The 141583-nt window shown below is 39.4% G+C and overlaps 11 protein-coding genes across 16 annotated transcripts in view; 4 read left to right on the plus strand and 7 right to left on the minus strand.

Moving 5' to 3' along the window:
* Positions 1 to 4335: 4335 nt before the first annotated feature.
* On the minus strand, positions 4336 to 14032 carry adnpb (activity-dependent neuroprotector homeobox b). The gene is made up of 4 exons (XM_044116432.1): positions 13600 to 14032; positions 9709 to 9825; positions 8348 to 8440; positions 4336 to 8229 (listed from the first exon to the last, which is right to left on the minus strand). Exons 2-4 carry the CDS (start codon positions 9814 to 9816, stop codon positions 5272 to 5274), a joined length of 3159 nt encoding a protein of 1052 aa, XP_043972367.1. The 5' UTR covers positions 9817 to 9825; positions 13600 to 14032; the 3' UTR covers positions 4336 to 5271.
* A 1338-nt stretch (positions 14033 to 15370) lies between these two features.
* Positions 15371 to 20556, minus strand: dpm1 (dolichyl-phosphate mannosyltransferase subunit 1, catalytic). The gene is made up of 9 exons (XM_044121309.1): positions 20360 to 20556; positions 19217 to 19316; positions 18968 to 19001; positions 18813 to 18889; positions 18621 to 18646; positions 17347 to 17442; positions 16967 to 17035; positions 16719 to 16833; positions 15371 to 15723 (listed from the first exon to the last, which is right to left on the minus strand). The coding sequence occupies exons 1-9, from the start codon at positions 20506 to 20508 to the stop codon at positions 15619 to 15621; spliced, it is 771 nt and encodes a 256-aa protein (XP_043977244.1). The 5' UTR covers positions 20509 to 20556; the 3' UTR covers positions 15371 to 15618.
* A 252-nt stretch (positions 20557 to 20808) lies between these two features.
* On the minus strand, positions 20809 to 51515 carry LOC122840438 (collagen alpha-1(XIV) chain). Its single transcript, XM_044132878.1, has 37 exons — positions 50962 to 51515; positions 46309 to 46407; positions 45055 to 45159; positions 44399 to 44542; positions 42812 to 42991; positions 41899 to 42039; positions 40326 to 40493; positions 40111 to 40230; positions 39881 to 40045; positions 38909 to 39067; positions 38623 to 38795; positions 37762 to 37891; positions 36515 to 36660; positions 34671 to 34800; positions 34414 to 34553; positions 33330 to 33456; positions 33109 to 33248; positions 32763 to 32895; positions 31236 to 31381; positions 30972 to 31101; positions 29969 to 30115; positions 28686 to 28742; positions 27884 to 27922; positions 27636 to 27774; positions 27160 to 27302; positions 25642 to 25673; positions 24848 to 24925; positions 24554 to 24640; positions 24376 to 24429; positions 23303 to 23398; positions 23146 to 23199; positions 22934 to 22987; positions 22309 to 22375; positions 22010 to 22198; positions 21857 to 21934; positions 21594 to 21755; positions 20809 to 21413 (listed from the first exon to the last, which is right to left on the minus strand). Exons 2-37 carry the CDS (start codon positions 46397 to 46399, stop codon positions 21385 to 21387), a joined length of 4173 nt encoding a protein of 1390 aa, XP_043988813.1. The 5' UTR covers positions 46400 to 46407; positions 50962 to 51515; the 3' UTR covers positions 20809 to 21384.
* An 818-nt stretch (positions 51516 to 52333) lies between these two features.
* Positions 52334 to 59711, minus strand: slc35c2 (solute carrier family 35 member C2). Of its 2 annotated transcripts, none has more exons than XM_044132741.1 (10): positions 59606 to 59711; positions 58970 to 59162; positions 58711 to 58861; positions 57844 to 57907; positions 57685 to 57757; positions 56332 to 56500; positions 56124 to 56207; positions 55429 to 55604; positions 53996 to 54125; positions 52334 to 53472 (listed from the first exon to the last, which is right to left on the minus strand). In XM_044132741.1, the coding sequence occupies exons 2-10, from the start codon at positions 59078 to 59080 to the stop codon at positions 53327 to 53329; spliced, it is 1104 nt and encodes a 367-aa protein (XP_043988676.1). In that variant the 5' UTR covers positions 59081 to 59162; positions 59606 to 59711; the 3' UTR covers positions 52334 to 53326. The 2 variants fall into 2 exon arrangements, with proteins under 2 accessions (XP_043988676.1, XP_043988686.1); XM_044132751.1 differs by lacking the exon at positions 59606 to 59711 and adding an exon at positions 59500 to 59582.
* Positions 59712 to 60607: 896 nt separating this feature from the next.
* taf13 (TATA-box binding protein associated factor 13) lies at positions 60608 to 61268 on the plus strand. Its single transcript, XM_044132778.1, has 2 exons — positions 60608 to 60736; positions 60809 to 61268. The coding sequence occupies exon 2, from the start codon at positions 60813 to 60815 to the stop codon at positions 61188 to 61190; it is 378 nt and encodes a 125-aa protein (XP_043988713.1). The 5' UTR covers positions 60608 to 60736; positions 60809 to 60812; the 3' UTR covers positions 61191 to 61268.
* A 1737-nt stretch (positions 61269 to 63005) lies between these two features.
* tnnc2.2 (troponin C2, fast skeletal type, tandem duplicate 2) lies at positions 63006 to 66687 on the minus strand. The gene is made up of 6 exons (XM_044132788.1): positions 66550 to 66687; positions 65658 to 65709; positions 64564 to 64707; positions 64237 to 64351; positions 64006 to 64142; positions 63006 to 63142 (listed from the first exon to the last, which is right to left on the minus strand). The coding sequence occupies exons 1-6, from the start codon at positions 66550 to 66552 to the stop codon at positions 63111 to 63113; spliced, it is 483 nt and encodes a 160-aa protein (XP_043988723.1). The 5' UTR covers positions 66553 to 66687; the 3' UTR covers positions 63006 to 63110.
* A 1626-nt stretch (positions 66688 to 68313) lies between these two features.
* Positions 68314 to 74305, minus strand: tnnc2.1 (troponin C2, fast skeletal type, tandem duplicate 1). Its single transcript, XM_044132766.1, has 6 exons — positions 74210 to 74305; positions 71185 to 71239; positions 70865 to 71008; positions 69766 to 69880; positions 69172 to 69308; positions 68314 to 68479 (listed from the first exon to the last, which is right to left on the minus strand). Exons 1-6 carry the CDS (start codon positions 74210 to 74212, stop codon positions 68448 to 68450), a joined length of 486 nt encoding a protein of 161 aa, XP_043988701.1. The 5' UTR covers positions 74213 to 74305; the 3' UTR covers positions 68314 to 68447.
* A 3942-nt stretch (positions 74306 to 78247) lies between these two features.
* Positions 78248 to 79408, plus strand: LOC122840445 (melanocyte-stimulating hormone receptor-like). The gene has a single exon (XM_044132890.1). It carries the CDS (start codon positions 78248 to 78250, stop codon positions 79406 to 79408), a length of 1161 nt encoding a protein of 386 aa, XP_043988825.1.
* Positions 79409 to 86032: 6624 nt separating this feature from the next.
* On the plus strand, positions 86033 to 100133 carry si:rp71-17i16.5 (phosphatidylinositol 4,5-bisphosphate 3-kinase catalytic subunit gamma isoform). Of its 2 annotated transcripts, none has more exons than XM_044121288.1 (13): positions 86033 to 86120; positions 86229 to 86464; positions 86668 to 87875; positions 89839 to 90472; positions 90589 to 90654; positions 93109 to 93334; positions 94864 to 94958; positions 95791 to 95934; positions 96027 to 96117; positions 96398 to 96528; positions 97857 to 97968; positions 98160 to 98317; positions 99320 to 100133. In XM_044121288.1, the coding sequence occupies exons 2-13, from the start codon at positions 86246 to 86248 to the stop codon at positions 99575 to 99577; spliced, it is 3342 nt and encodes a 1113-aa protein (XP_043977223.1). In that variant the 5' UTR covers positions 86033 to 86120; positions 86229 to 86245; the 3' UTR covers positions 99578 to 100133. The 2 variants fall into 2 exon arrangements, with proteins under 2 accessions (XP_043977223.1, XP_043977232.1); XM_044121297.1 differs by having other exon boundaries at positions 86050 to 86115.
* A 4429-nt stretch (positions 100134 to 104562) lies between these two features.
* Positions 104563 to 105693, minus strand: LOC122840454 (olfactory receptor 14A16-like). The gene has a single exon (XM_044132903.1). It carries the CDS (start codon positions 105691 to 105693, stop codon positions 104563 to 104565), a length of 1131 nt encoding a protein of 376 aa, XP_043988838.1.
* Positions 105694 to 113115: 7422 nt separating this feature from the next.
* Positions 113116 to 141583, plus strand: part of lamb2l (laminin, beta 2-like) — a 45409-nt gene continuing 16941 nt past the window's right edge. The window contains exons 1-12 of one of the 4 annotated variants that reach the window (XM_044118987.1): positions 113116 to 113192; positions 113265 to 113302; positions 124167 to 124246; positions 130910 to 131079; positions 135035 to 135170; positions 135317 to 135390; positions 135842 to 136030; positions 136606 to 136669; positions 137782 to 137984; positions 138492 to 138612; positions 139774 to 139962; positions 141432 to 141583. The exon at positions 141432 to 141583 is cut by the window's right edge and continues 28 nt beyond it. In XM_044118987.1, the coding sequence (XP_043974922.1) occupies positions 124183 to 124246; positions 130910 to 131079; positions 135035 to 135170; positions 135317 to 135390; positions 135842 to 136030; positions 136606 to 136669; positions 137782 to 137984; positions 138492 to 138612; positions 139774 to 139962; positions 141432 to 141583 (1362 nt within the window). In that variant the 5' untranslated portion in view covers positions 113116 to 113192; positions 113265 to 113302; positions 124167 to 124182. Of the gene's footprint in view, positions 113303 to 120101; positions 120121 to 122446; positions 122592 to 124166; positions 124247 to 130909; positions 131080 to 135034; positions 135171 to 135316; positions 135391 to 135841; positions 136031 to 136605; positions 136670 to 137781; positions 137985 to 138491; positions 138613 to 139773; positions 139963 to 141431 lie in introns of those variants that run through there. The other 3 variants (XM_044118978.1, XM_044119006.1, XM_044118997.1) reach the window with 3 other exon arrangements.

The following is a 141583-nucleotide window of genomic DNA, read 5'->3' on the forward strand; positions in this document are numbered from 1 at the left end:
AGCAGTTATGATAAAAATAACAGTTATGCGGGCAGGATGAAATGTGGTTAATGTATACTGCCTTCTTAAATAACTTTTATTTTGTATACATACTAGCATGAAAAAAATTACAAATCACAATATGATATAAAAATATTTATTTAAAAAGGCAGGAATCGTTAACCCCATTTTTTCATTCTTAGAGTGCCACCTCCTGGCCAAAAATTACTGTCGCTGCTCTTGACAATAAAGAAAAAAAAAATACGAAGTGAAGCCTAGTGTGTATTGTGAAGAAGTAAGTCAAATTAAATTAGCTGTGTTTTAATACACTATGCATAGATTACTATAAGCAACTGAAAAAATAGCATCTAGTTTTAGTTTTGTGTTAAATCCGGCTTCAGTCCAAAAATATGACTGTCAGGTTGACTGGTCTCTCTAAAATTCTCCTTGGGTGTGGGTGAGCGTGTGCATGGTTGTTTGTCCTGTTTGTCTCTGTGTTGCTATGCGACGGACTGGTGACCTGTGACCTGTCCAGGGTGTACCACGCCTCTGGCCCGTTAACCGCTGGAGATAGGCACCAGAACCCCTGGAAACCCCACTGGGGGTTCCCAAGGCTGACTGGATGGATGGATGGTTTAGTGTTAATTTTATTTAGCTATTAGAATATATGTGAAAAAAGATTTTTGTCTACTGTACATTGGCTGCTCTGAAAACAACAACCTGACAATGAAAGGTGGTGGCAGCATCATGGAAGCTGGTCAGTGTTGATCAGAAGATGGATGGAACTAAAAACATGGCAGTCCTTCAAGAAAGCCTGGAGGCTGCAAATCACTCTGGAAGAGTTTCATCTTTAAATCAGAACAAGGACCCAGAACATCCAGGCAGATCAACAGTAGAGCGGTTAGATCAAAGCAGATTTGTGTGTGTTAGGATGGCAGAATCAAAGTGCAGGACTAAGTCCATTTGAGAAGCTGTGCCAAGATTTGAATATTCAGATGGTTTTCATGTAATTTGACTGGACTAGATTCATTTGCAAAGAAGGATGGATGAAAATGTAAGTCCTTCTAAAAAAAATTTTTTAAAAGCACACATCTTTTTTTCTATTCTACCACTATTCCGTTTTTTTTTTTACCTCTTCAATGTTTCAGCCTAACATGTTCCTCCTCCCTTGTGTTGTTTGCATTGTGCATGTGCAGCAAGACCAATGTAACAGCAGGAGATGTACTGCACATGCCTGCAACTGTCTCTGCCCCCCCCCCAAGCCCCCTACTATCCCCCAGCCCCACCTCCACCCCAGTCCTCCCTTTTCCAGCCTCCATCACCCAGCTCTGCAAAGAAGGAGACCTCGCAGCGTGCCTCCCTTCGTCTGTCTCCCTTTCTTATTGTCCCAGTTTTCGTTGCACCCTGATCTTTGAAAACCCTCCTGTTGACAATGTGTAGCATTGATTTGTAAAATTGATTTAGTATTACTGATTTTATGGGTTGTTGTTTTTTTGTGATGAAACAGGTCTCTCTTGTAAATGAGACAATGAGTCTCAAGAGATTTTTCCTGTACGAATAAAGGATTATATCTACAACACATGACCTTTATAGTTGCATGTGGCGGTCAGAAGAGTTGTATCCATTACCAATGCTTGTCCAGATGGGGAATATTAACACCTCTTGTGAGGGAGAATCTGTGGAAATGTCCCCTTCCTGCGCTGTCCAAACCGTCACTTCATCACCAGCCCTCCCCATTCAGGTGGATTTGGGCAGCTGGTCAGGTCGATATGAACAGTCCAGCCAGTTAGCCAGGCCTTCATTTTGTCCAAGATCGCACATATTTATGCCCTGCTGTACCACATCTCCATGCACACAGGGCACAGTTTTGGACTCCCCCCACTGCTGCCATCTCCTCTATCTCCTCCTTCCCTATCACCCATCTTAGCTTCTCTTGTGTTCTCTTACTCCCACTTTCCTCCCCTCCCCCTCCCAGCTCTGTTCTCCACCCTTCTGCCTCCCTTCTGCCTCCCCCTCACCTCTCTTCTTCTCCTCTCTTCCCCCGTTCAGTGGTGTTAAGCACTCCTTCTGCACACAGCACTGCAGATGAGGCCTCCGCCTCCCCCACAGTCTTCCAGGCCTCTCTCTCCCTCTCCCTCCTTGTAGCAGCATAGCAACACGGCCTAGCCAGCCAAGGTTCTCTCTTGTACTGGGGTAATTTCCATCCATCTTATGTTATTCATCCCACAGCGGCAAAGGACAACACTGTGATGAAAATAATGATATAAAGATGTGCATCCAATTTCTCACAAGAAACTTGAGTTGCAAAAATAGGATTCATATCAGCAAGACTAATAAGTTTTGATTCACAGCAGCTCTTCCATATATGGCCACGGATATGAGGACGGGGAAAGTTAAGAGATAGTTTTGTAACTTTTTCAGAGAGCAACCTCAAGAACTACAGGGTGAGGGTTAGTGTTGTCTTTTACACATATAAACAGTGGTACTTCTAGGTGAGCCCTGCCTCCTGCCAACCCACCCAACCAGGGCACAACATCTGAAGTTGTGTCCTGACTGTGAGAGAGCCTATATTGCAGTATCTGGTGCCTGTGCACCACCGTTGCTGATGCCACCCTGGGTAACTGCCCACATGGGCCAGGGGGAGGGCCACACCTAGAACAAAATATTCCCAATAGGGCAATGTACAGTACTGTGTGAAAGATTTACTAAGATAGGAACACCTCCACTGCATACATGTTCTTACTTTGTTTTATTATTATTATTACAATATAATAATATTACATTAAGAGGTCGCAGATGGTGAGAAACCTCCAACTTTCCCACAGCAATTTCCAATTTGGTTGGACCTCTTTGATTTTTCTTCCCCACCAAGTTGAAATAGAAAATTTTAACATCTATAGATAACATGTAATGTAACTGTTGTAATTGTTGCCGTCGTCTAATTATGGATTGCCAATCGATACAATTTTATATTAAAATATATATATACATATATATATATATATATATACATATATATATATATTCCTGTTTATTTTATGACAAAATAGTAAATTAATGAAGTCTATGTCTTGTTATTTAAAAAAAATCCCCGTCAGTACGGTGTTTTCCGATTAGGCACTTGTGGAGAATGTGAGAACAATCATAGAGCTAACAGTACCAGAAAAAAAAAAAACATGAACTTTGTTTCTTGGATGGTCAATATGGGATTATCTTTGAAAAAGACAACTCCTGCGTAGGAAGTAATATCTCAGAGGTGCCGTTTGTAAAATTACTCAAGTAGAAATTAACAATAATACGGGTAAATTAGTTTGTCATAAGAGAAAAAAATTGGATTCATTCGCAAAGTCATATTATTATAATATTTAGTTAGCAAGTTAAACATTCAGCTTCAAACTAAATGCTTGCGCTAAATATTTGAACTTAAAATATTTAGCTCAGAGCTGAATATGTAGATTCACTTGCACAAGTGGACCACCAAAATAAAAGCCTAGACTTGAAACCTTTATATAAATTTCTGCTGGTGTGCCTGATTAGATTCAGGTGTTACACCAGATCACCTTCTTATGATAATTTATTTTCTTTTCCTTTCAACACGTACAATATTTCAGTTTAAAACATGAGATGAGCCATTTTAACGGCAGGTGTTGCAGCTACAGTGGCCGAGCTAGCTCATAGGAACAGGAGTTAAAGTTCGCAGCTTTTATTTGGACTGTCCACTTCCGGTTGTCGGCATATGAATTTGCATAATAGCTAAGTACTTAAAATTTACCTATTTTAAAAATATTTTCAAACCACTCAATTTTTAAGCTAGACATATATAACAATTTTTTGTTATATATGTATTTTCCCTTTTTTTTTTATTATTGCTACAGCAATAACTGGCCAACATAGTAACTATCCGCAAAATGTTATCGGTTTAGAAACGTTCATATAGTCAGTAATCATATTATAGGTTGAAACATCACACCCACTGTTTACCACAGTGGGGGATCTGATGCTGTGGGTCCATTTCTCCTACAGCCCCAAAGACCTCAGCATACTGAATGGCATCCTGAACTTATTGAAAGAAAAGAAACTTTAAAACTGGTTGCTTTAAACAGAGGAATGATTCAAATCTACAAAGAATCAAAAACAAACTTTCTTGTATGGTCATCTCAGATACTATCTCTGCATCTGAAAGCTGGAGGATGGTACCTCTCGCTGACTGGACTTGGACACTCCTGAGCTATATTCCACTAATCTGAATTTTGCAGCTTTCCAGACTTATTTTAGCTCCAATTTCCAGGAAAATGTTAAAAGATGCACACCAAGCACAAGTAATTTCTTAAACCAAGCATCTGGTAAAGCATCCGGTCCTGTAAAAAGTCACAATTACAGCACTTTATTGTTCATAAATGCTTAGGTGAAAAATAAAATAAACAAAAATAAAATACACACAATTCAGAGAACACATGGTGAACACAATAATGTCCTTTGGAAGCAAAACCAGAAGTTTTCTTGCCAGTATCCTGGTTACTTTCCAGTCTTGCTGTGGGTCAATTTTTGACTGAGAAAATAGAAAACGAGCACAGTATAGTCAAAGATAATGAGCAATAGATGCCAAAAATGGATGAAATGATCATTTATGCCAACAGAAATATAAAGAGCAATGTTGCCAAATAATTAAAAAAATAAAACAGAGTTACAATAAAAGAAATTGTTCCGTTCATTTATATTTATATATATATTTATTTGGCGGAAAAAACTAATTTAGTTAAAAAATAAGCATGAAAATACCAATCCACAAAAGCAACACCTAGTTTTTAAGCATAGCAATGGAGAACATGAGGCTACCGTCCACACAGGTGATATTTAAGGATACATGTACAGCGACGTCTGTTCAAACATGTTTAAAAGACTGTACAAATTTACACTACCTATCTTAGTATACCTACATGAAAAATGGTGAATTATATGGTCAGTTTCTAAAGGTTTTACCCCCAAATATCGCTTCAGGAATACCGAGGAGCTCAGTGGCTAAAGCAATGTTAATAACTTTATTATCTCAAAGAAATAAAGAATATAGAAGGCAAAAACTTCCCATTTTTGTTTGGTGTAACTTTCCCCATCTTTGCTTGTATCCTGTAGATTTTAACTTCTTGCTTAGTCCTGCTTTCTAACATCAATAGATGGCTTTTTAAAATTTATTTATTTTTCCCATTTGCTTCACCCCTGTAATCCAGTGCACCTGTCATTTAATTCAGGTGAGGCAGATTTATTGGTGTGATCTTCTCAGACTGACTGATGCAGTCAGGACTGCTGTTTGCCCAGCTGGGCTCCATCTCTCTGGTTTCTAGCGGACGATGGGACAAACTTGGGGATAATAATGGGCAGACTGTCTCTTCCTGAGTTCTCAGTAGTGCCAAAACCATTCTCTACATGTCCCCCTTCATCATCTTCCTCATCATCGTCATCGTCGTCGTCATCATCGTCAGACATGTCGTCCAGATCTGAAACAGTTTTGATGTCTGTCCTTGTCTCCAGTCTCTCTTTAGATCCAGTAAACTGCTGGTTACCATGGATATGTGCTGCCGCCCCTGGTTTCTTGCCATTCCTCTGCTGCTCTTCCTCGTCACTTTCAGAGTCTATGGAGATGGGCTCAGAGAGGTCTAGAGGCATTTTCTGTGGTAAGGTGCTGCTGATTGTCTTGGTTTGGTCTCTGCCGACAGTACTTGGTTTGGGAAGCAAACCTTCAGGTTTCCCCGCCAACTCTCCCTGCTGCGGCTGCTCAACTCCACCGTTGGCAGCCACGAGTTCCCTGTGTCTCTGTAGAGCCTGTTCCGATACCCCCATGCGTGTCCTGGAAGTCCGAGGCTTGCCGTGTTTGCCTTCGTAAGAGGTGTCCGCGTCAAATTCCAGGTCATGGCGAAGCTTACTGAGGTCGTGCATGCTGAATCCCAGCAACACACTGGGCCGCTGGCTTTCACACTCCTGTACGCACTTTCTCCTTGTGCCGACAAAATGTCCAGAGACGTCCGACCTCCACAACCAGAGACTAGATGCCAGCTTGTCCACCTCTCGTTGGGTAGGGTATGGCGCACGATTGAAATATTGCGTCAGAAACTCTTTCCTGGACTCGTACGACTTACTTTCCTGACCTTTGGGGTCAAGAGCAAGAACAACAGGTTCGTTTGGATTTTCTTCAAAGTGAGATGGACCATTGAGGTCCCCAGGGTGTGCCCTTTGTCCGGGAGGTCCCGGCCTCCTTCGCTTCGGTGCGCTGGTGTCGGAGCTATCGAAGCCAGGCCGTTTCAGTGCGCTGCTCTGAGACTGGCTGACGCGAGAAGACTGGACGACCCTGGTGTCCTGTCCGTTCTGCGACTTCCCCACACCTCGACAGTGTACTAAGTGGAGCGTGATGGTAGACGCCGTCATGTTGCTTGTATAAACCCCCAAGCAGTGGATGCATTTATAGGTCAGCTTCTTTTCTACAGGATGAACGGTCTGAATCACCTGGTGCCGCTCTCTTAGATGGTGTGCCAACGAGTCTGAGATCGGGCCCTTGAGGATGGAGAAGCAGAGAGGGCACAGAGTCTTTCCGACATCTCTCTTGTAAGGAACGGAAGCTTGTGGAGTGCTCTTGATTTGAGGAATGTCTGAGAGGCCCAGTGACGCTTTAGATGGCTGCTGAGGCAGCAATCTCTTCCCCCCAAGAAGAGAAGCAGAGAGGTTTGACGAGATGGAGGAGGTGCTGTTCTGGGCATGAAATGCAACTGACTCTTCGGGTGCATCCCTCATGTTATATGTAGTGACAATCAACTGAACGTTTTTGGGGTTTCCCTGCTGCAGAGTGAGGTCAAAAGTCAGTGGAGAGTCGGTGCGAGGTCCAACCTTTTCCTCGGGGTGCGACAGCCGCATGTGGGCAACCATCTTCTCCACGTCGTTGAACGTCGCCCGACAGTACGGACAAGACAGGCCGTGGATTAGCATGTGGTTCAACAGCGTGTCACTGGGGAGATAGCGGTTGCAGTACAGACACTTGCTGGTGAAGTTGTGAATCTTCATGATGTAGTTGGCCACAGCAGGAACCTTTTCTGCTTTGTGCTCCTTCTCAAAGTGAGCACTGTAGACATTCTCTGGGAACAGCTCGTTGCAGATTGTGCAAATCTTCCACTTCTGGGTGTAGGACGTGCCGAGAACCGAGGAGCCACCCTTCTTTGCTGTGACAGCCGCTACTGTGGTGGCAGCCGCCTGAACACGTGAGCCCAACGGGTTGGATTTGAGGGAGGAAGAAGCGCCAGCCACCAGCGGGCTCCGCAGATTATTGGCAGAGATGAGCTGCTTTGCTGCATGCGACTGCTGCGGAACAGACACCTGAGCGTTTCCCGGCAGAGTTCCTCTAATGTGGTGGTTACCTAGAGAGAATGGCTGCATGCTGCCTGTCTTTAACCCCAAAGGGTCATGTTTTAGTCCAGTTAGAAAACTGTGGGAGTTAAAGGCAGCCTTTGATGCTGCGACAGCAGCAGCGGCGGCTCGACTAAGCTGTAGGGACGCAGAAGACCGCGGCGTGGCCAACACTGCTCCTTTGGGGCCCATCCCGATTATTGTCTTGTCTCCTTGAGTTTTGGCCGGGAACATAACGAGTGCTTTTGGTCGAGGGACTATTACACTGGTGTGGCCGATCATGGCCGTGACCTGATAGCCGATCCTCTCGTGGTCCTCGATGACGTGTTGGACCAGCGCTTCGTATGTCCGTGGAACAAACAGACACTTCTTGCAGTGAATTTGGTTTGCGTTACCACCGTGCGCGGTATTGCTCTCCGTTGTGCCACCGTTGTGACTGTTTGTTTTCTCTCCTGGCTTTACGATGTAAGGATGGGCCACTTGTTGAAAGTGTTCCCGGTAGATGTGCTTTCGCACCACATTGTACAAAGGGTCCCTGTAGGTGCACTTCTTGCAGTAGTACACCGCCTGTTCCACATTATCCACCGTCCTCTTCAGCAAGCCGTCCTTCGTCATGATCCCACCAGCTCCCGCCGCTGCCACGGCACCGGGCCCCTGCCGCACGCTGTTATTAGGCATGTGAAAGAGTTTAATGTGCGTTTCCAGGGTCTTCTTGTTGCCATTGAAAGTGCAGTAGGGACAATTGAGCAGAATGTTGTTCTCAAAGTCCTCGCTGTGGACGTTGCGGAAGTGGCTCTTGTATGCTGAGAAATACTTAGATGAAAATAAGCAGCCAGAGCAGCAAAAAGGTTTGGATCTGTAGTCCTGGAGACACAGATAAGTAAAACAAACAAACAAACAAACAAAAAAAGCAATTACTTGAAAGAAGAAATGAAAAATCACAGTATAGAAGCCACATGTTTCATTTGAATGAATCACCCACCTGGACTTTGGTATGGGATGGTTCCCACATGCACACATCTTCCCAGGTTGTGTGCTTAATGTACACCTCAGGAGGGTTAAAATCTTTATAGTCCTAACAAATAAAAGACAGATTAATACATATTCATAATAGATCTAAACAATATATCATCAGTGTGTGCTACACATCTCAGTCCAAAGGGCCTGCTTTTAGCAACAGATGGCAGGATGTAAGAGTTACAGTGACTGAAAAGTCGCTAAATATAACAACAAAGTTGCTAAGTATATTGGCAATATCGGGTGGCTATTGTTAACCGTGTGACCCGATGTGTCAGATAGGCCTCTCATGGCAGAACAAAGAGAATAGCTGTTGATTCTCAAACCTTTACTGAGATAAATAAATAGGCTTCTTATGCAACCATCAGCCAATCTCCCAAAATTAAGAAAATCAGAGAGGATTTATTGGTGAACCCCTGAAAATTACTATGGTGATCATGTCTTCATAACAGTCTCCTTGCTTGGGATACTGTTTTGTAACCCATCACTGCTTTAAAAGTCACAACAACGGCATTTCGCTCCATTCTTTCCATCTACTGCTGATGGCTCATTATTATTCCATAACAAACCTTTGAGGCTTTTACAGAACAGCTGGAGTTACAGTAAGATTAAATCACGCATGGATGGACTGGATTTAATTTAGTTGCTTAAGCGTAAAAGAGGCTGAACTGACATGTGTGCCACACTTTTCAGAGTCATCTTTTGGACATTTTTGGACATCATGTATCAGTTTCCTTCCACTTCACAACCGTGCACTAATTTAGACAGGCTTATACTAAAATTTTAAGTTACAAGACATATATATATATATATATATATATATATATATATATCTATATATGCATATATAGATATATATGTATATATATCTATATATGCATATATAGATATATATATATATAAGTAGCAGTATCTAGGAAGTGCAAATCCTCCAGCTTTAATTAAATAAAAGATTGATGAATTATCGAATGCAGAGAGCATCTTTTTTCTCTTTTATACATTAAGTGAAATATAATTAGAAAGGGAATACAGAGTCATCGTGGGTAATCACAGTGCAGTGTGTGCTGGTTTGTAGATTTAAATGAGGATACATCATCTTAATTCATGCTGCAGTGCCAGAAGCTCTGCAGCAGAAGCTTTACTTCATACACAGAAATCTCAATTCTTGAGAGCTTTAAAATTCAATATGCCATATTGTGAATGCACCCCCCCCCTCAAAAAAAAACATTATGTGGTAATTTATAAAAGACCTACTGCAATCTAAGGTAGATATAGCCATGAAGGAAAAGGTTAATTATTAACAGTGTGTACTTGGAGCGTGCTCACCTGTAGGTGATCTCTGCAGAACTCCAGGCCGATATCTCCCAGGACTTTCTTGACATTTCTCCTGGCTTTCCGTAGGCTGGTGAGGTTATTGACTGGGAGCTGGAACATTCTGCCCGCCTGAACAGAGGGGGGCGAACAAACACAACATGTCTTCAATAAGTGTGGACGTTTATCGCATTGTTTATCGCTATGCCTGTCGTGATAAGCAATAAATCAATTAAACGCATCATAAATTAAAACAAGCTCAATTATTTCTATTGGAGGCTTTATCATTTCTCTTTTCTACCACTAGTTGGTCTCAACTAGCCGGCTTTATTTTGAACCACAATTTGGTATATTGAAACTTCATAATTCATTTTGTTTGTTATTTCAGTGGTTTTATTTATTTTGGATATTTAAGATGTCTTCCAGTTCCAGTGTTAAATACTCACTAGTTATTGATCTTTCAAAATATGTTTTTGCATTGCTATGCCATTACTATTATGTTACTTGGAAACGGTCTCAAAACAACAATATCGTTTACTGCAAGAACTTCTGGAGCAAGTTATCATCCAACAAAATGTGTTATTGTGACAGGAGTATTTATTATGATACATTTCTTAGAAGCATTTTGATTTATTGTTGTCAGTTATTAACGATGTTTAAAACTGCAAAGCTGCTTTTAATGTCAAGATTGATCATTTTTCTACTTTCTGTTTGTTCAATGAAAGCATCAGTAAATACTAATGCACTTGAAAGTACTGTTATGTGCAGTTTATTGACACACATCACATGTTTTTGTGTCCTAAAAGAAGAGTATAACAAATGGGAAGGTTTTTTAAGAGCATTATTTGTGTTTGTGGGACTCTAATTGCTGTGACACAGTCATAGCCATACAATTACATAAAAACAAAGCAATAGGTTTTATTGTTATAATAACATTGCAAAATATGAGAACACTCTATGTACATACGACTAACCTCTAGCCAGAGAGTCTGATGTAAAAAGTGAATTTATATTGGATAAAACGCATCGTTCTGCTGAAACTGCCTGGTAAGATGAGCAACATTAACAACCTTTTAGCATGTGGATGTTTGTTGTGCTTGATTACAAGTCATTATTTTATAGAGCCATCTTTTCCATCTCCAAGTGAACCAGACTGACATTTTGTATTGTATGATTCAGTGAATGAAGGCGCTCCAGAGGTTTTAAAGGCATCAGTAGACGTTTCAGTCACACAACATAATATTTGAGAATACTCTACACGCTGCTGTTGGCATGTCAGGTACTTAAGAGAATGGAATTGCAGAAAAAACAAAACTTCAGAGCAGGTTGTGTTAAGAGCATCAGTTTCCGTGGAGACAGAACGCTGTGAAAAATTAACAGCTCTGAAAAATTACTAAATATATCATCTCTGTTGACTCGATGCAATTCAGAATTCCTGATGTCCTGTTTGTTCAGTACACAGGTGAGACTGTAGTGTTCAAAAGTCCAGACGTTTCCCTTCTTCACATGAACAAACAGCTTCCTGCAATCTTTTCGAAAGATTTTCTAGGTTTCTCAAATGTGTTGTTATTCTCTGAACGTGGGAAGTTATTCTGTTATTCCATTTATTATATTCTTTTGCCAGACTCTTTTTGCAAATATCCTCCACCTCAGGTGTTACGCTGTATGAGAACAGTTCTGAACTGTAGAAACAAACATTGGGTTCTAACATGGTACAGACAAGAACCCTCAATCCCAAACACATCTGTGCTTCACTGGGCTTCTCTTAAATTGATAGGAACTCCTATTAATTTAACAGGGATCTTATTAATTAATGAGAGATATATGAAGGAGTGAATTAAACTCTGTCTATGATTTTTAATTGATCTTGCAAAAAGTTCTGCCCCCAGAGAAAATTGGATAAAAGGGGAGAGATCATGTCACCAGTTTGATATTAATTCAGATTTTCACAACAAAAAACTAATCAATAATTATTGACATTGACCAATATTTATCAGGGTTTTTTTAAAACCATATATAAAACCCGATTATATAAGATAATACTTTATTGATCCCTGAAAGAGGTGGGGGATTTTGTTTGTCCCAGCATACAAAATATCAAAAAATGTTGAATTTTTGAACTTACTGTGTGCAGTTTACTGAAGCCTATCACACATATTCATGTGACTGGTGTCCTACAGAACCATATGACAAACATTTATGTTTTTCAAAGTGGTATTAGTGTTTGTGAAGCTCTTGATTGCTCTGCCATTCAGTCAAGCTGTTTTAGCTTCTGTTTGGCTAAAACAGAAGCAATAAATTGTTCGTATCACTTTTATCGTTATCACCATAGTGACACAAAACATCGTGATAGCACTTTAAATCTCTGTAGCCCACTATTAGATCCTCTTTTCAAATCAAAACTCTTGAGGAGCAGGGGTCAAAGGTCACCTTCTTCACAATATCAAAGCAATGTGACGCCAAACAATTACAGTGAACACATGGGCCCCCTCCCCGCTGTGCTCCAGCTAACGTCTTCCCACAAAACAGCTCCAGGTACTAGACACAGACCTCTACCCACTCTGCCTCCCTGATTTTTATTTTTTTTTTAATCCTTCATCCCTCCCTCTGATGTTAGATGGCGCTGCAGAGGACTCCCATTATGTAAGCCTCCCTTACACTCTGCCTGGCCCCCTTTTTTTCCTCCCTTCCTCACAGCACCATCACAGAATGGCGCCTCCTATTGAGTTAGCAGCAGCCCCTACAATATGTCTGCAGCAGAAGAGGGCTGGGGGGAGGGGAGGGAGAGATGTTGGATGGGAGGAAGAGGAGGGACAGAAGGAGTGAGAGAGACTTGGAAAGAGGGAGGGTGAGTTGGGGGAGAGAGGATGAGCAAGAGGAGGAGGAGGAGGGGTGTGGAAGGCTTGCAAAGGGGAGAGATGAGAGGAAAAGGGGGAGGCAGGGAGGTCAGAGAGACTGGCAGAGAGGAAAGGGAGGGTGGAGGGGACAGAAAAGGGAAGCGGGTGAGATAGATGAGAGGGAGGGAGAGCCAAGGAGAGGAGGGGGTAGGAGAGAAGAGAAGGAAGAGGAAACACAGGAGGAGGCTGCTGGAGGAAAACAGGCTTCCCGTTCTGCAGTGGAGCTAGAGGGGAAAGAAACATTGGCCTTCATGGCATTAAACTACCAGGATGTGATCACCTGGTCCACGTAGATCAGGTTTGCGCTTCCTCAATGTCTGGATGCTTAATTAAGGAAGGAGGAGGCCCTTCTCATAACACCCACGTCAATGAGAGATTGGGATTTAACACATGGCTGCAAACCTGTCTAGTGTATATTCTGATGAAGGTGAGGGTTTGTTTTTAGGCACATCACCCCGTCCCGATCCAACACCTGGCGCCAGTACAGCCCCACTGTCACCTGGCTGAACTCTGATCACATCCGAATGGGCTCAAACGCAAACAACTATTGTGGTCAATAACAAATTGAGTGTTCAAAAACAAATAGTTTAAACCGGTACGGCTCGGATGCTTTTTTTTTTCATTTTGTTTAAACAATAAAACATCTGGTAAGATCGAGATGGGCAAGGAGCTGCTGCTGCTGCAGCTGACAAAGAATAGGGGGCACACCGAACTCTGCTAGCATGCTAAGCTAGCTCCCAACAACATGGGCTGTTTAAAACTAATTCTTCACAATTCAACGCCTTGCTTCAACCCCACTAATCTATTACAAACAAGCTAACGGGTACTCGAGTTGCGATGAGCCTCCCAAACACACACACAAAAAAAACAACAAAAAAAAAAAACAAAACACGTACACACAATAGCCAGGGTCCCACCGCCACCCTTCACATCACATCCCCGCAGGTAGAGCACGGTTAACGGCCAGCTATTTGCGGTGCTCTCCCGTCCTTATGACACCCAGGTTTACCTGCTTTCACATCCAGGACTCCCGTCTGAGCAAACCGTGTCACCTCAGGCTGACCGAGGCCGTGTCTTCACACTCTAGCGCGCACCACTGTGTCCTCCCAGGTGTCTTCTGAGGAGGATCATCGGCCGTCGGTCTTCCCTCCCCAAGCCTGACGGTCCCTAACCAAACGGCGGCTATCCTGTCTCCTCTGGCCAGAGAGCGGAAACGGAGAGCGCTCCGAGCCTCACCGGACAACCAATAGGGCCGTTCCGCGGAGCGCTGAGGGCGGACACATGTTAGCTGTTTCACTCCCGAAATAGAAATTCACCTTTAACTGTGCCTATACTTCCCCGGTAGTGAGAATTGCTTTGCCCATTCTCGTCTGACGGACAATACACAGCAAGCCCGCAAACTGCCCAATCCAAAATGGCGCAAATAAAAGGAGCGGAAGTGACATCTACCTTATTAGCATAAATTATCTCGTCGCAAGGTTCCTCCTAAATAAAATCATCTCATTAAAACTCCTGATTGGTTTGTCAGTCAGTTTGGCCAATTAAGCAAATATCTGCCATAAGACAATCCGTCCCGTCTTTCTTCTTCGACTGTTTATTTTGCGTCTGTGTTGGACTCAACGGGGTAAACAACCCCGCAGCAGTTACCTGAACTCTCCGACAGCGGGCGTCCTTCTATGTTCTCCTCCCTGCGGAGAGTCGGATGGACACAGAGCCTCAGCACGTAGGTCGAGGTCTGGCCAACACTAGATGGCGCTGAAGATTCCGTTGCTTCCTCGGTAGAAACTGGTACTACTAGTTACTTGAACTGAACTTAATTGATGGGAACCAGTGGTCCTGTGTCTTTTGTTTGGGTTGACGTCAGCCATATTGTTTTCATCTTATATTTTTATGTGTGCCTTAAACATGCGCAACCTGATATATTTCTTGTGTGTACATGCCACATGATTCTGTACCATTGTTCAAAAATGTTTTCTAATAAAGAAAAGCCAGCCATTAGAAGGCAGATATACTGTATATGGAATATATGGATGATGGAATGGCATCATTCATCCAAAGGGATGAATAGACAGGATTAATGTATGGGAGAATAGATGGATGGAAAAACTATTATGAATGTAAAGTTGGATTAATGAATGGAAAATTAGGAAGCAAATGTAAGTACATTTAAAAAAAACAAAAAAAGTTTAATTTAGAGTAAAACTTCTATATTCAGAAAGTTCTGCTCATATTACATAGATTCATAGGGTGAAAGATTCCAAACCTTTAGTTCTTCTAAGTTAGATGATTATGCACACAGATAATGAAAACCCAAAATGCTATCTCAGACAATTGGATTGCAACATGAGGTCTATAAAAGACGGATATTTTAAACAGAAACATAAGGATTCTGAAAAATATGTTCATTTTTATCCACTCAGTTCTTGATTCTTTGACCCTTTTGCAGGAATTACTGCGTCAATGAGGCGTGAGGTAGAGGCTGCCAGCCTGTGGATTATTTCTTCAGGCGTAATGGAAGCCCAGGTTCCTCAGATAACTGTCTTTAGGTCATCTGCAGTGTTGATTCTGGTTCATCTTGACAACACTTCATGGAGGCTGTGAACAACCAGCTTGTGGTGAATGTCCATGCCTGTCTTCCCAATGACGGTGTATCCAACTGACCCCTGAGTCAGAGACCGTTTAGAGGCTCAGGTGTTTTGAGTAAAACCCAAGAGCTTTGCATCATGACATCATTAAATGTTAAAAAAAAACAACAACAAAATACTCGCATAACAAACCAGTGGCAGGAATACAAACTGTTTATTACATACAAACAAATCTGGGTTGGGTTCACATTCAGTGATGGGAGCGATGAGGCACCAAATCAGACTTGAGAGAGACAATGGGAATGTAAAGCTTCCTCTTCCCTCAGTGTTGCTTTTGTGTTTAATGCCTAGCATGGACAGACATCTGCTTTCTGGTCCGACGAAACGCCACGTTCTGACCGCTGGAACATTGAAGAAAACGCCAAGTGCAAGCGGGTCGCCGATCACGTCGTGGCGAAAAGCGTGAGCAGTCCCTTCACAAACGAAACAATCTCATTACCTCCGAGTTTGGACTCCCCGTAAACCCGGTCCACAAAGGAGATGGGCACCTTTGTTTTGGAAAGAGACAGGGACATTTGGTTAGAGGACATAGAAGGGAAGAGAATTATTTAGGTCAAATCAAAATAGAACTGCTTTTAATAGTTGAGAAAACTTTTGTAAAATGTTCACTGTATTATTTAGATGAGACTGAGTCACTGTTGGTCCCTCTTTATCGGATTACGAAATAGTGATGATCATGGAAGCGTTTTCAAAGCTGCATCAATCTGATGGGAGCTAAATTCTAACTAATTCTTAGTTAATGTCAAACCAAAGTGCTTTTTAACCTAGAAAACTAAATTAAATCAAATCAAATCCTGCTGAAGACAAGTTTCTGGGTAGAATATGTCTGATATTAAGATCCAATATTAATATCTGCATCCATAGAAATATTGATAAAAATTCTAGATGGAATATCAGTGACAATGGGCCCGATCCATATGTTCGGATCTCTTCAATCTAATTCTACGCTTTAGGTTTTGAGTGACGTCATGCTTTATTATTTATAGTGCATCATATTTAGAATTCCTAAATGTACTTCCTGAATCATTTGAAAGGTTTGTTGCAGTTTTTTTTTTTTTAAATGTTTCTCCAAGGTGGTCAACCTATTGCTTTTGTGACTTTCAGTTTCTTTATCATTTATTTTACATTGGCTCCTCATTGGGCTGACATGAACAAATTACAGTTGTGTTGTTTTTACATGTTTGTTTTTACATTAGCTCGTGACACTAATGGTGTATGTAAGCGTGCTGTACTGATGCAGAGTTATCAAATCAATTTTCAATTGAGCACATTTAAGTCCGTTTAAAAACAAACAAACAAACAAACAAGCAAACAAAAAAACGGTAAAGTTTTAAGTTAATTCAGCTGTTTTTCTGTATCGGATCGGCTGCTGCTGAACCTCAGATATCTGTTGTAGGAACCAAATATTTTCAGCTGGCTCTCTAAATACAGAAAGAAAAAACATTTTAAACGGAGCTGAGTAAAACTCTAAAGGCTGGATCACCTCTCCCACTGTGTAGTTAAGCTGCCTGGCTCGGACGATCATCTCCATCTGAAAAACGTAGCCTTTGGACACACAGCGCTCAACCAGACTCTCCAACACTTTCTTCTTGTATAACCTGAAGCAGGAAAAAAAAATTATTCAAAATGAACAAGAAACACTCAAATTTCTTCTTCATTGCAAACGAAGAAGAAAGACGATATCTGTTGTCTCTTACTTAAGCTTAGAGGACAACTTCCCGCTCCACCCACCTGAAGCTTCCTGTGAGGTCTGAAGCGCCGGGTCTCAACAGCACCTGGGTCAAAAAGTTGGCTCCCCGGCTGAAAGCGGGAGAAATAAACAAGAAAGCTTACAAATAAATCACTCAATTTCGGCTTCCTGCCAAAATAGGAGGGTGTAAACTTGAGAAAACAAAACAAAACAAGAAATTCACTATATATCAGCAATAATGTCGGTATCAGCCGATGTTAGTCATTTTTTTTAACATGTCGATCCAATAAGAAAAACTGGGCCGATATTAACAAAAGGTAGAACTAATATTGGTACTAGGTTATCAGCCATTTTAATATTGGCCCAAATCTTTATATCGGTGCAGTTGTAGAAGAAAACAAACTGTGCAGAGCAGAGTCACCTGATGAGCTTCCTGCGCAGGTCCCAGCCGTACACACCTCCACTGCCTTGGTATCGAGTGCCGGACACAAGATCATAATCACCCTCCTTCTGTTTTCTGAATAAAATAATAAGAATAATGAAAAATCAAACTGGCAGACTCTAGAAAAATATAACATCTTGCTGTCGATCAGAAAACATCTATATAACCTACGGCAGGAACCAGAAGTTTACATACACTGCATAAAAAGAACAGGAGCAGACATTAAATCAGACCAAACATTTCCTGCTTCCGGTGAGTTTCTTTTTGCTAAATGTCAGGATGACGAGATGGGGAATGTTTCCTTCAACTCAGATGTTGACCTACCCTTCCTTGATATTTGCTGGAATTCCGATCCATTCTTCCTGACAGAACTGATGCCTCACTCACACATATTTTCAGCCGGGTCCATAAATTCTCTACACAGCTGAGATTAGCACTTTGTGGTGGTTTTGTCTTTGAACCAAGCTTGTTGTCGCATTTGGGCTTAAGTTTTAGCTTCCTGGTTGATGTTCTGAGAAGTTGCTATGTTTCCACATATTGTCCCTTCCTGACAATGTGATCTATGTTGTGAAGAGCAGATTTTAGTTTCACCTGTGACGCAAAAATGAAGGTTTTTGTCCCCCGATTGGTGGGTAACTTTGATCCGTTTTTTGTTTTTTTTCTTTCTTTCCTTAGAGTACCAGCTTCTTCCTTGCAGAGTGACCTTTTCACTCATGTTGCTCTTCGTTTCATGGCTGATAATGACGCTCAACCAGCATCTTCAACAGGTGCTTTGCTTTTGGTCTGGGGTTAATGTGCAGATTTTCCCCCTTCCCATGCATCTGAAACTTGTACTAGACCAATTCTCCTCCTGACATCTTGGTATTCGTTTTTCATCTATGTCAAACGGCAAAGCAGCGTGTTTGAGTTGTACCTTAAAATTATGCCCGGGTCTAACGTGTTCATTTCGGCCAATTAATTACACAGATTTTAAAGCTTAATTTTTCCCCCCCTATACTTGCATTTGCACATTTCTGTGCAGATGACTGCCTCCAAACTCCTGACTTTAGAGGACAATAACAACAACAACAACAATAATGATTCTCATTTACCAATTGGAAATAGTTAAACTTCCAGAAAACAGAACAAATTCTGTCTGAATTTAATTAATGCCTTTTTATACAGTGTATTTGAACTTCTGTATATTCTATTACTAATAAATCCACCCTTTACAATACTCTTTATAAAAACCTAAGTGTTTCAGATATACTTACTTGATAAACTGTGGGATAAACTTGGGCTGAAAGCAAAAGCAACAGTCATGAATATATGAAGTTGAACATAACATAACAATAATTTTTTAAGAGGTTTTAGAAAGTAAGAGTAAAAAAAAAAAAAAAGCTCCCAAACACAAAGCAATCGTGACACTTTGAGGCCATGAAACATGCCAAACATTTTCCACTCACATGGTGGGAGAGATCTGCATCCATTATAACGATGAAGTTCCCAGTAGCATGCTTCATGCCATGAATGTAGGCCGTGCCTTTAAAAAGCAGACAGACAGGACGGCGTCATTAAATGATCAAGTTGAGAGAGTCGATGCAGCACGTTGACAGCTTACCGAGGCCTAGTTTTGTCGCTCTCGGTCGCAGAAGCTGGAAAACAACGAGATTTATTAATTATCTCTAATTGTTAACAGCTATGAATCACCTTTAATACACATTTTTGTAGCACTGAGTTAAAGTTATTCATTTACACCAGCAACAAAGAATAACCGCATTAATCGCAATCAGAACATGATTTGAATTTTCATGCCAATTTATAAATCCTCAGATTAGCATGTATACATTACTTATGCATCTTAGCTTACTATTTTGTCATCTCCATAAATTTTCTGCAGCTGTTTTGCCACCTCCAGTGTCCCATCTGGGCTTCCGTCGTCAATGACAATGATCTCATAATCATATCCACTGCAAGATGAACAAATGAAAAGATGCACATCATTAGTTAGAGCAGTTGTACACGTGACCCTGAGCACAACTAGTTCAGGCAAAGAAACTTACAAAAGTAAAATTAAGCTGGTAATTATTTATAACCTACCCCAGGCAAAATTAGGTCTGAGATTATTTGTCAGTCAACTACAAAGTTCCCGTCTGATAGAAAATGAGAGCAGCTTTCCATTAATTGCTCTGTTTGCTGAATAACAGGTCAACGTCTTATAATCTCAATTATTTTTCTCCTATTATACTGATGAAAACTAAAACCTTGCATCATTCTGAGTCTGTGAGGATCAGGGGGTCACCAACACTTCTCGATAAAGACAGTATGGTGGTTTTGAAGCAAACAGAAGATTATAGACTTTAAAGATTATGAAACAGGAATGCATCAGAAAAATGTTCCCTAGACTTTATTAGCTTCTTTTTTACATATATATGAATTATAGGAATAAATGATGGCCTCATTTTCTGTTGGATTCAATAGTGTTGTCTCTCAATTCCAAGGAATCTTTCTATTTTACGTGTTTACAGACTTAAGAGTTAAATGGAAAAAAGAGAATATATCAAAACTGGACATGACAGGTGAGCGCTCAAAGAAAAACAATCGGAAAACTGAAAAAGAAATATAAAAAAATCTGACTCAACGAGGAAGACCGTTACCAGTTCATTTTTACCAAACCAAAACTACACTGTAATTCGTGTTTAAACGTACATAAATTACAAAATCGCTGATATTTTGTAAATGAAAACACCTCATTGTAGAACCGTGCAGGCATTTAACACAAAAGACACAGTGAAGTCGCTCTTTTTGAACATACCCAAAAAATAAACACTGTAAAAGTTTTCACATCACAAACTGCTTTAAGCGAGTTTTAATAACTCAGATAATCCATAGTTCATATTCCACCTCTATTTCAGCCCTGACCCACTTGTTAACTCGGGTTAAGTGACAGCTCAGCGCTGGCAGCAGCAGCAGTTAGCAGTAGCCGAGCAGATTAGGAGTACCACCAACTCACCTTTCCCCGAAATATTTCACCAAGAGCCACACGATCAGAGGAAGGTTCTCTCTCTCGTTGTATGTCGGTAACAGGACGGAGTACTTGTCTCCGTTCGCTCTGTTTGCCTGCAAAGACTTTCTACTCGCCATGTTGACGTGACCAGACATGAAAACGGACGTGACAATAGAGTAATCCTTCTGCGCAGGCGCAAAACTACAAACTGCCACCTAGCTTCCTGTTTGTGGACTTCAAAATAAATTTAGATAGATAGATAGATAGTTGGTTAGTTTCCGGTTGTACATTTCAAAGTAAGCAACAGTAGAAACAAATTCCCGAATAACTTTTTCCTACCTGGATCTTGCTTGAGAAGTTCAGTGGTAGAAATTCACACCAACAATCCAATCTATGCGGCATATATCTAATGCCATTTTTATCTGAACATAATACCTTTTGACAATAATTCAAAGATTTTATTTAATATTTAAACACTTTTGTTCTCTCAATCATATAATTTGCCAAACGTAAGACATCAGAAAATGTAAACAGGGGCTTCCAGGTGAAATTCAGAACACAAAATTTACATGAATTAAAAAAAGATGCAGCAAATACTACAAAACATATACACATTATCATACATATCTAAATGCAGTCTCAGTATTATTTATATATAGTGTAAAAAAAAGAACCTTTCATACCACAAAATATGGATTTTAAATTATCTTAGAGGCAACAAGGCTTACAATGAAAACAAAAAATAATTTCAAAGACTTAACTTGGTACTTTAGGCAGTGCATGAATACATAAAAACATAAAGAAAAGCTTTCAGTGCTAAACTGTATAATATGGCACTCAAGTGATCCAACTGAGATTTCTTTATTATAGACAGTTATTCTGGTTTATACTGGAAAGCTCTCTGATTCATCTTAGGTTCATTTCTCTGGAGATTTCAAACAGAATGGAGACTGGAACAGGGTGGCTGGTAAACACACTTCTGCTCAGCTCCAAGGAGAGTCATTTCATTGGTGACTGCTTGCTTTCTCCTCTCAGGGTTGGTAGCCGTAATAAGGATCTTCTGGATGAAGAAAGTACAAAGAAGGAGAAAATGTTGAACAAAATACTCAATTAGAAATTAGACAGAGCTAAAAACCAATCTGATCCTGCTCCAGGATAGTTTGGCTCAAACAGACCAGAGCTCTCACAAATGTCATTTCCCAGGCTTAGCTTCATCATTCTGCCACTCTTAGCAGCTAACCTGTTTGTTGGGGAACATTTTGACAGCCTCCACTGCTGTCACACATGCCCCGTGGCCCAATCTCTCCTGGCTGACCCGAAGGCCCAGTGGTCCCTGGTGGCCCTGGTTTGCCATCATTTCCTTTTGGACCTGGAACCCCTGGCTTGGACTCCCCTGGAGGACCTGAACACACAAAATGCACAACCGTCACATGACCTAATCACACCTGGTGGTGTGTTAGACAGTGGAGTAATAAATGGAACAAACAGGTCAAGGAGAGGTACCTGCAAACCCTTTAATCCCCGAGGGTCCCTGGACATTATTCCCCAAACTTCCTTTTTCTCCAGGGATTCCTCTCCGACCTGCAGAGAAAAACGAAGCAATTGAACTGAATGTTTTGATGGCTCTGATGATACATCTAATAGATCAAACCTTACCTTGCTCTCCTGGATACCCAGGCCTCCCAGGTTTCCCTCTTGAGCCAACATTCCCCTGGTTGCCCCTGGCACCAGGTGGGCCCCTGGACCCTGGTATACCGGGCTCGCCTGGGGGACCCACCGGCTCCTCAATCGGAACGGGCTTTCGACTAATCTCATTGATGTACATATCAAGCTTCAATACCTCCTCTGAAAAAAAAAAAAGATATCAAAGCATGTTGCAGACATATGTTATGTTGCAATGACTTAGAAAACACAAACAACTCATATGTGTTGGTTTTATCACTCCTGGTACTTACTGTGAACTAGTTGTTCACAAGCCTGTGTCACTAGTTGATAGATCATGGCCACAGACTGTGGTTCCCCCTGAAAAATATCATTAGGCAGTTAGCTTGAAGAAATCAACCAACCAACAAATCAATCAATCAAAACGTAATTGAAAATCTTATACTGCGACATTTTACTCTGCAATAGCAGAAATGCTTTCACCCATAAAACTCTGGAATGCTGTACACATGTATATGAAAACACTGAGTGGTGTATTGAAATATTTATTGAAAGCTCGGGAAGTTCATTTTCTCCTGAGTTAGGAATTTGAACTTTTAAGCTACTGTTGCCACACAGCACCATTCAGACTTGAAACAGAAACTTTCTGTCAAACAGAGACTGCCTTCCAGACAGATAAACTTGAAGCTGAGAAGAAAGAGAACTAGGTGAGCAAATTTTATTTAACATCACAAACAGAAATGATCATTTCATCTTGATTTGCCAGCCTAGGCTGTTAGAAACATTCCCTATTCTTAGAACCTGGGCACCCATGTATCCAATACCTGATACCCTGGAAAACAGAAAGCCAGAAAGGAGGACTGAAAGATCTCTGCTGGTAGAGGACCTGTTACCTTTCTCTGGGATCAAGCAGCTCACCCTGGGGCCTGGGATCCCCTCTTCTCCCTTTGGACCTGGAGGTCCAGGTAAACCCTACAGGAGAAACAGACAAGAAGGTTGAATAGGGAACTTTAAGTGTGTTATGTTATTGATTCTTTATAGCATTTGTGAACACTATGAATGAAGACATTATTGTTATGTGACAGCTAAAGAATGAAGAAACAGATTACCATCATTTAATTTCAACTCACCTGGACTCCTGGTCTGCCAGGATCTCCTTTTTCCCCCCTCGCTCCTGGTGGACCCTGATCAAGAAAAATAGTTAAAAACACAGGAATATGATCTTTTTGCATATATATGTCTCTATAAATCACATTCTAAGAGAAAAAATGTCAAGCTAGGACTCACAATTTTGCCTTGTACTGTTATGCCTCGGGGGCCAATGCTGCCCAGAGGTCCAAGACCCCCCTCAAATCCAGCCTTACCTGGGGGGCCCACCTCTCCCTGACAGAGGAAGCATAACAAAATTTTCATGTATGAGTTTAGATTTTTCTTTTTTTTTCTCCAAAAAATCAAGTCGTCATTCATCGGAACAAGTCATATCAGAGCAGAGAGCAAGCACTCTGATGTTAGCATATCAGCTAATAACAAACTGTAAGCTGTTTGAATGTAAAAACAGATAATAAAGCTATATTTCAGACAATGTGTTATTTTTTTAAAGGTTTTGTTGGCTCTAGTAGCCTTTACTTGAAAGTAGTTCGACAGCAAAGAAGGTAATGAGAAAGGGGGAAGACATGCAGTAAATGTCACCAGGTCAGGAATCGAACCTGCGACCACTGTCACGAGAACTAAGGCCTCAATACGTGGGTTGTACTTTGCTCCTGTTCCACCACAGCACCACTTCAGACGATGTGTTGTGACAACATCACAGAAACTGTCTAAACAGAGTTACTGCCTTTCTGGAGCAGCACACTGAAGCTGACTTGCAGAAACTCTGATTTGGACAAAATGTCTGCTGGCAACAAGAATAACAAATCAGAAAGAGTGGAGTGCCTAGAATGGTGAGTGAGATAATTCGGGACATAATTGTGATACTCGTGTATAGCGGTTCTGATTAAAGAACATATTTCAGTATAATTACATGGTAATGATGCTCATTCTCAAATTACTTTGATCACTATTAGCTCAGCGTCAGACTGGACAAGAGAACCTCATTGGGACATCACCATTATTGTCAGTAACTCATATGGAAATTCGAGTTAAAGACTTGAAGTTCATTTTCTCCACAGTTAGAGAATTTGAAGGGCTTTTCGTACTGTTGCCACACTAATGCGTCCATAAAACTTCACTCACTAAGAAACGTTTCTGGTCACCAGAGGACTATTGTCCAGTAGCAGATAAACTTGAAGAGAGGAAGAAAGAGAACTAGTTGCTAAAACCACTGCATATTTTAAATGTTGAGAATGATCATTTCATCTTACCTTTGAGCCCTGTTCTCCCTTATCACCTTTTTCCCCTCGAGGACCTGGTTTCCCCTGTGAAAACAATATACATAAATAGAGCATTAGCATTTTAATAATCCTTGGAAATATGCCTTGGTGCTTATTATATCACAAAATATTACAGAGAAATTTAAAAAATATGCATGTAGAGACATACAATTGGTCCAGGAGGGCCTGGAGCTCCTTGAACGTTGGAGGAACAGGTACATGCATACGGTGGAGCAGGGCAGCTCTCCTCATCCCTCTGAGACATAGTCAGCAAAGACTTTAGGTTAACTGGTGAAGTGTGTTCCCCAAGAGGGGAAATGTGTTGTTTAAGTACAAATACCTCGCATACAGCACATAATTAATATTACAGACTGTCATCATATGGAATCCCTGCAGGCGACGAAATGAAAAAAAAAAATTAAAATAAGAAGAAAAACTGGCTAAAGAAGGCAGTACCACTGACCGCTCCAGGCAGGTCACAACAGGTGTCCATTGAAGCCCATGTGTTGTTACAGATGATGTCAAAGGACTGCAGCTGGAACTGGAGATATTAAAGAGAAAAACACCCCAAAACATTGTAAGCACCATTGTTGTATTTGAAGGATCAACTGATTTAATCTCAGAGGAAGGTTCACCAACAGGCTGTGACAGACAGGTGAACCTGCCAGAACCAAATTAAAACACAAACACTGCTAATGATGATGGCAAATTAAGGGTGCAGTTTACAGACTGATTACTGATTAAAGCCTGACCTGCTGATTCTTGCTGATACAAATTTTTTTTTTTTTTGTCTGAAAAGTTGATAAATATAACAACAAAGTTACTAAGTTGGCAAAAGTGGGATTATTTATTATAAACTTATTATTACATGCAGACTGGACCTGGTGAACAGGTCCATCAGTCAGACGGGTAAAATCAGTGGGTAAGATTAGTTTCATATTTAAGTATCGACTGATCACCAATCACCCAAAATTAAGAAAATTGGGGCCAATTCATTGGTGCAACCCTACTTTTTCTTTCTTTTTTTTGTAGAAACTGAGTTTCTGCATTTATTTGGTCATCAAGTGAAATTTATGGGAAAAAATAAATACAAAAATAGGCTTTTTTGTCTATTCAAACACGGAACATTAGCATTTGTAGCTGGAGGTACATATAGACCATTACTTCTCAGTGTGTTTGGTACACATCTGTCTCTTGTCTGTGAAATAGCTGGCTGCAAAAAGGATCCATCTGATTTGCTCCTGAATAAAAGCAAACATTTGAAAACTTCCATAGATGTTGGCTAGAAGCTGAAAAAGATGCAAAACAGTCATCTTTTTATCATTCAAAAGCTTATTGTGTTGTTCTAAAAATACATTTTTAAAAGGTTGCTGTGAGAATCAAGGTTTAAAAAAAGAGAAGAGAGACTGACTTAATTTCAAGTTGGCAATGTGGTCCGATTGACCTATAGAGTGTAGCTGAAATCCCAGTTTAAATTTGAGAACACTTAGAGCAAAGTGCTAAGTTTATAAAACAGGACAACAATTTCTTCTTTAAACTTTATACGCACGCATTTTATAGAAAAAAACATTGAAATATACAACAACTTCCATGGCACCAGGTGTACAAAATCCAGCACAAATAATGGTGAAAAACTTTAATTGGAACAAAATATTCCACAGTTTACTAATAGCAATATATTAAAGAGGCAGTATTATGTATTTTCCAATTCCAGGCATATAGTTGCATTTCATAGCACAATCAACAGGGCTGAGGGGGCCCACCGAGGCGGTTTGCACAACTGAATGGTTGCATTGGGACATTAAAGAATTTCTCAAACATAAATGAAAGAATCAAAGCAACACTCCAGGTATGTTTTTGATGAGGGAATAACATTATAACAAAATGTAAAGCTCAAAAAAGTTGATTCTACATAATACTGCCCTTTAAAAGGAGCAAAAGTGTCTGAAAATTATTTTTTTTCCCCAGTGAACCACTGCAGGCGGATAAAGATGTGATGTTCTTCGCATTGAGAGTTCACCACAACGTATTCCACCTGTGAAACAGGTGAGTGTGGGCTGACGGTGCTGGGGAGGCTCAACAAGATTGTTTTGAATGCACAACCTGGGATATGGACAGAGAATTGGCTACATATGACCAGAGCTTCAATGTGGATGAGTATCTCTCATCTGTGTTAAAATGAATTTCAGACAACGACAGTGTCATCAAGAACATCATCGTCCGGGCCAATCAGAACACACTGACCTGCACGTTTCCCTGCAGCTGATTGCAGTTCAGCACACCTGTCAATTGAAATCACCTGTGCTGAAGCAAGAAAACACCTAAAACATGCAGGGCGGTGAGCCTTAAGAACCAGGGTTCTAGAGATTCTGTACTGTGGCTTTTTGATGCACTCATGCTCTAACATACCTGAATCAAACAACTGGCTTTACCAGGCCTTTGACATACTTGATTGTATGCTGGAAAGGTAAATCAATAATTTGATTTAGCTGTATTGATGAATCTAAAAGTTGCAAGTCATTAAATTTTCAGGACATAAAAACCAACTTAAACATTAATCAAAACTACATGGCCCTGTGTGAATATCTTTGCAGCAAATTATTACACCAAGACTTTACAGTCTCTAGCTTGATTACTGCAACACAAAGACATCACTAAAATAGGACCTGCTTGACAAAGTGAAGACATCAAAATATCATTCAAGGCTGGACATGACCCCCCATCTCAACTGCTTAGAGGTGCCATTGAATGTAAAGCTGCAGAAGCATTACTCACGATCAATCACAACTCCCATCTTTGGCTGGAAGTCATTGTCAGTGAGCTGCCAGAGAGCAAAGGCCTCCTTTGGTGTATCCTGCAGCAGGCGAAAAGTGATGCTGATGGTGTGCTCTGGAGAGAAACCGGCAGGGTGAATAAACCTGAAAAAAGGGGGTGGGGAAAAGCACACTGTCATGATAGAAGAGGGAAACAATTTCTTTTTCTTGCAGTTTGATTTTGGTAAAATACAACTAGTTCCGCAAAAAACCTGAATAGGGTTGGTCACCAACACATTAAGCAGTGAATACATCAATACCAACAAGTAAAAGAAAAAAAAAATCATTGAAATATTGTATAAACACAAAAAGGAAATTACTCCATGGCCAAACAGCAGAAAACACATTCTGTATTAATTTCTGCTGAGCATAAATGCATAAAAGGAGACAAAGTAGAAAGTGTGCGTTGAACTAAAATGTGAAATCAGAAAGTCTCACTTGGTGCTCTGTGTCAGTTGCACATCTCTGTACACGGTGTAGGCAGGCACAGTGTTGAAGACAAAGGGCTCGGCTGACACTCCCTCCACTGATGAGTGAGCTTTCCGCGTCAGACCAAACGCTTCCATCATGTTAAAACCTGAACCAATAAATAAAACCACAATGCTCTGCAGAACTTTTATTGGGATGAGCTGGGTGAATTTCTCGTGTTTTTAAATGAAATGTTTTGTGAAGACAGTCAGTTTCACCTTTAACAATGCCATTCTGGATGGTGACTTCAGGACAGACTGCAACACAAGAGGGCAGAGTTGAGTCATTATAGGAAAAGGCAACTCAATGGCCCAGTGCTCAACTGGTTTAAGTCTTATATAAAGGAATATAATATATATTCTCCAGATTATAATATAATCTAGAAAAACTCATCCATGTATGACGAGGAGAAGCAGCATTCAGCTTGTGTGCTCCACAAATCTGGAACAAACTTCTAGAAAACTAGAAGAACTGAAACATTGACTTCCTTTAAATCTCGACTAACACCTGTTTAGAGTTGCTTTTGAAACGTAATCAATTATGAATTTAACGATGGCACTTGACTTAATGTAATGTTTTGATTGTTGATTCTATGATTCATGACGTTGTGTCTTTGTGTTTGTGATGTAAAGCACTTTGAAATGCTTTACATCATTTTACTTGTGCTATACAAGTAAAATTTGATTGATTGATTGATTGATTGATTTTTGACCATGTGTGGGTTAAAAAAACTCCACAATGAACTGAAACTTGTTCACCCATTTCTTGTCTTTAAAATTCCTCCAATTAAAAATTGTATATTTATTACAACTTAGTAAAAGAACAGCTTAAATAAAAAATCTTACATTGTGATATTCTCTGTGATGAGTAAACATCTGACACAACTGTAATTGTTTTATGTTTTGTCTTGCAGAAACTTTGGATTACTTCTTCTCCTATGTAAAACAATGTAAGGCTGCAAACCAAAAGAAACCCTGAGCTCCTCTAAAAGCAGAAGAAGCAACGTTTAAGGAGATTCACCTTCATTGTGTACAGGATATGTCCGGGGAGGAATGGGAATTCTGGCTGGAGCTGGAGCTGTAAAAAGACAAATCAAAAGAGCATGCAGCATTACTGGAATAACTACTTTGTAGTTTAATTTTATTGTTTTGGAGACTTTCAAAGATTTGTGTAAATTCATTTGATTAACGCATAAAAAAATCCCTTTTACTGAACAGATATTAGCTGTCGGTGGCTGTTTATATGCATAGTAAAATCTCTAGTCTTGAATCAAATTAAAATAAGACATTTAAACACAAACACAACTCATTAGTTTCCATGAATTAAAGTTAAAGTTAAATAAAAATTATTCCTACTCTTCTTAGAACGTGCAAAATTTTCTGTACCATTTTAAAAATTGCATGTAAATTGCAAATTAACTCAAGTAAGAAAAGAAAAGAAAAGTAGGAAAAGAAAAGAAATGAAAAGAAAACAAGTCTGGATTCTAAAAAGTGGATTTAAGGTTCTGGAAATAGACGCTTTGAATAATAAAAAAAAAAACCCCGCTTAGATGTGATCTAATATCTACTTTCCTCGGACACGTTATGCACACTTTCCGTTGTAATGGAAGTTGTTTTTTTTTTCCAGCTCTAATTAATTTTATCTGGTAGTGGTCAGACAGGAAAACAGGTAATGAAAGAGAAGAAGGACATGAACCTGTAACAACCACACAGAGGACAGAGGTCTCCATAAATGGGTCGTGGGATTTACCCCAGCAGCACCCAGTGTTATGTTTTATTATTAACAGTTTAATGAATAACTCTAAAAGTGACTCATGACATAATCAATATAAACCTACAAACCATTAGAAGTGTCCATTTCTAAATAAATTTATTTCTAAATATATAAATCCCTTTTCTTAAAGAGGGTTTAATCTTATTATTGATCTTTTGAGACTGATAAAGAACATGTTTTTTTTATTAATGAGATTGTTAAGATTTTCATATAATAAATTAGCCTTTTCATGTGCTGCATTTATCGCCCAACAGTTTATAAATCTTTTGCATTCCCCACAGAAGAAATGTTTTGCTTTTGCACAATATCTCAATTGCAGCCATGTTTGTTCTATTTGTCTCTCTGTAGATTCTTAATTGCATTTATATCCAGACTTTGACTGGGCCATTCTAGCAGATGGATATGCTTTGATTCAATTATAGCTTGCTGGTAGGTTGGAGTCTGTTTCAATCTACTGTTATAATGTGACAGAATGTGAAAAAGTTCAAGCTGTGTGAAAACATTTGCAAGGCCCTGCAATTACTGCACACCTGTAGGATGGAGGATTGAGACGGCAGCGCCCTCTGCAGAGCCAAGAAGCGAATGTACGCTGATACGATACAGGGTTTCAGGTTCCAGGTGGTTGAAGCAGTAGCTGTTGGTGGACTCATTCACAGTTTCCTGTTTTATTTGCTTGTCTAAACACAGAGAGAGAACCAAGAAAGATGTTCGCTCCAGCCAATGTGTTTTCATGCATGTTGAAAAACTTCTAGTCTTGAATCAAATTAAAATAAGACATCAAAACACAAACACAGATCATTAGTAGAAAATCAGATTAAACATTTTTATTAGTTTTTTTATTTATAAGTTAATGGAAATTGTCATTTTTTAATATACTCCATTTAAATAAGCCACATCTTGATTTTACTGCATATATAAATTTTTGCAAAACTTGTTTGTAAAAATGTGTTGTTCTGTGTTCACTTTTGTGTTTGAAAAATGTTTATACATTATTTTTAGTTTCCTGTTTAACAGTTTCTTTGCTTGCGGAACTGAAACTCTGCTGTGATCATAAACCTTTTGTTTTGGATCATTTTTGCAAAACAATTTGCAATAAACTCTTAATCATGCATTAGTGTGAAAAAATGCAAGGATTTGTTGATGTAAACCCAAACCCTCTACTCCTGCTGGCCACCCACTAAAGCATTTTAGTGGAATCTTAAACATACTTCCAGTGTTATGAGAGTTATTCCCAAGAATAATAGTTACAACACAGAAATAACCATTTGCAAATGTTCTTACTTTTTAGGCAATGTATGTGAAGAATAGTGAACATGTTTTAGCCTCTCATCGTTTAAAAGTGGTGCTATAATTTAGAGTTCCTCAAGCATTCTGAGGGTCTCATTTGTGTCAAAATACTAAACTGAGAAATATGGAGCAGTGACAAAATAAATAATAACAAGATCAAAAACAAAATTAACTACAGCGGAGTATTGGTATTTTGAGTTGCGTGTTTGGGTAACAGGTGATTTGACTAGGCCCAGGTTCACTTACTGGTTTTGCCTTGAGCTGAGCCGCTGCCTCCCTCTCTGTTGCGATACTCTGCAGTGACTAAGATGCTATAACGTGTATCTGGCTGCAATGACTCCAGCACCACCTGCTTATGACCACCGGGAACCAACACCTGTAGACAACAACACAGTTTTTCAGACTGCCAACACGGGCAGGAGGATTTGGAGTTTCTCTCTGACTTCTCTCTGATTAGTGATTCTTTGGAACACGGCCCAAAAAAAGCCAGAACGCTTAGAGCCCACTCACAGTTCCATCCTGGGCCTCAGCTCCGGTCAGTGGTGTGTAAGAAACCCGGTACTGGAGGACGTGAGCATTAGGAGGCACCCAGCTGACCAACATGCTAACTGCAGTTTCTTCTGACACGGATAGACTGGACGGGCCTCCGCCTGACACTGCAGCAACAAACAACTTGTTACAGGTTTTTCAGATTCTGCCCAAAAAGAGAAAAGGCTTTTTACAAACAAACTGAGTAGAAAACCTGAACATCCGTATTTTGTTTGGTAGAAAATACCCCCAAATTTTGTTTTAACCTTCATCATATCACTTGTGTTTCTATTCTTCCTCATTCCCCCCACAACATTTTATGTTTCAAATACATTAAAAAAATTTGAAATTCTTCTGTTTTTAGAAAAGCGCATCAACATAAACAAAGTTAATAAACATAAGGAATGTAGTTTTATTCAAACACTGAATAAAACTACATACAACATATTAATAATAAAACCAAAAAACATCATAAAATATAATTCTAAACAAAAAGAGTTTATAACAATCATTGTAAACATAGATATCTAATTATTTCTTGCAGTTATTTGTATCATCCCATACATAACATTTATTTACTTTTACACTCAACATTCTGTAAATGTAAATTATAACAAAAGTTCAAGTCCGACTGTTTCAACTGATATATAATGCATTTACAACAATACTGGCAGCAGAGACGGTGTTTCAATAACCACTGGAACATTTTGTGGAAGGTTTATCAGTTTATTCCTGATGCAGCCGAGTCATTCTGGTGTTATTTAAGTAAAGGACTAAAAGTTTATTATTATGAGGCCTCAAATCTTTTTCATTTGAACGATGCCATCACATGCAAACAATTACCTGAAAAAGACATGCAGCTTTTGATGTGAAGCATCTTAACATAAAAAACATATTATATGAGAAATCAAAATAATCTGCCTTTTTTAGGATACCTTGCCTATAGAAATGAAAACTTGCAAGATGTTAACTGAGAATTAAGTAGTGAAAAACAGTCTGACTAAAGGTATAGCAAATGTCAGAAACATCAAAACTATTTCTTATACAGTTGAAGTGTGTGCACTTATTTGTGCTCCTTATAAAAAGCGACACCCTAACAGCTGTGGTTCTTGTGGTGCTAGATATTCTGAAAGCAATACTCTGACTTGAGCCTATAAATTCTGAAGCAACACTGTGGTATTGGCACTCGTTTGCAATTTCAAGATCCAAATTTTTTTCTTTTCCAATTTTTATGCAAAAGTCATATTTTGTTAATATCTCACAGCCATGACTGACTGTGAAAATTCAGAATTTCAAACATCAACAATTTTCAACATTTGAAACTCATACATTTTTTATTTTATTATTCTCAAAATTTTTTTTGTTTTTGATGGAACTCATAGGTATATATTGAAAACCTTTAGAAAACCTTGAGAAATAATAAAGACATATAAAGAGAGGCAAATTGAATTAGTGGGTGGTTTACCATTTTCGCACAGTAAAGTGTGTAGATAAATATGTTGGACTTACAGGTACTGTATCGAATGGCAACAGCCTCACTCTGAGCTCCATCTCCATAAAGTGCAGACAGAGAGATCTGGTATTCTTTATCCTCTTCCACTCCCTCCAGGATCGCTCCTTCATTGTCTCCATTCACCTTCAGCTACAACACACGTGAACCCAAACACATATATATATACGTATTATATATATATATATATATATATATATATATATATATATATATATATATATATATATATATATATATATATATATATATATATATATATATATATATATATATATATATATATATGTATATAGCAACAATTTAAAGACATTTTAGAAGATTGCCTTGCCTTTCCCTCCTCACCTGCCTCAGGTCTCCTTCACTTAAAGAGATCCATTTGATGAGGTAATAGACCACATCATCTGCTGCTGCTGCCCAGCGTACCATAATTTCACTGCCTGAGAAATTAGTCACCTTGAGATCGGATGGAGAAGGCACCTTCACTGGCAGAGAGGAAAAAGGTGGTGAAGAAAACCCCAAAAAGAAGAATCAGAGACTGGATATGTGTGTGTATGTTGACTTACGTGTTGTGATGTTACTGGTGAGTGTTGCAGACAGGCCTTGCGGGTAGTGGGACTGGACTGAAACCAGGTATCGGGACAGAGATGAAAGGCTTTGCAGCACAACAGAGTTCTGGCCTTTTACCTCCATCTGGGAAAAAAAACATTTCAAACATTTTCACATGCTAAGCTATCTATGAACTAGTATAAATGTGTATTATGCTGTTATAAGGAGTCATAGACCTGTATTGAAACTTAGAAAAGTAAATATTTCAACACAAATGGAAAAAATGTCAATAATCTTACATTTCTAATGTTGAACTACAACAGAAGATTAGAGCAAATGTACCTGACATTCTATATCAAACCCACTGTTATTGTTCAGTATCGCTTTCATGATGCTTGAAAAGAAATCAGTGTCGATCAGTGAAGATGTGACATTCCTTTTATCTGCTTAGATAATGCTTTCCCACATGGAGATAGATATACATACATGCAGCTATTTGTACTGAAGTACCTTGAAAGTAATTTCCATAGTGCATGATGTTTGTTTTAACAAAAAACATTCTAAAAGCACAGAATCCTCTGTAATGTCTAACTTATTTCTTTTGTTCGGATCCCCATTTATTCTATTTCCCTGCATCTACTCTTCCACAATGGTCCACAACTCAGAACCAGGAAACCTAAGAGTGACACTCTCCATCTCAGTGTGTTGCTTCATTTAGCAATGAAGCAACACACTGGTATTGCTGCTCATATGAAGTTTCCTGATCTACTTTTTTTCTTCTGTTTCATTAAAATATTAACCCTGTACTTCTGATGTCTCAGCCTTATGTTTCTTAGTATGGACAAAGAAAGTTGCTCAATGTAAAAACAATGGATATAGACATGTATAACAGTATTCCCAATAATTCTTTATTTATCTTTAAAATCTCTTTATTGAGAGCAAAGTGGAACAGAAGACAAATTCCTTGTGGTGAACAAAGCTGATTATGATTCTGGATATCTAGACATAGAAACAGCTCTGTTGTGAGGCTAGCTGATGACACCAAAGATTGAAGCAGAAGTAGGAATAAATGAAAAATAAATGAACACAATATAATTTTACCCGCTTGGTGTCACTGCCATGATTGGTGCTGTAGGTGATTCTGTGGCCTGGGACATCCACAGCACCAGGGACCCAGCTCACCTTTACCATGCTGTGGGTTACAATCGGGAAGTGAATTCCAACCGGAGCTGGGAGGGGTACTTAAGGATCCGGAGGGTCCCGGATTTAGGAAAAACAGGATGAAGTGAAAAAATATTTCAGTTAAAATAAGACACAGAGATGGGAGTGCTAATGAGAATGCTCAGGGAATCACTTACGTGTGCAGGAGACTGAAGTGACTGGATCACTGGGCTCTTCGTCATAGAGAGCATAAAGAGTGACAGAGTAGTCTGTTTCTGGCAGCAAGCCTGCAAGCTCCACCACTGTCTGGCCTGCGCTGAATTTCTCCTGTCCATAAATGATATAAAACATTAAATTAGGGCTGGAGCCATGTTATTCTCTTCCAAAAAATAAATTTTTTTTAAAAATCACAGTTTATTATATACTAATATATTAGATTTGACCAAAGCTGAATCATGTTGCCTGCAATTATTCCAGTTAGGAGTTAGATATAGAAGCATCTACATTTAGGGGAAAGGCTTGTAAATTTGCAACGGTTCGATAGATCTTTAATGTTTGGTCAAATATTTCTTTGTCGTAAAAGTTCTTCTTGGTAATAAATCTTTTACCGTTGGAAATTTGTTTATTTCCACTTAAATGGTGCCACATTTGAAAGGGAAATACATTTAATAAAATATCTCCTGCCGATGCCAAACGGCTCATTCTTCTATTAGCTCTTGTTTTGTTTTTTGCGATTTATTGCAATAAATAATTAAAAGTTTGATTAAATCAGACCTATTGGTCGAACTGGGGAGATGGGAGGTTATGTGCAGCTTCCTCAGCCTCTTCACCATCATCTGAGCGAGTGCTACGGGTCGATAATCATTCAGACTGGTTACTGTGGACCTTTCTGACATTAGTGTGATAATGGCCTGATTGAAACATTTTGGTGCAACAGCCTGGTTTGGAGAGCTGCTTTAATGTCTGTCAGGACCGAGACTATTGGTCCCTGAGTATTTTCCCTAGGATCTTGTCTAATCCTGACGCCTCATTCATGTTTTTTTCTTTCATGGTTCTACGAGGTTACAACTGGCTCTTTCCAGTTGCAGGGCTGCTCTTCCAGCCTTGGCACTGTTTTCAATGCTGGGTTGTTGTTCAGTGCCTCAAACCTGCCATGTCAAGGTAATTTGGGGAGTCAGTGTCATCCTTGCTGGAAGCTTGGGCCCCACTGTTGTTTGCAATCACCTGTATGCCATGCCACACATTGCTAGTGCTGTTCAGATTGTAGAAAAAAAACTCTTGTTCTTAAAGAGTTAGTAGAGGAGCTATGTAGTGATGATGACATCCTGAACGCAGAATTTCAGAAAGAGCAGGAGTTTCTTAAGGAGACAGAGGCCCAATTTCAAGGCATTAAATTACAAAGTCAAATTTCTTTTAAGTGATATTTGTTACACGAAGCATTTTTATAGCACAATCAGGTAAATATTATAGTAAATTTTCTTAATAATAGTGAAACACTGAATTAATCGGAGAAATGCACATTTGTTTTTCAAGTATTTATTTAGAAGACCAGAGTAAAAAGAAAAATATTGATTCTGAGATATCAGCAAGAAAGAGAAGAAAGGGGAGAAGAGGAAGAAGTGAAACCTAACACATACAATTCTTCTTCTATATCTTTTCAATCACATACACAATGCCTTACACCCAGTTCTCTCCTGTAGGGAGTTTCTCTCAGTCTTTCCCATCTCTGGTTAATTGGTACCTCTGTCCCTAAATCAAATCCAGTTCAAAGGAGTTTCGGAGGAAAGGAGAACATCTCCTCTGAAACCTCCATTATCAGTTCTATAAGAAAAACACCTGCTCAGAAACCTTCCTTATCAGGAAGTTCTTCCCAGTAAATAAGCCAAAGTGCATTATGTCATAACACTATGTTACCTGATTGTGTTATAAAATGGCACTGTGTCTGGAAAATACGTAATAGTGTTCCTTAAAAATACTGATTTTTTAAATTTGATTAATTTTTGATTTGAGTAAATTCTGATATTAGATTTTCACTCCTTACCTCCTTTGCATCTTCAGGCTCTCCGTCGCTGAGTGCTGAGTACAGAATCATGTAATGAGTCGCACCAGGAGCTGGACTCCAACTTACTTGCAAAGTACTGTAAGAGGAGGGAGTCACTTCCAAGTTGGTTGGCATAGCCAGAGGCACTGAAGAAGAAGCAGTAAGAATAACAATGAGGACAGAATATAAAACAATGTGGCATCCAATATAGAATTCCACCAGTTTTTGTTTGTATGATTTGTGTTTGTGCTTTAAACTGTGTGGATCATTTTGGTCTGCTTTAAATTTCTAGTCTGGACCATGAAATTTTGAGAATGTGAGTCATTTTCGTGCAGGAAGATTATATAATCTGCATCAAACAAGAATTCAAAGATATAGATGCTCTTTTATTCCACATCCAAACACAGTAATCAATCAGCAAATTTCTTTTTTTTTTGTTTTACATCTCGTATTGTACCTAATAAAGGCACTAGTATAAGGGTGCTCCACCCCAGTCTTCCAGAGCTACAATCCTTCAACTTTCAGATGCATCCCTGTTCCAAACCACTTGACTCAAATGAATCCCCTGTTACCAGGCCTATTCAAAGCTGAATAACTTTTGGTGAGCCAATTGAGCCATTTGATGCAGGTCTGTAGGAGTAGGGATGCATCTAAAAGTTGAGGACGGTAGCTCTCGAGGAGCTAGCAAAAGCATTCTAAAAGTCCCAAATCCACTTGTAAATAGGAAACTTAAGAGCAACATACTCCCTCTCAGCTAAATCGAGCCTTTAACAACGAAGCAACACACTGGTGTTGATGCCCATCTGATATTTTCTGATACATTTCTTTCCTTCTGTTTGTTGAAAACAGTAACCCTGTTCTGCTGATGTTTCCCAGCCTTGTGTTTCTTAAAACTAGCAAAGAATGTCACTGAATGTACAAACAATGGATGCATACATATTTTTAAGAATCTAAATAATTTCACAACAACAGCTTAACATGTTCATATTTAAAATATAAAAAGCCTTTTGAATCTGTAGTATGGTTTGTTCAAATTATACTAAGACTGTAATCAATTGTCCTTCATTTTATACAATTACTTACCGATCTTTGAAATAAGAATTCATCCATAAACCTTTCCTTCACGCAAACAGTAACTTATTGATGATGTCTAATGGAAAGACTTGTTTGTTTTTTGTCCTAATCTGAAGAGGAAGCCCCTTTCAATTCCCATAAAATACCATATTCATCAGCTATGTCATGCTCACATGTAGTGACAGTTCCTCTGAGGGCCAAGCCAACGCTGCTGGTGTACACAGGGAATATGGAGATGTGATAGAGTGTCTGAGATGAGAGGCCATCGAGCAGAACAGTGGATTCAGAGCCGGATAAAACCACCTGCAGACACATTTTTACAGTCACATGAAGAAATGGGTAGATTGTTGTAGTTTTCTGAAAATTTGTAGCTTTATAAAAATACAATCTACCTTACCTACATTATTTTAATTGTGGCAACAATAGCCTAGCTCTGGAAAAAATTAAGAGACCACTCACTGAGCTCCATCGAAAACCTCATGGTTATTCCACCAAATATAAATTTTTGAGCTCTTTCTGAACTAAAACATTAGTATCGCTGTTTCTAACTGAATATAAACTTGTTTTCCTTGCATTATTTGAGATCTGAAAGCACTGCTTCTTTTTCGTTATTTTGACCATTTCTCATTTTATGCAAATAAATAAAAATTTTTTGCTTGGAATTTCTTCTTGTTAGTAGTTCACAGAATAAAAGAACAGTGTTCATTTTACTCAAATATATCCCTATAAAATGTAAAAATCAGAGAAACTGATCATTTTAAGTGGTCTATTAATTTTTTCCAGAGTTGTTTAAATATGCAGCTTCTCTGCTTCAGTTAAAACACTCCAGTGGTGTATTACTATCACTGTCACATGACCAAGTAAACACCACATGGTTAATGCCCCCCCAAAACATACACAACAATAAGATGGAAAGAAATATTGATTAATATTGGCCCACTTTTACTCATCAAACGGATACTGACAAAGTAGCCAACATCAGCCGTTAAAGCCTATGTATCATGCATGCCTAGATGTAAGGGTGTAGTTCTAACCTCCTGTGGACTCTGACTCTCAGCACTGTGGTAAACCACTCTGTACTGCTGGACAGGCTGGGCAGGATTGGTCCAGTGCAGCTTCACTTGTCTGGATCCAAGTTGGGAAAACCGCAGATCAGTAGGACTGGGAAAGGAGAGGCCGGGCTGTGTGGTGGGTGCAGGCTCCATTCCTAAAAATACAACGAATCACACCTTAAGATGACATATTTTTCATTTCAGGTGACAATCAGTTTGAGCACACAGACAAACAGTCTGTGTGTAGGTAGACAGACGTGTGGGCTACGTTTTGAGATGCCACGGTCCTCTATCCTCCTGCACAGAATGTGAACCAGCCGAGCGACCAGCTTGCTGAGCAGGGGGAAATCATTTACGTTGTAGACGTTCAGATCAACTGGCTCTGATGCCACCTGCCGCAATTCAGCTTCATCAGCATTTTTCACACCTAAAAAACACAAACTTATAAAATTTATCAACCTCATTGGCAGAAGAAAAGGCATCTAAGCAGAGTTAAAATTAAAGGTCGTAAGACAAAATTTTAGAGAATGAAAAAACAAAGATTGTAAAATGAACACAGGGGATAATGCCATTAAATAAGAGCTTACAGGGTATCTGGAATGAAGATACTACATTAAAAACTACATTTTTCCTTCTACCGTACATTCTACACACTCTACCATAGATTGCATACATAAGCTCTGGTTGACCTCCTGGATGGTTTTCCAATCTCTGCAAGAGAACAACTGAGCTCTAATATTGGTTTCTTGGACACATCCTTGGCCAGAGCTCTTCTTCTTTGATTGCACATTATGGTCAGTGACTGTAACTAGCAATTTTGGGCCATTTGTTGTTCCCAAAAAGCTCTGTGGTATTGTTAAGAAAATTTGTGATTTGATACAATGCAGTCTAAAAGCTCTATAGACAATTCCCCCTCTTTTGCCTAAATTGCTTGGTTTCTGCAATGAAAATTGTAAGACCTTATGTAACTCAGTACAAGTGGATTCCAGTCAAGTTGTAGAAACATCTGAGGGATGATCAGTGGTAACATGATGCAGCTGAGTGTCCTTTGCTAGTGTGAATACTTATGTGGATCGGATTTTCATTTCTTAATTTTTTTTAACAAATGTGCAACTTTTTATACGTTGTCATTCTGGGATATTACAAATAACAACACACTGTAAATAATGTAGAAAAAGAGACACAAGGTGCATGCTTTCGGGATAAACTCAAAATTCAAAGCAATGTTTTTCACTCTCACCTACAGCGATGATTTCCACGCCTGCATTCTTCAGCCGGTTAGCTGCTGCAATGGCATCGTCCTGAGACTTCCCATCAGTCAACAGAACCAGAAAAAATGGTGCACTGGCTCGCGCTCCTGCCTTAGGCTTCATGTTTTCCTCCATGACGTGGAGCAGTGCCTGTCCTGGGAGAAAACCGGCTGGTTACACACTGGCAGACATGAGAGCAGTTGAAGCTGAATTTCCCTACCTGTAAACGTGTTTCCTCCTTTGTATCTGAAATTCCTCACTGCCTCCAACAGCTGCTCTTTTGTGGTGAAGTTACCCAGGTGCCACTCAGTGCGAGGGTCTCCGCTGTACTGGGTCAACCCTGCAGCACACAGTACACTAATATTTGCCAGATTTTTCTCTCCTTCAGAGGGTCTAGCTTCAGATAGAGAACCAGTTGATTCCTACTGTTCTCACCGATCTGAATGTGGTTTGGTCCAATGTTGAACGGCGTCACCAGACCCTCCAGGAAGTCTCTGACCCGCCTGAAATTGGTGCGTCCGATGCTCCAGGAACCGTCAACCAACAGCATGATGTCTGCTGCCGCGTCACTCTCACACTCATATGGCTTCCTCTGGGGAAAGCCTAAACTCCAAGACACAGAGATAGATTTAGACAGGTCAAAGTTCACAGAATATTAAGGCAACAATACATGGGGACACTGGGATAAGTTGAGGTGCCTCTTGTTTCTAGGAAACGGTAAGAAAAACAATCATGTGACCAAGTAGTTAGGAGGAAGGCATCATTGAATGAAGTTTGTAAAGTTAAGAACCTCCTGGGTAAAGTGGTTAGACTTTGATTACTTAAAAAGTGTGAATTTAGTCTTTTGTAAGTTTGATAAGAATTGTGTTTAGATCATAATAGATAGTTGTTTTTTTTTATGAACAGCGGTTTAACACTAATTTCTATAAATATAAATTAAAAGGTTGATTGCAAATCCAAGCCACACTTTTCAGATTGCTACTTGTAAAAATCTTGAAAGCCATTTGTTAATTGTCTTCTGCTTCACATTTATATGCTGTCTAGTTGCATTGGCCTGTCACATGAGCTCTCACGTGAATGCATTAACATTTGGCGATGGAATGTAGCAAAATGTGAAAAACCTGAAGATGTGTGAGCTTTTGCATAGCAAAACATGCTGACAGGTTGCATACATGAACTGGAGTGGGTTTCCATGCATGTGCTGAGTCTCAGAGCTTCCTAAGATCAAAGAGGAGACAGAGGACATGTGTATCCAAAGGACACATGTACCCTGCAGCTACACAGGACGGCCTGTCATTATCACCTATCAGTGAACACTGTCATCAAGCTCCGAACCAGCACTTACTGCTCTGAATATTCTAGCGTGTATTTTTTAGACATAGTTAATGCAAATGTTTGCCGCTAAACTTGAACTTGTTTAGAATAACTTTTTCTTTTCAGTACAGCTGTGTTCTACGATGGAGTATTAGAAAAGAAAAATAATTAAAATATTGAGAAGAGTCATAATATTGCCAGAATAAAGTCATAGTGCTATGACTTTATTCTGGCAATATTATGACTCTTCTTGAAATTATATGACTTAGTTCTCATATTGTTACAACTTTATTCTCATAGTATAATGACTTAGTTCTTGTAATATGATTTTATTCTGACATTTTTACAGCTAAATTCTCATATTATTTTGACTTAACCTTATATTTGTACGATTTTGATCTTGTCCAGTTAAAACTTTATTTTTGTGATTTTAATTATTGTCTGAGTCTATATTTGTAACATGACTTATTCTCATTATGATAACTTTATTCTCATATAATTTAATTTTCTCCAAATATTATGACTTCATTCTCATAATATTATGACTTTTTTCTTGCAATGTTATGACTTCAATCTCATAATATTACTGAAATAATTTAATCTTAAACAGAAACTGAACAGTAAAATTTTCCCACAAGTTTTTCTTTAATTTTTTCTGCAGAAATGTGTGTCTTTCTGTGATTTGGGATTTTACCCTGTTTCATCCCATGCTCCTCCTTGTTTTGCACAGTGGAACTATGTTGCTCCTTCTCTTTCTTCCTCTTCCTCTTCTCTCTGGTGCTTTTCTCTGGGGGCTCATCAGGGTATTCGGAAGCGCTTTCTGTGGCTGAGGGCTCTGGAGAGCAGAGGTAATGGTAAATACATGGGTGGGGTTAAAGTAAGATAAGCAAAGGTTGTTCCCAGAGAAGCTGGGGTAATACAGGAAAAACATCAAAGTGAAAATGAGGAAAAAAACCCTGACTTTGCTTCTAATAAATAAACATTTTCCCTTAAGATAAGCAGTATTTATGGCTTATTTGTCGTTTATAGAAACAGGGATACAAAATCTCTTCTTGTTTGCTGGATTTATATCTTTCACATCTCTCACTTGGTGCAGCCTTAACATTGCATGTTTTTATCAGTCACTTTTGAGAGATTCCACAAATTTTCATGCAAGCGCATCATACCTAAAACCACATTGATAATGTCTGCCAGAAACATCTAATCTCCACCATCAGAAATGTCAGTACTTTTTGTGAAAAGATCTGGGTTAAATGGACAATTCATATGTGATGAACTGTCCAGAATTTGTGACCCTGTACTACTTTTATTGTATTTTGAGTTATTTACATATTGTATGTGTTTGCCACTTTTTTCTTTCTTTCTTTGTGTTCATGTAATTGTATGTTTAGTTATGGCAAGGAAGGCTTGGAAAAAAAAAAAAAACTAAATTAAATTGAAACAACTTGCCAATTAATTTATACCTTTGCATCTTCCCACAAGTCTTTCTGCATAAGTTATATTAAAATCTTTGACTTGTCTCATGTTGTTAGTTCTCTAGTCATTTTACTCTGACTTGAGTCTTTGGGTTCATCAAAGTATTATTTTAACCTGCTAGCATATAGCACCTGCAGTTGTGACGGTGGCAGCAGTGGTAAGAGTGGGGTCTGGAAACAGAACTGTTGGCAGGTCCAGCAGAACAGCCGTCGAATCGTCCAGATCCCCCGAGCCCGACCCGCCTGGAATCAACTTCCTACGGTTCTCACGGCTACCGCTGCGGATCATCTCTTCCTCTCGCAGACCCTCCACTGCAAAACACAAAGTTCAGTGTAATTACCCAAAATGTATCTTACACATTACTTTTCAGGTGCTCATAGGTGAAAAATAAATTCTATAAATTACCACAACACAAAAAATACAACTGTTCTAAAATCACCCGATGTTCACATATTTAAAGGTAAGGAATTCCTAAGAACGGGAATCCAGTGTAACCTTGGTTCTGACTGGGAACAAGACCCTGAGGGAGTGAAAAAAAAATCCAAAAGACAAAGACACATCAGGAAGGAATTCCCAGACTGCCATACTTCCAGCCTGACAGCTAGAGTGCTGCAAATTTCCAGTCAGGGTGTTTTCTTTGTAATGTGCCTGAACACGCTCAAGCCATCACAGAAACCTGCTACCAGCTGGGCGTTTTGCAAGTACCTGAAGGTTACACTATGCCCCAGGGCAGAAATCCATCAGGCTCACTAAAAACATACAATATGAAAGGCCTTCACAAATCAGGGGGAAATCAGCCGGCGTGTACCTCAGATCTGGATCAGTTTTACTTCTGCAGATGGTAAAAGAAGACAGTAGAGTTTCTATCCGTCACTCTTACCCTAATCCTTAAAATATCTTCCAGCCCTACTAATTCTGTCACAGTGTATGCCAAAGGCCATCATTAAGGCTGAGTTTGGGTTGTCCAGGATGGATAATTCACAATCTAGGAGACACTAAACTCATTATACTGTATGAAGCAGCTTTAAAATCAATTTAAGGGCGTGTCTGTAATCAAAATGTGTTTATACTTACTGAGAGTGAGACTGTGTATTCGTGGTTCACAAAACTGAAATGAAACATTTTTTTTTTGCATCACTTGAGTCACACGGTCACGGTCAACAACCGTATGCTACTACAGAAAAGATGAAAAAGACAACAGGAAGTGGAAGGAGGCTGGTGGGGCTGCATACCTACTGAACTACCGGTAATCACGTGAACAAACTTATTCACGCAATATTTTAATTGCGCTTCTTATTTAATGGAAACACTGCATTTGCGAAATTGTGTTTTTGTTTTGACATTAGCAGAAAGTTGACAAAGTTTTGCACACATTTGTAATGGAAACGCAGCTTTCAGCTGAATTACGAGCTGAACAAGCTGTATTTCCAGAGTTTCTTCCACTGTTTTTCATCCTATCTGGCCTGTAGATGTTTAAGTTCCTTTAGGTCATAACAAAAAGCCAATCTTATCCACTGATATTAAAACTGTAGTCAGTGCACCTCTTATTTTCTGTCCACAACCTAACCACTAATGTCAAACTTTTCAAGATCCATTCGAATAATTGCTCTCATACTAGACATATTATGTCCTACTAAATTACTTTAAAATGTTTCAAAAGCTGGTCCTAAATAAACATGTCCTGTAATTTAATCCATAGTTGATGCTGAGTTTCTTACAAGTGAATCGCCTTTTTGCCAGAAGCTTCTCTGTCGTCCCGTTCAGAACGAAGACTTGGAGGGAGTATTCCTGACTGGAGTCCAGTCCCGCCACTGTTGCCCGGCCTCGGCTGGTGGTCAGCATCAGCTCTGGTTGCTGCTCTTCTAGAAGGAAAATGAATGACTCATCAATCTGTATCCTGCTGTCCTTTCAATCAATGGTGAAAGCTGTTTAGTTCCTCGCAAAACTATTGATATCTCTTGAATGTTTTTACCTTCTGCCACATTGTCACAAATTTCAATGTAATTTGTTGTATATAATGGAATATACCAACAAAAGGCTGGACAATATAACCAAAAATGTATCACAATATAAGCCTTTCAGATTAGTTGATATCAATAATTGTCAATATTGATAATGATTGATTAGTTTTATGTTTTAAATATCTGAAATACTGCCAAACGTGACCTTTCCTGTTTTTATTCAAAGTTTTCACTTCACACTGTTATTTATTTTTATGAAACATGAAACATGAAACTTTTGATAGTCCAACATACTTCACTCTGAACATAAAGCAGGGGTCATCCCAACACTATTTATAGACTAATATATTTATAAGTGAATCTTAGAAGTTATAACTTTCACCCGTTTAGCAGAGCTTGGAAAATATTCTTACCTGACATTGTTCTGACCCGAACTTTGTATCCTTGAACGGGACCATCGGCCTCTTTCCACTTCATCTGCAATCGGTCCTCAGACAGAACGGTCAGCTTCAGACGACCTTGGCGGTAACAAAGATTTGGAAAAGATCAACATTTAGGATTTAAAAAGGATCTCTGTCTGTTGTTGATGTGATTATTCAGGATTTTTTAAGATCAAAGGCTCAAACTGGGATGCTATCTTGGTTCCTCTCGCTCTCCCATGGCGGTCTAGCCCCTCTCACTTCCTCCTACACAAATCAAATCCCTCTCTTGTTCTGACTTCATCTGCATAATTTCCAGCAGGGGTTTCCCAACAAGTGGTGTCTTTCATGTGCCTGTCGTCCTGCCCTCTATACGTCCTCATCTCCAGCTGCCCCCCATCCATCAAAGCAAGCCCTGTCCTCTGGACTGCAGCAGAAGCAGGAACAGGACGCCAGGAGGGTCAAAGGGCATGTCAGAGCAGCGTCACTCAGTTACAGTATGACAGGGTACTGAATGTAACATGTAGTGGTGTAATAGAGGGAGGGGAAAGCGGAAACGAGGAAGACAGAGGAGAGCAAACATGAGCATGGTGAATCCCAGCAGACTGTTTACAGCTGGTCTGTGAACCTCCAGCACTCAACAGCTCCTTTTCTCACTCGGATTTACGCAGACCGTCTTCAACCATGGACAAGGGGGCGGGGCCACAAGGGATCTGATGGGTCTTTGCAGAGAAAAGGTCAAGGATTCAAAGAGAGCCTCTAATAACAATAGCATTTCCAGACATGCAGAAGAAAACAGCATCTGTGCTCATCTCTATTTTGTGACTTACAAAAACCTGTTTGGAAATTTCAAACTCAAATTCAAATTTCAAAAATACTTCATTGGTCCCAAGGGAAATTAAATGTTGTTCTGACTCATTAATTCAAATTCTTCAAAGTGTTATTGTAGACAGTGATGACTGTTGGCAGGACAGATCTCTTGTAGCTGTCTGTACTACAGCAAATTTGAAGAAGCCTCTGACTGAAGACACTGTTTTCCAAAGAAAGTCTCGTGAAGAGAATGGTCAGGGTTGTTCATAATTTTCTTGACTTTTTAAAGAATTCCTTCTTGCAAGCTCATCTCCAGAGTTTTCACAGACGAAAAAGCAGTTAAACACAAAAATGCATCTTAAAATTGGGACATTTACATAAAAATGGGATCAAAATTTCTAGACTTTCTTGTAACTTTAAAGGATCAAAGAATATTACCCTGGCCATGAACTCCTGAGGACAGCAGCAGGACGACACTGAGCAGGAAACACACAGACGATGGTCTGAATCCAAGGAGGCGAGAAGACATGATGGGACCTGAAACAATAAAATAATAAATGTTCAAAGTTGACTTATAGTTTGTTTTGTTTTCATTTTGGTCTCTTTGATCATTTTATTTCCAGACTCCAAGACATTCTTGTAATCATTTAAAGAAAAATTAGTCTGCACTTCCCCATCTCTCTCTGTGGAGCAAATGCTTTTTCATTATTCATTCATTTTCTCCTCTGGTTTTTCTCTTTCTTCCATTTTTGAAGAACATGCAAATTTCATCCTTCATTGTCAGGTACAGAAAATGGACTAGAATTTAACATAAGTGTACTCAAACAAGTAACCAGTTCCACATCACATTCCACTATTTAACATTTTATAGAAACACGCCTGACATATTTGTTTTTGTACAACTTAATCAGTCTTTCAAATTGCTGTGTTTGCACCTGTTTTGCTCTGAGCCAACAAACTCCCAAAACTCCTGCTTTAATACAGGCGGTCCAATTGATTAATCATTGGTTTTAACCTGATAAATTCAGTAACTTCATCTTTCTTTAATATGTAATGACAATGAAATCTGACGGTGAACATCTGAAGTTAGATTTTTAAAAAATTCAGGTCCTGTAGTTAATTTCAGCGTGTCCTTATAAAGTAAAATTCTAAAAATAAACGATGGTGGTATTTTATAGCTTTTAGCTGATTGCACTATGAGCTGATAATAAAAATGACTAAGGTGGATGCTATCTGCAGTTAAACAGGAGGTAAAAAAAGAAAGAAAAGTACGTTTTTATGCAGATTTTTTTCAGCCTTGTGGTTGCAGTGTTGGTGTTTCTTCCGGTTGTCGAACCACTAAAATTCTGTAGCTTTGCAACTTTCCTCACAGATTCTAACCTGGATCACAGAAAGTCTGGAGAAGGTGACACTTAGGAATGTTCTTTTTAGAAGCACATAACATTTTTGAGGTGGTCTGGTCTGGATTGTAGGCCATCTACACGACTCAAATTGCCCTTTAGGTTTTAATGATCTTTTAGAAGCCACAGACTCCAGTGTAAACATCCTTCCTATAGCTTCACACATCCCTGTTTATGGATCTCTGTGCTGCCTTACTGCGCTCCCTGTACTGTGAAAATATTTTAAGCCACTCTTTATATACATTACTTCCAACAAAGATTTACCATATTCAATGTGATTTTGATTAACAGATCTTTCTTTGGACTTTGGCTGATTTCTCATTCATTTTTACTTGTGGTACCTGAACAGTGCTGTCCTAAAAAATGAAAACGGACTTTTTTCAAACAAAAGATGCATTTCATTACTAGAAACCTACTACAGCAATAAGAAGCATTGAAAGGTCCAGTCTTCAGAAAACAGAAAAAACTTTCCAAAGCACTGATACGCAACCTGAAAGAGACTTAAGAATCACACTCTATAATTACTTTACTTATAGTGGCAGAATATTGGAGTAGCTCTGTTATGTTAACTGAGATTTTTTATTTTTGTATACTTTTATTTTTTAAGTTGAGAAATTGTTTTGTTTTTTTTTTTGGACAGTTGGTTTATCGCTCTGGTTTGGATAATGTGCAGCTGGACGTACAGAGACTTAAACAGGAGCAGCAAAACCAAATGAGAGAAATTAGAAGTGCTTGCCAAGAGCTGATGGTGTCACCCAGGACAAATATCATCTCTGCAGCCCCAATATTGAGCCGTTACACAGTAAAAAATAAAACAAAATGACTCAACTTGATTCCTTGTTGCTTTGACTCACTTAAGTTGTATCAACTTTAGCCACCAAGTTCAATACACTTAATTAAAGCTATTGCTATGACTTTTATTAAGTTGACTTGACTGTCTTTAGGAATTACATTAAATTTGTACTTTTTTTTTTTCTTTTTTGTGACTTTTTAACTAATTTCTAAGTTAAGTTGTTTGTTTTTTTTCTCTATCAATCATGACAGTGATAAGCAGTCATGCGGTAGCAGTCTTCATCTTCAGTCAGAGGCTTTTTCATATTCATTGCAGGACAGACTGCTACCAGAAATCGTTCCTGTCCACAGCACCATCATCCACAACGAGTCTTGAAGATACTTGGATGACATAAGTTACAACAACATTTAATTTTCCTTTGGGCTCAAAAATCTACTTTTCAAATTAACTGAATTAAAATAGGCTCTTTGCTAAGAACTTTGCAAAGTTTACTAGGTGTGAATAGCAAACTGTCTGGGTTTAGACTTAGTAGCCTGATGACTCACATGTCATAACATAAGGGACAAAAAATACATTCCTTCAAAATTGCTTAGATAATGAGAGAAAAAAGTTCAACAAAAATGCCGTAGAAAGGGACGTACTGATCAAGATCGCTTTGAAATATTCTGAAAAAAATAATTAAAAAATTAAAAAGTCTAACATCTTGGAAGCAAAATATATAAAATAGGAATGCCCCGAGCTTTTCCCCTACCATTATTTGAATTTTCCAAAAATAATCTTCCTCATCAGCAGCTTCCTGGATAAAACCCAACATGTCAGCTTTTCCCATGGGAAATCTACTTGAAAGGATTCAGACTACAGATTTGTCAGTGCTTGCCCCATCACATACCCTGAAACCCTCAGACAGCTAATGACACACAGGACAAATGCTCAGGACTTTAAATGCAGAGCATTTAGAGTCGGTCTCCTTCTCAGCGGGCCGATTTCAAACAATACAACGAGCATGCTGTCAACACTCCTGTGAACTTTTATTTGCAAGTCTTGCCTAAATATGATGATTTTTGCCAAAATTCAGTTATTAAAAAACGTTGCTAAAGATCTTGAAATCTAACCAGGTCAAGCCAGTGTTGGGAGGATTGGAGAGTTTATAGTTTCATAAAAGCCTGAGTGAAGTCAAATGAAAGCAGCTGTAGGCAGGTGACCTTTACAGAACGGGTTCAGAATTGCTGATGGTTGGTTTCTGTGAATAATAGCACTGTGTGGCAAACTCTAGCTGAAAAACTGTGATGACCCATCACTGGCCCATGATCAGGCCTCAGATTGCAAAATATTATTCCAGACTTGTGAGCAGAGTCAATGCAAAATGTTTTTTTTTTTTTTTTTTACAAACTTCAACACATTTTACTTTGGATTTTCTGTGACAATACATACACCAGGTGCTGCGAAATGGACAGATGACAGGAAAATGATAAAGAACTTTCTCTTTGACAAGTAAAGCAGGTTGTGAGTATGGGGTGCCATTTGTAAAGTTACACAGTGAAAAACTAAAAGCAATATTCAGCTAAATTTAGCCTGTCATTAAAAAAAATTACTGCGTAGGTTTCTCAAATTCATATTTTTATATTTTTTATATTTATGGTGACATTAACTAAAGCAAAGCTGTAGTGGCTGTGGGTGATATGCTACTCGGGAAAGTTTCTACTGCTTTTTTCTTTGTCTTGATTTATTTTATTTTTTTTACCATCTTAGCACATGTTTTTAGAAATAGATGTGAACCTTGGAGAACAACTAGCAGAGACAGCAGAGAGAAGCTTAGGAAGGGATAGGTTATATGGCAAAACCCCAAGCAATAAGAGAATAATAAGTGAAGGTCCCATAATAACTCTGTAGTCGGTGCAGATTCATAGCTCAAGCTAACGCTGCACATCACCCTGGACAACCATTTCCCTCATGATACATGGTGGCACATCAAGCCTTGAGTGATCTCCATCTTTTCTCTGATCTGCCTGCTGTGTTCCTTGGTCTTGCAGATGCTGTTTGTTCACTACTGTTCTCCATCAAACCTCTGAGGCCTTCAGAGAAGAGTTGCATATTGATGGAGGTTCATTAGTACATAAAGACTTCTGAAGGCAGACAACTGAATTGGGTTTTATTTAGTGTCAGACTGCACACAACTGTATGCCACATTTCAAAACGTTTTAAAAAGCAACCATAATTTTTCTCCAATTTGGAATTCTACTGCATTTTAGATTAATAAAATACTTTGTGACAAGATGTGAAAAGATTCATCTGCAAAGCACATGGGCCTACTATCTGAGTAGACTAAACACCAGTTCATTCCTGGAGCTTAAAGGCCTTGTAACGCTTCAATGATTTTGCTTAATTACTAATCTCTAAGAAATCTTCTGAGAACGGTCAGCAAAAGGAAGTCGTGATAAAAAAAGATTTTCCCACAGAAAACTATTCAGAAACTTTAAGAAAATCTTATGGGGAAAACCCTTAAAAAAGCTCAAACTGGTTTCTTGACAGGAAACAGTATGTTCATAATATTTGAATATATTTAAAAGTTATAATTGTTTTAAAACATACCTTTACTTTTAGAATCTAACAAAGTGGTCAAAAGTACATATTTTAAAATAGGTCTATTTAAAACTGCAGTCCAAATGCATGCAATTTTACATTAATTTAAGGATCTCAATTGACAAACACACCCCAGTTAACCTAAAAGTTTTACATGTTTTACATGTTGCGTAGTCAGAAAATCAATTTAGCATAAATTTTAATTAATCTCTGAAGCTTAAACAACAATAAGTACTTTATTATTTATTTACGTAAGCCTGCTGCTTATGTAAATAATGTAGCTCAATGTAGACAATTAAAACTTAAAAGGAAACTGACCTGAAGTTACGCGAGGTTAGGCCACTAGGATTCACCTTACAGCTCAGGTATTGTCCGGTCACGCAGGTGTTCGTTCAGGTGTTTCCTTCTCTTCAATAGACGGTAGAAGCTAAAAAAAGGTCCGGAAAAAAATAAAGGTGTCCCACCATCTTAGAAGCTCTTTGTTCAGGGAGCTGCCAGGTGATGTCTTACCTGGCCCGGTCGACGAATTTCAGGTTATTCCGTCAAAAACTCTCCAAACCGCATTCCACTGGAGGGGATGTCAAAACGATTCCGCAAAACCTGGAAACGAGCTCTCCTCGTGTCCGAACTGGAGACGGAGCTGGGTCGTCCTGCTGCTCCGCTCCGCCATGGGAGTGGCTCTCCAGAGAATGTTTTAAAAAGTCAGAGAAAGTCAGCCCAGAACTTCTAAACCAGGTTTCAAAACGCGGCTCTGCTCCAAACCCTCTTCACTTTGCTTGCTAACACCGGAGGTTCGGTAACAAGTATTTCTGATAATCCCACGGCTCAGTGGTAGAGCACGCGCACCACTTGGAAGGGCAAGTCCTCACAGTGTTTGACCCTGGTTCGATTCCCACCCTTGGGAGATTTGCTACGTTTTCCCCTTCTGTCTGTCCAACTACTGGTGGATAAAGGCCACTAGTGCCACAAAAATCTTTAAAAACATAAAGCACATGCTTGTTTTTGTTATTTTTATTTGTATGAAGAGTACGTTTAAGGGCTGTACTGACCCAACTGAAAACTTAATGCTAAACAAACAAACAGGAATTTTTTTTAGGTCAAACCAAATCCATTTGTATAGATGCAAAAATATGTGGAAGTAAATCTCAATTTACACATTTATGTTGCAACACAGCAACCTGTTACAGGAAGTGAGAAAATTAGTTATTCAGAGAAAAAAAGACAAGGATTTCACTGCAGAAATGTTGGACCTGGGATTTTTTGTGCTTTGTCTATCCTACCCTGCCTAAAACTAAAACCAAAATTGTACTTTCAACTAAACAGTTTCAGACTTTTATGCAGACAGTTATAGCAAACGTCTGTATATCCATGTTTTTCACCCTGCAATCCCCCAATCTACCACTTCACCTGATGTGAAGATCCAATTATTTCATGATTTGGTTGGAGATAATGATGGAGCAGCAGCTTTAACCATGATCATGCATATATTACCTTGTTCTTCACCATGATAGACTGGCCCAGCAGTCAAATTGCTGCAGCTTATTCATCCACACAGCCCCCACTTGATCACTGAACATGGCGCCCAGAAACTTGAAACCGTCCTCTTGAAGCAGAAGTGGGCCCTTCTCCCTCTTCTCCCTCATAGACCAGTTGAATGTTGAGTCATAGAAGCAAATGACTTAAACAAATGTTAACTTGTTTGTTATGTTTATTAAAAATCTAAATAAAATTACATTTTATTGAAAATTATACACATCAAAATCTTTTCATAAATAGCGATGCAAATCACCGACATACTCGTTAGCAAAAATAGCTCATAAGGCACATAGCTTTGAAATATAAGTAAAAGCCTGGAAAATGTTAACCAACGTTGAACCAAACTTTAAATTTACAGGTAGAGTGTTTTAAATATTGGTCAAAGTATGATCATTTATCCTGTATCCAGTATCATAACAAACACTATGAAATAATATTCAGGTCTACGACATCTGACAGCTGCTAAATGCCAAGCCCAATGGGAGGTATTGAAATTGATGCAACAATCAATGGCCAGACCTGAAATGGCTAACTTTCTCTTAATTATCAAGTGGAATAATGAAAAATATGTTTTCCTCCTATCCATAAAGTACATCAGAACTAAAAAATGTGAGGACTATTCTTTTAAGCACACACACAGGATCTTCTTAATCCTATTAATCAGAAAAAGGCTGACAACTTTATGATACAACAAATAAAATAGAGACGATTATGTAATTTTGTCATTTTCTGTTTGATTTAAAACTCTCACCTCAATCACAGAACCTGCAATTTTCTTTTCCCATCTTAATCATTACAGCCCTTAAATAAAACCCCACTGAATATGTGAAAATTGGAACCGTAAACTGGTATCGGCCAGACATCAAAGATATCTCCAATGTGGCTGATGAATAAGGAAAAAAAACCCTCCCCCATTTGATGCGTCAGAACATTGCTACAAAGATACAACATTGTTTCTTCACCTGTCAGACATTAAAAATTCTGAATATTTGACTGTACTTGCTACAATGTACTATCAAAATATTTTTATTTTTTGTTGCATTTTAAGTCCAGAGAGAAATGTATAACCAAGGAAGCAACAACAACGAAGAAGCTGGAAGAGCTTCTCTAAACGTTAAGGAATGAGCCGGGTCCAAGTGGGCTTTTGTCAATGCAGTGAGATTTCTTGCTCCTCCTCTTCATCGTTGTAGTCATCAGCAGCCGAATCCTCACATTTATCTCCGTTCTGTCGAAGTAATGGCAACTGAAGCTCTGAACTTCTACTGCTGAGCTGCCGAACAGAAGGAACCTTATCTGATGGGGGTAAAAAACCACGGGTTAGACTCATTTCAGAAAGGGAAAATTATTCATACATCTGGCAGAATTGAATTTCAAATGTACATAACCAAAGAATTTCTCTTTGATTGGAAACATTTCTCAAAATGTAAAACAATGTAAAAGGGGCATCAGTTTCTGAAGATAAAAAAATCATTTTTTTATTTTTATTCCATTGAAAGAATGGCATGTTGCAAAATTTTCTGATCTCAATAACAAATGGAAAAATCTTCACTGGATTACAGGAATAAAACACTTGAGGGTGTTTCCTAGTTGGACTAATGAGATCTTAATAAAACCATGACCTGAATGAAATGTGTATATATAAGCAACATCTTTAAAGCTCAGTATATTTTGTAGATGATCATCAGAATAATTTCAGACATTAAAAATGGACATTAAATTAAAATCTAGGAGATGGCATGGATCAACCTGCAGGGTTGCAGAAGGAAACATCAGACTGAACCAGCAACATGGGAGATAACGTCTTTTACATGCTTACTTTTGGAATAGTATGTTTTGAGTCCCACGTGTAAAGAAATCCCACAGAGACACACTGCGAACCCCAGCCAGTTCAGTTTGCTCATTCTGTCTCCCATCAGAGAGGCTGCCAAAAGCAGCGTACACACCTCCTACAGGAAACACCAAGCGATAAGTACAAGTGGGTTAGGATTACAGCTAGAAGACCAGAAACTACAGTAGGTCAGAAGAACAAGAGAAAACAGCAATGTTGCTGCACCTCTTGGGTTACTTTGACAGATGGATGAAGTATTAAACATTAAAGCTCCAGTCAGGAATGTTAATCCTAAAGTTACAGTATTTGGATTAAGGCCAGGTTTTAATTCAGCTAGATGACTGACAGATAAACTGTTCCAGAAAGGTTCACAGTGAACATTTCACAGTAAAGCTAACAGCTGAGCATCAACTGATGGGACTTCTTTGGAAATGCCACTGTGGAAGAAATTTCAAAGAATGCACATTGTACACAAAGTACCTTACAAGGTTCAATTCAAACACGTCAGCATTTTTAAAGTAAGTTTTCAAACTTTTCCAACACCACTTAGGAAATAAAAACAATACAAATGAACTATAAAAGAAAAACAAACAAACAAAAAAAAAAAACGCTTCAATTCACTATTACCTGATATTTTTACATTTCTTCCTGTTATTAATATCTTGTGGTAGTATTTACATTTTACAGCAGGCATGAAGTTATGGAAGAGGATTAGGGCCACTGAAAAAAAAAAAGATTTTTTTTTTCCCCATTGGAAAAAATGGGGAATGTATGAAACCCTCTTTCATACAAGTTAAACTAAAATGCAACTAAATTTTACGTCTTAAAATGTCTCGCTCACACGCATACACTGTCAATCTGACTAGTCTGAGAACGTAACACTAATCTAATAAAAACATCCCCAATATTAATAATGTTGTTTATTGTATTAAACATTGTTAAAGAACATTTAACGTATTAAGCTTATTGATCATTACACAGATCAATACGTCACTGAGCTATTGGGAGTAAAAAATATTCACTACATTAAGACAATCCCAACAAATTATGTTAAGGTAAATGACCTTCATTAAATTGTAAACCACAATATACACAGAATGTTTCAAAAAAATCTAAAAAAAAGCAAAAAAAGTTTTTGCTACGTTTTCTGACATTTAGCAAATAGAAATAATTTTAGTGATTCTATCCAACTTAAAACAGACTGATGAGAAAATACATCAAAAAGGTTTATTTTTCTAAACCGTAAATAACACTTTCCAGACTTAGGCTCTTAACCAAATGTTGGACTCTACTTTATTGCAAAACTGTTCAGTTTGAATATCAGTCATTTTCAAGGATCTACACAGAAACGAAGCAAGTTCCAAACCTTGAGAACACCTAATTGAAATTCACACATTTTCAAGGATTTCAAGCACCCTGACCTTAAAGATTCCTGATATCGACAATGTGAGGCTGGAGGTTTTGGAGACGAGGAGAAACTCAGAAAAGCCCAAGCCGAAGGCCAGCGTGCCGCCTACGCTCAGCGTCATGAGGGAATAGAGGAGTGGAGAGAGCTCCGTCACACGGAACAACTTCTCCGAATCACTCAGGCTCAGCGCTGCAGAGAGAGGACAGAAACAAGACAAAGATGGTGGACACACTGCAATTTTTATCAGATCAAGATATCTAGCTAATGGAAGGATTCTTCTTCAAGGTTGTTCTTCAAACTATGTTTTCAGAAAGAGCAAGGCTCGTGGCTCAGAATATATCAAAACACTAAATTAGTTTTCAAAAGATTTTGAAGAAATAATTTGTTACCACATTAGATCAATTTATACATAACATTTTATGTAGTAAGCAGCAGAATGTGTTTTCTGAAAAAAAAAATTGCATTATGGTTATGCTTGAAGAAATGCCAGCCAGAATAGACAAGAAACATTATTTTGTAGATAAAAAAAAAAAAAAAAAGCTTTTGATACAATTGATCACAACATACTGCTGGAGAAGTTAAGTAAATATGGTACAAGAGGTGTTGCTTACCAATCGGTCTCCTGTTACACAGTGACAGTTCAAACAATTAAGTGAAAGAAATAGATTATTGATAAAAGTTATATACTGTAGCTTTGACTATACTCACCTTCATTGTAGAGAAAAAGGGGAAAAAGTCCAAGAAACATGAGAGGCTGGAGGTGGTACATGGTATCGATGGGATTCTGAAGACCTGAAAAAGAACAAAACATCAAACAAGCTCAGCTGACTTTGTGTTCTTAAAATACAACAGTGACGCAGTCCACCTCCAAGCTAAACACATAATAGTTTCATACTGAAAATGACTCAAGACCGACCCAGCTCCGCTTTCTGCATGAGGACCTGAGTGAGGGTCCAGCGGATTCCCCCGATGAAGGAGGCCAACAGCACCATGATGAAGCCCTCCATGTTGAACTGAGTCGATTCAAATGTAAACATAAAGAGTCCGCTGGAGATCAGCAGGACCACCAGGATCAGGAAGGGGTTCTGGTTAAAAATGGGAACGAAGGGGCAGAACAGACGCTGTGGTGAGATTGGAATCTCTGTGTGTTGGAAAAGTTTTAATGACATTCTCAGACTTCCATTTTTCAGTAAAAAGAAGATTCAGTTTTTATTCTGCACCAAGAGAATAATAAAGCATTTATTTGATGGCCTAAGCACTAAACGGCAAAAAAAAAAAACAAGTAACATTTTGAAACAGACACTTCTTGAAGGAAGAAATTGTAAAATTACAAAACAAAAGGAGGTATTTGAGGGAAAATTATTCCATCATTATGAAGATTTCTGGGACCATTAAAATGTTTTCTAATGGTTTCTAACAGTCTTCCCACAGCTCACTGACAAATTTGAATGTAAGAAAACTCTAGTATTGTGGAATTTGTAAAGGATTTCCTGAAACAGGAGACTGTAGGAAAGAGCTTTATATGGAGCTAAATTAGGGCCATGCAATTTGTTGACATTTTTTTAAAACTGAGACAGAGATTTAAACCTGAAGGAAAAAAAAAACTACAAAAGTACTTTAGAGACAAGGTTCTTCTTTTTTCCAAGTTTCCAGCTTCTGGCTCTGTGTGGCGTGTGGGTGGGGCCTCAGATGACGTGGAATGATGACTGACAGTGCAACACTGCGGCAGGACAAAACATTCAATGCTGTTGCATCCAGAAACTGTGGGACCCAAAAATGTATGGAACTCCACAGGAAAATAAATGAATCGGAAACTGAATGGAAAACAAAACTTGATTATGAAAAGTAGTTTTGAACTTTTATCATTATGATTATTACAGTTTAAAATCTTATTTTCATTTTCAAAAGAGTTTTTTTTTTTTTATTTCATTTTCAATTTTGTCTTTTTTTGTTTGTACAAACTATGTGGTCCCAATTTAGCTCCATACTCTTTTTATTCAGGTTGGTACATTAAAACCAGACTGAAAACTTCAGTCATCCAGTGATTTTATTCCAGAAGTCCATACATTAGTGGAACAAAATCAGCCCTAAATATCCCAGATGTCACACCATTTACTTCTAGTTGTGCAGCAACTTACAGACAGTACAAAAGAAATAAAGAATGAAAAAATTTTTCCTCCTGTTAAAAGACACTATTCTTTGTTCATTTTAGGCCACTTAAGGTCAAAATAATTTGAATCTCTTTCAAATTCAAATAATCTTTGCTCACCGGCTCCTCTAGTTTGAACACAAGGGAGAAAAAGAGAATGAACAGCACTGCAGAGGACTTGGTCATGGTGTACCTTCAGCCGTAAAGAAACAGACGTCAGGATGGGACGTTACAACAGTACAGGTGACAAAGCTGTGATGCTCTTCTCCTTTAACTTACAAACTAATGGTGATGAACAGGAAGCTCCAGTTGGAAAGCCCTATATCCAGTGCTGTTGCCAAGGCTGCAGAGAAGATGAACATGTTCACTACTTTTCTAAAATTACAAGTCAACTACACTTCATGTACATACAGTATGCATGGCCACGAAACAGATACTATTACACTGGATATAGAGGGAATATACATGAATGGAACATGATTTTCTAATGAATGCACTGTAAGTCTGATGAGCTCGTCACATGGACTCCTTCTCAGACCATCACTCCAAGAATGGTTGTAAGCAGCATGATGAGAAGCACTGCTGTGCTGATATGCAGAAGGCAGAGAGTCGAAAAGAGGAGAAACATAAAGAAAGAAACATAGGAAAACTTCAAGGCGCCAAATTACACTGTCAAATTTCTCTTAAGTCAGCATTTCTATACCAGCTGAAGGTAACAGTTACTTGACTGGGAGATAAAACAACACTGTGTGCCTTAAAAATGCTTAAGGCTGCCTTTTTAAAAAGCCAGACCTGCCAATTTCGATTTTGCCCATTACAGACTTGTTTTGCAAGAAACGTTGCTAAATATAGCGACAAAGATGTTAAGTTGGTAACAGTGGGGTGACTTGTTAACTGTGCACAACTAAGTGGGTGGGTCTGTCGGTCAACCCTTGATCACAACAGAGAAAAGGGAACAGCCGCTGGCTTTCAGACCTTTACTCAGGTAGATATGATCGGTGTCACATCAGCTGATACTTCCGTTTAGTCAAATAATTATTGAAGAGGCAAAAAAAACATCAGTAAACATGATAAGACCTGACCTTCAACCCCTGGCTCTCAGAGTCAGTGAAAACACTTCAGAGTCCAAAAGTAACAAGAGCTTGCCTGTTGGAGCCACTTTACGGAGGTAGTCTTTCCAGGTCAGAATGATGCGGGGCTTCCCTGTCCAGCACTGCATAGCCCGCCGCGTCAGAGCTGACAGACAAAAATTGACGCCAAGATGAACCAGCGTCATAAACAAGGGATAGTGGAAGCCCTGAGGAAAACAGAAGCAGACGGAATAAACTAGAATGCCTCCCATTCCGTGAGAAATGCTAAAATCCAGTCTGGCAACAACAACCACAAGTTGCATAGAGGTTCTTACTTTCATCAGCCATTTGTTATAGAAGGTGATGCCTATGGAGAAGACATAGTAGAGGAGAACCAATCCGACAGTGCGAAGGCCCCGGAAGAAAAACTGGACCGGCCACGCCATACGGAACCGCTAATGAAGACAGACCACCGTCTTCAAACAAACTCTGGACCCACCCATTACTGTTCGCTGTGACCGGGAAAACCTGAGTTTGGAGAAAATTAGGGGAAAAGGGTGAAGCAGTACTGAAGTTCACAGTTAGTGAGGATGTTAGCGCCAGCTGTCTGCCAATCACGGCAGACCCACTCCTTTACAGAAGTAGGACCAGGCTAAAAAAAGTTGAGCGATAGAGGATGATTTCCTTTCTCAGAGCGAACCTTTTCTCGAAGTTACCCCAGATTCTCTAATTGTGAGATTAGAGAATGGTGGTAACAAACTGGACAGACAGACGGACATAATTTACTTGTTGAAACACAGTTCATTTTCCAACTCATTTTTGCCAGGGTTTGTGTTAACAGCTGTTACGCAGACTGAATGCTTACTTGGTTAGGCACTCGGACATAGTTTTCTATTAAAGGAACACGTGCTCACGTATTATGCGCGCCGACAGCAGGTTAAACATTTGAAAATGAGTTTAACAGCACTTACCACCTATTGTGCGACTACATGTCTTGTTTTTTCCTTTCTCTTCTTCTTCCTCTTTTTTTATGGCGGTTGGCAAGCAACTTACTGACGTGCATTACCGCCATCTACTGGAATGGAGTGTGGATGGATGCTACATCTTCTTTTTTTCTTCTTCTTCTTAGATTAAATGACGCTTGGCAAACAGTGTGCAAAAGTGTGCATTACCGCCACCTTCTGAACTGGAATGTGAACTAGAATGGAAACAAATATGAAGTTCAACTGAAAAGCAATGAAGTAGTTCAACTAAACTGTAGTGTTCCTCTTTATGAAACTTACACTGGCTTCCTCGGCTCTGAAACACACTTCCTCCAGTCAGTAGGAATATAGATTTTCTCCCACTACTTACGTCACAGCTCAAAACACTCTGGCTGTTCACTTTAAACATGGATTTTAACTGTTGTCCAATCTTTTTTATGGACGGTCTATTTTTGTAATTAATTGTTTTGTTGATTCCATATTCATTTATTTGTTCTTTTCTGTAAAGTGACCCAGAGTTTTGTTGCACATAGAATTTCTATCACAACATCTTGCCTTGACTGAGAGTGAGAAATAGACTAAAGCTAAAAGCTTTCTGCCCTCATTAACGCTAATAAAGAAGGGAATTAATTCACTGATATAAACGGATACTTTATCCGTTCTTTGATTTGAGCATTTATTGTACCTCAGATACAATAAAAAGAATCCCAACCCTATCAACCTATTTACGGTCTCTGGATTCTGATTGGCTCTAGGTTCAGATACTGATAATTATTATAATTATTTATTTATTTCAACACTGCGATGGACTGGTGAGTTGTCCAGGGTGTACCCCGCCTCTCGCCCGAAATGTCTCCCTGGAGATAGGCCCCAGCACCCCTGCCGACCCCACTAAGGACAAATGTGTAAGAAAATTAATGAATGGATTTATTTCAACGCTATACCAGTTGCAAAACTCAATGATTTTTCAAGTTTATTTCCTGCTGCACTCCAGTCCGACAGGTGGCGATAGTGCACTGATAATCTGTTTACAAGTAGCCTATGATATACAAACAGGAAGTAGAAATTCAGACGCTCTCCGGGCTGTTGTCTCGCTCTTCATTTGAACAAGGCAGCTATGTAAGATATGTCATTTTTGTTACGTTTCCACAAAGTTTAATTGACTTTAATTATATTTGTGTTTATTTCTAGAGTAATGGCGGAGGAGGAGGACGAGCCGGGCTTCGAGGAGGAGCTGGAGGACGGCTCCGGCGGGGTGGACGCCGCGGGCCACGGCAGAAGGAAAAGGCTCTTCTCTAAGGAACTCCGCTGCATGATGTACGGCTTCGGTGATGACCAGAACCCGTACACAGAGTCCGTGGACATCCTGGAGGACCTGGTGATCGAGTTCATTACGGAGATGACCCACAAAGCCATGTCCATCGGGCGGCAGGGCCGCGTTCAGGTGGAAGACATAGTTTTTCTGATCCGCAAAGATCCCAGAAAATTTGCCCGCGTCAAAGATTTGCTGACCATGAACGAGGAGCTGAAGAGAGCCCGGAAAGCTTTCGACGAAGCCAATTATGGCTCTTAATAGACACACGTGTGGACACATACTGCTGATACATCTGATTACAATACTCGTTTAATTATATACATATATAAGCTTAAATATTGCATGAGTCTGTTTTATTTTTTCAACTTGACTTCCTCTATTTTTCAGTAACTTAATATCATAGATCAATACGCAATTCCAAAATCGCTCATATATTTCATAAGATTGTCTGAAAGAGTTTGAGTAAAGTAAATTACTTACTTTACTACCATTTGGACAAAGCCACACAGTCGGTACTCTTAACACTGGTTCCCAAGACAGGAGTTGATAGGAGCCATGTTTAGGGTTCCATTGGTGCCAAAAATATGCTTACGTGCGGTCTGTGCTGATTTCTCTATGTGCCGCACATTATGTAGTATGCTGACCTACAACAGTTCTAAATGAAGACCTTGCTTATTTATTATTGCTGTAGGTCAGCATACTACATTAGGTGTGGCACATAGATGAAAATGCACACCTTAGACACATGAATGTATATTTTGGTGCTAATGCGACCCCATACAGTTGCAGGGCTTAATATGATTCCCAGGAAAGAAAAATTAATACAAGAGTTCAAATTTTTGCAGGTGACGAGATCAAAACCACTTTTGGGAATTTCTTTTCTTTTTGAAGTTATGTGGCCTGTTACAGCTGGAGTAAAACAGAATTCCATCTTGAATTCCTTTTTTTTTTATTTTAAATATTTTAGAATAAAGAACGTTAAGTATGGTGATAGTATTTTGATGGTCTGCAACTGCGTTGCTGCTTCAGTACTTGAATGTTTTGCTATAAGTGATGAAACCATGAATTTTGCTCTTCACTTTAAAATCCTAAGAAAGAACACCCGACTATCAGTTCTTGTTTTTTCTCCGGTTGGGAAAAGAAAAACATACTAAATTTGGGTTTTGTAGCGGAATTGAAGCGTTCCAAACCACAACCTGGACAGAATTTTATTGTCAGTGTTTGGGGCACCTGGGGTTTAGGAAACAACACAACAGATTGTATTTAATGTTATTCAGTGCTGGCTTCCATTCAAACTGGGGAAAAAAACAGACTTTGGTGTAGAAGATGTTTCTGCTGACCCATGCTTTGAAAAGCGACATTGAAAAAGTAAATATTAATAAAACAAAATCTAAAGTGGTCAGAGATTAACCTGCCTGGTCACAGGAAGGAATGATAGATGTTAAACTCAATCAACAAACACTGAACCTGAACTTCTGCACTCATGACACCGTTTAATTTTTTCAGCCGGTGTACGCTGGGACGAGCACAAATTCTGAAATTGACAAAAGTAAAGAAACAAAAAAAGATTTTATTTAAATTCCTCAAAACAAAGTAGTTGTCTTTTTTTTTACACAGACCATAAATATGACAGACCCACTACCAATGAGCATGTTAGTTCATTTATTCTGTTCAAGCAAGTTACTTCTTTGTAGAGTAAAGTGTTTGAAGTCCTTGGTCTATGCAGCAGGTAACAGGCTGCCTATCTCTCTAGACTAGATCTAGATCACAGCTTCACCAGCAGAGAGGAGAGAGAAGGGGGGCTTCGCCATGTATGCAGATGGTGTTTGGAGACGATCTCCTCACTGCAGCCATGCTGTCCACTCACAGGAAACGGCATCAGCACAGCAAATATGGCAAACTGTCTGCGTCTATCAGCAAGTCAGGATTAATATAGCTCAGCTAGCGACTCTCGCTCCAAAGCGAAGTGTCCTGGCTGTCTGGTGAGGATGTCTGCAAGGATGGAGAAGGAGGCAGTGAACCTGGTGGACAATGTGTCTTTGAGTGCTTTTTTAAATTTTTTTTATTTTTTTCTTCGTGAGTCAGTGAAATAGAGGTAAGGGTAGAGCGTGGTGCAGATTTATTCAGAAAGGGGTTTTCACAGGAGGTTGGAGGAATGTCCATTGAGTCCTATTTGTTTTACTGCACATTCTCCATCATCTTGAGGAATTCTGGAAAAAAAAGAGATTGAACAGGAAATTTTACCCAACAGGATCAGCAACAGTTGAAGTCCAAAAGCTGCAGATTTATTCATTTAACCCAAATTCTGTGATTCCGCTACGTAGCTAGAACGAGCTACATTTAGGGCCACTTACAGGGGATTCAACAATAACATTTGTTTTAGCTGGATTAATTCAATATTGGTTCAATCCTGTGTTTTATATTACTTGATTCTTGTTTGTGCTTCCACATTGCTTCATATCCCAGCAGATAAAGACTGAACCCATTCACAAATCACTTGTAATTCATGTTTTCTATTGTTTCGTTGACAATAACATAAGATTACTGACAATGAAGGACCGAAACACTTAAATAAAGGAAAATGTTCTGGCATAAAAACTCCTAGTGAGAAAAAGTATCTTGTGAGAAAAGAAGCAAGAATAAACCCCTTTGATCTAAGATGCGTAATCTAACTTAGATTTCATTTTTGCAATGTTTTGTTCGATGAACCACCATATCTTAACCACAACTGTTACCAAAATAACCCAAATTGGTTATTTTGTTACCAAACTCAAAATAGCAGTTATGTGTACCACAAATAGTTTTATTTTTAACAATTAGTTTTTATAGTGTAGCAAGAATCTGTAAATCAAGTTATAAAGTCAATGGATTGGAGCAGAAAGTTAATCTTGCAAATTTCAAAATGATGTAAAAGAACGAAACATCTGCGAGCAGTTTATTATTATTAGTAGTATTACTATTATTTTTATTATTATTATTATATTTATTTTTAAATCTAGTTGCTCAAAGATCAAGATCAACTTCTCCACAGGGAGTATTTCCTGTTTACGCATCTCTCCCATAATCAAGGTACCGTCAAAGTCCAGCATGCCGTCGGAGTTCTTGTCTCCGTCCTTCAACAGCTCATCAATTTCATCGTCTGTGATGGATTCCCCGCTGCTGCGGATGATCTGGGCGAACTCATCTCTGTCGATGTATCCATCGCCGTTCCTGTAGGAACGCACAAGAAAATACGGAAGCATAACCATAAAAGAGAAGGCATCTTCAAAACAGGCTCTAATCCAAACTCCAGCCGCGCAGCTACACGCATCGAACACGGAAGCACTCTGACAGCTCTTCCTCGCTCTTGCCGGCCTCGTCCTCCTTGAGCAGCCTCACCATCATGACCAAGAACTCCTCGAAGTCGATGCTACCGCTGCCTGAAAGTTAGCAAAACAAAAAAGAAGAAGAAGAAAATGAAGGCTAAAGCCCCGAAATGACTGGTGAGATGTTGTGAGCTCTGTTGGACTACATCTGAACACACTTGAATTCCGAATTAGAAAAAGATTTTAAAATATTCAATGATGCATTTGGCTAATGGCAGTGCAACGCTTTTGTGCGTAAAAGTAAAACAGTTGCGCGTTTTGCTCACCATCCTCATCGACCTCCTCGATGATTTCATCCAACTCTTCTCTTGTCGGGTTCTGGCCCAGCATCCTCATCACGGTACCCAACTCCTTGGTGCTGATGTCGCCGCCACCGTCGGTGTCGAACAGGTCGAAGGCGGCTTTGAACTCTGGAGGTAATCAATATGGAAAAAGTTATGGGATGTTATGGGATCTGGGCGCAGAATTTGGCTAATAGACATTAATTAAGTTGTGTGATTATAACTTCCAAGCATCACACCATCAAGGTTGGACATGATGATGTGAGAGGATTATGTTTTGTATTTTTTTATCAGAAACATTGCATATCGCTATAGCAACATATTGATTTACTGCTGTTTTCTGTGTTCAATTGAATGGGCAAAAGCCCCTCTTTTATTGTCTGCCTTGAAATTTTATGCCACTTCTGTACTTTACGTGTCCTAATGATGTGAAGCAATAATGAAGAGAGATTTTGCAGTTTATTCAATTTGAACAATTCTGTGTTCAGCCCAGTATTTTATTCAGTGTTTAACTTTAGTTAAACACCATCAGCTACTGTTTTTTTTTTGTCACAAATCCCGCCTAACATTTTTTGATGAGAAAACATCTTAGACATTGTAAAAATATAAGGAACTATTAATAGATTTGTGGTAGAGAAGGCTTGTTTTGGAGGAAGTGTAAAGTTTGAATCTGGCTAAAGTGCTAATGCTAACTCGATTCCTTAGCAGAGCTTTCTTAACCCCAGAGACAGTTAGTTGTTCCCAGAGACAGTTAGTTGTTCCCAGAGACAGTTAGTTGTTCCCAGAGACAGTTAGTTGTTCCCAGAAAAGTGTGACTGTTGAGGTTTACATCTCACCTAACTTGAATTGACTTTGAAAACCTGCTACTGTTTCACTAATGTTTTATGCTCAAATTCCTATTTTTTTGCTTGTTTGTTTTGATGAGTAACTGATCCTAGATTTATTTAGTTAAATAGACATTATTGCAACAATTTGTTGGAATCTAACTCCTTTAAACAAAGTTCCCAATTGTCACACTAACTTTTTTTTCAAACTTTTTTGGACTTATTTCTAGCCGTCTGTTTTATCAGCGTACTCACCAGCCAGCATTTCCTCGCTCAGATAGGAGCGGGCCTCTTGTTGCGCGTCAGTCTGCAAGAAAACAGGGGTCACTTCACTGCAGACTTCATTACTGGACTCTATAAATCAGTGTTCAGCTGAATTGTGCTTCGGTCCACAGCAGTGGAAGGGATTGTCAGAGTCTGCTGTGAGAACTTATCACTTTTTGACACCAGATAGTTGATTGAAAGAAAAAAAAAATGCTTAAAATACAAACAATAGCAACCATCTGTGTAGAGTTGTAGTAAAACTACAGGAGAGATGAAATTTAAGCTCTCGGGATTTATTTCAGGTTAAGTTTGACATTGTTGTCAAGCTTGCTTCTATGGGTCACATGGTGCATCATAAATGCTCCGGTCTCAAAAGGACTTTATGGAGTGTGTTGAAAATTAGTCCAGCTATTTCAGGCTCAACACATTGCACTCCCTGTATATGGCCCGGAGACATCCAATCCCCTGGAATCTGACTCCTAAGCAGAATCTGCACTTTCTCAGCTGACATTCCATCCTGCTCCTCATCAGCAGGCAATGCTCAGCCTTAGGAGTATTTACAGGAGACTAACCTGTTGAGACCGAAATCAATCCGTGTTATAAGAAGTCGATCAAAATGTTGCGCAGATTATCCAAATTAGCAAATTTAAAATTCTAAATTCAGTGTGCAAAAGAAAAAAAAACTGATCAACAGAACAGATAAACATCTACTCCAAGCCAAAAGAAAAAAAAGTTGCATCTTAACATCTCAGCCATAGGATCTTATTAATTATTCCATCATTACTACAGAACTTTAATATGACTCATGGCTAATTAAATACCTGGTACACCGATAAACACTGATCACCATAGAATGGTCATTTACGCAATAAATTTCTCTTACCATGTTTGTGGATTATGGTTTCCCCCCCAATTATCCGACGTGAAAAGAAAAGCCCAAAGGAGTGGTCAACCCGTGTGCACCCCAACAGAGAGACTAGACATCAAGACAAGGTTCAGACTCACTTTAAACAGGGGCGGCCAGGCCCCGCCCACTGGATCTCACAGGATTCCAGATTTAGTATCCTGAACTTTTAGGGTTCTGGGGGACCTTGGCTAGGCCAATCACTCCTTGGAGACTGACGCTGTAGGTACATGAAGCAGCGGAGCTCGGAACAAAGGAGGCCTTTTAGCAATTCTGAAATCGAGGGAAAACAGAGGAATGTCGGAATCTGAGGAGACGCAGCAGGGATCGTGGAGGGATCATATCCCAGCATGATGCTGATAAGAGTTGATGGAGCAAAGACAAGCTGAAGGGATTCTATTAGAACAGTAACTGCGTTTTGTATTTTAAACTTGTGGATCCTGATAATCTTGGCAACAGGTTTAATGTGATGACTAAAAAAAATAACAGAGCTCTGATCAGCTGGGTCAGGCCTTGTAAACACATGAGGGTCAACAAAGGAGGTGGAGGTTTTCATTTGACTGAAGCGGGTTGTCGGTTTTGTGATGTTGAACCTTCAACGTGTGCAGGGGCCAGGATGGCTTGCATAGCTGATAGATTTTCAGCTAAACAGGGGTGCAGAGAGAAACCCAACCTGATGCTCCAAGTTTGGCTTCAGCTCCTGGGAGGTGGGGGGGCGACTTCACATTCAGTACAGGAAGATATTGAGAAGTTGGCAGGGGAGGGTTTTTCAGAGGTAGCGTGGGGGCTGAGGAGGTTGCAGGCTATAAACCCTGAGGAAGACCAGCGTTGACTCATCCGCGTTGTGACTTCCTGTTTTATGCCTCCGACAGCGGCTGAGACTTTGACTGAGTTGAAAGTGGAGACAAAGTAGATGGCGCTTGAATTTCGTGAGACTTCGTGAGACCAGCTACAGTCGTGTGAGAAAAAGGAGGTTACATAGAGAGTAGGGATCAGGTTGAAACGTCCCAGCGGCTGTGTTTCCACTGACCTTCAAATTGGAATTACGAAAATTAAATGCGCTTCATGGAAACACGGCAATTTTTCAATACAATGTTTTTGCGGTAGGATGAGGTGGTTTTAGGGTTGTGTCGAAAGCAGTGTATTTTAACCGAAACACTTTCTTCACATCACACCATTCAGGTGCAACCGGATGTAATTAGTGGCAAAAAAGTCAAAGAAAATAACAGGGAGTGGAAAATAGGAAGAAGGCGCGGGATTTTTTAAATGACTTATGGTGCAAACAAACTTATTCATGTGATTTTAACTGGATTTCCTATTTCAGGGAAACGCTGCAATTACAAAATTATGCTTTTTCAACATTAGCAAAATGGAAATAGAGCTAGTGAAGGTGGGAAAGATGGGAAGAGCGATGGAGGCTAAAACCTGTCAATTATGGTGTGGATTTAGAAAAATGAGGAAAATAAACAACAGCGTAAGGAAGAAGCTCGGTTTATTTATAGAGCAGAGCTCATGGAGCGTAAGAGACTGAGGGTCTCATCGGGTCTGAGGGTGAGCAGGATGAAAGTAGGGGGTTGAAGCCAGCTGGTGTTGCATTTCTGGAGACACGGCAGCTGCCAACAGGACAGCTGAGGGGCCGGCGTAAGAAAGCGTCTTCGTCTTAAATGGTCCGAATGTATATTTATAGAAATCCTTAACAACACTCTGGGTTTTTACATGAGAAGAAAGAGAGGAAGCGCTGACTGAGGGGGAGAGGCATGGAGATGTTTAATTCAACTAGGTTTGTACATTTTGTCAACCATTCATATTTGTAGCATTTAGTTTCTTCTCAGAGGGGTTTATTTGATTTCTGAGGAAGGAATGTAGAGCTGGGCTCATCACTGGACATTCTCCATCATCTTGAGAAACTCTGAAAGGAAAGAAAAGAGATCAGAATGTCCATTATCCACACCGGCACAGTTATTCAGACCATGCAAGGAGCAACTAAGCACCTTTATGTTATGTTCGGTCCATCATTTACAACCCACACATTGTGGCGATAAAAGTATGAAAAATGAATATTTATCGCATTGGTTTCACATTTTTGTTGAAATACATTGGGTGTATTATTATTATTATTATGCATGCTACCCACATTCACTAGACATTTAGTGAATGTATAACTTCACTTACATTATTTCTTATTAAAGCTGTGTACGTTTTGAGAGTATCTCAATGTCTTGCTTTACAAAATATTCAACCTTTTGTTACCTCATAAGCATTCAAATTTTTTGTTTTAACAATCACAAGCTTTGATGTGTGTTATTTTAAACTTAATTTAATCATTTCTTTTCAGCTGCACATTATTTTTCAGCCTGCGACAGACTGGCGACCCTGTCCAGCAGCGTTCCGCCTCTCGCCCAGAACGCTGCTGGAGATAGGCACCAGCAACCCTCCCGACCCCATTAGGGAAGAAGGGTGTAAGAAAATGGATGGATGGATGGATTATTTTTCAGCTTCAAATCGTTTAATTTCAGTTCCAATTTCCTGTTCAGCTTAAAAAATAAACAATGGCCCAATCTAGCGCTGTCATTTTCCATTTGAAAATGTCAACAATCTTACCATCAAAATCAATTTTTCCGTCTTTGTTCGAGTCTGATTCGCCAAACATTTCATCAATGTCTTCCTCTGCGACCTGCTCTCCAGTCATGTGGAGGATGTCTCCAAATTCTTCCCGGTCAATGAAGCCGTCTCCGTTCCTGCAAAGACAGAGAGAAAATGTGTTAAACTGTCCTCTTCTTATTTATTTTTTCTTTCATATGACCACACAAGCAAACAATTCATACATATATTTAAAGGTCTTGACATTTTTTTTTCAATACTTTTATTGTTGTATCAAGATAGTTCACGAATAAATGTTTGTGAACTATATTGAATCACATTGTAACAGCAATATTGTCATAAAGGTGATTTACTTAAAGCAAACAATAAAATATGTCTATGTCTATGAGTGAGATGAAAACTTTCTTCCATCACATTAGAAAGATTCATTCCAAAAAGTTAAGCCTACTGCTGTTAACTCTCTGAACTGGCAAACAAGACGTGTCATCAAATAGTATTTCGTCCTCCCTCAGCATTTAACGTTCTCGTACTTGAGTCTGATGATTCCGAGGGTTTAAATACTGAATGCAGCGTTTGGCTTAGGGAGAATCATACTTGTCAAAAATGCGGAAACATTCCGAAAGCTCCTCTTCGCTCTTTCCGGCCTGGTCCTCCTTTAGCTGCTGCACCATCATGACCAGGAACTCCTCAAAGTCGATAGTACCGCTGCCTGAGAAGACATGGAGTCAGTGAGACGCCAGGGTGGAACCCCGCTTCAGCTAACTCTCACCCCAACTAAACTAAACACAGGAAACTACCTGCATAATATGAAGATAAAACAATGGTTTACTTGCTCAAAGTACAACAGACAAATTGCTTCTACTTTTTTATCAGTGTGCCTGGATCCAACCCTCCAACCAATCAAATGCCTCCCTGGGAGTCTATCTATATATAGGATCAATATATAAAGTTTATTTGAATGGCACATTTCAGCAATAAGGCAGTTCAAAGTTATAATAAAAAAATAGAAAGTCATAAAAAATTCCACAGTCACCAATTGAGAAAACCAGTAGCAAATATTACATTTTCATGAGTGCTGTCATCATTATCATCATCTATACACACCATATATGCTTGTCAATGTCCCATTTACTTTGGTCCAAAAGCAACTCTAAACAGGTTGGATTTTAGCCTTGATTTAAAGACACTCTGTTTCGACTGTTTCGCAGTTTTCTGGACGTTTGCTCCAGATTTGAGGTGCATAGAAGCTGAAAGCTGCTTCTTCGTGTTTGGTTCTGGTTCTGGAGATGCAGAGCAGACCAGAACCAGAAGACCTGAGAGGTCTGGAAGGTGGATGCAACAAAAACAGATCTCCAATACATTATGGTACTCAGCCGTTCAGTGATTTACAAACTAACAGGAGAATTTTGACGTCTGTTTTCTGAGCTACAGGGGCCCAGATCAAATGTGTCCAACTCCAGTTTTGGCCGGTCAGTGTCCTTCAAGTCTGAAATTTTTCCCTTGTTCACCACTTCTGATCTATATGATCCACATTTGCAGAGCCTATTACATCGTGATCAGTTCCTCCATCACTTCTGATAAGATGTGATGGAGCTGGAAAACATCTAAACCATGCAAGACACCGCCGTCTGAGCAGTCACGCGTCACTGTTTGGATTTTCGGCCGTCAAACCAAAGTACAGTAGAATCCATACCGTCTTCATCCACCTCCTCAATGATGGCATCCAGCTCCTCTCTAGATGGGTTCTGGCCCAGCATCCTCATCACGGTGCCCAGCTCCTTGGTGCTGATGTCACCGCCACCATCTGTGTCGAACATGTCGAAGGCGGCCTTGAACTCTGACCAACAGGAAGAGAAGATTAAAATTCAGACAAGATGCATTTGCTGCAATTGTTAGTTTTTCTTGGCCCCGTATTTCTAGAAGCACAGCATAAAGTACATTATTTTATCTCAGTGGGTTCAAATCAACAGGTTATTCTGCGAAACTGACAGAATTTACACAAAGGCACCAGACCTGAAATCATCTCCTCGGTCAGGAAGGAGCGGGCGTCAGTTTGGGCGTCAGTGGGCTTGGAAGGTCGTACGAAGCCGGAGAGGAGAAGAGGGAAAGGAGATAAAAGTGGTCACTGTGTCTCTTGAGTGGCATCGAAGCAGTTATAACATTATTACACAGTAAGATGAGTGATTGCATTTCGGCTTACTGCAAAGAGAAAGAGGCGCTTAAAGTCACCTGAAATTATCACTGAGTAAAATAAAAAATGTACAACAAAGTAATGAAGGTAAACACTCAAATGAGAGAAAAATGGAACCAGCAAAATGATTATGATGAAGCTTTTTGTCTATAACTGATTGTCATGTGGGAAATGTCTGAAGTTTTGTGATACGTCAAAACAAAAAGCTATTTACATTTCCAATATCAAACTGTAATTCCTAACAAGATCTACTGGACATTCAACTTCTTTGAGCTCCTGCTCATTACGTCACTTGATTTGATTCAGTATAAACATTTACACACCAAATTCAAAAACACTTAATAACTTATAAGTTGAAAAGGAGAGCCAGAAGGAGAAATGTATTATATCCACACTTGTATATAAATTAACAATTAACTCAGCTAATTTAATTTCCAACACAATTTCTCATTTTTCCTTTTTTTAATCGATCTCAACACTTTCTGAGTAATCAGTTACGTAAAATTAACCAAGTTGAACTTTGCTGAGTTGTGATTAGATATTTATCTATGTGTGTTAGTTTTTACTAAAGAATAACCTGGTCATCTATTGGCTTTTTCTAGACTTATTCCTTCTGACAAGGTAGAATGAGGTTTTTTTCTGGGTTTCTCCTCACATAATACAAATCAACTCTGGGTTAGACTTTAACAAGATCTCCTTGTTTGATCCAAGAACAAAGATGAATTAGAAATAATTTGGTATCACTTCCTGTATCTCTGACCTCCTAGTCACTTGATGAACAAAGGTGGTCCTTCCAAGCTCCTCAAGCTCTACATCTCAACTACCACTTTCAATCCATGACGAGACAATACTAGTAGATGGATAATTCCCTGGTCAAACCTTTCACTCCAATCCTTTTGATCAATTTTGAATGAAGAGCGCATGCAGCATCAACTTTATGGGGCAACCTCCAACCAACAGACAAACCGAGAGATTAGAGAAACTGGCCACCCAGGGGTACACGAGCAAAATGATCCTATTGATCAAGACCCACTGATGTTTTGACAATGGAGAAAGGGCTAAAGTGAAGCTCTCAGACCAAGGCACACTGTACCAATTGCCAAGCATAATAGTAGGAGCATTATATTGAGTGTTTATTTGCAAGCGGTCCATTGCAAAAAGTGGATGGAATAATAATTCTATAGTCTATGGTGGGTATGGTGGTGATGCGGGTTAAAGCATGCAACCTATGTAGCCTCAGTCCTCTATGCGTTTGTCATGGGTTTGATACCCAGTCCATGTTTTTCTCTTCTCTCACAACCCACTATCCTGTTGACCGACTGTGAAATAAAGGCATATAGAGTGAAAAGATCCCAACAAAAAGCAATAAAAAAGACATCAAAATTCTGTAAGCAGACACCAGAATGAGTTATACAACAACAGAAGCATGCTAACATTATCTTTGGAAATGGCCACAACTGCAGTTGCACTATAAAAACAAGGGCAGTGCAAAAAAACCTAACAGTTGCTTCAGCCTCTAGATATCGTCCCAGACAGAGAGCCCAAACATCCAGCATCAGCCATGGGCTTGTTTATGGCTGCAAATTGTTTCTTTTCAAATTTCTTAAGAATATTAACTTACACATCAGTGAATGTATACAATCATATAGTGTATATAATCCTGCATATGTATAATTGAATTCAAACTTGTGAGTCTCATACTTGTTTTTAGAAATCAATGAATTTGTCTGTTTTATAATGGATCAAAAAGGAATGGATCAAATCAGTCCTACGCACAAAGTTATAGGAAGGTAGATGGTTTCAAAAACATACGCCTTCAGATTTGTCAGCGCGCTAACATTTGGTAAAGATGCACCACAAAAACGCCAGTGTTGGAGCAATCAGTGACCAAGGAGCAGGACGTTCTGGAAATAGCTTTCTATAGCAAGACACCAACTTTAATCCTGCCGCAGTTGGCTCAGCTCGTCAGTGTTGGCTCTTCAAGTGGAACGCCGTGCAACTTCAGACCTGCTGTTCTTCATCTCCAGAGGGATATGTGAGCATGTAGCCTAGATTAAACATTCTAAAGCTTGGAACTTACTCGAGTACCTTCAAAGCTCGTTTTGCATTTTACTTGTATCAACAAGGTAGACAAAGTCAATCTGGGCTCTGTTTGGTTCTTGTACAGCTCCAGGAAAGCTACTTTACAAATGTATAACTCACCTCAAGTTAGTGTGAAAACAAAATTGCCAACTTTTCTAGCAGCCAGTGAGTAATTTTTCATTTTCCTGACAGCATTTAAAAATCTTTCAGATCATCACATGAGCCCATTGCCATCAGTTCACTTTGAGCTATTTTTAAGGTGAGACTTGGATGAGGATTTGAAAGGGATTTTCTCAAGGTGACTGTCCAAAATTAGAAAGACAGCACATCTTCTCTCTTTACTCAGCTGTGCGCTTTCATATTCGCATGGCTCCTTCCTGTATAAATGACAATCTTATGTAGTTCAGCTACTGCAGTAAACAAAGGCGGATTATATATTAAGAGCGATCAAGAGTGACAGAGACTTAACCTTTAAAGAGAAGTTGCAGGAATAGTTGTGCGCTCAGAGGATCTTTGTTTGCAGCAACTGTGTGCCTCAAATTAAACTCGAAAGAATTTCAGTAATTCCAACATCTGAAAACCCAACTTGTGTGTAAATCTTGCCGCTCTCCAGAAAAAAAAACAAGACTTGAAGTCCTAAAATTTTATAAAATAGTCTTCTTGAGATAATCATTTCCATCTTCTGGTTTCTTGTTTTAATGCCATCAAGGTAAATCCTTGAAGATAAAAATCTTTGCGTGTCTCCTTCTGTCTTCAGGTTCTTACCATGGTTCCTGTTTTGGCTGGTCAGGCACTTGTAGAGACAACAGGCAACAGTAAAGGAAACCTTTCCCTCCACGCAGTTTAGGTGGCACTGTGCCTTTCTTTCTTTCTCCCACTCCATAAATACCCTCTGTTCCACATATCATTTCACTAAAAATGATCAGGATTGGGCCAGAGAAGTCCTCCTCATCAGAGCTAGCCAATCAAGTCCAGTTTTAGATTGTGTCCTGTTACAATCTATTCCTCCCTTGTGTGTAACCCTCTACCAGCTCTCCATTCTTAGAAGACAGATAAGCCCACTGACATTTACTTAAAAAAACCCAGAGGAAACACAGGGCAAGCTTCAGACAGCTGCAGCTTATTGTCAACGGAGCATCTCCTTAAAGTTGGACTCTAGATTTCATGTGCTGTGCAGGAACTGGAGGATGCGCCCACTGGTACAGATTTACCAAAATATGCAGGGATTATCGCCTCTCTGCAGGCACAGATTCTTAACCCCCCAAACAATTCCAGCTCCATTGACACATCCATCTCTGTTTTGCTGTCCACACTGCTGCTGACTTACTCTTACTTCTACAACCTCTGCAACCTGAGGAGTGTTGTGCTCTCATTCAGCTGCGCCACACGTTGTGTCTCAGTTTAGCAATTTTCCTTCTTTGCTTATCGACAAACAATAGACAAGAATAAAAATCTTCTTCTCTATTGAGAACAAGATTTCCCTTCAATAACACCCTTGGAGACCATTTCCCCTCAGTCAGAAGTATCTTAGCAGTCCAACAGTGAAATTGTAAAGTATTCCCCGATACAAGTCATACTAGTAGAGTAACAGTAAATAAATATTGTGAAGAGAAACTGCTTATTTGAAGTTCTTTAGGGCTATCTGTGTATAAAAATCTTGCTATCTTTTATAAATATTATATTATGTATTATTGTATTGTATTGTGATATTATTTTATCAATGTGGTTTGTCAGTTTGGATAACCTGACTTCCTATCAAGCTACAAGAATGAAGGAAAAACATGCTAACAAAGATGCAGCAGACACTGACCTGCAGCCCACAGGTGGTCCTAGACCGGGGCGGACGCAAGTGGCTCTTAGGTTAACTAAAATATTAAATGATAAAATATTGACCTGTTTTTTGTTTCATTCTTTTTTAAAGTTCTCCCCATGAAACCCACTGACGACCCTGGCTCCCGTGGTACATTTAGTTTAGGACCAGCCTCCAAAACTAACTCCTACCTCCTTATATATTTTTTGATATTTGTAAGGATGTCGGTTTTGTGTGTATTCATTAATTCATTTAGTCTCTGTGCTGTTGCGTCTTACCCCTTATGATTTCCATCTGTCTCTCGTTCCCCTGCTGATCCCCTGTGTATTTAACCTCACCTGTGTCTTTGTTTCCCTGCTGGGTCCTTGTCGTTGTTGCTACCTGAGTCTGTGTCCAGTTCTCATAGCTCACTTGTTGTTCTTGGTGTTTTGTTCCTTGAAGAACTCCATTAAATACATACATTTTATCCTGGGTCTGATCACTATCACAATGCTCTTTCACAAACTGTTTCATGACAGTATTGGTCTTTGAAATACCAGAATTTGTACAGAACTTACTTTTGGCTGTCTGATGACATGAATTTAAAATGATAAATCATGTGTTCTGATCAGTTTCTCAGTACTTGAGCACTTTACTTTTTAGCAAATACTTTTTTTGTACAAAAACAGTCTTAAAATAAAGTGTACCTCTTCTGTGCACACGCCACCATGGTGGGCTTCCCTTTTTTACATTTCTGAAAGATGGCAACACTAGTTCAGAGGTGTGAATACTTTTACATTGGACTGCAAAGACAGGTAAAGGTACCTATCAGGGGAAGTGGGCACACTTCTGCTCATCTGCTAATATACAAATTTTTATCCTATCACTTTTGCTAACTTTGAAAAAAGCTTAGTGCACTTCCATCCATCCATCCATTATCATATACGCTTATTCCTAGTAGGGTCGTGAGGACTAAGCAGTCAGCGGGTAGGGTCACTCTGGAAAGGTCACCAGTCCATCGCGGGGCAACACAGACACGACAACCAACCATGCACACACTCACACTAATCAAACATTTTGATCAACACATCTTTTTCCATTCCCACCTTCTCTCTCACTCGTCTCCCCTCCTCCCCCAGAGGACTCCAGCTTCCATTCTGTTCATCTGAGGTCACCCCCTCTTTCAGAGTCAGTCTGGTAACTAAGTGACAGCGACAGCTGAGGCTCTGCCTGGTCCAGGACTTCCCACAGTTACTCCTCCTCCACAGCAGAGTGAGAGAATGGGGTGTGGACAGGTGAGAGGGCCGGGTTGGTGAAATAAAGACAGAGAGAAAACAGTTTTTCTTCTTGTTGTCCTTATTGCCCTCTTTCCATCTTCCCCCCATCTCCTTCAATCTCCTATTCCTGGACATTCCCTCAAGGAGGAGCTGCTCCCTGTAGATAAACAACCAAATAAATAAGACTTAAGGTATGCAGTTTCTCCTCCCATTCAGCTCCATGATCCTCTGTTCTTATCATTTTTGCTCCTCTAATATGCTTTTGCTCACAAGTCTTTCCTTTGAGATTACATTATTCGGTGAATTTGGTCTGAAGCCCTCCAGTTCTAAGTTACGAACAGCAGGGGGCAGACTGCTCCTTTTTAAAAGAGCAGCTTCAAAGCTTCAGCTCTGTATGATTCGCCAAGAATGAATGATGAGTCTATATTTTTCAAAACACTTCCATGGTTTCAGCTTATAAATAATAATATAAAAAGTAATAAAAAGTCTCAGGTGGTAAAAGAGTCATTAAATTAGTCAGTAAATCTGCTCTTTGCAGCTTGAACCGTACCTTTGTGGGTTGAAGTGAGCTGGAAGTGTTGTCACACATTTCCAGCTCACTTCATAGGAGGACGAGGGCAGAAGGTGAGAAACATTTGTTGTACAAATTGGAATTAAAAAGGAAAAGGATGAACTCCCCGCAGACAGACCTTGAACCCAAAACGTTCTCAGTACCAGACAACAGAGCAAACAACTGCACTACTATGGAGATTTGGAGTCAGCCGGAAGTTAATCACTCTCCTTGTGTGTCTGTCATCATCTCGTGGTGACAGACAGCATTATTTTTCATTGATTGTTATGATTTTATTGATACCTTCATTAGAATACTGTGAAAAAGGTCATTAATGGAAAACTCATGGTGTCACACCCTGAACTTGCAAGAAATTTTACACTTTTGCACAACATTCTAACTTTTTTTTAGATGCACTACTTCCTTAGGTCCTGTCTATTGATGAAAGAGAAGGAAGACTGCAGCAAAGGTTATGAGGCCGAGACTCAAACCTGTGACAGCCACATTACGGGCTAAGGCCTCCTTACGTGGATTGTGCTTTACCACTGGGCCACCACAGCACCCCTCCTTCCCATTTCACAAAATTACTAATCACATCAAATATTTGAAATGCATAATGTATACAAAATATTCTTTCTGATAAAATATGTGAGAATGATGAATTCACTCTATCCTCTCAACCATCACTGTCGATTGCAGGAGTCACTTGTGCATCACTTATAGGAATACCAAAAAAACAACAACAAAAAAACCCCAAAACACACACACACACTCACAATACAAAAGTTCCAGCTGGGAACTTTTGCATGTAGAAAAAAATGCAATTAATTGACTTAATGGCTCAAAAACAAAAATTGGTTCTATTGTCTGGTTAATTGTTTTGAAGATCAATAAAAGTAAAAGTAAAAAAAAAAAAAGGTAAAGGAATAACACTTTCGCATTGTCAAATGATTTAAAATGATAAATATTTTGTACCTTTACATCTACATTTACTTTTCTCAAGATGCTTCTTGCATCGATCAACAGTTTGTCAGAGAAACTTCTGCGGAGAGTAGAAGTAATTAGAGTGGGCGGGTTCTCGGATCAGATGAAGCTTCACGGTGATGCTGAGGCACAAGCGCAGCATCTCACAAGAGGTTCCAGCTGACTGGATAGCATTTCAGTTCTTTGAATCTACTTTGATGAGAATGCCTAACTTTACTGGCATGCAGGTGGCGGGGGCGCCGAATATCAGCTCTCAGTGTTTGTGGTCCACCCAGAACCAGACGGATCGCCTGGCCACAGCGGGAGACCTTTTCCATTCCATCATTCCTCACGGACTGGCGGTCCCCGCGCTCATTTGCATTTTTGCTTTCCTGACTCTTTTCTCTTTACTGGCCAACCTGTTCACTTTGTACACCATTGAGCGGTCGGAGGATTTCTCCTGTCTGCCGCGGTTCATCCTCTGCAAAAGTCTGATCTTCAGCGACCTGCTCCAGACCGTCACCTTCGCTCCCGCGACCATCAACTCGCTCGCGCGGCGCCAGACCATGGCGTTCAACATTTATTGCTACTTTCAGCACGTCGTCGGTGGAGCCACCATCTTCTCCAGCCTCACCACCATCACCTGCATGGCACTGGAGCGCTACCTGTTCGTGTGCTACGCCCTCCAGTACACGGTGACGGTCACCCGGGAGCGCGTGAGCAAAGTCCTCGTCCTCATCTGGTTGTACTCTGCTGCCATCGGCGTCGTCAGCTTGAGTCTGGTGCTGAGTAAAGGAAGGCAGGAGAACATCCCGGACGTCACCGTGGGGCTGCTATGCGAACCGGACATCATGGAGCAGCACGTGGGTTCCCCGCGCGCTCTTGCTATATTCCGAAAAGTTGCCGGTTCCCTCACGCTGCTGCTCTGCCTGCTGGTACACGCCTTCTCATACTTCAGGATGTATCGCAACGCCAGCAACGCTGTTGTGCCGTTCAACGAGAGCAACGCCGCGGCGCGAAGGACCGTCCTCTTCTACTGCGGGATGCTGTTCCTGCAGCTGCTGCCGCTGCTCATCAAGGTTGCGTCGGACGCGCTGTGGGAATACAAGGGTACCGGTGTCACCGAGATGTCCGCCGGGTCTCGGGAGGACTGTCTTGCCGGCCCCTCAGCGACCGCGGCGGGGTTCCACGTGTCCCTGCTGGTCATGCTGCTGGTCCCACCCTGCATCAACCCTCTGGTGTACGGACTGCGGAGCGTGGAGCTCAGGAAGGCGCTGGTCAAGCTGCTCCGCTGGCGCGTGGAGAACAGAGGCGACCAGGAGCGGCCGCGTGGGATGATACGGCTGAGGAACATTGTGCATCCCAACCTTCCTGACGGGGGTTAGACAAGCAGGCTCTCAAAACTGCAAAGAGAAAATGAGTGGCACAATAATAATAATAATAATAATAATAATAATAATAATAATAATAATAATAATAATAATAATAATAATAATAATAATAATATATTAAGTATTTCCGTACTTAATTTAATAATAAAAAATTTAAATGTAGCCTATAAAATAAAAATTTAGCTGCAGCATAATTTATTAGATATGCAATTAAATAATCTTGTTTACCTCAATTAGAACCTGTTGAAACTATCTACAGTTATGACATAGAAATATGTCAGTTACACATAAGTAAAAATGATATTTTTTTTCATTTTTTTTTTAAACTGCGTCTTCAATTATGTCGTCAGAATTTTTATACAAAGTATTATCAATAAATATTTATTTAATCTAATACATTGCATTATTCTAATGCAATAATATTTAAGTTAAATACATATTTTACCAAGGGTTATTTTTCCTTAGTTGGAAAGCTAGCCCAGATGAAAGATACTAATACCTCAACATTAAGGTCCTTCAAATTGGGGCATCACTCATTACTGTGAAATACTAAACAACTTATCGGGTCAAAATGAATTATTTTGCTTTTTCAGGTAATTATATCTATGAAAGAATTATCAGGATTAAGGAAATTAAAGACAATTACCTCATGTCTTGTAAGATTTTCAGTATTTACCATGGGTCACCATGAAAGTAAAATACTTCAGTATTTAGCTAAAAAACTGTAGAACATGGATGGATTGAAAAAAAAGATGTAAAAATATCTAACTGATTAGGTATAATATTAATGCTGCTACTAAAACAACGTTGGTCATTGCAACTAAAATTATATCCATACCATTATTGCAAAAACAGACTTCATATTGTACATGTGAAGTACAATATGAAACCTAGAATGAAACATGAAACCTAGAATTTATATATTGCAACGTATAATTGCATAGTTATTTATTGATATTGTTTACTGTGCTCCATCGGCTCTTTACAGCCTGTAACCACTGACTACAACACTCATTAGTCCAGCTAACTGCCCAGGCAGAGCCTGCAGTTGGCTACTTAACTCACATATAGGCATAGCTTGAAAAGTAGAGTTTTCTAACAACCTTACAGAAATGGAGTAGTTTAGTCTGACTTAGTTTCTACCCTTTGGCCACCCGTCTCCTATGCAACTAGAATTTGTTGTATGCAGTACCCTTCTTTCAGCCACCTGATCAGCAGTGCACATCATGAGGTCATTATATAGTCCATGCAGCCAGTGGTAAATCTGTGTGCTTTTTATTATCATCTTATTAAAAGGACTTGAAAGCATGGGAACAGTATGATGCACAGTGTGCTGAAGAAATAAAATATCCCATTCTGCTGTCTGAAATAAAACAAAAGACGTTTTTGTTCAGTATGTAATCAGGAATTGTTAAAAGCAAAGAGACTGAAAATCATTCACAAGGTAAATGTGAAGCACTTAATCCACCATTTTGTCCTGTTTCTAGACCCTTTGGGAACTGGGCCACATGAGAAGTGACGTTGCTTCTGTGTTGTTTTAGTCAAGTAAGAGAGTTTTATGCAAACCACGAATGTAAAATTGTGACCAAACTGTTTACAAGCATGCCAGGATTTGGCAGCTGTTGTGACAAAACTGTCACAATTTATGTAACTTTTGTGTAAAAAATAAATAAATACATAAATGTGACACACATTGTAAAGCTATTATTAATGGGCATCCAAACTGTCATGACTGTTATGCAAATGTAAACTTCTGTGGGGTCTTAGTTGTTTTAACAGATCAAAAATATTTATGCATTGGCACTGCTGTGGATGTTTACATGTGCTATAATTAGAAATAAAATCTGAAATACTTAAGAAATTGCTTAGTTTTCATTTGTGGAAAACATTATGGTCATTAATTATTTCTTAGAGTCCATGGCTGCCATCTCTGCTGAGACTGAGGGGGGAAGAGGTCAAGGTTATTTGTCTGGCACATTTCAGGAACAATGCTGTATAAATTGCTTTACATCATAAAAGCGTAACACAACATAAAAGAAACAAAAACAAAACTAATAACAAACATTGCATTACATTGGCAGGATAAATAGTTATAAATAAAGTTGTGACCCACACCAGAATTAATTAATTTTTTGTTATTAATGAGACAGCTCTAAGCAAATGGGATTTTAGCCTTGATTTAAAGGAACTGTGTTTCAACAGTTTCAACAGTTTCATGAGATATTTTCACAATTCAGTCATGGTGCTAGCGCTCATCATCTATCAGCCATCAGAGGAGACGTCAGAGTCTTATCCAGATGTTGGAGTGACAAGGCAACACCTGCAGATGTTTTCCATGAATTCATGGAATCAAAACTGCTTGGAATCATAAACTGAAGCCTTCCAACATACAATAGTTGACTTCATCGAATGTCATGCAGGTCTTAGTTCATATGTTGTATTTCAAATCTTCTGCACTGTTGTTCAGTGTTGATTCAATTACACAGGTGGTATACACATCTGTTTGCTGATCAAGGTGTCCACATTATATAAAGATAATAACCACACAAAACAACTTTCATCACTGACTCACACAAAGTGATTTTATGAAGCAAACAAAAGATTTCAGCTGTATTGCCTCTGTATATCTGAACGATTTATCTTCAAGCTCATTCAAAGGGTTAATCCTGTCCTTGAGTAAATTTTTTTCTTGTCTTGGAAGTAGGGCCTCTTTCAACAACAACAACAGTCATTGTCACCATGAACCATGAGGCAAACAGCCTTTAATCTGAAGTAAAACCAGGAAACCTGAGCACATCGCTCCAGTTTTAAAGTCCTTTACTGGGTCATTGTACCTCAGATGACAGACTTTAAAAGGTTTTCACAAGTTTATGTCACTGATTGGCCTGTTACCACAATACATTAAGGAACCGCTGTTGCTGAATCAACCTTCCAGACCACTCAGGTGTTCTTGTTCTGGTTCTGGTTCTGCTCTGCTCTGCATCCCCAGAACCAGAACCAGAACCAAACATGGAGAAGCAGCCTGCAAAATGGCAGTAACAAGTTCCTTTAAATGAAGACCAAAAACCCACCTGCCTAGTGGCCACTGGAAGAGAAAAATCACAGAGACAGAAATAATTTCTTTTGAGATTTAATATCCTTTCAGTGATTGTATGATTGTATGAGATTCTATAAGCATAATGGCGACGTTTTTCCAGCCTTTTTTCTTCGATTCCTCCTGGGGCCTTTGGTCTGCAGCCAAAGGCCCCAGGCTGTGTCTGACGCCTGTGGAATAAGTGCTGTTATTAATTTAATATAATAGTGTGAACAGGAACTGCTTAGGTTACTCTAAATTTCCCATGATACCTCTGACTCCCTAAGACACTTATACTTTATATAGCCACATCATAACAAAAGACAGAAAGGCAGGTATGCTGTTATGTAATGGCTTCCAATTATTTACCTCTATGATTGCAAAAATTGCTGAACAATTTCTCCCTTTAATTGGACCTCCAGCAAGTCCTACACCTGCGCTCAGCCAACTGTGTGAAGCTGACACCCCACCCACCTCAAAAAATCCAGCAGTAGTCTGAGTGGTTGGTGCTCCGTTTGTACCATTAAAAATTTAGTTTGTGCAGCTTATCATTTATCAGTTTATCAGTTATCATTTTGGCCAATGACATCTCCAGCCCCCCATCTTGCTCCCAAACAAACCAAAGTGGGCTACTGCTCAGTTTGTGCAACTCTCACTTACGAGATATTACATGAATTTCTTTCAGACGACATCTGACTACCTAAATTGATGACTGTGGCCTGCACTGGACATAACCAAAGCAAGCAGTTGCTTTAATTAATTTTGTATGTTATTGTGTAAGTTAAATTCTGCAGATTTTCAGCTGTTGTACAACGTGCTCCTTCTTTGTTTTGAGCTTCAATGAAGATTTAGAACAAGAAGAAATTTGTCTTATTTCAAGAAATGTTTTCAGATAGTAATGTCTTCTCACCAATATGGCTCTCTGCACAATAATTCAATCCTGTCAATGGAGCACCGTGACGGTAACGTAATGTGTATAATCTGTATGACTGTTCAACTGCGCTTTGGTTTCGGAGGTGGTCCGAACAATTACATTCACATTGTTGGCTTTTTCTGTTGATTATGCAGCAAACGGGTAAAAAAAGACAAAAAAGAAAGAAAAAAAATCCATAGCTAACATGCCAGTTGCTTGAGCAAATAAAGTTTTTGCAGAGTAAAAAACTTTCAACTTTTCAGATGATTTGTCACAAGTGTGTAAATCTCCTGACACGGAGTGACATATTTTACTGCATGAGTGCAAATGAACACAGTTAATCAGATTCTAAATTAGACCTAAGGAGGCTCAGCACCAGCTTAATGAGACTCGATCCTCAATGAAACATCTTCTCTCATTAAGCTGGGGTTGTTATGGTTCCATTCCACATAGTTTGATCATGCATAATGTCAGTGAAGTAGGAATAATTATCTTCTAGTTCTATTTTTTTTTTTCAGTTCACATGACACACAATGGATTATTTTCCTGTGAGTCACATCACAGCACTTACCAGTCACAGTCACACTTTTCAATACAATGAGTATTTTACCTCCTGAATACAGTTTTAGTTATTCGATTCCTTCCCCTGGAGTCCTCTGTGTAATAGTGGACTGATCATTTTTGCAGAGTTGACTTTGTGAGGAGTCTGGGAGGCAGGAGGAGTTACTCACTCAAGGCCATAATTGTGCTTTAAGTATGCAGGAGAAGTCTGGGGTTATAATAAGTCTGTTTTTCCATTATAGTTTAGTTTTTCACAGTGACATTTTGTTTGTCTAATTCAATCAGTTTTAATTAGTTTTGTCTTTCCTAGTTTTTATCAATCAATCAATCAACCAATCAATCAATCAATCAATCAATCAATCAATCAATCAATCAATCAATCAATCAATCAATCAATCAATCAATCAATCAATCAATCAATCAATCAATCAATCAATCAATCAATCAATCAATCAATCAATCAAGTTTATGTGTATAGCACATTTCAGCAACAAGGCAGTTCAAAGTGCTGTACATCATATAAAAAGACGCAAAAAGTACAAAACTGTAGTACACACAGTCAACAATTGTCAAGTGCCATCATTACACATCAAAATATTGATTCATGTTTCATTGATTGTTTTCCAAAAGCAACTCTAAACAGGTGGTTTTTTTAGTAGAGACTGAAAGGCACTCAGTGTTTCAGCTGTTTTGCAGTTTACTGGGAGTTTGATCCAGATTTGTGGAGCATAGAAGCTGAATGCTAGTTAGATATTGTTTAGTTTTTATTAGTCATACTGGTTAGCTTTTTCATATTTTGGTTAATTTGTGGGTGCATAATTCAAAAAGGTTAAAGTGTTGCTACTAAGAGTCATAGTATATCCAGCTGGATTCAGATGTGTTGCCAGGGAAACAGTCATGCAGGCTCTGACTAGTTGTCTACAAGTACGTGTGCATTTCCAGGTATAAGTAACCTGTTCCCCTATTCAGAAACACTGAGAGTGTAATTTCTATTTCTGCAGTTATAAGTTCAGCTGAGCTAATGGTTCTGTTGCCAAGCTACCATCTTTAGACATAACACTTCCACAAGTCATAACTTAGGCAATTTGTCCCCTCAGCCCTCTACCATAACACACCATCCACGATCCTAACAATCTTCATAAATGAAAAATCTTCATCATAATATATGGGCCCAGACATAGCTTTCCTGAAACAAGAATTGACTCTATAAACTCAAGGGCTACTACAAATAAAAAGATAAATCAGTTTCATCAAGATATAAAATACATAAGAAAGAGAAAAAAAAAACCCACGCTAACCAATCACTGTTTGTTACAAACTAAATGTCCAATAGCTCTAAAGTGGGAAACATGTTCAGGGACAAAACTCTAATTAGTGGATAAATGAAATGTCCCAATCTCTGGTGCTACACTGTGAGGTTGAGGGCGTTTAGGAAATGTGAACCTCATTCATGGGATTTGTAAACAAACTCAGCTTAAATATCAATAAACACATTTTTATGGGCACCTTTACAGCCCTGCAGCCACCTGATGCTAAATCTGAGTCATTGGTTAAAGAAGTTTGAAGATGGCAGAACAGGATGTTTAGGTTCACTAATCTGCTCTGTTTGTCGTTTATGTCTGGCTCACCGATCATCTGCTCAGGGTTGTGAATGGTTGGCGGTGATGTTGTATGCTCAGAGTTGTTTCCATTATTGTTGTCTGTTAGAAATGGAAAAAAAGTTAAACACATTTATGAAACTAAAAATAACAAAACAAATGAAGCATAAGTGTAGCTGCATTCCATTAGATCATACTGTCATAAACTACTGAGCCAAACAGCTTCAACGGGTTTTTCTACTATTCCAGTAAATCTTGGAGGGCTGCTGGTCTGTTTACATGTCTCATTTAAAGCCGTATTGCAGAAGTTTAGATTTTCCGCTTTTTTCCAATTGGCTGGTAGTGTTCTTTATGTCTGTAGCTGTGAAAATGTCATAGTCTTTGCTTTAATTGTTAAAGGAGAAGAAGGAAGTCGGCTGTATTTTGTCAGTAAATAATTATCACTATCTACCTTTGTGCAGAGGAATGAGGAAGTTCAAAAGCAGTAATAAAAAGAGGAAGACAGTCTCTCACTAACATACAAGTGGAATCTCTCAGGGACTCAGCACCAGCTTTTGTGAGGTTAAAGTCTTATAATTGCCATGCTTTTTTCTTGCTGTGTTATTTTCAACATTTTGAAAACTATTGTTATCAACATTAACCCTTGAATGTCTTTTTGTTTCTGCTCAGGTTTTTCTAATATTGCAATGGCTACTGCAGTCTTCCCAAATCTGATGGATCCTCCACATTGTGTCGGCTCCCCAACTGAACTGAGAACTCAAGGTGGCTCAGAGAACAACCTGAAGTTTATTTGTGAGTTTAGGCCTGACGAAGGCATCAGTGTAGACAGCGATTATGAGTCTGTGACTGTCATCCTCCCTGCGCAGTGCACCATCAGCCAGTTGAGGCTACGCATCTACATGAAGGTACATTCACTGTTGTGGCTGATTTTTGAGACTTTTAATGAAATACTTTATTACTCGTACTTGTGGAATTTCTCAAACATCTAATTTTTGCTTTAACTTGAGTAAACATGACTTTAAATAGTGCCACTATTACTTGAGTATGGTTTTTGGCTACTTCCATCTGGTGTGTTATGAACAGTGCTGAAATGTCTGTATCTTTTCAGGCACAAGAACAAAACTGCCATCCTGATCCATTTGCATTATTGGATCCTGAGAAATACATCCTGTTGTATGCCAGAGGGGACGACTGGTATGAAGCCCATGATGACTGTCAGATCATCCGGACTTTAGATATTCCATGGTCACATGATGATTCTATGTGTCTAGTGGCGCACATAGTAGCAAAGCCTCTGGTGTCTGGTGATTCAGAACAAAGGAAAAGTCAACAGGAGTGTTTGACTTACTTGATTGGACATGACCTGGACAGTGAGGCGTCAGACAGACTTGGTGAACTTACACTCACCCGCAGGAAGCTGGCATCTCCACGAAGGCTGGAGCTGAGGAATCGGGATGAGTTTCTGTATGCCACAGAGCCCTGGGTTACCCAGGCACCCATCCCTAATGAGCTGGAAGAATGGCTAAACAGGAAGCTTTGTCTCACCCTGCACTACAAGAGCAAGATCAGCTTCAGCATACAGGTTAATTTGAAGGCAACTCCAGATGTTCTTCTTGAGGTTTTTAGAAGGGTTATGGCAGATCAACGGGTCGAATATAACACTTCTGAAGAGTTGGTTTTGAAGTTCTCAGGGAGGGAGGAGTTCTTGTCTGGTGAAAACAGTCTTTGTGATTTCCTCTGGGTTCGACAGTGTTTGAAAGCCAATCAGGATCTCCACCTTTCTGTTGTTCCTGTCTCACAACTTGCTGCAGACACTGTCACATTTGTAGACTGGCCACTTGTTGATGGTTTCAGTGGTCAGTTCAGCTCCCATGATGATCTGAGTCTCCTAGGCAAAGATCTGGATGACATCTTCATGATTTCTTTGTGGGACTGCAACAGAAAGTTCAGAGTGAAACTGCTCGGCTTTGATATTCCACAACTGCCAAACAAGCCCCCTCAGTCTGTCTATGTTGAAGCATCCATACTTTACGGCGGCAAAGTCCTCTGCTCAGTATCCTCCCTTCCCAAGATCTTTGGAGACGAAGTACTTTGGAATGAGTGGCTGGAATTTGACATTCTCCTTCGGGACCTCCCTCGTGGAGTCAAGCTGAGCTTTACCATTAATGCCTGTGCTGGCGACGTCTCTCCAACAACCAGGGACCCAAAGCCAGGATTCTCCAGAGACTCCAAGGTTTCAGTCAACAAGCATACAGACACGCAAAAAGGAAAGACAAAGATCCTTTACTTTGTCAACCTCCTTCTCATAGATCACCGGTGAGTTTTAGAACCTTTTTAGAACTTTAGTTAACTTTTAGAGTTAATTCAGTCTACTTTAGCATTATATTGTAGTATTACTCTTAGTAAATCTTTAGATTTTTCTGTATTTTGCATTAAAACGTTGTACAACGGTGACACCGGTGGTGGGATTTTGTCCTGCAGTCAGTGGGTTGCTGCTTTGATCCTGTCTCAGTCTGCCTCTGTGAAAACTCTTCACTCGCCGTGCCTGCTGGTGGTGGTCATTAGTCTTGGTGTAGCCTGAGTATGGCAGCCTTGCCTGTGTGACTTCTCTCTAGTATCTTGCCACCATCCGTGTTCTTCTCCTTGTCAGTTTGGACTTGCATGTTGCAACTCAATAACATCAAAACTGTTGCAGGTTTTGATAAAGACTCTGTAGGTATTAAAGTATGCAGTATTTTCCTAATAAAATGTCACTTCAGGGCATAACATTGTTGAATCACAGACTTGATTTCCTATGCAGAGCCTAATTAAATTAGCCCTACTGCAGCTTTTCAGTGCATTTGTTGGAAACCTCTTAAGATTTCACCTTCCTTATTATGATAAAGGTAGCAGGAAAAAAGTGTACTATCCATAGAGGTTCTAATTTAATGTGTAAATTGTAAATAACGAGAACTCTGAACACATTGTGCCTGTGAAACATTAGTCTGTACATTAGTCTGGGAAATGTGGGGCTACAATATCAAAACAATGGAGCAAGTGGGTCAACAGACTGGCATGTAGTGAATGAAGCTGAGCCCAACTGTAAACTGTGTAAAGAATCTTATTAAATCAACATATTTTAGAGACAGCATGAACTGTAAAAACAAAACAAAAAGAGGTTTCAGGATTATACTTTTGATCTCCTGCTCTAAAGCAATATTTTATCCTCTTAAGCCATTTACTTGTTTAACAAGTTAAACAAGTGACTTCTTTTCCCCATTTATGACAATGTTTCATTCATGGGGAAGACATGCATAAAATCAAATACAGAATATTAGAGAAGATTTTACATCTTTATATATTCAACAATGGTGGTGTTCTTACTTTGACCATTAAAAGACACAATGATAAATGTTACTTATCTAAGGAGGTATATAATCGGCTGTACATCTTGGACATCATCTCGCCCTAAAAACTGTCCCGATTCTTTCTGGTATGGATTTAACAAGGTTCCATAAACATCAATTTAATAGGAATACATACATAGTTGTGCACACCCATACATACGCTCGTATGCACACCCATACATGTACGCTATTCCTTTCAGGGTCGTGATGGGTGCTGGTCCCCCATCTCCAGTGGTCAATGGGTGAGAGGCGTCCAGGGTTTACCCGTCCAGGGTTTACCATGGACGGGTCACCAGTGTCATTTAAAAGGATGCAAAGATTATGTTCTTCACTATTTAATTCAAAGTGACATTATCCTGATCTGTTTACAGTAATAACATGACAAGAGGACATTTAAAAATATAAATGTATATAAACGCCCTTGGCAGTTACATATGTGCCCTCTGCCAAGAGCCGTTCCTGCTCATACATGTTTGAAGGAGTCAAGTCTTAAGCCAGGAGTCAAAATCAAGTCAGAAGTCTTTATTTTTATGATTTTACTCTGATCACAGTAGAGGCTGGAGTCGATTCCGTCTTTTACATTAAAAAGAATCAACTGAGCTGGTTTGGGTTTATGATCAGGCCTCTTGGCAAAAGCTTGTTCAGATTACAGGAGAACTCCAGGAAGACTGAGAAACTGGAGCCACTTTACATTCCTGTAAGACTGGAAACACATTAACACCACCCAGAATGAGCATGAGAATGTAGTTGGGGAGATGAAATTCTGAGTTTCAATGAGAATTTATAGTAAATGTTGTCTTTTTGTTGTTGTTGTCAAAACATACTTAAATGCATGTGAACAGCACAGTTTAAAAAATGCCAGTGAACTCTGATGAGATTGTTCATTCCTACAGGTCTGTCCTGAGTCAGGGTCCCTACACCCTGCACATGTGGTCCTATCCTGACTTGGAGGACGGAGCCATCACCTACCAAGCCGATAAGCTGTCCTCCGCTACAAACCCACATATAGATGAATCCATGGCCATCAGCTTCCTTCTAGACCGCTACAGCTTCCCTGTGGTCCTCCCAAACACCTTCAGCCACAATGATGAGTCTGACAGTCCAACCTCTGACCTGTTCCCTGACAAATCTACATCCTCAACCCAGTGCACTTCACCCGCCACTGATTCCCTTTCTCCACACGGAAAATTTCTTCTGCCTCCAAAGACTGACAAGGTAACTCTGAGGTCTCCATCACCCGTCTTTAACACCAAGAGGGATTACCTCAAGAGGTTTCGGGAGGAGAGTGTCCAGTATGGCTGCAACCTTCCCCACTTCTTGCGCAATATTAACTGGTTGGATCGCAGGGTGGTGGAGGACGTGCACTGGCTACTGGGAAACTGGGATCCTGGGGAACTGGATGTGCATGTGGCGCTAGAGCTGCTAAGTATGGATTTCCCAGATGAGATTGTCAGGAAACTAGCGGTAAAGAGACTGGAGAGTTTACCCAATGGTGATGTGCTCAAATATTTGCTACAGCTGGTGCAGGTATGTTTGTGAGCTTCATGTGAAAAATGCAGAGTTACACAGTAGTTCGCTCCCTTTTAGATTGGAATCTACTGAGTGACAACCAGGAAGTGACCAAAACCTTTCTGTATTTGCAGACCCTGAAGGTGGAGCCTTACCACGACAGTTTTCTTGCTCGTTATCTTATTCAAAGAGCTCTGCGGGTGAGTCGTGGGATTTTTTTGTTTCACTTGATATATCCAATGAAACTGTGCAACAGTTTGTTGATTTATTGCTGCTGCACCTTTGAATTGTTTTCTGTTTACTCAAAGAAATATTTTGTTAAAGTATTAAGTTTCAAGGATGAATACCGTGATGGGAAAAATAGATTTTGGCTTAATCTTGAGTTTTGGTCTGTGCTTCAACAGAAGCATTGTAACAGCTTGGTTCTGTGTTTAACCTCTCTACTGAGGATTTTCCACTATATTTTGTATCATTTTTCTACTAACAGCCAACCTTTTTTTATTATTTTTTTAAAAGATGGCTGCATTCACACCAGCCATGTGTCTGCTTTAATCAAACTCCAGTTTGTTTGCCTGGAAAGTCCGGCTCATTTTGGGAGGTGTGAATGTGCATGTGACTGCAGATGTAAACGGCAAGCGGACCTGAGACAGCTGCAAAAGCAGTAAACAAACTGCAGAACATTCTGGGCAAATATAACCAAACCAAACATGCCAGTGTAATGATAAAGGCAGAAATGGCTTGTGGTCTTTTACCAAAGCCAAAAGAGAAATTCTGCAACTGCCACAATCTGACGCCACTCCATTTTTGTTTACATGTCATGTAACATGTAAACACTTCTTCCGAGGTTTTCATGTTGTTTCCTTCAGTAGTTCTTGGCGCAGTGGGTTTTTACAAAGGGTTTAGATTATCTGACACAGTGCAGTGTGAAAGTGGACCACACAAGCAGAAAATGAAAAAAATGTTGCAATTTTGGTCCCCAATCAAACCGAGTCTCCTGGACTCTCAGATGTGAGAACACCTGATAGTGTTAGATGTTTTCTAAATGGACTCCCAATAAACTGGAATTTAGAAAACATGTGGAATAAGCCAGGTAGAATGTGAACCATTTTCTTTTTCATTCCTAAGCATGTCAGTGGCTGACCTTGGGGTAAATCTGAGAGCCACTTCAATAAAAATGAGCAGCTGTCTTAAATGTTCTGTCATTGTTAATATTCTTTCTCACAAGAAGAGAGAAAACTTATTCACTGTAGAATCTTTTTACATCATAGAACTTGAACGGCTTTGATGGCCTTACCAGACTAATGGACATAATTTCTTTTCTAAAGTCATGGGTTAGTAATTGCATTCTTGACATGTGTTAGAACGCTGCTGTTCCAGAGCAGCAAGCTGCTGAACGCGCTTCTATTCTTAGACGTGATCCTGCTGATATTCTACTTACCCTCTTGAACCTAATGAGACCCTTTGTTTTTACAAAAATCAAGATTTCGATTAGCTAATTTCACTGTATATTTTCCATTGATTTATTTAAGCTTTAGCTGTTGTGAGGTTTAAATGAGAAAAAGAAGCAGACAGCATCTGAACTATGCAGTTTTCTGGTTCAGCAGGTGAATTTATATTTATACCGTAAAATAATTACCACACTTTGTGAAAATGTTTAGGTTGTATGCATTCTCATTACAGTATAAATCATGATGTTGTCTTTTACATGGCAAAGATATACTAATGTACATAACATAACAGCGAATGTGGATTTCACAACGCTAAGAGTATTTTTGAACATTTGAAAGGTTAGAACTTTTTTCTTCCGTCTTGCTTTGCCTGCTGCAAGTTAATTAAATTAGGTACATTTATTCAAAAGATGTCAACTTTCGAGAGAGACGTTAATTAACACTAGATCATTGTTTTGTCAAAATAGAATTTCTGGGTATTCTGTGTGCTTTCTCAGAATGATGAAATAGATTATGACATGTAAACACCAGCTCAGGGAATCACATGGTGTTTCTAATGGAGGAAGCAGCGTTTACTCATTGAATGTTTTCTATGAGCATTTTCTTTTTAAATGAAAAAAGAATGAAAAGGAATAAACGAAACTCTGGACCTCACTGCAATCATTTGCAAAGTGAGAAATAATAAGTAACGGCGTCTTCAAGGGGCAGAAAATCAACTTTTTGGAGTTTTACTTTCTGTGACGTTATTCCTTTGTCAAAAACATACCTGCCTTGATTTCTTTCACACACGTTTGAGAAATATAAAAATTTTCCATGGCAACCATTCAGCTGCGCCGCCACCAGGGTAGCCATAGCACTAGTCTTTGAGGCATAGCTCCTCCTCTGAGCTGCAGCTCCAAACTCCTCATATGAGCCATTTCTCAGTGCAACGCTGGTAAAAACGTTCTTAAAGGATTAGTAGAGGAGTGATGCTGTGATGACTTCTAGTTGGCTGCTGCAGAGAGTTAAAAAAGGCAGAGGTTTATGGTTATGGTTTATGAAGATGTTACTAAAACGTTGGCATAAAAGCATAGAAAATCCTCATGGGACATTGTCAGGAATAACAAAAGCATATTTCAGCCTCCACCCCATCAATACATCAATGTTGAAAATGTTTGCCATACACAACTGTTTCTCTGAGGATCTTACTTTTTTCTTTCTCTCCAGAGCAAGAGAATCGGCCACTTCTTCTTCTGGTACGTGCGCAGTGAGGTCGCAGGGTGCCCATACTTCCGCCAACGCATGGCAGTGATTCTGGAGGCCTACCTGCTGGGCTGCGGTCAGGCCATGATCCACAGCTTCACCCAGCAGGTGCAGGCGGTGGAGGCCCTGCAGGAAGTCGCGATGATTGTCAAGAGATTATACCCGGACAAAACAGATCTTCCTTCCTCAGGTTGGAGATCCAATTAAGTCAATATGTCTTGTGGTGTCTGAAAGCTTTTATGTGTCCTTAGTGTCCCATGTGGACAATAAGGACGCTGTTACTTATTCAAAGACATCTGAGGGTAGTTGGTTGTTCTATTAAGAGGCGTTGGAGACAACAGTTAAGACTGACAACCTGTCCAGCAAGGACCAGCAGGTAGACACAATAGATGGATAGAATAATTTGTCATCTACTTGACAATTACACACTGCATTATGTGTGTTGATCCCATAAAATAGCAATAATATTTTATGGGATATAAAAGTCAAGGTTTTATATTGGAAGTAAAACAGTGAATGATAAAAATGGCACCTTGGTCAGTCTAGTGTCAGAGTTAATGCTGCGCTCTTAGAAAAGAGTTTGTGAGGACAGCCTTTCATCCAGACGTCTATAGAAAGAAAAAGGGGATAATATAAAATGATTATAGGTTCTATTTAATGATCTGAAAGTCGGATTTAATAGAAGTGAAGTTAAGCAAAAGCCCTTTTCAGTTTCTTACTGAAGACAATGACCTGCTAACAGAATGTGAAGCTGCAATCATCGTGTCCTAAAAGACATTTAAATGGTTACTAATGGAGACAGTCAAGACGGAACAACCTGAGGATGGATTGATGGACTTCGGATCCATCAGGAAGCCAAAACAACCGTTGGAGATACAAAGCCAAGTCAAAAGTACATTGTCAAGCACACATAGTAGTGGAACAGAGAAATGCAATTCAAGAGAAGAACCAAGCCCTGGAGGAAGAGCCAGCTCTGCCACGACCTGGACCAATAACACATGCTGATTTCTGCAGCTAATTGGGCGATGGTTGCCAAGAGAAAGAGCCATAACCTCCATAACCTATATGGCCAATTGGATACACCAGTGAGAGAACCAACTTTTACTGTTGTGTCACCCAGTACATTGGGCACACTAGGCAAATCAAGTGGGGAAGGAGAGAGGTCCTGTGAGAACCACCAGCAATCCGACACCATCAGCATTTCCCACCTTCCCATTCCTAGCACCAACCCTCAGATCTGTGACAAAACTACTGACAGCTGAAATGTAACTGGCCATTCTTAAAGCAAAGAACAAAACACAAATGCTTGACACCAATTTCGTTGAATTTTGAAGAAAGTGGGGGCCGACTTCAATGATAACCTTCTTTCTTTTTTTACACTTGAGGTTATGCTTCATTTTAGAACGTGGAACAGAACAGAACCTTTTTGTGAACTTCTGATATGCAATATAATTTTTATCTTGACTTTTGTCTAATCTCAAAATGTCTCTCTGTGTAAACTTAACAAAATCCCACTTCCACACAGTCGGACCAGGCTCATCTGTTAAGAGGAAACCCTCTTCACACCTGCTGTTCTCCTGACACTTAGCAAAAGTAGAGATTTTCACACCACAGATTTGCCAAACACAGTCAGCATGTGTCGTATGCAAACAGGCTGATGAATGTTTCAACATTAAGGGTTTTTTTCTTAAATTAATCTGTGTCGTTGCTTTTTCTCAGCTCCACTCAAGCTGCAGGAGCTCCTCAGAAGCAGTGATCTGCCAAACGAATTCCTCTTGCCCTTTGACCCCCGCATCAAAGTGGGAACGATTCTGGTAGGTCTTGTTACAGTGGGTTTCTTTGTGTTAGAAAATGAGGTGCGCATGGCTCACATGGCATGCTGAGTAAACAATTTTTAGTCTTGTGGTTTTATTTTTTGACTTTACCAAAAGATGTTTAGACTTTTACATAATAATCAGTCTTAACAGCCTAGTTTTACCCAGGACATGTGGCCAATATCAGGTCTGAATTGTGTGAAAGTAACTGAACTTGCTCCTCTGGGACAAATCTGAATTGAATTGAAACTTTTCCATTTTGGACCTTTTGAACAATAATCAATTCAGGGAACCGAATAGAAGATGGCAAGATCTACACTGATACAAATAAACAAGGAAATATTTAAAATATAAACACAATAAATCAAAAGCCAAACATTGTATTGGATTGTATTAAAGCATTGAGAGTTTGGGTCTTCTACCAGATCATGGTGAAGTGGTGACTCGTGTGACATTCTGCTGAAATTAGCTCTAAAAATCTTTTCCAAATTGTGCAAATCCAGAATTCTTCTCTTCATTTCTCCACTGGGCTCCTTGGATATTTCTGATAATCTGAGTTTTAGTCAGTCCTTAATATTCAGGCAAACCTTTATTAAAGGATGTAAAGACCAAAAAAGAGAACAAGTGAAGCCAAACAACAAATAATTTGCTTAGTTGAGGAATCAACATTTAAAAATTTCAAATCATCCTCTGGAGAAGATCAGTAAGGATGTATGGGTTAAGAACTGGGCTGGTCCAGGCATCTTACAGGGGCTGAAATGAAGCAGATACTAAACTGGAGCCCAAAGAAAAAAAAAACTAATGGGACTTTTTCTGAATCCTTCTGCTGCAGCTGGACAAATGCAAAGTGATGGCCTCAAAGAAGAAGCCTCTGTGGTTGGAGTTCTCACCAATGCCATCGCCCACCTCCAGCACACCCGTCGGGATTATCTTCAAAGAGGGAGACGACCTCCGACAGGACATGCTGGTCATCCAGGTCACACAGATCATCTGCTACTTTAATTTTCTTGAAGAATATTGTTCTACATTTGAATGGATTATCGTGGATTTGTTTGCTTTCGTGTTTAGACCTTGGTGGTAATGGAGTCCATCTGGCAGGAACAATCTCTGGACCTTAACCTGATTCCATATGGATGCATCTCCACAGGACAAAACATTGGTGTGTTTCTTTATGCTTAGACAATTCTGTTTTGAAGGAATGCTTTCTGTTACTCTGTGAGGCACACAGGAATGCTGAAAGCTTACTTATGAAGAGAGAACTCATGGTCAGAACGGGATGAAAAACACCTAACAAACTAGTCCGTCAAGTTATGTCCATTCAAAGGCAACTTCCTTTTTCAAGGTTTCCAGATGAAAGGGAATTTTTACTTTTAAATTCAATATTTATTTGACACAAATTGATTTTTTTCAAAGGGTTTCTAAATCATCTCTTTCCAAAGGAATGATTGAAATAGTGAGGAACGCAGCGACCATTGCTGCGGTGCAGAGAAGCCACGGCGGAACGACTGGGGCCTTCAGAAACGATGCTCTGTTTGAGTGGCTCAAGTCCAAGTGTCCACTCCAGGAAATAGTGAGTGAAACAGAAGCAGAAGTACCTTTCACTACAGATTTGAAAGCATAGTGAAACCTTTGGTTGTTGATAAAAATCAAAACATTTCCTACTAAGTAAAACCAGGCTTAGGTTTAAATTGATTAAAACAGTGCAAAATTAGAAAACTAAGCCTTGACAGTGTCCGGTAGACTCAGACACACTTTTACAGGTTTTTATTTGTAAAATAAAATAAGTCTAACTCCTTGCATTATTTGCCTTCTAATTAATACCAATGATCTTCTTTGTGTAGGTCTGTTACATAAAAATATAATGAAATGCACAGAACAGAGAAATTTCAAGGGATGTGAATTCTTTTGCAAGGTTCATTTTTGAGTCTTTATAACTATTAAGTGGAGATCCATGGATGAAATCTTCAACAACAACAAAATACATTTTGTCAATTTCAAGCAATTTCAAGTCAGTCAATTATTGTGCTTAATAATATTTATTATATAAAATGTGTCCTTTTGGTCCGTCTATGCAATCCAACCCAACAGGCCTTTCCAAATCATCAACTTTATGGTCCTCCATCCTCTTTCCAGCTGAAATGATGTTTCTTATAGTCCATTTGGAAGACCCATTTCTGTCCACTATTTGTCATTTTCTCCTTAGTATCTGAACTTAATTTTATCATCCAATTAATTTATGAATGGCTTCTTTTTTAACATGACCTTGGAATCCATGAGAGCCAGCTGAGCTTTAGAATACTGAATAATGGCAGAGATGCCAGGGATGCTCTGGAGCCACAAGTGGCTCTTCAACATAAATTTAATAAGAATTGCTTATTGATGGGGTTTTTTCCCCCTGTAATGCATCAATTTTCCATGACGTAATAACACTAAAAAAGCAGCGACATTGTTTCAGATCTATTTTGTCATTATGTTTTTCTCTCATTTTCCATAAATTGAAACATCTCACAGAAAGAACCTTTTTGTTTTCTGCAAATGATTTTTTTTCCTTTGCTTTTAAACTTAAAAACTGAAACATAACTGGGTTAGTAGATACTTATCAAAAAATATAAAGTTGTCTTTTAAAAAATAAATAAATTAAGAAAAGGGTCAAGTAACACTGGTGCCTCTAAACCAATCATACTTTGCTAGACTAAAGGCAAAAATGGCTCCTAGGATTTCATAGTTTGCTGGTGACAGCACTAGAGGATTAGATTCTGCAGATACCTATTTAGTTTAATTTAATCCCTAAAGAATCATCATATAGAAACTGAATTTGTTACCAGGGAAGAATTGAAGAAGATTAGAAGACGTGCTGCTTCATCTGCTCTCAGACTGCTGTTGTTTGTGTGACTGCAGCACTATAAGACGGTGGAGAGGTTTGTGAAGTCCTGTGCAGGATACTGCGTGGCCACCTACGTCCTGGGAATAGGAGACAGACACAACGACAACATCATGATCACAGACCAAGGTAAGCAGCAAGTTCTGTTGGATGTGTGTGCAATAATAAAATAAATTAAAAAAACAAAACACATTTTTTTAAATAAATGTTTATTTAAAATAATTTTGAAAAAGCGATAGAGTAAAAAAAACACTTAGGAGGAATGAAGCTCTGTGATGGATGAAACCAGACTGATTTTTCTTTCTCCTTCCTCCTCACAGGAAACTTGTTCCACATCGACTTCGGTCACATCCTGGGTAACAGGAAGCACTTCCTTGGCGTGAACAGGGAGCGGGCACCGTTTGTCCTCACACCCGACTTCTTATATGTGATGGGCAGGGTCAAAGGTCGAAACAGCCTCTATTTGCAGCGGTTCAGGGTAGGAAGATCTCACTCTGTGTCTGATTGTGGGCTTAAGATGTTTGAATTTAAAGCAGTGAGAAGTGGAGTCATCCTTTACTTCCTTTTGTGTAGCAATTATAAAGATTTGCTTTTGTTTCTTCATTTAAATTTTGTTCAATACAATTCACTTCTATTTGAAATATGAAAAAGATTGAAATGTGCCAATTCATAGTTTTTTATTCATCTCATTAAAATAATTGAATAATTTATTTCAATTATACTACCCATGAATTCAATTTTCATGTGCACATATCTGCAAATTAATGATTAGGGCTGAAACAATTAATCGGGTTAGTCAGGATTAATCAATTATTAAAATAATTGTTAATTAATTTAATAATTAATTGCTAACTAGAGTATCCCGACTTAACAAATGGCCCATTGTTGAAACAACATATTTAGAGAAGTAATTAACCTAAAATTGTACAAAAAAATTAGACATTTTGTTCTTAAGACAAAAAAAAAAAACCACTTTGTAAACAACAAATGACAGTTTTAGGTTCCCCTGGTTCAAATTCTTTCAAATAAATCAAATTTCCCAATAAGCACTTGTTGCTATTCGAAGATTAATCCGTTAAAACAATAGACACCAGCCATACATTGTGTTGATGTTAACAGCTTTTCAAGTGTTGATGTTAGAAGTATTTTTAATACAGATGTCTCCTTTGCTATAAATAATCAAGCGTTTACTACAGAAATGCTGTGTTGCTGCGATTCAGGCAATAAAATGTTTATTTTCTGATTTTAAAAATTGATTTTCATTACTTCTTACTAGCATTTTCATAAATTTCTAATATTGAGTAAAATAACTTTAAGTAGTTGCACAAACAATTTGGTGTAGGTGTCCATTTTTTGTCCGGTTACGTCAACTGTTAGAATAACAGATTACTAAAATAATCCGTCAGTTGCATATGATAGATGACTATTAGTTAATTGTGCCCTCCACATGTTTTCCCATATATATATATTGTTGTATCAGGACACCTGCACCCAGGCCTACCTCTTACTGCGCTCCCACTCCCGTCTGCTGGTCACGCTGTTCTCCCTCATGCTGCTCACCGGCATCCCGGAGCTGAGTGCCGCCGAGGACATGCGCTACCTGCGGGAGGCGCTGCAGGAGGACCAAACTGAGGCTGGGGCCAAGGAGCATTTCCTCCAGCGGATCGCGGAGTGTGAACACCTGGGCTGGACCGTGCAGGCCAACTGGTGGATCCACATGGTGGCAGGCATCAAGTAGAAAGTGCAGGAAGTGGGGAAGCGAAATGTCTGATTTGTATTTAGGCTTTGAGAAATTGATGTTGTGATTAACGTCTAGTCTGACTGCTCTGAATCACGCCTGGCTTGTCAGGCTATGAGACGCATTTCTTTCTTTCGTCATCTTTTTGTAATTCAGTCAAGTTGACTCTTTTTTTTTTTGCATGTGGATGTACACAGCACTCTATTTCTTGTTGGGGGCGTGGCTTCTGATATTTTCATAAAGTGTGTATTGGACCAAGTGGTGACAGTGTCGTGTCACCAAATCACTTTTCTTCAGATGGAAATATCATTTTTGCCAAGAGAGTTGAAATAACTATGCTTTGAGCAAAGAGCTGTGAGAAAGCTGAATTTGGAGACATCTGCAGTTAGTAAATGTCACATATGGAATAGCATACATAAAGAGTGGGAAATAACTAATACAATATACTATCTAACTATATATCTAGCCTCTCATGGAAATCAAGCCATTTTTTGTATTAAAAATATCACACTTATTTTGAACACTTTGAATAAATCATTTTTCAGTTCTTTTCTTCGATGTTTGGCTGACTTATTTCGTTCTTTCTTTAGCCTTTTCACATATTGTATTTCATATATATTGTTTAAATACAAAGGTTTATTTTATGATTTCTTTAGGGGGGGTGGAGGAGGACAATTCAAGACTTTTCCAAGTTTGGGAGGAGTGGGGGTCCCGGACCCCCCGCCCCTCGGTCACCCCCGAAATTTCCCCCCCATTGGTGTCAGCATTCAGTGACACAGTATCAACTTCATATCAATACAGTTTGGAATGTGTCGAAACGCTTCCTGACGCCTCATTTACCAATCACCACTTTAAGGAGTCCATAACAGATAAGTATATGTCATCCAAAAACTCGAGGAGACACAGATCGCACAAACGCAGGGGGCTTGATGGCAAACACTCAGGCCCCTCTGGCTCTCAGGCGGATCAGGCTGACAGATACCAGCTGCCTCTGATAGCGCAGCCAGTCCACCCTCCAGTGGATCAGCTGCTGCCTGGCTCCCTCTGGTGGACAAGTGTGGAAATTGAGAACCCAACACAGAGCCCACAACCCAGCCTCCCAACAAATACTAATTCAAGATATTAGTAATGTAACTCTGATTAATCAGATGGTTAATTTAAGATATCTTAAGTAAAAAACCTGCCAAACTAAATTTATCTCTAATTTGATTTGCAGATGTCATAAAAGGATTTTTGACTATGTAAGATAATTTTAGTTATGTAGCACAGAAATTAAAAGGGAAATACAAACAAAATAACAAACCAAAGAAAAAGCAAGAGAAGAAAAAGTTAGAATTCTAGATATTCATATTTAATATCTAGAATTAAAAATGGATGTAAAAGTTGTGAAATACATTCGATATCTTGAATTATGGTGTCACTGAAGATATCTTTTATTACAATAACTAGTCAAAACTAAGAACGAGATATCTTCAATTTACTTTACCATGACCAGTCAATTTAATTGTAGATATCTGAGATATGTGCTTCAGACAGTAATTCATTTTAGATATCTTGAACTGAAGGCTCCATACAATTCAATTGTAAATCTGACAGTCAGAATTTAATCAGAGATATTTCAAATACTGTATGTATTTTGTCTAGTCAAAAAATATAATAGAGATATCTTAATTCACTGACACGTCTAGTCAAAAAACAATTTCAGATATCTGCGGTAAAACCCAATTTGTGTTAAATCGGCCTGTCATATATTCACGTCTACACGCCTTGGAGCAGGCCGCGTGAGGCGAATCTGAAAGCTGATTGGTTCTATGAACTGTTCCGCCGCTGTCGCTTGCTGAACGGAGGCCTGCCGAAGGAAGGCCGGCCGGACGGAGGCCTGCTGAAGGCCCTGGGCAGATTAGACGGCCCTGGCAACGAGCAGAGACTAAAATCTAATTGAAGAAAACAAAACATCGATAATCCACACAGATATGTACGGGAAGCAGTGGGGCCAAAAGAAACATTACAAAAAAAGAGAGTAGACTACTTGAAGTAAACGAAGAACATTTAACTGAACAAACATTATTGTTTAGATTGTAGATATTTGTTAAGGATGCTGACAGTGTTTGTACCTACAGAGAAAGCCTTGCAGGCTTCCATCCTTCAAATGACTGATTGAATCAATCATTTGAATTTATCTCTTAGACCACAACTATTATTATTATTATTATTATTATTATTATTATTATTATTATTATTATTATTATTATTATTATTATTATTATTATTATTATTATTATTATTATTATTATTATTATTATTACTATTATTATTGTTATTATTATTATTATCACAATTCTGATTACAGTTCATAGCATGGGAAGGTCTTTCAGGAGAACAAAAAGAACATTTCAGTGAGTGTGAATTAGAGGTTTTAGTGTCTGAGTTGGAGGTGAAAAGAAAGACGCTGTTTGGCATCTCTGTAATTATTTTAAAAATAACTGGCAAAAGCTAAATTTATGGGCATTATTTAGGCATTTTCACTTTTATTTTCAACAAAAGCATACTTAAAGCACACATTGCATTGGAACCTCCTGTCAGGTTCCATGTTTTTCTGTATGTTTATTTCAAGTTTCCTGTGTGTCTGAGTCTCCGTGTTGTCCTGTCTCACCTTGATTAGTTCCCAGGTTTCTCGTTCCCTGATTACCCTCTGTGCATTTAGTGTCACCTGTGTCTCTGTGTCTTTGTCGGGTCCTACGTCTGTGTACGTCGAGTCACGTCTTGTTACGTCTCTTGTCCTTCGTGTATCCAGTGCTACCGGTGCTGAGCCCTGGATTTTGCTCTGCCGTGCTGCCTGTTTTTTTTTTGGATTGCTTTTGGACATTTTCGCCAATAAACATTTTTCATTTGCACTTTCATCTGGGTCTAGCGTCTGCCTCACTACCTCAGATACCGCACTTCATGACACCTCCCAAGAGTTCTAATGCAAACATATTTTAATTAGTTCCATTAAACAGAACATACCACATTTATTTTTTTACATACATAAATCTTTACATCTGCTAGTAAAATCACCAAGACAAAGTTAAGAGGTTTGCACTTGCACAACAATTATGAGTTTAGACACCCATCATCTATTATTCTTTTTCAGATAAATTAAGACAGTTTTGTCACAACTGCAGATTCTTGGCATGACTGTAAACAGGATCTTCAGTCAGATTTTATCACAGTTTTACGTTCATGGTTTGCATAAAGCAACATCACTTGCAATTTACTGAAGTGCTCAAACAGTGTCAAACCAAACACACAGGTTTCTCAAAGTCTTTACATTTATCTCAGGAATAAAATATTTCAACACTAACACATCTTTAAAATACTGCTGTGAAAATACACGTTTTTCTATTTTAGCTGCTTCTTTTTAACTGCTACACAAAAATACCATTTTTGTTTACTCAATCCAGACTTCACTGAACCTCGGAGAAAGAAATAAGAAATCATCACATTAAAATGACTCATTATCATGATTGGATTCAGAGTTGTGCCTGAAAAAAGAACACCTTCACGAGCAGATAACACTTTCAGAAGAACATTTAACACGACGGTTCTGTTTTTTTACATGATGAACTTGAATGGAGCTCTTCCTGTTATTTCAGAGACTAACAGAAACAAACTCAGAAACTTTTCACCAAACTAAATCTGGCAACTTCTGTGTCTTTGTGCATGTTTGAGTGTCTGTGTCCATATCTGGTTCAGAATGCTGTGATTACATTTCTGTCTCTGTGGGGACTTCACATTGATAATGTAATGCATTTTCCTTACTTTAACCTGGACTATATCCAAAGTGCAAAACATTTCCATCTCTGCTTTGCAGTTCTTCTAATAAGATCATAAAATTAGCACCGTGCTTTTTTCTGGTTGCATAAACTATAGGGTAACGTAGAGCTGCTACATTTCTCTCTTGCTCGTGATAAACACAAGTTTAGTTACTTTGACATATTTAAGGTTGCATAGAAGACAGATGGCCACTGGGTAGAACATAAGACAACCTCCACTACTGTAAGGTTGTTTTAAAACTCCACTTTGCAAGCGACGCCCAGCGTGCCAGTTAAACAGTTAATGCAGGTTCTACTTGAGGACTGATTAACCAGCTAATTTCAGCTCTGCTCCTAGAGAGTGGTTCCTGGTTAATCGGAGCTGAGGCACAGCGGTGAGGCTCAGCAGACATCAATGATGAAATTATATGCTGCAATATATAAAATCTATATTCAATGTACTAGTGTGCAACACTTACAATTTGTAAGGCTAATCATGTGAATTAAGAGGTGAGTTAGTGGATATGCATTCTGGCCTCTCATTGTCATTGTTACATAAATTACGTGTAAATTATTGTACTTTTGTATAATTTGATAGACAATGAAATATTTGAATGAGAAATTTATCAAATAAAATATTATTGTATTGTTAACATGCATAATTACAAATGTGCTATATTGAATTATTTCAATAAAGTGACATTCACGGCATCTGCTTGATCAAGATGTTTGGTTTGAATAGCCAACCAATATTAAATAACATTCGGGACGACGGTGGCCGAGGAGGTAGAAGATCATCCTGTGATTAGTGAGTTGCCGGTTCTAGCCGCCGCTCCGTCCGTCTCTGTCGCTGTAGCTTCTCCTTGGTGGTCGAAAGGGTTTCTGACCCCTGTGTGTAGCAGCCTCGCTTCATTTTAAAGCGTTTGAGTGTCCAGAGATGAGCGAGATGAGTCAGTTGTCATTAACTGATATTAAATGAGTTAAGCATTATTTGATTGTGCGTTTCATAATTTATGCATATAATTAAATATATTAATTAAATAAAGATAAATTTTTATTTAATGTATCTGTCGTAGATTAAAATAAATAATCTGTTTTTCCTTAATTTGTGCCACTTTTGACTTGCAAATAGATTTGAACCCATCAGTGATTAAAGCCTGGTAATGTACACTGTATTGGTCTCTTGCTTGTCTAACTCCCGTCAGGAAGGTTGGGATGCACAATGTTCCTCAGCCGTATCATCTCACGCGGCCGATCCTCGTTGCCTCTGTTCTCCACGCGCCAGCGGAGCAGCTTGACCAGCGCCTTCCTGAGCTCCACGCTCCGCAGTCCGTACATCAGAGGGTTGATGCAGGGTGGAACCAGCAGCATGACCAGCAGGGACACGTGGAACCCCGCCGCGGTCGCTGAGGGGCCGGCAAGACAGTCCTCCCGAGACCCGGCAGACATCTCGATGACACCAGTTAACTCCAGCGCGTCCGACGTAACCTTGATGAGCAGCGGCAGCAGCTGCAGGAACAGCATCCCGCAGAAGAAGAGGACTGTCCTTCGCGCCTCGGCGTTGCTCTCGTTGAACGGCACAACAGCGTTGCGATACATGCTGAAGTATGAGAAGGCGTGTACCAGCAGGCAGAGTAGCAGCGTGAGGGAACCGGCAACTTTTCGGAATATAGCAAGAGCGCGCGGGGAACCCACGTGCTGCTCAATGATGTCCGGTTCGCATAGCAGCCCCACGGTGAAGTCTGGGATGTTCTCCTGCTTTCCTTTACTCAGCACCAGACTCAAGCTGACGACGCCGATGGCAGCAGAGTACAACCAGATGAGAACGAGGACTTTGCTCACGCGCTCCCGGGTGACCGTCACCGTGTACTGGAGGGCGTAGCACACGAACAGGTAGCGCTCCAGGGCCATGCAGGTGGTGGTGGTGAGGCTGGAGAAGATGGTGGCTTCGCTGACGACGTGCTGAAAGTAGCAATAAATGTTGAACGCCATGGTCTGGCGCCGCGCGAGCGAGTTGATGATCGCGGGAGCGAAGGTGACGGTCTGGAGCAAGTCGCTGAAGATCAGACTTTTGGAGAGGATGAACCGCGGTAGATAGGAGAAATCCTCCGACTGCTCTATGGTGTACAAAGTGAACAGGTTGGCCAGTAAAGAGAAAAGAGTCAGAAAAGCAAAAACGCAAATGAGCGCGGGGACCGCCAGTCCGTGAGGAATGATGGAATGGAAAAGGTCTCCCGCTGTGCGCCAGTCTGTTACGTTGGAGTGGCACTTGGAACTGATGTCTCCTGCCTGTGATATCAGCGTCTCAGAAACGTTTTCCATTTTCATCAAGGTAAACTCTCAAAGAACAGCTGTGTCCGTTAGTAAGGCTCTGTTTGCTCTACTCTGCATCCATCCAAACAGTTTTATACTCTGATCCAGTTCCGGCGGAATGGGTGGGCATTGGGGGGCGTTACCTGGCCAGAGTCAGCCCCCCTGGCCATAAAAATGGCCACTGGGTTAAAGAAAAAAAGTACTTTTTTTTTTTTTTCTTTTTTACCTCAGCGTGTCTAGCTGGTGATTGCAGTTTTCTGGTCGATCGTCGATTACAGATCTTTAAAAAGCCTGATCTGCTGATTTTGATTCTAACTGATACCAATTTTTTTTTTGTCTGAATTGTTGTAAATATAGCAAAAAAAGTCACTGAGTTGGCAACATTAGGGTCACTATTGTTAATGTGCAGATATGACCTAGTCAACCAAAACTCTCACTGTAAAGCAGAAGAGGGCAGTGGCTGATTTTTAAACCTTTGCTGAGGAAGATAAGATAAGATACTTACATGGCAGTTTGCATGTACCGGCGGATCACGATTCCCCAAAATTAAGCAAATTGGTGCTCATAAATCGACTGGACAATAAATGTTTCCTATATTATACATGCATATAGGATATAATGTAAACAGCACTATCAGAGATGTAATAAGCTTATAATAGGTGTGCGAATGATCTAATCATCTAACTGTTGACTGTAGCAATCCTGTGGAGTATTAGCAGAGATAAACCAAATTTTGCTTAGTAGACTGGCCGATGCTGATATTAGCTAGCTAATGCCAATATATCGAGCTTATTAACAAGATTAGGCTACTCATTTTGTTTTCTGTGTTCAAAAGTGTACAACACAGAAGTTGTACGGGTTACTTGAGTAACTTGAGAAAAAAGGTGCTTAGGTTTACAGCATTGTACTTTTTTCTTTTCTTGAGTATTATTTCTACTCTAACTTGAGTCGATTGAGTTTGCATTTAAAGAAATAGACTGGAAACATTAGATTCTAAGATTTCTGCAACATTTGAGCTAATCTCTATGCAAATTTGAGCATAAGTATTCAGCATTTTATATTTCTCACCTCTTAAATCATGGCAGTGGCAGCTATAGCAGCACTTCCGGCGTCACTTACCACGACCTGCCAGTTGACCTGCTACAGCTGCAACAACCTGCCATGACTTGCCAGTGAACCTTCCACCTGCCACTGGCCTGCCACAACCGGTATGGTTGCCATTGGACCTGCCATGGGTTAGGAGTGGCAGCTTCTATCTTCGGTGACATAAGTGGAACCTGATAAAACTTACTAAAGAAATCCACTCACTTGTTGTAAAAGCGAAATATGTAAAGATGCTAAGAAACAGGTCTTTATTGATCATTTGTAATAATGTTGAACAGAACAAAGGACACTGAATGTAAAAGTCCTGAGGGAGAATGTGAGAGGGGAAATTCTAGATACCAGGAAATATGTTTACGGTGCGATTTCAGGTATTTCACCAGATGTGCCCATTGATGATATCATAAATGATAAATAAGTGTCTGTGGTCTCTATTTTTTACACCATGATCAATACTTACCAAAAAAACCTATTGTATACAATTTGAGACTTGTATTCTGCCATCTACTGGATTATCATTGTACTGCAGACATTTTTTCAAACTGTCATCTCGCATGTCAATTTTAGACAACTTACAGTAAAAATAATATTGTTATTCACTTTTTAAAGTAATGTATAATGTCTTGAAATAATGCACAATTACTTAGAAATGTTTTTGTTATATTACATTTGAATCGTGCTAAAATGTCCTTATCATATTTAATACTGCAGGTATTTAAGGTGCTTTATCACTGATCAGTAATGTGTATTTTTTTATAAAGTAATCAATGTCATATCAGCCACAATTCAGCAACACGCTTCTGTTTACTCAATAATTATCATTAAATGTAATTTCAAAATTAATTTAGCTTTTTTCCCACAATAGTAGTTATTCTAAAACCACCATCTTTATGGTGTATTGACTAGTCATTTATGTTTATTTTAGATTTTAAAAAGAGTAGAGGAAGAAGAAAGAGAAAGAAAATACTTTGAATAGTCATCAGCATGATAATGTGTAACAATTCAAGTAGTAAGGAGAAGCTGATGAGGATTATGATGACTGGACTCCCCCGGCCACGCATGATGAAGGATATTCAGATCAGAGGACGCGCTAGACTTTTTTGTTATCCGTCATTTCGACCGACAACATTAAAAAATTAGTCGTTACCCATCAAATTATAATCATATTAACATCGGCTGTTTAGCTGCATTTTGATGCGGTTTGGTTCATATTCACCGTGAATCCAGATCCCATCACACATTGTCATCTAACTTTTTCTCCGTGACAAAAACCACTGACTGTGGCCCCAATAACTTACAATAAATGAAATGAAAGACTCCATTTAAATTACCAGCACTTCACCTGCTGCGGTCTGAACGCAAAGCCTTACAAATTCCTCCTGGTCGCATCTGCAGAGAAATCTGTGCTAGTTCATCTGTCAGATCCAAACCGATCAATTGAACTCTGCGAGATTTTTTATCCTGTACGTGGTCCGGTGTGCGCTTTTACGAGAATTTTTGTGTGTGGTTTCGCTTCTCTGAAACGAACAGATGTTACGTCTGCTGTGCTCTCCTTCTGGGCCGGGAGGGTAATGTCTTCTTTACCCATAATGTTGAAAACGCAGAGTGAGTTAAGCCAATGCAGACGGAGCCGCGTATGCATTGGCTGTGCAACGCATGTTACGGTCTAATTAACTTCTGCACTTTTATTTATTTCCTCAAGATAAATTGGCGGCGCCTCTGTTTCTGACTATGACACAACATCTCTTTAGTTTTCTGTGTTCTGCATGTACTGGAGACTGAAATTAAATGCACCATTTCAACCAAAAGTTTGGAATGCTCTTCTGAACCAGACGCTCCAAAACGTCCGGTCCATAACTCTTCAACACACTGTCCGCTCCCGGTCAGAAACGCATACAGTCCAGTGCCCATCCATCCATTTTCTAACACCCTTGTCCCTAGTGGGGTTGGGAGGTGCTGGTGCCTATGTCCAGCCAAGAGGCGGGGTACACCCTGGACAGGTCGCCAGTCTGTCACAGGGCAACATAGAAAGAGACAAACAACCTTGTACGTACACACACACACACACGCACGCACGCATGCACACTCACACACACGCATGCACACTCACACCTAGGGAGAATTTAGAGACCAATTAACCTGACAGTCATGTTTTTGGACTGTGGGAGGAAGCCGGAGAGAACCCACGCATGCACAGGGAGAACATGCAAACTCCATGCAGAAAGACCTCAGGCCGGGAATCAAACGGACCCCTCCACAAAAGGGGGTCCGTTCAAATTGCCCAAAACATAAACAATGCCCTTTGAGCCCCGCAAAAAAAACCCCAAAAACTTCAGAAACCTATAGAGCAACCAAGATAATCTACTCATTTAAAATTAAAACTCAGTTGAACTGGACCGTTCAAGGTCGCCATCAAGCTAATTCTCTACTAGCCACTCCACAAATCTTTTTGACAAACATTACATTACCAAGAAACATGAAAGCTTCGTCTTTTTTTCCTCTTTCTTTTGTCCATCTCTGAAGGATGAGTACTTTTGTGCGACATTGTTCTGATGACTCATCTTCCTCCTGTACTTTGGAGGAATACAAGAGGAGAGCACATTGCACGGCAACTCATTCTACCGGTAAAGCGCGACCTTCCGCGGCCACCAGGGGCCCTCCAAGAGCAATTAGTGTTTTTCTTTTTGCCCCTATAAACGAGTTCTGCACGATCTGACATATAGCTAAATGTGTTGGTCATAAAATTACAATATCGTGATAAAGTTGATTTAAATTAGTAATTTCATTCAAAATCTATATTCATTCATTACATACAGACTGATTTATTTCAAATGTTTAATATTTCATTTCAGGTAGTGCATATTAACATGTTGTATTATTGCAGGGCAATTTCAAGATAGGTGGTCCAAATATAAGTTGAAAAAACTCTTCTCATCCCCACCCAAAAGACTATTTTAATCGTATTACTAATTTTATTTACCCCCAGATGTAAACACCAGTCAGGTCTTGAGTAAGTCAAGAACTAAACCCACCGGACTTTGAACCACATTAACACACGGGGGCCTTTTGTGAGGGAGGCAACCTGTCATGTTATAGGCGGCTGCTGGACAGAGAAACCGGATATCAGCTGAGCTGGTTGGCTCCATATAATGAGCTCAGTGATGGAGACTGTCGTCGTCTCTTGATAATTCCCAGGGTACAAATCCTCTCCGTGATGAGCCGAGGCATCCTCCTAACCTAAACCTAACCACTGTTGAATGCTGTGATCACTGACATCTCAGATTATGTTGAACGTATGTAGGTGACATCAACATAATCTGAACATGTGTGAAGACAAACCCAATCAGATCAAATCTAAAAGCAAATGCTCAATGTTACGGGTATTTGTAGAAGTCTTTTAATGACAATTGGAAAAATACATTAATTGGCTTACAAATCGTTTCATTCTTCCTATGTCACTGAAAACTTTCTGTAGTTTATATCAATTTATTTTTTTATATCTATGCTTATAGGTAAATATATAATTGTCATCAGATCGCAGGTGATAAATAGCACCTTAATAATAAAACATATTCTACACCGTGTTCCAAATTATTTTGCAAATTGGACTTAAGTGTCATGAAAATAATATACCATCTATATTAGTTCATAGATGGTATTGTGTGTCAGGGTTCTTTGAATCTATAATTAATTTTAGAGAGCTGGTTGATTACTTTGTCTGGTGAGCTCAATTAAAGAAAATCTACTTAAGAAGGATGTTCCACATTATTAATCAGGCCACAGGTCCAAGCAACATGGGAAAGAGAAAGGATCTCTCTGCTGACAAAAATCATCAGATAGTCTAGTGCTGTATGACAAGATATGAAAAAATTTGATATTTAACGAAAAAGGAAGTGTTATTGTACTGTGAAGAGATTTATGGCTGATTCAGAACAAAGATGGGTTTGTACAGATAAAGGCATAATGAGGAAGGTTTCTGTTAGACAAATTTATTGGATTAAGAGAGCAGCTGTTAAAATGCCTTTACAAAGCAGCAAACAGTTATTTGAAGCTGCTGGATCCTCTGGAACCTCAAGATGGAGGATCCTCCAGAGGCTTGCAGTGCATGAACCTACAAATCGGCCACCACTAACCAGAGCTCACAAGCAGAAACTGTGGCAGTGGGACCAGCCGTACATGAAGATTAATTTTCAAACAGACTTGTTCACTGATGACTGCTGTCCAACCCTGGATCCGCAGTAGCGGATTGGTGGTGGATGGCCACCACATCCCAACATGGCTGTGACGTCAGCAAGGAGGTGGTGGAGTCATTTTTTGGGCTAAAATCATGGGGAGATTTGTAGAAGTCTTTTAATGACAATTGGCCCCTTCAGAGTCCCTGATGGTGTTAAAATGACCTCTGACTGATCACTTTCTTTCATGGTTCAAAAAGAAGAGCCATACCTTCAGTAGCAAAATCATCTTCATGCATGACAATGAATGCTGCAAGGAATCCCACTGTGTCATTGGCTGCTATTGGCATGAAAGGGGAGAAGCTCATGGTGTGGTCACCATCCTCCTCTGACCTCTGACCTTAACCCTATTGAGAGCGTTTGGAGTTTCCTCAAGTAGAAGATCTGAGGGTGGGATGCAGTTCATATTAAAACTGCAGTTCTGGGAAGGTTTTCTGACATCCTGCATAGAAATTCAAGCAGAAACTTTCGACAAACTCACAAGTTCAATGGATCAAGAATTGTGTTGTGATATCAAAGAAGGTTTTATGTTAACATGTAACTCGTCTGTTAAGATGCTTTTGATTGAAACACCTTTTGATTTTAGTACATGTGAACATTTAATGCTGCACATCCAAAGAAGGACCGTTTGCAGTTCTTTATAAAATGTTTAGAAAATCTGCTGTGCATAATAATTTGGAACAGTGCATTTTAAGTTTTTTATTTTTGAAAAATATACTGTTCTCATGGGGAGCTTACTCAGTAAAATTTGATTCATACTGTAATAGTTCATGGCTGGGCTGCACAATGGCACAGTTGGTAGAGCTGTTGCCTTGCAGCAAGAAGGTCCTGGGTTCGATTCCCGGCCGGGGATCTTTCTGCGTGGAGTTTGCATGTTCTCCCTGTGCATGGTGGGTTCTCTCCAGGTTCTCCGGCTTCCTCCCACAGTCCAAAAACATGACTGTCAGGTTAATTGGTCTCACTAAATTCTCCCTACGTGTGGGTGTGTGTGTGAGTGTGTTGTTTGTCTTGTATGTCTTTGTGTTGCCCTGCGACAGACTGGCGACCTGTCCAGGGTGACCCTGCCTCTCGCCCGGAACGTAGCTGGAGATAGACACCAGCAACCCTCCCGACCCCATTAGGGAAAAAGGTGAACAGAAAATGGATGGATGGATGGATGGATAGTTCATGGCTTGAAAATTATACTGACCATCATTTGCATTGACCATTTAAGAAAATCTAAGAAAATATTACTTACATAATAATTTGGAACATGGTGTTATATAAAAAGAAATCCAACTATTATTATCCTCATTTTATAAACAGTAAAATATTGTATTTGTAACATGTTTCAATTGTGCCTGGAGTAGGGTTATGTGCAACCACTGACCTTGTTTGCTTTCAGATTCAAATTGTGAAAAATGTATTTTTTTTAATCAGCTTTAAATGGTAACAGATAGATGCAAGTTTACTGTATAAAAATTTTCCTTGTCTAATCCAAAACATCTCTGAGTTACATAATACAAGAAGTGTTGCAGCTGTCCGTTCCCAGTTTCTCTCAGTGAAGTGAAAAAGTTACCTTTTTTTTTAGTATTATTCAAAAATCATTGTTTTATCGTCTTTCAGATGCATTTCTTATTAGAAGCGAACTTCGTGACTGAATCAAAAATCATTCAAAAATTCAGCCCTGACTCATTCAGGATAGAAAAGTTTGTAGTGAGGTTGCTATATCCTTAGACCACCACAAGGGGCGGCATCAGCTCCGGAGCCCCCAGCAGGAGCAGAACGTTATTTAGCAATATTTAAACATAAAGTGATTATTAATCCCGTCCCCATTAAGATATATGCGTGAATAAAAACTTTCTCTTCTATTTCCATGTAAAAGGTCATCTTTAAAACTCTATGTGTGAATGCTTTCTGTTCTTTTTCCTCTGAAGTTCAAGTACAAACAATGTTAAAAAGATCTCTATACACTGAGCAGGGACTGGTTCTGGTTGAGCTCTGACGAATTTCCGCAGATGATTGAAATCAGTGGGCTCGGGGTGATCGTGGGTGGTGCCTACCTGACGAACCGACGGGCCCTCCTCCTGCGGTCGGGGCCCACCCCTCCACCTTCTCCTCAGCGGAACCGGAGACTGAGCTCACACTGGCGTGCTGCCGCGGCGGGACGGGGCATGTCGGAGTGTGTGGAACAGAGTGAGTTTCTGTGTGCGTAAGAGACAGAAAAGCAAAAGAAAGAAAGTTTGACTGTTTTTTTTTTTTGCGCAGCTGGCTGATGCAGAGGGGTCCAACACACAGCAGATCAGGTGAGTTTTCTGGGTTTAGTTTTAGTTTTCTTTCAGTCAGATTGTTTGTTACTGTGTGATATCCAGGAAACACAACATGCATAACATGAACAGACCACTGGGAAGAGCAGGATGAGTCTGCGGCTTAGATCTTCTTACTGTGGGCCTTCATGAAGAGAAATCAGTTATATTCCTGGTGGGGTTAAAATATTTAAAGTTGAAGTATTTACACCTACAATAAAACTCCCAAGCACAGCCACAAAATTAAAGCACATAGCGTGAGAATTTTATTTGGAGTGTTTTTGCGAATCATTAGAGAGGTTTTACCTCACTGGGCGAAATCCTGCAAGACAACAATAGATATACAATAGATAGACATACTAATAGAATAATCCCAACGAGGAGAGATATAGCTCACCACCATAAAGTATGCTGTATTTTTCTGCTTCACAACTTTCTAAGCATTTTGAGTAATAGGTACAGTGCCTTGAAAAAGTTTTCACCTCTCTTTTTTGTGTTTTGCTAAGGTACAAGCTTTTTTTAAATGTGTTTTTGATTAATTTGAACAAAATATTCTAAGTTGGTGAATTAAAATCATAAAAGCCAATTGATATATAAACATTTTGAAGTAAAAGCATGAAAATTGTCATGTGTATATATATTCAACCGTTCAGGTATGAAGCTTGTAAAAAGTTCTGGTGCAACCTTCAGAAGTCACATGTTTGGTGAAATAAAGTCCACCTGTGTGCAGTCTGTCAGTAGATAGGCTCCAGAGGCTGGAACACCACCACTAACCAAACTCTACGAACAGCAAGGAGTTGTCCACAATCAGGGTTCAGATGTGAAAAAAAATCTATACCTTTTATGATGTTCCAAAGTACCATCAGATCCATTACCATCCGAAGCAAAGAATATGGTACCAACCACAACAAACCTGCGAAAGAATACTTGACACCCATCTTGGTTCAGTATTCCCCACAACCCGCCTGGTCAGTGATTCAGCTATAAAACCATGTACTGTCCTTAAATCAGGCTTTAAGGACAGTAAAGCCTGATTGTTTGTGAAACCTTAACCCTAATCATGAAGCCCAAAAACCATCAAGAATGCTTTCATTTCCTCAAAAACACAGCTTATATCGAGTCTCCACTTATTCTCCTGAACACAGTAATGTGTTTAATCCACCTTTAAAAATCAAATATATCAGCACTTTTTTTTCATTGTAATCCATAGCAATATAGATCTCAATATGTTCAGGTGTATGAAACATCTGAATTGTCTTTTCTGTTGCTGTGTTTGCAGCAGCAGCTGGATTATCTGCAGCTACAGCAACATTAAACATCTTATGCTCACCTTATAACAAATATAAAACTCCCCAACATCGCCACAAGAAATAAAAACTTCTTTGATAAGTCATCAAAAAGCAGGTGTACCGGATAATTTGAGGAATATGTCCTGCTTAAATGGATCACTAAAAAATGTGTTAGCCACTAAAAAAGTGTTGGTGTTTGGTTGTGCCTTTTTAGATGGATTCATGTTGCTGTAACAGATTCCTACCACATAAAACAGCAGTTATTTTCTGTCTTAAAGTTATTTCAAGTCATTATCTGTACAATTAGTGTAAAATTTAAACTCTCATTTTAATGTAAAGAGCATTTATTTTAATAGAATGCTATATTGTACCTTGCAACTATTCATTAATTTCATGAACTTCTCTGGGTAGTGAGGCGTTTGTGTGCCTGTGCAGGGCTTAGTGCAGCTTTAATCAGCTCAGGGATCTGGTTTGTGACCCTACCACTCAGATCAACTCCAGCCTAGATCCCCAAAGGTTAAAAAGCGGCTCAACTGCTCATGTGCAGGAGATGAGCAGAAAACGGTTCAGACGGGCTGCTTTAATATATGTAGACCCCCATTTGGCTGGGTTTTGACTATATATTCTTATGTGTTTTATAGATTACATAATGAAAGCCAAGGAAGTTTCATAAATAAAAATAGTTTCTGAAATGTTTTCATCTGAACAGCTCTGGTAAGATCCCACCTCAATATCTCAGTCTGTTCCAGGTCTGGGCTTTGACTGGGCCAATGTTAAATTAGGCTTAGCTTTACTTGTAGGGTAACTGGCTGCACATTTGCCTCCTGAATATTCACTATCTGAATATCGAAGTGATGAGCTGTACCAGCTGCTTTTCTCAGATTATTGCTGTTTTTCTTCTTTGGCATTGTGATATTTTATTGTGTTTATTTCACATTAGCCTGGTAAAAACCAGTCCCTTATCCCATGAGATCCAGAGTTTCATTTTAAGTGCAATGGTAACTTTTTCACACAAACAGTAAACTAAAACACAACAGAAAAAAAAGCAGCACAAATGAGGAAAACCAAAAAGCATAAAAAATAACAGTAAATTTCTGTTGATGTTCCAAGTGTTTTTAAAATCTCCAGCAGTTTACTACAAGTACCTTTTTGGTTCAGACAGATGGAGAACTGAGGGTTAAAACTGTCACCATGTCACATGAGACAGATAATCAGTGAAAAGATTGATGTCCTCCACCTCCTCCCAGTTCTATTATTGCCATCTGAAGAAATGCACCACTCCCAAACAAAAACAACCAATCAGAGCCAGGAGGAGGGCCTTAGTGCTGCCAGTCAATCTCAAGTACATGCTGCTAAATGTTCTAATGGCGCAGAAACAACTTACCATTACAGGAAAACCAATTGTCCGCTCTGGCTATGCGAACTAGCTTAGCACCCCTGTCTGGTCTATCACCTGTCACTAAATTCTCCTCCTCCTTTCAGAACATCCCTCCTAAATACTGTATGTTAATCTGTAAAAGGTCTTCTGTGTGCAGAGACAAGTTTTGTGGGATTGAGGCAGCGGAAGGAGATGTTAGATGTAGCTTTCTTTCTTTGAAGTTTCAAGGGAAATGACTGTGTCCAGCTCAGTGAGAGACTAAACTCTCTCTGAAATCTTTAAATTCTCTTACATAGTCCTTCTAGGCTATATGATGCCAGCAGACATTAAGCAACCAACCAACCAGAATTATGGGATTTCCTTTGGCTCCGAGGAAGTGATCCACTGATGTGTGCAGAGGATTAGGAAGATGTCTGAAGGAAAGCTTTTTCCTTGTCGGCACTTTGTCTAAACTGAAATATGTATCTAGCTGCGCTGTGTTTGGGTGGTCGACACTCTTTTTATGTTCTCCTTTTTTGTTTCTTTCTGTTGTTTTTCTGTAATAGTAACATGGCAAGGCTCACGGTTCACTAGCCCATCTTTATCCGAAATGGCTTCATTTTAGACAAAGGTTTCTAAAAAATCTGAGATAAATTTACTTTGTAAGGAGGCTGGACTCTGCCTCAAATAATTTGAGGATCTCCTTCATCCAGCAGGTGAACTTGGTTTGAAGCTGTTTCTCTACATTGAAAGATATCATCTTAAACCAGGAGAGTCCAAAGTGTGCTGGGGGGCAATAAGTGACCTGTGTTTTGTGGACTTGGAGAAGGCGTTCGACCGTGTCCCTCGGAGAGCCCTGTTAGGGTTCTCCGGGAGTATGGGGTACCAGGCCCTTTAATGCTGGCTGTCAGGTCCCTGTATGACTGGTGTCAGAGTCGGCAGTAAGTTGGGCTCGTTTCTGGTAAGAGTTGGACTCCACCAGGGCTGCCCTTTGTCACCGATTCTATTCATTACTTTCATGGACAGAATTTCCAGGCGCAGCCAAGGTGTTGAGGGGATCCGTTTTGGTGGTCTTAGGATCACATCTCTGCTTTTTGCGGATGATGTGGTCCTATTGGCTTCATCGGGTCGTGATCTGCAGCTCTTAGAGATAGGGAGAGAACCTTGAATCAAACTCTGAGATGGACCAAACCAAAGAATAGAACTCTGGTCTGCCTACGAAACTAGGTCTCAGTTGGGGTTATGTGAACTTTGGTGATAATATGTGAATGCATGCTTGCATTCTAGTTAAATGCTACCAAAACAAGCACATTACCTTAGCACAAGCAGGAGAAACGGCTCATGGTCTTTGGATTGTGATACTTAGAAGATTTCTTAGAGAAGTTTGTATTCACTTTCTGTTGTTCTACTACCCCCTTGTGACAGTCTAGGTTTTTTGGCCTGCAACATGGCAGAGAGACAGTGTTTGAACCAGGGACGACTGGTATAAGTGGGCTAGGAGGGTCAAGCCCTCCCTGACATTTACAATAAAGTTGTTAAAATAAACAACTTAAAATTAAATACCTCAAAATAATTACATTTTATAAATAATGCATCACATTTTGTTACATTTTCAACAAACCTGGCGTCAAACCGCCTGGGGAAAATCCCTGGGTCTTTCCGAAGGGCTAACTTCTGACAGCCCCATTCAGCGTTACTGTCTGTCCCAACTCAGAATGACTGACAGGCGTCTAGTTAATACCAAATTAATGGTTTATCACATACCATTAATTTGGTATGTGATAAACTTGATATAAATCAGTTTTCTTTCTTTTTTTTCCCCCCTGGGTTTATTTTAAGTTTTGAGTAAATAATAAAGTGCTTAAAAATTGTAAAGCTATCAATTAGGACTGACCGAGCACGAGTAAAACTTTGACCTGGTCAAAGTTTTCAGCAGGTCAAAACTTTGACCTGCTGAATTTTGTTTCAGCTGATTGAGATTTTAGCTTAGAATAATTAACAGCATTCTAAATATTTGATTGATTTTAATATTTCTTTATATTAGGAGCAGAGGTGACGTCACACAGTATCTGTAGGGCAACTGCATACCAGAACTTACTGTTAAAGGGCCAGTATGTAAAATGGACTTTTTCAGTTTTAAATCATGTTATGATGTTACTCCCTCATCAAAAACACACCTGGACTGTTGCCTTGATTCCTTCATGCAAATTTGAGAAGTCTTTTAATCTCCATGGTAACCATTCAGCTGTACAAAAAGCCTGGGTAAACTGAGAGTCACCTTCGAGGCACAGCTTCTCCTCAGAGCTGCAGTTCCCAAGCTTCCAATAAGCCACCTTACAGAGCTCAGTGCTTCCAATAAGCACCTCAACTCAGCTCCTCCAGACTAGCCAGCAGTAATTAGCAAACACCTAGTGGAACTATACATCAACTGAGCTCATTATATGTCTCAGTGAAACGCTAGTAAAAATGTTGTTAAAGGGTTAATAGAGGAGCCATGTTGATGACTTCCTGAAGGCGGAGCTTCAGAAAGAGCAGGATTTTTAATTTTTGTTTTTTAAAGAGACAGAGGCCCAATTTCAAAGTGTTAAATCAAGAAATCAAAATTCTTTGAAGAAATGTTTGATATTTATAACATTTTTATCACAACTGAAGTTAACATAGTTACTTGATTGTGGTATAGACTGGCACTATGTGCTGCCCCTTTAAATAACTAAGAGAAAAGGATCAGAGTTGGCCTTTTTCTGCAGAAGTTATAATTGTCAAAAATAATTCAGTTAGCAACTGGAAATATCAATGTCTGTGTGTTAATTGGATTCAATGGAGAATATAGACCCTTGCTTAAAATCTAAAGTTTCCAGGGAAGTGAGTCATCTCCCTGTGAAAAGGAAAAAGGGCAAACTTCCAGGATGATCTCATCTGCAGGATTTGTTCCCACTTCCTGCCCAGCCTTGTTTTAGCGTACCTTGACAGTTTCTTCAGTTACAGAGTATTTTCAGTACATTCATCTGCTAATTCTGCAGACAAGCTCAGAAGAGAGAGACACACACAGAGCCATCCTTATCAGGTTATGCTGTTCATGGATGTGGTGCCTGTGGTTTGTTTGGACTAGAGTCTTGAGATTAGCTTGCTTTGTCTGAGCCCGCTGCAGATGCGTCTGCAGATGCCACCACTATGGCGTTGAACCTTCAACTGGTTTTTGCTTCATCTTCTTGCTGAGATTGAGTGCTTGCTAAAGTTCCCAGAATGAAACCTGGTAATTTTGATGTCTTAGAACATTAAGTGTCATCTTCCATACTTTTATTCTGTTGATTAAAGGTTTAGCCTACATGCAGTGAAATACCACTGTCTTCAGTGTATGTCCACCACTGTTTTTAAGAGAAGTTATTTTCTTACATTGCAAATATTACACTTGTAGGTATTGTAAAAACTCGACAGTTATGACATGTATGCTGCTGATTTTGAATAAGTGACTTCTTTATGTAAAGGGGGTGTTCAGAATGATAACTGGAGTTCAGTCAGTAAGGTCATTCATTTTGTGCTGCTTTTTAAGGCAACACATTTTGTACATGGTTGTGACGTAATTGAAAATAAACTGTTAAGAAGAATAGCATGCCACACTTTTTTTCATAGATTTGGCACTTGTATTTAGGTGTGACATGTTCATGTGTTTTTTCTCTTCATGATGCATTTTTTGACTAATGTGTTAAAGGTGCAGTGTTATATATTTTCCAGGTACATAGTATCATTGTATTGCACAATCAAGGAACTATGTTACCTTGAGTTGTTATAAAAACGCTGTGTATATCAAATATGACTTAAAATAATTTAAAGCAAGTAATTAATGCCTTGAAATTGGGCCTCTGTCTCTTTAAGAAACTTCTGCTCTTTTTGGCACTCTGCATTCAGGAAGTCATCACATGGCTCTTCTATTAACCCTTCCTCGAGAATTTAGTTGAAAAGTAGTTTGTACAATGAGCTCTACAATGTGCTGTTCTGCTAATTGTTACTGGCTAGTCTGAAGGAGCTAAAGGGGTGAGTTGCAGAGGGGAGGGGCTACTCTGTAAGGCAGAAGCTGTGATCAATCCAACAAGGTGTTTTCCACAGCTGAACGGTTGCCATGGAGATTAAAGGATTTCTTAAACCACCACAAAAGAATCAAGGCAACACTCCAGGTATGATTTTAATGAAGGAATAACATTATAATTAAGTTAAAAAAGTACATTTTACATAATACTGCCCCGTTAAATGTAGGGCTGGGACTTCAATGAGTTACTTTTGATGAGGTTCTTACATAGATATTAAAGTGTTAAATTTGTGAATGCTCTTATTTGTTTTTTGTTTTGTTTTTTTACATACAAAATTTCAGAAAATTGGAGTTTTGTATTCGCATGTAAATCTGACGCACAATTGACATTCGCAAATAACATTGATAGACGATAGAGCTGCTTCTCCTGCCCTACTGGGGGTTCACTTCTCACCCATTGACTCCTATAGTTAGGCAGCGGCCCCTCCGCGACCCTGCAGGTATAACCCGTGTAGACAATGAATGGATGGATGGGCATTGCTGAAATACAGCTTAGCCCTCAACTAAACACTCCTAAGGTTTGTTGCTGCAGTGTCTTTGAATAAGACCTGAGACTCTTTGAGGTCACCTGATATATTGCTGAAACATAAAACTTCACTACAGTGAGATAATTCCATTGCTAATGCGCAGAGCTTGTGTAGACAGCTTCTCTCTCCTCCTCTGTGTTTGCTCAGTGGCACATTGAGCCTCCATGTCCCACTTTAATCGATGCCAAAGGTCACATCGCTACAGAGCAGAATGTGCTGCTTTGTTCTCGCCTATCGTTTTTTTTACCCCCAGTTCTCTGCTTAATCACACACCCACAACATGATGCATTGCAACAACACATATTGCAATATACTAAGCACATGTGAACAAACATGCACCATTCTGCCAGTCTAAACAATTCATCTAACCAAGGTCATGCAGTTGACCTCAACAGATTTGGTGTTTACCAGACAAGTCAGGTGATCTTCAACAACGTTTTGTAATTATTTAATGCTTATGCTAAAAATCAGTCTAACTGTAAAGAGCAATAAGTGATGTATCTTTTGAGTCTTTGGTCTTTGTTTTGTGTAGCTGGTAGCAGCAACTATCTAACTGGCTTGCTGACATTTGTAAAGAGCTGACCTTGCTTTCAGACTAGGTGTTCCGGTTAGCCTTTCTTTGAGGAAAGTGAATGCAGCTTTAAGAGCAGCTGAAACAAGTTTATCCACATATCGGCCACAAAAAAATAATTAAGCAAAAATCATTTGCTTTCAGCCAGCTGTTTCTTGAACTCATACTTTAAGTTTCAACTGTTTATATTTTCTGGAAAGTTACCCTCAGTTAACAGATAAAGACTTTTAGTTGGTCCTTAAAATTAAGATGATGGCAAGGAGGCATTTCAGCCTTTAAGACAGGCTGGTCAAACTCATTTTTATCTCAGGCCAAATCAAGATCATGAATGTCTTCAAAGGGCCGGTTGTGGTAGAAGTTGTAGATAAAACTACCTGGTAGCAATATGTTAAAGGGGCAGTATTATGTAAAATTAACTTTTTTGAGCTTTACATCATGTTATAAAAAAACATACCAGGAGTGTTGCCTTGATTTTTTTTAATGCATGCTTGAGAAATCCTATAATCTCCCACGGCAGCTGTTGATATGTGAACAACACCTGGGTGGACCTAGCTCCGCCTTCAAGTTGAAGCTCCTCCTCGGAGCTGCAGTCTGAGGAGAACATCTCGGCAAGTTTTCTGTCATTTAGCAAATTGAAATGATGTAGGTAATTCTAAATTACCTGTAACAAGAGAGGTTTGACCTAATATAACTTAGGCAAACATTAATTAAAGTAACACTGCATATCAACCTGAACATACCATTCCTGCAATGACTCATGACGTTGGCAGCATCATGCCGTGGAAATATTTTTCTTGTTGGAACCTGGTGAGAGTTGTAAATAGGACAATGGATGGAGCCAAATGTAAAACCTGTCGGAAGCTCAAAAAGACTGTGGCTGAGGCTCACCTTCCTTGCCCTCAGCAGTGTAACGCTTCTTTTTATCTTCTCTAATTCTAGTTTTGCTTTTAGTTTCCACTCCTCCTTTTATTCTCTGTTCCTCTCTTCCTTTAACTTCCTCTCTCTGTTTTTCTCAAGCCTCCTCTGTCTCACTCTCCCTGAGTGTCCAGAAGAAAAGGGTGGTGCATTCCAAAGGCCTGGAGACCGTTCCCCTCTTTCAGGCAGTGGCCCAGAGACTGACAGAGAAATTAGAATAAGAATAGCCGCCTCTACCCCAGTGATGAGCCGAGCGGGGGAGTGGGGGGGGAGGTTAGTGTTGGGAGGAAACGAATGAAGGGGTTCCCGCTCCCATTGGCTAGCGGCATTCCCTCTGTTTTTACATTGCTGCCACCAGTTATGCTCTGAAGTTGGTTTTACACATTCTGGGGCGCATGTTCATGCACGCGTAAATGCACGCATGCCGGGTTCCAGGACCTGCACACGTGCACTGGTAGACCGTAGTCTGAAGAGACAGGGGGCCTGCAGAGACACACAGGGAGAGCTCCTGACCACGCAGGGCAGAGTGGGGTGACCCGGCGCTGTGTGAGTATGGTCTCACTCGTTGCTGATGTTCATCTGGAGATCTGCTAAACCTCCCATATCCTTGTCATTTCTGCAGCTTGATGCTGCGATTTCAGGGTTAAAACGTTATCCGGTGCTTTCGCCACGTGGAGCTGAACTGTAAACTTTTAACCATGTAGCTGTTAAAATTTAACAATAGTGCTTTCACAGAGCAACTGGTTTTAAAAAAAAATTTTTTTACTTCAGTTGCTTAGTTACTGGCTTGGGCAGTTATTATATCAAATGGTATATCTTGACTAATCTCTGCTGTTTAATTAAAGGAATTATAGAAACATGGAGATATCATAATGGGATTATGGTTGTGGGGCCCCTGGTGCCTATTATCACAGACAGGTTCTGTCATTCTTTAATCCTGATGCAGTTCACTCACAGTGTGTTTAGCAGGTGGGGAGGTAGAGTTTACAACAGGGTCACACTCATTAAGGAGTGGTCTACTTTATTTCTGCTGTCACAATCAGGAAAGTTAAAGTTGTATAAAACACCCTACAAAGTAATGACTGTATTTAGACATAAGGCAAATATAGAATCCATTGTAATTTGCTGTTGCTCGAGATCAAAATCGATGTCTCTTCATTGGTTATGAGTAAAATATAGTTTTAGGTCCTTTTTCAATTTAGTTCAGTTCAAATTAGTTTAAGGGGGCAGTAATATGTAAAATATACTTTGTTGAGCTTTACATCATGCTATAATGTTATTCTAACATCAAAATCATACATGGAATGTTGAATTGTTGCATTCATATTTGAGAAATCCTTTAATCTCCATGGCAACCATTCAGCTGGGCAAAACGGCTTGAGGGACCAAAGGCGCATCGCCTCCTCTTTGGGGACGCAGCTCGGAGCTGCGATTTCAAATCTTCTGCCTCACAGATCTCCCCTCCCCCACTCAGCTCCTTCAGACTAGCCAGCAGCAATTAGCAGCTGGACCTGCACATCTGCTGATCTCATCATACAAACTACTTCTCAGTGTGACACTGGCAATATGTTGTTAAAGGTTTAATACAGGAGCCATGTTGTTATGAAAGCAGAGTTTCAGAAAGAGCAGGATTTTTTAAAGAGACAGAGGACCAATTTCAAGGTGTTAAATTTTTCATATTTGGTGGTAGGAGTTTGTCCCTCAATCTGAGGGGTGGATTCTCTTTGAGCACTCTGCCTTCTTCCTACAGTTAATTGGTCTCTCTAAATAGTCCTTAGGTATGAGTGCGTGCATGTTTGCTTTTCTTGTGCATCTCGGTGTTACCGTGTGATGGACTAGCTTTCTGTCCAGCAGGTACCAGTGACAACTCACCCAATGTTTCAGAAAGTGGCATTAACCCTTCATGGCCCTGCAAGGATGAGCGCCTATAGATAATATATGGATCATCTCCTCACTTTTTTACATTTTCATATACATTCAAGTTATCTCATACAACGAATGTTGGTTTCAGCAACTCTGAATAATTAATACAAACCAAACCATAAAAAAACAACTTTCACTTCCTTTATGTTTTTTTTCTTTGTATTATTTACCTTATTGCTTTATTTGTGTGTTTTGCAGACAGAGAGACAGTCAGATGTCCAACCTCTTGGCCATTAAGATGCCCGTCAAAATGATTGCTTTGAGCCTGCTGGTGCTGGGTGAGTTGCATTCATAAATGTTTGACACTATTTTAGGTTTGCTCTTAAATCTTAACGTTTTTGTGGCTGCGTATTGTGACACTGGTGCCACTGTGTTGGGATTTTCTGTTCAGATGTTATGTCCAGTGTAAAGATAATTTATTAGGGATTGATTAGGGATTCATTGTTATGAAAATTTGGGTCAGTATTGATGTCTGATATTAATGTTGCCGACATAAACGACAACCAATATTGACATATGTTATATATATTAATCCATCCTTCTCACTCTGTGAAAAGCAGCCACACAACCTGCACTGCGTCACAATCACTGTGAGATGACCAAACAAATACCACATAGTCAACTCCCTCCCTCCCTTCCCCCTTCGGTCGATACTGATGTTGATGCTGATATCTTTTGTATCACTAATGCTGATTTTAATCTGTGTTTTACCTGATGAATTGAACATTGCATGTGTCCTTTTGAAGAACACATGGATTGATAAAACCTGAAGACCTGAGCTCACCTGATCAAACTCACCTGCACACACTTGTCTTTTCTTTCAGCTTTTACATTAATCTTTAACTAGATAGAAGAAGTCTGCATTTGTGTACAGATAGAAGCAGTGAACTTTAATGACACTTATACTGGTAAAGTCCAATAAAGTTGGACTTTAGTTCTGTGAGTATAGAGTAGCTAAAGAACCAGAAGTTCTGTCCAGCCCTCTGACACCTGGAATTGAGCCTCGGATGAGTGACTTTTTCCTCCGTTCTTGCATTCTTGCTATATACACCAGGATTATGCCTTAGGGCTATTTATGTGTGACTTTTCCTGGGTGGATATGTTCCAGTGGCACGTGCTACTCTGACAGACCAGATGGTCTCAAGCACACTGCTGGAGACAAACTACAATTAAACAGCTACTTAGTGTTTGTTTTGACCCCCAAATCCTTTTTGCCCAATATGAAAAGCTAGGTAAAAAAAGTCTTTATGTATTTTAGACCATTCAGAAAAGAAATGATTAAACTGCACAAAGTCATCTCCAGTACATCCCAAAGATTCTCAATCGGGCTCTGGACTATGGTGACTGATCCACAATTTAAGCTTGATAAAGCTTGGCACTGTCATTTTGGTTTGTCCAAGTCCCATCAAGGAAGAAAAATCCATTGATGGACAAACCTGGTCATTCAGTATGTTCAGATAATCATCTAATGTCATAATGTTGCTGAACCTGGACCTGCCCATCTGCAGCAACCCCAGATCACAGCGGGTTGCTCATTCCCAGTGGTAGTAAACACTGAGCACGGTGGCTGCACCACTTCATCTGCCTCTCCTTATCACGATGTGACCATCACTCTAGAAGAGGGTCAATCTGGACTCATCAGACCTTCTTCCATCGCTCTAAAGCCCAGCCTTTATGTTTCCTCGCTAATTGCAGCCTGTTTGTCCATTTAGCTTCAGTATCCAGTGGTTTTCTTATGACTACAACAGTTTAGTCCCAACCTATCCTTCACATTGTGTGTGGAAATGATTCTAGCCAGGTTGTGTTCTTCCACATGGTTGTTTAAGAAATGAAAAGCTTCTCATTGCACCAGCTGGAAGACCATTGTTTATGCTGTATCTATTCAATAGAAAGCTCATACCTATTTGTTCAGTTAAATTCAGTTGGCACTTTTTTTTTGGTCAGGCTGTGTATTTATCCATTTACCATTTTTCTGTTTCTGCTTCATGAGCCGACAGCAATGTGATCACAACAGAAGAAATGTGCTGACCAAGCACTTATACTCTCAATGTTTATGGTTAGAATAAACCAGCAATACTGAACCTGAAGCCATTTCTGACGGCTCAGAGGCTAGAAATTTACTTCAAAGAATAAACATAGCTTTATGGGAGTTTCACAGTGGGTTAGCCTCATAATTACCTCCTCAAACACTATTCAAATATGTCTCAGTCTAGCAGATTTGAAGAAATCCATTAGACAAAAACAGACACAAAGCTTCTAATATAGTTCAGCAAGTGTGTGGTCTGTGTCGAAACATACGCTCAGTCGGTGATTAAAACTGAGGCTAATTTATGAGAAAAGCTGAGGGGTACATGTCTAGACAGAGGAGCACAGAGAGATCACAACACATCTGAAGGATACCCCTATCACTGTCTCAGTCAGTGAGAATATTTTCCTCCAGCAACAACCTGTGTGGTGGTGAAAAATTGAAGTAATGCAAAACAAACAGAAGTAATGGAAGCACTAAATCAGAAATCAAATTAATTGCTAAGATAAAAAGAAATTCTTGCCTTCAGATACTTTTAGTATTGGTCACTGCTTCTCTTCTACTCTCTGGTCCTTGTTGTGAGTATACTTTTAAAACCAAAAAAATCTACTTTCTTTATCTTAGAGGATTGGAATATTTTTGTGTGTGGAATTTTTATGGAGCTTTACCTGGGTAGTCTGACCAGAGAGTGAACCTGTTGTGTAAAGCAATACCTATAGAGTGAGGTCAGGTGACACTCTGTTGTAGCTCTCAATCAAGCTCTGTAATCTTTGTTAGGGTTGTTTGAATAGAAGGGAGGGACCAAGGCCTGATACTTCCAGCCTCAACACTGATAAAATTTAAACTGACCTTGTTATGATTTTCTTGTATCTGTGCTTTCTGTTGAAGTCTCATAGCTGCAATGTGTTGTATTTTCTGCTTGGCCTGGGTGTCTCTTGGCTGCTGTCAGTATATTTCTCAGCTTCTTGTCTTCTTTTGTCATTATTACATTTGAAATAGATAGCTCATGAAGTTGGGGTACACTGTTGTTGCCCAATGTTGTGGAATTTATCCTACTTCCTGAAAGGTGACTCAAAAACGTTAGTCACTCCAGTCAGTCGGCCACTGCTAAGGTTTCACAGGAATTCAGAAAATCCCTCACATTGGACCTTGTACTTGAACACCAGCCAAGGCATTTACAATTGTGTGTGTGTGTGTGTGTGTGTGTGTGTGTGTTTGTGTGTATTCTGAATGGCTGGAGGAAATTCTTTATTCAGTGTTGTGAAAGAGATTAAAACATTCCACAGACAATAACTCTGGAGGAGTATAAAGAGGTTTGGAAGATCCAGCTTTTATTTTGGAAGTACACCTCCACTTATTGGATGTGAATATTTAGCAAATATTTAGATATTTGGGTTGCTAGCTATATGGTTAGCTTATAACTAAATATATTATGCAACTACATCACTTAATCATTAGAGGAGCCATGATGGACACCGGAAGTGAGGGACAGGAGTATTGAACAGAATGACTGAAATTGTTTTCCCAAGTTGTGTTTGTCAAGTTAGCCATGGCTTCTACTTGAGTCAAGCTAATTTGTCTAACATAGCACACCTGGTTGGGGTTCACAGATAATGTTTCTCCTTACACCAGAGGAGACTTAAAAACCTATAAAAGACTAGATGCTAATTGGCTTTTCACATTACATGGCTACATGATGGTGGGGTATATTCTCCATGGTTACTAATTGTTAGATGCCTACCTTTTCCGTAATGCAACATTTGATATCTTTCTAATCGTAGTTACTTCTAAAGTATATGAATGGTAATCTTGTTAACTTGTAAAAAGTGTTTGCTGAAAATCCACACTGAGTGCTGCCAGTCTTTATGATTGACAGCTGCATCCTTCTCTGTTTGTGCATCTATGACCATTTTTAAAAGGAAGTCAAATAAATGGATGTGATATTAGGCTACTAGCTATCTGCTTTTTGACAGGTTTTAAAGAAGTGCATAAGTTGTTTTGATCCCCATTATGGCAGAGCGAGCTGCGTCCTGAAGAGCATGAGGTCACGTGCAAAGGGTCAATAGCTGAACTAAGTATTTAGCTTGTAGATAAATGTTTAGTATGTAGCTAAATATTTAGTTTGAAACTGTGACATCTATTAATGAATGAATAATACTTTTACAAATTATCCCCATTTTTCAAAGTATTACTGTTTATTTTTCACTTTGTAACTTAAATGGCATCCCATAGACATCTGTCTATAACATTTCACAGGATTAGAAATAATATATTTCAGAATATCATTCTTTTTGTTGTGGTTGAGTTGCATGAACAGTACAAGTCTTTTTCATAAATTTCACTGCTTCAGTGATTTAATGTGCCCTGTAATACTTGTCACTTGACGTCCGCAGCTTTATAAAGTCCTGTTTAGATTCTTCATAAAAGAAGACTTTCTCTCCAGAGGGACATACTGATACATCCAGTGCTCCTAATTTTCTCATGGCTTATCTAGTTGCTAAAAGAAAAGCTTCCCATGTAAATTTGCAATGTTGACTAGGCTGCGTTTTTGCATGCTCCAAATGCTTTGCAACTGTATTTTATTCATAACACCTTTGAAAAAGGCTGTTTTAATTCAGCTAAGTTTATTTATCCACTACCAGGTTACATAAAGGCTCCCACAAAGCATTTAAAAAGTTTCAAAGGATTTGCAGCTAGCAATGTGTGACCTTCATGGGTAAATTTGGTTCTTCATATTTTACAAAAATATAAAAACACAGAGGGTTGCCTTGCAGAAAGAAAGTCCTATCCCAGTCTGATCCCAGCCTGGGCTCTTTCCGTGTGGAGTTTGCAAGTGTTCTTGTGTGTCTCTGTGTTGTCCTGTGATTGACTTCTGACTTGTTCACGCTGCCCTGCCTCTCCCAGTGGAACACACCTGGGTGGGCCTAGTTCCACCTTTGAGGAGAAAGCACCTCCTCACAGCAGCTTCTGCCTCACAGAGCTCACTTGTCCATGACTCCCCTGTCCAGCTCTTTCAGATTAGCCAGCAGTAATTAGCAAACACCTGGTGGAACTGGGGATCTTCTGAGCTCAGAAAGAGCAGGAGTTTTCAAAGAGACAGAAGCCCAATTTCAAGGCATTAAATTAGGAAGTCATATTTCTTTTAAGTCATATTTGATACATTCAGCATTTTTATAACAACTGAAGGCAACATAGTTACTTGATTGGACTATGAAATGGCACTATGTGGCTGGACAATATGTAATACTGCCCCTTTAAGAGAGTTACAGAAGGTGTTCCCACTTTTACTGCATGTGTGCCTCTTCTGACTTTGACCACTTTTCTGTCAAAGCTACTAATAATTAAAGGCCATCAGCAAAATTATATATATATAAAAAGAATACTTATTGGCCACTGAGGGTTCAGCAGAGTCAGCACTGCCTTTACGCTCTATCTCTTAATACCTTCTGTAGGCTGTGAAAATCAGATGGGTAGGTTATGGAGGGCAGTTATTGGGAAAAAGTAAAAAAAAAAATGAATCAGTCATTTCAAAAGAACAGTATGTAATTTTTATAATGGAACCAAAATGTCAATAGCATTTGTTTCCACAAGTTCCACAAGCCAATGTTTTGGCTACTAGGACTTAGCAGAACAAGGGAAGAAGGAGAAAAGAACTAAATCTTCTTTAGAATTCGTACAGTTGCTGTTGAAGTAAAAAAATAAATTCTTTGTAATTTCTATTCACTCTATACATCTGAAAAGAGATTGGAATTATAGTAGATAGATAATGCACTTTGAGTTACATAAAGTGTTGAGGATGAAAGGTGATAATACCAGGAATTAAGTACAATAAAAACAAAAATAAACAAACAAAAAAATACTGATATCATCTCATAAAAAATGTTTTATGCTATTTGTGTTATCGCTATTAAAACTAAATTACACATTGGGAAGCAATTCTCACAACCATGCTGAGGAGAGATGCTCTTAGAGAGCAGAGAAATGCTACAGTATTTCATTTTTTTCATAGAAGATACTTTTGATTCGATTTGAAACCATCCTTGACATTCCCATCATGCCTCAGCATGCCTGCCTTTCTATTCATCTGTCTCCAAATCAACAGATGAACTTCTTTGATGATATTCCATCGTCCGTATTCTTTGCTTCATGCTTTCTCTGGAAGAAGATGTGAAGCTTTTCTAAAGCTGTTCAGTTGATTATGAAACTTAAAATAGTAAGACATGAGATGTTGAGATGGACTTAAGTGAGTGATTTAATTAAAGAAAATGTTTTTTGTGGCAGAAAACAGCTGTGCTCACTACATCTGTAAAACTAAAATCATGTTCTCTGAACAAAATGAAATCCAACTAATTGAGAAATTAAAATAATTAAATTAAAATAAAAGCAGGGTCAAAATAAGACAATTACTGTTATGGTTAGACAACTTCAAGCTCATAAACTCATTGTCGGTCACGTGAACACAATTTTGTTAATTTTTGTTAACGCTCTAATTAATCAAAGTGAAGATGCTAAAAAGTACGGAAAGCCTCCAGTGCCATATAAACATGAATATTTCACATTATTTCGACGCACATACAACACACAAACAATTTGGAAAGTAAGTGATGTTTACCCATCAAATATGTCACTTGTAATTAACACATAAACTATTTGTGTGAATTCTCAAAAGAGTAGATTCTGAATTTAACTTTGATATTTTCATAAAGCTTCATTTTAAACTCCTTGCACAACTCTAAATGTGCTGAACTTGTGTAGAAAGCATTACTTAAAAACCATTTTAGAAACAAGTTAGCCGATATTGATTGCATTTTCTTGTGGTGTTCAATTTTATGTTAATAAATGGAAGAATCTTATAATGGTAGAATGATTACAAGCCGATGTGCGTGTGCGTGTGTGTGTGTGTGTGTGTCTGCAGCTCTGAATGCATTTGGACAGGAGCTCCCGTCAAGCCCTCACGGCTGCACTGAGGGAAGCTGTTACCCAGCAACCGGAAACCTTCTGATTGGACGAGCTGTCAACCTGACCGCCACCTCAACATGCGGTCTGAACGGACCGGAGCAGTTCTGTATTGTCAGCTACCTGCAGGTGAGGAAATGAGAGCACACTCACTGGGAAGAGTGGAGCAAAATGTATACCCTGAAGGAAAACTCCAAGCAAAAAAAGTGGGCGTAAAACAGGATAATTGGACTTGATTATTTCAGATCAACCCCTCCTGACCCCTAAGGGTCAAGGGTATACAGAGAATGGATGTATGGATGGATTTCAGATGGGTTTTGATCATTTCAGGTAGTTTAGCTCATTATTACTGTGCATGCTGTGTCAGAATGAGCTGCTGGTTTAAATGATTTTTAAAAATCCTGAACTTGACCTGATTATCAGGTCATCAGCACTCCATACTACTGTGGCTTGCAAAAGTATTAATACCCCTTGAACATTTCCGTATTTTGTCATATTACAGCCACAAACATAAATATTGGAATTTAGTGTTAAAGACCAACACAAAGTGATGTACAATTGTGGAGGTGGAAAGAAAATTATACATAATTCAAAACATTTAAAAAAACTGAAAAGTGCGGTGTGAGAAGTCTCAAGTCTTTTGCAGACTCCCAAAGGTTTTCTTTCTAAACATTGCCCTGAATTTGGCTTCGTCCATCTTCCCATAACTCTGACCATCTTCCTTGTGTCTGCTGAAGAGAAGCACCACAGAGCATGATGCAGCCACTGCCATATTTGACAGTGAGGATTGTGTGGTCAGACTGATGTACAGTGTTAATTCTCTGCCATGGATAGCTTTTTACATTTTGGCCAAAAGTTTAGTTTTGGTCTGGTCTGACCTCATGTTTGCTGGAAAACTGCAAATGGGACTTCTTACGGTTTTCTTTTAACAATGGCTTTCTTCTTGCCACTCTTCCATAAAGACTACATTTGTGCAGTGAATGACTAATACTTGTCCCAAGGACAGATTCCCCCACCTGAGCTGTGGATCTCTGTGTTTGGACCATAGTCACCATGGGCCTCTTGGCTCTTTGCTCAGTGCTCTGCTTGTTCAGCCTGGACGTTTTGGTGGACGGCCTCGTCTTGGTAGTACAGTTGTGTGTATTTGAACTGTGATTATATTACACACAGGCGTATTCTATTTAGTCATTAGCAGTCATCAGGCAACTTCTGAAGGTAATTGTTTGCCCTCAGAGAAAATGGGGACTGAATAGTTTTGCGCGCCACTCTTTAATTGTTTAGTTTGCAAAAATGTTTTGAATAATGTATAATTTTCTTTCCATTCCCCAATTGTATACCACTTTCTGTTGGTCTTTCACAGAAAATTTGAAGAAAATGTATTTCATGTTTGTGTTATCAAAATATGGAAAAGTTCAAGGGGAATAAATATTTTTGTAAGCCAGTGCATATGGAGCCATCCTGTCAGGAGGAAAAGACAAACTGCTGTTATATTTTCTCTTTTTATGCTCCTCCATCAGTCTCTCACCACTACTTCATCTATAATTGTTCATCTGTCTGTTTGTTTGTAGTTTTGATGAGTGAGGCCCCTCCAGGTGGTAACTCACTATCAGCTCCACCCTCTTTAAACACACACTCTGTTTGTGTCACATTTTCTCCTTCAGGTTAGAGCATCGTTATTTGCTGGACTCTTATTAGTCCAAAATTAAAGCAAGATTTCAGTGTCGAATTTTTGTTGGTTGCACTTCACCAATGACTGAAGAGGCTGACTTTGTTGTTGCTGGTTTCACTATGCAGAGTCGTGTTATTATTGTAGCCTATATTATTGAAGATTTCATCCATATGCTGAAATATTAAAACAGTACGCTTGAATATGTATTCAAAATGTCAGGGGATGCTAGATGAAATATAACTTCTGACAAAGAGAATTATTTAATTAAATGAACTGATTTAGTAGGATATTAAAGATTATGACCAGTATTTATGGAGATTAAAACTACCTGCAGCAGCAGAGAGGAGAAAAATAAACATGGTGAAATACTCTTATAAATCCTGTCTGGCTCACAGCAGCCCTCTTCAGTCCACTTGAAACAAACTCTAGTTGATTAGCAAGTTTAGACAGAAGAGATTCAATCAAATACTGGAGCTACCTCATCTTCCACTCCTCCAGCAAGAAGAAATAGGTGTTGGAACAAGGGCCGGACTTACAAGGATGTGGGCCCCTGGGCTGGAGCCACTTTTGGTGCAGTGTGTTCACAAAGAAAAAATTCATTTACTTATGCAAACTGTAGGACATTAATAGGTAGCTCTTTTCATCAACAGTAGTTTTTTTTTTTAAAAAAGGTTTTATTGGCTCTACTGGCTTTTATTTGAGAATGGCTAGACAGGAAAGTGGTTCAATGAGAGAGGGGGAGGACATGGGGCAAAGGTCACCAGCCTGGGCCTCAAACCTGTGACATCTGTGTTGAGGAGTAAGATCTCCATATGTGGGTTGTGCTTTGCCCCTTCGCCACCACAGCACCTCCATCAGCAGCAGGTTTAATGTATCTTCCAAATTCAGTTTAATGTTAAGCATTAAACTGAAATGGGAAGCAGGAAACTATGTCAAACATATTTAATGAAAAGTAAGAGAGGCATATGTTTGGGTTAAGCTTCTTTCCACACCTTATAGAAGGGGGACACTCTGCTAAAACATCCTGCACACACTGCACTCCTCCTGGTGGGTTCACCATCATGTTTACATTCATCCAGCTCACATCCGTGCATTTCCGCACATCTACAAGTTTGTGCCTGCACTTCCACTGCCTCAGAGCAGGAATATTAACCACTGTCAACTTCCAGGTGAACATAATTGATGCTCTGTGCTTTCTACACCCTTACTTACTACAGTACGGGTCAGGATATTGTGACAGCCTGGTATGTCTGAAGACACGTCAGAGCCCCACAGAAAACATTTGTCATCCAGCTTTCAAATGTCCACACTATCATCTGTCACTCACGTTTGATGTGCGTCTTCTGGGTAGAGTTTTGCAGCTCTCCAGGATCAGATTGCAGGCTCTTTTTTTTTCTAGTGTTCTATAGAGCGGAGGAATGTAAGCTGGTTGTTGTCAACTCTTCTATCTCTCCTTTAAGCTGTAACCGCTGCATATTATTTGCTTTTTCTCAACGAGAAATGTGAGTAAGGGGGACGTGAATGAAAAAGCAAAGATAAGAGACGATCACTGAGGGACAAACAGCGGCAAAGTCTCAGTTTCACAGCCTGAGTTGAGGCACAATGGAAACCCAACGAGGGAGGTGGGATGTACTTTCTTTTTGTGTTTAAAACTACCGTTGTAGCACGACAAAGAAAAGTGTTGTCAAATCAGCTGCAGACTTTAACCGGCGCATTGTTGAAGTGAAACCCTTTAGTTAAGCTGACCAGGCTTGACTAATGGGAGACAAATGAGAGCTGGGAAGGGTCTCTAGGGCAACATCAGCGATACAGAGGGCCTGAAAGACAAGATTAATTAGGATCAGGCTGATATGTCTTCATTTCAAAGTCAAAGTAGTATTTTTGAACATAAGTGTTGGATCTTACAGGTAAGATGTCTGAAATTGTATGACTTTGATGGGTTCTAAGTAACATTGTGTTAATAAGATGGGTGTTATTCTTTCATATGTGCACAGGCATGTAAAAATTGACATGCATGTACATCCATGACTGTGTTTTCTTCTCCCGGCTCAGCTGAGTCCATTTCACAGCCAGGTTGTTGTTGCCAGCTTAATCACCCTTGACAACAGCCTAATTAAGAGGCGCTGCCCTGGAATCCTCTGGTTCTCTGTGCCAACTTCCCCTCATTTCTCTGTTTAGCCCAGTTTGCTCCATCTGTGCCCCTCTTCAAGGCCTCTTCTCAAATGAATCCCCTTTTCACCCCACAAGAGCAATACTGTATCCTCATCCCAAATCAGCTTTCATTCAAGTCTAGATACAAATGTCAAGAAACATGCTGTCATGGCTGGGGTTGTTATAAGAAGCGCATAACATTTGACACAAATCCATCCTTTCCTTGGTTTCATCTTATGCTGAATATGTTGTCTGCCTCATCAGGATCCAGAAAAGTGTTTCGAGTGTGACTCCCGTCGGCCGTATGATCCCTACTACCACAGAAACAGCCACCGCATTGAAAACGTGATCTACCTCACAGACCTCAATGGGAATGAGAACTTTTGGAAATCTGTCAATGGTGTGTGTTTACTCTTCAACGATGGACACAAACGGGATCAGTCTGCTTGTTGCCTCTGTTTTCTGGTAGTACCTGTGTCAGGATCAGCAGCTGAGACCAAAGGATTTGTCATTTGTTCATGACACATCTTGGTGTGTTCGTCTCAGGTAAGGAGGACGTCAGCATCAGATTGAACCTTGAGGCTGAATTCCACTTCACACATCTCATCATGAAGTTTAAGGTACGTTCCTTGTAATTTGATGTGGTTTGAAATGTACCTTTATCTTTCCAAAGCTAAGTGAAAAGAAATTATGTTAAACTCATGACTATGATCAAAGCAGACCGCTACAAAGGGCTGTGGTTCAGGACTGCAAAATGAAGGTGTGCTGAAGCAGAGAGACTTCTGAAGGTCACAGGTCACCTGCAGTTTTAGACTGAGTCTAAACCCGAACTAAAATTCCTTTCTGTCTCTGAGTGTACTATATCTGCTGAAGACTTACTGTTTGTTATGTACACCTCACTATCTGTTGGCAGATCTACCATAAAACAAAAGCTTTAGACAAATCACTTAGAAAAGTTGCTCTCATGACACAAATGACTTTGAATTCCTATTTGTATTTGTTGTGTCATAAAAAATTCACTGATGACTTTGAATTGTGCTGTAATAATTTGTGTTCGTTGAACCTCTCCAGACTTTTCGCCCTGCAGCTTTGATCATAGAGCGATCAGCTGATTTTGGCCGCACATGGCGCCCCTACCGCTACTTCGCCAAGAACTGTACCAGAACCTTCCCTGGAATCCCCGCCAACGGCTTGCACCGTATCAACGACGTCATCTGTGAAGAACGCTACTCTGATATTGAGCCCTCTAAAGATGGAGAGGTACACTGGAAAATTTGGGACCCTCTGAGATGATTTATTTCACCAAATTCACACAAACTCAAATTAAGCAAATTGTGACTTACGGCCTTTTTACAGGACAAACTGATCACAATTGTATGTGGGGAGCTAGCTAACAAGCTAATACAACACAGTTGAACCAACACTGACGCCATATGCAGAAAAACACTTTAGCCCCCATCACTTCAGTTTCTCTTAGAAAGGGGCGCACTGATAAACCCCTCGGGCAATACTTAGTCCAAAAATCTATTTTATTCACTTTAATTTGCAAAGTGCAAATTAATTTGCATTTTAATTGGCAAAGAAATTAAAATCTGTAAAAAGAAATTCTGAAAGTTATTCAAATAAATGCAGCTGAGTAAATATAACGAGCACCCACCTCTGATAATGATAGATTTTGAGTTTCATTTTCACAAATCAGACCTTTGATTTATTTTTTTAACGCCTAATATATTATTGGTGTTTAGGTAGATATTAGCTCTGATTGTAATATACCTTCCTCCAACTTTCTTTCTCTAAACTAATTTTTTTTTTTTAAATGACCTTTATTTATAAAGGTCATTTTCAAAGTGCTGGATCCAGCAATTCCAGTAGAAGATCCCTACAGCTTGGACATTCAAGGTCAGTGAACAAGTAACAGTAACAACATCATCAGAGTATAATGTCACTTTGACATTTTTATAAATTTTTATTCATTAACAAAACTTGTCAATTTTTATTTTCATTAATGAAACCTGGGCTGCACAGTGGCGCAGTTGGTAGAGCTGCTGCCTTGCAGCAAGAAAGTCCTGGGTTCGATTCCCGGCCCGGGGTCTTTCTGCATGGAGTTTGCATGTTCTCCCTGTGCATGGTGGGTTCTCTCCGGGTTCTCCGGCTTCCTCCCACAGTCCAAAAACATGACTGTCAGGTTAATTGGTCTCTAAATTCTCCCTAGGTGTGTGTGTGAATGGTTGTGTGTCTTGTATGTCTCTGTGTTGCCCTGCGACAGACTGGCGACCTGTCCAGGGTGAACCCGGCTCTCGCCCGGGACGCAGCTGGAGATAGGCACCAGCAACCCTCCTGACCCCATTAGGGAAGAAGGGTGAACAGAAAATGGATGGATGGATTAATGAAACCTGTTTGAACAAGCCATTTGCAAACTAAGGCTGCGTGCTAGAGGAGAACTCGGATCAGACAGTGAAATCGTTTTGCCTCCTGATAAGAAGATTTCTCATTAACACCTGCTATTAGCGTTCTCCCTGTATTCCACTGACTTGTTTGAACAAGAGAAAATATTCTCCATCATGAAGGTTGATGAATCAGCAGGATGAAAGCTGATTAAAAAAATAATCCAACAAGCCAAACCGCATTATGTAGAATGAGACTCAACTTCATCTGTTTACCTTTATGTTGCAGCTACATTTTCTTAAACAAAAAGAAAAAAAAAACTTAGACAAGAAGTCTGCTGTTAACCTCAAACTCATTAACAAGTTGGCCCCTAAGGCATAATAACATGGAGAGACAGGAAAAGTGAGTTAAAGAAAGGCATCACACCTAAGAATGAATTATATTAACTGAGTAAAGTCCAATGGTATGAAAAGTACTCTTTGTTACATATCAACATACATTGCCATGAAAAGTATTGGCCTCCTTCCAGATAATCTGTTTTGATTATTAAGTGTCTCCACTGTAATTTGCCTTTAATTTAAAAAGCTCTTAATTAAGGCTAATTTGATCTGGTTTCTTCTCTTCAGAACTTTTGCGCATCACCAACCTGCGCATCAACTTCACAAAGCTCAACACGCTGGGAGACGACCTGCTGGACCGCCGCTCGGACGTCCTGCAGAAATATTACTACGCCGTTAACGAGCTGGTGGTCCGAGGAAGCTGCTTTTGTTACGGACACGCTTCAGAGTGCGCACCAGTGCCGGGCGTAAACACCCACGAGACTGGCATGGTGGGTTAGCAGTCTAATACACTACCACAGACTGCACAGTGTGTGTTGAAGTGAGGCCAACACACAAATGCTACTTAAAGCTGCAGTATGTAACTTTTGGAAAAAAAAATGTTTTGTATAAATTTGTTAAAACCTTCACCATGTCCTGACAGTATTTATGAGACAGATAATCTGTGAAAAGATCGAACTCCTCCTCCCTGATCTACTATTGCCATCTGAAGAAATACACAGCTCCCGACCAAAAACAACCAATCAGAGCGAAGAGTCGGATCTTAGCTCTGTCAGTCAACTTTATGTACCCTTTAATGCATTTTGTGCAGTTAAACTTTAAAATCAACCAGTGATCTTTCTTACAATCAAATATTTAAATAAAAATAGTCTTGTTACCTGAAACCAGGAGAGGAACAAAAGAAATCTAATATTTCGTTTAGTTTTTAATGAAATCGTCTCATTCCAGCCTGTTGTAGCGTTTTTATCTCACAATTCTCCTGCACTCTGATTGGTTAGATCCATGGCCGCTGTGTTTGCAAGCATAATACTGAAGGTCTGAACTGCGAACGCTGCAAGGATTTCCACAATGACTCACCTTGGAGACCAGCGGAGACAGAGGACCCACACACATGCAGAGGTAGACTGTCCATTCAAAATGACAACAGCCAAACTTTAGAAGATGTCGATGTAAATCATGAGGTTTTTCAAAGAAGACTAAATCTGCTTTTTAAGTCGATACAACTCATCTTTCATCTGGCATAAACAAATCTTCAGACAACCAACAGGACGGTGTGTAAAAGTTCTACGTGTCAGAACAGAATACAAAAGAAGAAGAAACAGAATAAACAGCTTCAGTTCTCCTCTTTCTTGACATTTGATGTTATTTGAGAAATGTTGAAATTTGATCCTTATATTTACAAGCCTGACAGTTGGTCACAGAGCTGAGCACCCAGAAGTCATCGTCTGATTTAGTTTTGTAATGACAGCCCTCTGTGACTGGATGTTTTCAAGCTGGAAAGCTAAGCAAGTTAATTTGCATGGGACCACGCATTTACAGGAGAATTCTAACTGTGCTATAGGAAAAAATATGATCACAGATTCCAAAAAGTACTTCATCCTTCAAAAAGATGAACAGAGCGAGAACATAAAAACATGAGATGTGATCACACAAAAAGACAAAGAAATAACAAAATTTAAGACTTTTTGGCTAAGCTAGAGTACAGACCAAAAGTTTGAACACACCTTCTAACTGAGTTCAATTAGAAGATGTGTCCAAACTTTTGGTCTATACTGCACATGGTTAACTAAGTAGTGATTCTGCACTTCTCTCATAGAATAGCAGCCAGTGCTTGGTGAGAGGTTGTTCAATCTGAGGCTCAGCTCGCTGCTGCCTCACCAGCTACGCTTCCAAGTATTTGAATGGGAAAATGTAAAAATTCAGCAATTTTGGGAAAAAAAAAAAATCAGATTTGGTTATGGTAAATTAAAAATAAGCACTTTATATTACAAACCACAGGGTGAAAATAGCAATCAAATTATTTTATCATTATATATTATCTTTCCATGATGATCACACGTCACTGATATATCACTACATTTTTGACTCCTTGGAAAAAACAACCACACCACTGACTTCACCATTACAATAGGACAAAATGTAAAAAAGTTACATGTGGACATCATTTCAGGACCAGGTTCTCTTTTACTGCACAAACATATCAACAAAAACATCTTTAGACTTTATTTTATTTATAAACGTAATATTCATTTCATGTTTTTTTTTTACCTTCTTCTTCAGAGTGTAACTGCAACGGCCACACAAACCAGTGTCACTTTGACATGGCGGTGTATTTGGCGACGGGCTACACCAGTGGTGGAGTTTGTGACAACTGCCTGCACAACACAATGGGACGCAACTGTGAGATGTGCAAACCGTACTACTACCAAGACCCCAACAGGGATATTCGGGACCCTCGTGTCTGTGTTGGTGAGGTGTTTTTATCTAATTGTGTTTGGGACACTAACACTCTAGTTTAATCTTTTCTGATCAACATCTTTTGCTTTATTCAAGAACAACAACGGTATTAATAAGCGTTTTTTGTTTTTTTTTCTTCCCCCAAACTCCAGCCCTCCACCACAACGCAACTAGCACAGGAAAAATATATAGATAATAAAATAAAATACAAATAATTCAAAATAACAAACATAAAAAGAATTAAGTAATATTATTAGTATCCATGTTTTCAAAATGAGGAACAAAGGTTTTGGTTTGTTATAAATTTTGAGTTGTGTCTGGTATAGCATTTTTGATCTTTTCCAATTAAGCATATACATCCTGAACCCATTTCCCATGAGCAGGCGGGAGAGTCCGTTTTCGATTTCATTAAAAATGTTGTTTACTGAGAAATAATGATTGTTTCAGATGAAACATTTTCCCAGCCAATAGAGGGCAGAAAGCAATTAAATTGGACCATCGTTTAGAGAGGATCCACTCGTAAACATAAATGGACAGAATTCAACTGGACTGCTACATATTTTGGAGAAACGTTTCAAAAATACAGAAAGATAAATTGACCCTCATGTGGCCGGTGTCACATAGAGTTTAACCTCTGCTTTAGCTTTTATCAATCTAGTTTTAGAGTGGTGGAGATAATGGACCACCTGGAGCTGAGATTATGAAAAATATTTTTCATCTTATACCAAGTCTCATTTGAAATACGTTCATCCAAATATCTTTCCTATCTTTTCCTGAGTAATTGCAAAGTGGCCAGCTTACCTAACCACTGGAAAACAGATGTGACATGTATAAGATCAAAGATGTCATCCAAAAGAGATGTATTAATGACATATACATTTTTGAATAAATATTTATTATAGTTTTTATATATTTTTTTACACAAACTCCTAATTTTCACTAGTAATTTTATTTTGTAGGTGCTAGATGTAGGCCTGTCGCAATAAGCAATACATCATTTAATCACGTAATAAATTATAACAAGCTCAATAATTCCGATTTGCATGATTTATTTTTTCTATTTTTTCTCTTTCTGTCAAAAACTACATCACTGAAGCCTTCAGTCGTTGCTTTGGTCTCAACTAGACTAAAGCCGTTTTTTTGAAGGGCCATTTTGTTTACAGAGACTTCATAATTCATTTTATTTATTGTTTCAATTGTTTTTGTTTATTTGTTTGGGATATTTAAAATGCCTAACAGTTCCAGTTTTCAAAATGTTTTAAATTTTATCGATCTTTCAGAATGTCTTTTTGCATTTTTATGTCATTAACATTATATCACCTGAAAATGGCCTCAATGCAGCAATATTATTGTTTATTGCAATAACTTCTGGGGCAATTTATTGTCCAACAAAAGTTGTTATTGTGACAGGCCTAGCTCAATGTGGGTAACACATTCAGTTCCTTTGTGAATAAACCTGAATCTGAAAACTTTCATTCCAGCTTGTGACTGTGACCCGGTTGGATCATTGGAGGGAGGTGTGTGTGACAGCCACACCGACTTGGGAAAGGGGATGATCACAGGACAGTGTCGCTGCAAAGAGAACGTGAAGGGCAAGCGCTGCGATGACTGCAAGGCGGGTTATTATGGACTC

The sequence above is a fragment of the Gambusia affinis genome, linkage group LG01 (assembly GCF_019740435.1).
Source record: "Gambusia affinis linkage group LG01, SWU_Gaff_1.0, whole genome shotgun sequence".
NCBI lineage: Eukaryota > Metazoa > Chordata > Actinopteri > Cyprinodontiformes > Poeciliidae > Gambusia > Gambusia affinis.

Excerpts from the sequence above, each read along its gene's own strand:
- LOC122840445 (XM_044132890.1), top strand. The coding sequence starts at position 78,248 with ATGCCTAACTTTACTGGCATGCAGGTGGCGGGGGCGCCGAATATCAGC.
- taf13 (XM_044132778.1), top strand. The coding sequence starts at position 60,813 with ATGGCGGAGGAGGAGGACGAGCCGGGCTTCGAGGAGGAGCTGGAGGAC.
- slc35c2 (XM_044132741.1), bottom strand. The coding sequence starts at position 59,080 with ATGGCGTGGCCGGTCCAGTTTTTCTTCCGGGGCCTTCGCACTGTCGGA. Across the intron at positions 56,501-57,684 it reads TGTTCAAACTAGAGGAGCCG|AACCCCTTCCTGATCCTGGT; the intron begins GTGAGCAAAGAT and ends ATTTTTAACCAG. Across the intron at positions 53,473-53,995 it reads CAAAACATACTATTCCAAAA|ATAAGGTTCCTTCTGTTCGG; the intron begins GTAAGCATGTAA and ends TACCCCCATCAG.
- LOC122840454 (XM_044132903.1), bottom strand. The coding sequence starts at position 105,693 with ATGGAAAACGTTTCTGAGACGCTGATATCACAGGCAGGAGACATCAGT.
- adnpb (XM_044116432.1), bottom strand. The coding sequence starts at position 9,816 with ATGTTCCAGCTCCCAGTCAATAACCTCACCAGCCTACGGAAAGCCAGG. Across the intron at positions 8,441-9,708 it reads TCTGCAGAGATCACCTACAG|GACTATAAAGATTTTAACCC; the intron begins GTGAGCACGCTC and ends TTTATTTGTTAG. Across the intron at positions 8,230-8,347 it reads CATCCCATACCAAAGTCCAG|GACTACAGATCCAAACCTTT; the intron begins GTGGGTGATTCA and ends CTGTGTCTCCAG.
- tnnc2.2 (XM_044132788.1), bottom strand. Across the intron at positions 64,708-65,657 it reads GAGCGAGGAAATGCTGGCTG|AGTTCAAAGCCGCCTTCGAC; the intron begins GTGAGTACGCTG and ends GATTACCTCCAG. Across the intron at positions 64,143-64,236 it reads TGCTTCCGTGTTCGATGCGT|GAACGGCGATGGATACATCG; the intron begins GTAGCTGCGCGG and ends GCGTTCCTACAG.
- LOC122840438 (XM_044132878.1), bottom strand. The coding sequence starts at position 46,399 with ATGTCTTCTCGCCTCCTTGGATTCAGACCATCGTCTGTGTGTTTCCTG. Across the intron at positions 39,068-39,880 it reads CGTGGAAATCATCGCTGTAG|GTGTGAAAAATGCTGATGAA; the intron begins GTGAGAGTGAAA and ends TGTGTTTTTTAG. Across the intron at positions 30,116-30,971 it reads CTCAGCTCAAGGCAAAACCA|ACAAGCAAATAAAACAGGAA; the intron begins GTAAGTGAACCT and ends CTCTGTGTTTAG.
- tnnc2.1 (XM_044132766.1), bottom strand. Across the intron at positions 69,309-69,765 it reads TGTTTCCGCATTTTTGACAA|GAACGGAGACGGCTTCATTG; the intron begins GTATGATTCTCC and ends CTGTCTTTGCAG. Across the intron at positions 68,480-69,171 it reads CGGAAAAATTGATTTTGATG|AGTTTCTCAAGATGATGGAG; the intron begins GTAAGATTGTTG and ends CTTTCCTTTCAG.
- si:rp71-17i16.5 (XM_044121288.1), top strand. The coding sequence starts at position 86,246 with ATGGCTACTGCAGTCTTCCCAAATCTGATGGATCCTCCACATTGTGTC. Across the intron at positions 90,655-93,108 it reads TTATTCAAAGAGCTCTGCGG|AGCAAGAGAATCGGCCACTT; the intron begins GTGAGTCGTGGG and ends CTTTCTCTCCAG. Across the intron at positions 95,935-96,026 it reads AGGACATGCTGGTCATCCAG|ACCTTGGTGGTAATGGAGTC; the intron begins GTCACACAGATC and ends TTTCGTGTTTAG.
- dpm1 (XM_044121309.1), bottom strand. The coding sequence starts at position 20,508 with ATGTCTGGTCACGTCAACATGGCGAGTAGAAAGTCTTTGCAGGCAAAC. Across the intron at positions 16,834-16,966 it reads GACCTCACAGGAAGCTTCAG|GTTATACAAGAAGAAAGTGT; the intron begins GTGGGTGGAGCG and ends TTCCTGCTTCAG. Across the intron at positions 15,724-16,718 it reads TTAACTACACAGTGGGAGAG|GTGCCCATCTCCTTTGTGGA; the intron begins GTGATCCAGCCT and ends TCCAAAACAAAG.